Consider the following 143,819-nt stretch of genomic DNA (forward strand, 5'->3'; position numbering starts at 1 on the left):
TTGTTTTTTTTTTTTTTTTGAGACAGAGTCTTGCTCTGTTGCCCAGGCTGGAGTGCAGTGGCACAGCCACGGATCACTGCAGTCTTGACCTCCCAGGCTCAAGCGATCCTCCTGCCTCAGCCTCCCCAGTATTTGAGACTACAAGGGTGTGCTACCCTGCCCAGCTGATTTTTTTTTTATAGAGACAGGGTCTCACTATGTTGCCCAGGCTGGTCTCAAACTCCTGGGCTCAAGGGATCCTCTCACTTCAGCTTCCCAAAGTTCTGGGATTACAGGCTTGAGCCACCACACCCAGCTAGTATGCCCTCATAGGTAGAGTGTTTAAAGTTTAATTGTTTTTATTTTCTTAACACTCTACTACAGTTTTTTATGGTGTTAATTTTTCTGGTGATTTGGTGAGAGGTCTAGTTCCAGCATCCCCTGTTTCTGTGATTGCCACTCCTGCTGCCGTCATCACCTCTGTGGCTGTTTACTAGGCCAGGCACTTTATTTCTTATTTTTTTTTCTGAGACGGAGTCTTGGTGTGTCACCCAGGCTGGAGTGCAGTGGTGCGATCTTGGCTCACTGCAACTTCCACCTCCCAGGTTCAAGCAATTCCCCTGCCTCAGCCTCCCGGGTAGCTGGGATTACAGGCACACACTACCACACCTGGCTAATTTTTGTATTTTTAGTAGAGACAGGGTTTCACCACATTGGCCAGGCTGGTCTCGAACTCCAGACCTTGTGATCCACCTGCCTCAGCCTCCCAAAGTGCTGGGATTACAGGCGTGAGCCACTGCACTTGGTCAGCCAGGCACTTTAAAGCCACCTTTGACTCTTCTGTCCTTTATAAGAACAATAGATTTCACCTCTGCGTTGTCTCTCCAATGAGTTGCCTCTGGTCTATTCTTATGGCCATGGACTGTGTCAGGTTCTTTACTTAGTTTCCTGACTCCAGCCTCATCCAGCTTAATCTGTCCTTCGGGTTCCTGCCATTATTTGTCCTCTTTGAATACTGTTCTAATTCTGCCCCTTTCTTAGCTCTGACCATTTTCTCTGTTCACAAATTCCCACAAAGCTGTCTCACCCTTAGGCCTCAAAATGTATCATCCTTGGGCCAGGCGTGGTGGCTTACTCCTTTAATCCCAGCACTTTCGGAGGCCAATGCAGGAGGATCCCTCCAGGCCAGGATTTCAAAGCTGCCTTGAGCCATGATCATGCCGTTGCACTCCAGCCTGGGCAACAGAGCAAGACCCTGTCTCTAAAAACAACACAAACAAAACAGAATGTATCATTCTTCATTCTTTTTGTTTTGTTTTGTTTGAGACGGGTCTTGCCCTGTTGCCCAGGCTGGAGTGCAGTGGTGCAATCTCAGCTCACTGCAACCTCCACCTCCTGGGTTCAAGCGATTCTCCTACTTCAGCCTCCCAAGATTACAGGCACCATGTCTGGCTAATTTTTTTGTATTTTTAGTAGAGACGGGGATTTTGCCATATTGGCCAGGCTGGTCTCGAACTCCTGACCTCAAGTAATCTGCCTGCCTCGGCCTCCCAGAGTGCCGGGATTATACGTGTGAGCCATTGTGCCTGGCCCAGAATGTATCATCCTTAAGGTTACGTCAGACTTTGCCCTTGTTCTGCCTTTCAAGTATACTTCTTTTCCTATCCCCAACTCACTCTCTGGCCATCCCAATTTTATAGTCTTCCAGGCCTTTAGGGCATTCTTTTATTCATTCATTCAATAAATGTTTATTGAGTATCTACTATGTGTCAGACACTGTGTTAGGCACTGGAGATACATAGTGAGCCAGACAGATACAGTCCCTGCCCTTATGGAGCCTACACTTTCAAACAGGATGGTGAAGTTCCAACCAAAGAAATATATCAAGCCAGAGTAAGACAGGAAAATTTTCCCCATAGTAGATTAAATAAGTTCCTGGGACTCTTCCAGCTGAAAGGTTGAATCGGAAATTAGATTGGGAAGCTAGTGGGCTACAAGTTACTCATCAGTGGTCTAGACTGGGTAGTAAAGGAAAATAAGGTTGGAGGGGTTAAGACCAATTTATGAAAGGCTTTAAATACCAGGCTAATAAGTTTTAAACGCAGTTGTAGACAATGATGAGGCACCCACTTTTTCTGATCCCTTTTTTTTTTTTTTTTTTTTGAGACAGAGTCTCGCTCTGTCACTCTGGCTGGAGTGCAGTGGCACAGTCTTGGCTCACTGTAACCTCTGCCTCCCGGGTTCACGCCATTCTCCTGCCTCAGCCTCCCAAGTAGCTGGGATTACAGGCGCCCACCACCACACCCAGCTAATTTTTGTATTTTTAGTGGAGATGGGGTTTCACCATGTTGGCCAGGCTGGTCTCGAACTCCTGACCTCGTGATCCAACCGCCTTGGCCTCCCAATGTGCTGGAATTACAGGCGTTAGCCATCATGCCGGGCTTTTTTTTTTTTTTTTTTTTTTTGAGATGGAGTCTCACTCTGTCACCCATGCTGGAGTGTAGTGGCGTGATCTCAGCTCACTGCCACCTCTGCCTCCCGAGTTCAAGCAATTCTCCTGCCTCAGCCTCCCAAATAGCTGGGACTACAGGCGCGTGCCACCATGCCCGGCTAATTTTGTGTGTGTGTGTGTGTGTGTGTGTGTGTGTTTAGTAGAGATAGGGGTTTCACCATGTTAGCCAGGATGGTCTTGATCTCCTGACCTCGTGATCCGCCCATCTTGCCCTCCCAAAGTGCTGGGATTACAGGCGTGAGCCACCGCACCCGGCCTTATTTTTTATCTATTTTTTTTTTTTTTGAAACAGAGTTTCCCTCTGTCACCCAGGATGGAGCACAGTGGCGCGATCTTGGCTCACTGCCACCTCTGCCTCCTGGGTTCAAGTGTTTCTCCTGCCTCAGCCTCCTGAATAGCTGGGATTACACGCATGCGCCACCATGCTCAGCTAATTTTTGTATTTTCAGTAGAGACAGGGTTTCACCATGTTGCCCAGGCTGGTCTTGAACTCCTGACCTCAGGTGATCCGCCTGCCTCGGCCTCCCAAAGTGCTAGAATTACAGACGTGAGCCGCCGCACCCAGCCTGATTCTTTTAATATTTGCATTTCAGCCATCTTTTGTAACTATATTTTTTTCTGATAGTGGAATCAGAGGTTTAGAAAAAAAATCAAAAAGCCAAACCATAAAATTCCATATTCACCTTCTTTCCAGGGCAGAACAAACTGAAGCCTGCCAAACTTGTTCCCTAAAACCAATGGGGTCAGGGGAATGAATGCATGCCTTCCCAGTCTTCTCTGTATCTGCTGGCTTCTTTCTTTTTTCTGGCATGAGCACTCACCTCTAGACCGCAGCCAGCCACTCCTCTGAGGGGAAAGCCCAGAAAAAACTTTCCCTCCTCTGCCTTTACATATCCTTTCTCTCCCTCTGCCCATGTTTCCCAGGTGTTCTCCTTGCTGCTACTTTAGTTAACATTTAATGACTATTAATACCATAATCCTTCATAGCTGACATCCTGTAACAACATCCCTTTGCCATCTAAATTACCTAGACCAAGAGTAAGGAGATTTTTTAAAGAGCCTGAATTCATTTTCTTTATAGCAATATTAGTTAACCCATAGACAATTAATTATCCACACAATTATATTACTTCAGTTTGGCATGGGTTTACACACAGATCGTGCTTTTACAGTTATTTACAGATAACTTCTTTGTCTATTCCCAGCCCATACTAGAATTCCACCTGTAACTTTTCTAGCCATGGTAGAAGTAGCAGTTTCCCAAGCTACATTCCACAGCTATTCCTAACTTCTGGGTTTAAAATGCCCACTTCAGAGCCTCTTGAACCCCAACTACTAAAGTACCACTTTGAAATCTACCTGCAAAAAATGCCCAGACTACCCATTCCCTTCCGCGTCATACACCTTGGTCTATCTGCTCACACCATACTCAGCCTCTTGTCAAGCTTTCCTTACAGCTTTTTCTAAAAATGCCTCATCATGTCACCTACAAGCACAGAGCTGCATATATTGTGTTGTTCTTATCATCACATTCATTGAAATATTAGGATGACTACATTAGGACAAAAAGCTAAAACTCAGTTATATTTTAATCATCCTTACCTTAGACAGATCACAGCCCATCCACAAATCATGTTTGATTTGGGTGGATAAGGTCATTTTAGCACAAGAGTGTAGTGGTCAAAAGGATAGAATTTTGTCACCTGTCCATAAGTTTAGGCCTTTTTTTTTTTTTTTTCTTTTTGAGATGGAGTCTTGCTGTGTCACCCAGGCTCTGGAGTGCAGTGGTGCGATCTCAGCACACTGCAACCTCTGCTTCTCGGGTTCAAGCAATTCTCCTGCCTCAGCCTCCCAAGTAGCTGGGACTACAGGCACACGCTGCCACGCCCAGCTAATGTTTTTTGTTTTTTGTTTTGTTTTGTTTTGTTTTTAGTAGAGATGGGGTTTCACCATGTTGGCCAGGCTGGTCTCGAGCTCCTGGCCTCGTGATCTGCCCGCCTTGGCCTCCCAAAGTGCTGGGATTACAGGCATGAGCCACCGCACCCAGCGGCTAATTTTTTTTTTTTTTTTTTTTTTTTTTTTGTATTTTAGTAGAGACGGGGTTTCACTGTGTTGCCCAGGCTGGTCTCAAACTCCTGAGCTCAGGCAATCCATCCATCTCGGCCTCCCAAAGTGCTAGGATTACAGGCATGAGCCATTGTGCCTGGCCGTTTAGGCCTCTTTTGCTAAAACTGCATGAAAGCCTGTGTGAAGAGAACTAGAGTATGATTGCCCCGGGATTTGACAGCAGGGCTGCACTTCATCATTCTCGGGAGCTCACATCTGGGAATTACCATCAGAAAAATGTCTTTGTGCTGTGTCCCTTCTTTCTCACTGACATCTGCTTTCGAGGAGAGATTTGGGTGGAGTAAAATTTCAAAGCAAGTGGGAGAAGGCCTAGAAATAGAACACTTCAAAGTGCAGGCCATAGTCTTTTCTCCTGATATATAATTGATTTTAGAAGATTTAAGCTTTTTCCTCTCTGGAAGCTGGCACCAGTTTTCTCCACTATAGAAAAGCTGAGGCTCTTTAAAGGGATGTAGAAATTTACCTTGACTGGAAAATATCTGAGGAGAGAACAGCTAGTCTTCAAAGTAGGAAAACCATTTGTCAAACGTTCTTGTGCCTCCTGCAGGGTAACACGGAGCTATTGACAGTTTCCTCCTTTCTCCTACAGCCAAGTCAGGCAGGCATTAAAGGACAAACACGGTCTCTAAAAAGAAGGCTCAACAGAAAGCTTGGGTTTGTGAAAAGAAAATAAAATATTGGAACCCCAAACTCACTATGCCAAAGGGAAAAGTTAAGCTTGGGAACTGAGTCATGCAAAAAACTGCCTTGCTTTCGTTTCTAAACAGATAACTTCAATGTAGAAGCCACCAATATCCCCAGGTGGGGATATCCCTCACCCTAATAATGTAAATTAACCGCTTATCTTCCCAGGTAGAGGACAAAGACAAGAATAGAAATCATCCCAGGCCGGGCACGGTGGCTCACGCCTGTAATCCCAACACTTTGGGAGTCTGAGGCGGGTGGATCACGAGGTCAGGAGATCGAGACCATCCTGGCTAACACAGTGAAACCCCGTCTCTACTAAAAAATACAAAAAAAATAGGCAGACGTAGTGGCGGGGGCCTGTAGTCCAAGGTACTCGGGAGGCTGAGGCAGGAGAATGGTGTGAACCCAGGAGGCGGAGCTTGCAGTGAGCCAAGATGGCGCCACTGCACTCTAGCCTGGGTGACAGAGCGAGACTCCGTCTCAAAAAAAAAAAAAAAGAATAGAAATCATCCCTCTGGCCACCCTAAAACAAATGCATATTTGACTTCTTCCTCTACTCTATATTTGTTACCTTACATAAAATGCAGATTTACTGAGTGCCAGATAAATTGGCTGTTCCTCTTTCCCCTCCTGCCTGCTCCTTCCCCTTTAAATACTGAAGTCCTCAAAACCCTCTTTGGACAACAACACAAGCCACAGATCTGTTGTAAGTTGTTTCTCTTTTTCCTGGGTGTGTTCTCAGCCTTTGCACAATAAACCTCTAAATCAATTGAGACCTGTCTTAGACACTTTTTGATTTACAGTTCTTGTTTTTTGAATATGCCTTGGCTTGTCCTCCCTCCTAAGGCTTGCTGGAATCTGACTACTTTGCGGTAGTCTTGGAGCTTCTGCTATTAAACCCTTTTCTTAAAATGTGCTAGGGCTGACTAGTTGCTCTTTTATGTAAAGAAAAATGTCTCTGAAAGAATGTGTTGATTTGAAAAGTATATTCATCATATTCCAGAAGCAGCTTACATTTTCCCATACTTTCAACCTTAATAAAAAGTTGGCTGGGTGCAGTGGCTCATTGCCTGTAATCCCAGCACTTTGGGAGGCCGAGGCGGGTGGATCACGAGGTCAGGAGATCGAGACCATCCTGGCTAACACGGTGAAACCCCGTCTCTACTAAAAATACAAAAAATTAGCCAGACATGGTGGCAGGCGCCTGTGGTCCCAGCTACTTGGGAGGCTGAGGCAGGAGAATCACATGAAACCGGGAGGTGGAGCTTGCAGTGAGCCCAGATCGTGCCACTGCACTCCAGCCTGGGAGACTTTGAGACTCTGTCTCAAAAAAAAAATTTACAAATTAAGGAATCATACACTCATAATTGTCAATAGAATCTATCCCTGGCAAGTTACCAAAAATATGGGCTTAGCAGTAACGTCTTAATTGCAAATAACTTTTCAAATGTACAAAGAAAATCTTTTTCCAGGCTTCTCTGACTCATACAGTTAGATACAAAAATCAAATTGGTCCCTTAAGATAGGATTAGAGTTGATAAGATCATCACCCTTAGAATTAGGAGGTAAAAGTTTTAGACCTGGAACAAAGTTAGCACCTAGTCATGCAAATAAAGAAAGGACTCTAGAGTAGAGAGAACAATCCAGGGACTTCCTGGGTCATTTATTTATGAATTGACTTTTGACCCTTCTCATCATAGGCTGTGACCTATTCTTTAAGTTTGATCTTTTTTCAGTCCTTTTACAGCATGGCTGTATTTCCTTAAGATCTACCAAGAATCCTAGCTAGACTTAATTCTGTTAGCCTAACAATATGAGAAATTCAGAAAGTTAAGCATACTTACTTCCTGGACTTTTACCCCTGTTTCCTATTCTCTAGTCCCCCTCCTGAAATTAGTGCTGATCAGAACAGAAGTTTGAAGAAACTATCTGAGGCTGGAGAAAGTAGCACCAGAAAAGAGCAGAAGGAACAATCCTCAGAGTACCAGCCCCAACAAGATAAAATTCACTATGTTTGGCATTCAAAAAAAGTTATCAGGCTTGCAAAGAAACAGGAAAATGTGATCCATAATGAGGAGAAAAATCAAATCAATAAAACAGATCAAGAATTATACAGAAGATAGAATTGGTAGACAGAGACATTAAAACAGTTCTTATAACTGTATTCCACATGTTCAAGAAGCTAGAGGAAAGATTGAAAATGATAAGTAGAGACATGGAAGGTATTTTAAAAGATCTAAGTCTAACTTCTAGAGATGAAAAATATAGTATTTGATATGAAAAATACAATGGATAAGATTAACAGCAAATTAAACATTGCCAAAGGAAAGACTAAATAACTTGAAGACATAGCTATAAAAACACTAAGAAATGAAACGCATAAAGAAAAAAGACTTTAAAAAGAGCACATCAGTGAGCTCTGAGACAACATCAGGTGGCCTAATATATGTGTAATTAGAGACCCCAAAGGAGAAGGGAGGGTATAGAAAAAAAGAAATAATGACCAAATAGTAATGAGCAGATAAAGACCCAAAATTTTTCAGATTTGATGAAAACTATAAACCCATAGACCCAAGAAGTTCAACAAACCCTAAACGTGGGAAGCATGAAGAAAATGACACCAAGGAACTTTATAATCAATTTGCTTAAAGCTAGTGTTAAAGAAAAAAATCTTCTTCATCTACAGTGCCTTAGGTTAGGTCCTCTTCATTTCTTAGCTGAACTTTTACAATAATCTCCAACTAATTTCCCTGCCTCTAACATAATTCCCCACCAGTCTTTTCCTCTTCACCACTGTTAGAGAACTCTTCACTGCCCATTGACTAAAATCCAGGCTCTTAGCACTGCAAGTAAAGCTTTGTTAGCATGGCATATGTGACCCTTTTCACTCTCTCCAATCTCAGCACCTTATCCTCCACATCTGTTCCCAGTCCTCTAACCACATGGTACAGTTCGCGGAAAGAGCTGTACTGCTCTGGCCTCTATGCCTTTACATGTGCTATTGTCTGTCTGGAAATGTCCTTCTCTTCCTTGGTTTATTAATCTGTGGCCCCCACTAATCTCTAAGCTCCTGGAAGACGACAGACTGTCTCTTTTCACTGCAGTGTTGGGCTGAAAAAGGAAATAGAGGAATTTGAGAAGGGGTGTGGAAGGGAGGAGGAGGGAAGGGAGAAAAGAACAATAGAAAGAACAAGACTGAAGAGCCTAGCCAAAGTGTTCTATTGCCACAAAGAAGGTAAGTATAGAAGAGAGAAGGCCAGGCGTGGTGGCTCATGCCTGTAATCCCAGCACTTTGGGAGGCCGAGGTGGGAGGATCACGAGGTCAAGAGATTGAGACCATGCTGGCCAACATGGTAAAACCCCGTCTCTACTAAACAATACAAAAATTAGCTGGGCATGGTGGCAGGTGCCTGTAGTCCCAGCCACGTGGGAAGCTAAGGCAGGAGAATCGCTTGAACCTGGGTGGCAGAGGTCAGAGGTTGCAATGAGCCTAGATCATGCCACTGCACTTCAGCTTGGTGACAGCAAGACTCCGTCTAAAAAAAAAAAGACAGAGAGGAAAGATGGGCAAAGAGGTGTAACGAAGAGGTCTAGTAGAAGGGTGGGGCTTGAACAGAGGGAGTGACTCCTTTTTTAGTGAGTTGAAAGAAAGAAGTAGAGGAGATAGAGCTTAAGGGAATTTACTACTGGCAGTTTTGTTTCCTTCCTAAAGTAGGAGACAAGGTCATGTGCTGCAGAGAAGGCTTGAGGAGAATGGAAAAGGCTGTGACATAGAATAACCACTCACATTCAAAACAGTGTACTGTGATCTGCTGAAGACTTCAAATCAGAGCTGAAAACCAGGACAAAATATATCCTGTCCTCCTAAACATATCCTACGATATCTCCTACTGGCTCTTCCTTCCCTTTTATAAAAAACCATCTGCCTAGACTCTCTAGACAGATCACTGCCTTTGATTCTGAGTATGGGGTTTCTCTGGAGGGGAACAGGAAAATGTAGCAAAACAAGAGTAAAGGAGGAGGGCAAAATATGAAGAGTGCTCAAGAGTAGGTTATACACATTTTAGAAGTACAGCGAAGATCATTAAAATAGCCCAAAATCTGGTTTCAACCTAAAGGTTTCTAACAGGTACAGGGAATCAGATGTATTCTAATGTGTCAGTTGACAAATTTCTTGGCAATTTACCTTCAGAACGGTGGGAGAGACCTATAGCTAACATATTCAGTCATTCTTGGAGGGTAGGGAGATCTCTCTGCGGGGGTATTATTTGAAAATCAAAGCAAAATATCTAACAGAATAACAAGTATCTGTAATGAAAAAAACCTCCATTTCAAAGTGTTGCTTGAAATGAAAGAGACATTTCATTAGATTATTTATCAGAGAGTGGTCTGAGGAACAACCACATGATGGGGTTGAGGGTGAGGGCCAGGGGTTGGGGCTGGACAAAAATAGAGACTATTAACATTGCAGTTTCTTGAATCCCATGTCAGATTTACTAATTTAGAATCTCCAAATGGCAGGGTGGGGTACGGGAGGAGCCTGGAAATCTAAATATTTTACAGATGTTCCAAGTAATTTTTAAATGTTTTATTATGGAAAATTTTAGTCTCCCACAGAAGTAGAGAGAATAGTACAATTAACCCCATTCACCTATCACACAACAGGGGGCTGAGTTAGGAGTTGGTAAGCAAAGTATTGATAACTTGTGCCCAAGCGAAGAAAGTAAGTGGTCACCTATACAATCTGCTACTCCAATTTGCCTTATATAGTTGCTCCAAAAGTAAATTGCCTCTCTAAAAGAGAAAATGTAGTTATAACTACACATTCTTTTATGATGTAAATATATCCTATTTTTTCTATCTACATTCTATAAAATGCAAACGTAGCAAAAATTCTTTGGGAAGGTGAGGAGCTGAATGATTCTGAATAGCAGGTCTGCATCAATTTCCCAATTAATGGCCACATTTAAAACATTTAAATTTTTTTTTAATTTTAGAGGCGGGGTCTTGCCCAGGCTGGTCCCAAACTCCTGGGTTCAAGCAATCCTCCTGCCTCAGCTTCCCTAGTAGCTAGGACTACAAATGCAACTATGCCCAGCAGTTAATGGCCACATTTAATTTAATAAATATTATTGAGCACTTACTGTGGCCAGCTTATGATGCAAGATCTAAGCTGCTATTACAGAGAGACCAAAAAAAAAAAAAAAACAGTGACTTAAACAAGATAAATGTGTATTTCTTCCTTACACAACAACATGAAGGGTTGGCATTCCAGCAAGGAAAATGGATATTGAGGGATGGTCAGCAATCTCTGCTGTACCAACTTTGTACAAGACCTTGTGGTTAGCCCAGAGCTTATGGACCCTGGAGCGTGTACAAATTTGGAGGCCCTCTTTAAGTAAGAGAATATAGAATTATAGATACAAAATTAAGTACAGAAAACTGAGCAAGCAAAGGTCTTTAAAGCTAAATTAGCTTTACAGTAAGTCTAGCTCTGAGTGAGTTTCTGCCATCCAGTCAAGATTTGCCTGAAAAAGACAATTAGAGGCCAGGTTCCCAGCACTTTGGGAGGCTAAGACCAGCTTGAAGCCAGGAGTTTCAGACCAGCTTGGGCGAGACCCCATTTCTACAAAAAAATAAAATAAAATAGCTGGGCTAAGTGGCTCATGCCTATAGTCCTAACTACTTGGGAGGCTGAGATGGGAGGATCTCTTGAGCCCAGGAATTCAAGGCTGCAATGAGCCATGATTGCACCCCACACTCCAGCCTGGATGATAGAGTGAGACCCTGTCTCTCTCTCTCTCTCTTTTTTTTTTTTTTTTTTGAAATGGAGTCTCTCACTCTGTCGTCCAGGCTGGAGTGCAAATGGCACAATCTCAGCCTCCCGATTCAAGTCATTCTCCTGCCTCAGCCTCCCAAGTAGCTGGGATTACAGGCATGTGCCACCATACCTGGCTAACTTTTGTATTTTTAGTAGAGATGAGGTTTCACCATGTTGGCCAGGCTAGTTTTGAACTCCTGACCTCAAGTGATCTGCCCACCTCGGCCTCCCAAAGTGCTGGTATTACAGGCATGAGCCACCGCACCTGGCTGTGAGACCCTGTCTCTCTCTCTCAATTTTTTTTTTTTTTTTTTGAGACAGAGTCTTGCTCTGTAGCCCAGGCTGAAGTGCAGTGGCCCGATCTCAGCTCACCACAACCTCTGCCTCCCAGGCTCAAGTGATTCTCCTGCCTCAGCCTCCCGAGTAGCTGGGAGTACAGGCGCCTGCCACCACACCCGGCTAATTTTTTGTATTTTTAGTAGAGACAGGGTTTCACCATGTTAGCCAGGATGGTCTCGATCTCCTGACCTTGTGATCTGGCCGTCTCAGCCTCCCAAAGTGCTGGGATTACAGGCGTGAGCCACCGCTCCTGGTTGAGACCCTGTCTCTCAATAAAAATAAAAAGACAGAGCTAGTGTTTTGTCATACTATAATTGACTAAAGTGTCTGAAATAAATGCCGTGTGCAGTGACAGTCCAGGGTAGTAAAAGAATTTACTAAGACAGAAATAAAATAACAGAAGCGGCCGGGAGCGGTGGCTCACGCCTGTAATCCCAGCACTTTGGGAGGCCGAGGCAGGCGGATCACAAGGTCAGGAGATTGAGACCATCCTGGCAAACACAGTGAAACCCCGTCTCTACTAAAAATACAGAAATTAGCCGGGTGTGGTGGTGGGCGCCTGTAATCCCAGCTACTCGGGAGGCTGAGGCAGGAGAATCGCTTGAACCCGGGAGGCGGAGGTTGCAATGAGCCAAGATTGTGCCACTGCACTCCAGCCTGGGCGACAGAACGAGATTCCATCTCAAAAAAAGAAAAAAGATACAAAAGAAAACAAAAGCAAATTTATTAGGGGAATGCTGCTTTATAGCAGCAACAGGCAGTAGTGAGAGAGCTGCTATCTGCCAAGAGGCAGAAATGTGAGAGGGTTTTTTTGTTTTGTTTTGTTTTGTTTTGTTTTGTTTTGTTTGAGACGGAGTCGCCCAGGGTCTGTTGCCCAGGCTGGAGTGCAGTGGCATGATCTCGGCTCACTGCAACCTCCGCCTCCCGGGTTCAAGCGACTCTTATGCCTCAGCCTCCTGAGTAGCTGGAAATACAGGCACTTGCCACCATACCGGCTGATTTTTGTATTTTTAGTAGAGATGGGGTTTCACCATGTTGGCCAGGCTGGTCTCTAACTCCTGACCTTGTGATCCGCCCGCCTCTGCCTCCCAAAGTGCTGAGATTACAGGTGTGAGCCACCACGCCCGGCAAGAGGGTTTTATAGGACAGTGTTGGAGAGATCTACGTACAAGTGAGCTTGTGCTGCGTACTAAGAATACGTTGGGGTAATTTTTCACTGCCAGGCCTTTCCTCTTCAGGTGCCCAAGGGAAACACTCTGCTGTTCTTTAGCCATCTTGCAACCAGCATGCCTTTGTTTCTGGAGTTGCAAGATAGTGGCTGCGGCTTTTTCACACCCTTTAAAGGAGTTACAAACGGAGTTAAGTCCCTGTTCCACCAGCCTGGTTCCTTCCTGGTTCCATTAACTTATTGACTTATTACGGCCCCACAGTAAGTTCAAAATATTTTGCTATACTAAGAGTTATGGATAGTCACAAAAGCTTGAGAAAAAGGAGAAAGGATGTTTGTTGGAGTTACCCGTAAAGGCATCATGAAGAAGCTATAGTCAGACCCTTAAAGGATGGGTAGGACTTGAAAAGGCAGAATGTAGGGAAGAGGCTGATGAGGAATCCACATATGCAAAGTCCTGAAAGCAAGAATGAGCAGAGCACTTGGGAGATGGGAGGACATCTGGACTGGAACTAGACTAAATGTTGAAAACAATAAAAGATTAGGCAGAGACAAATGATGAAATGTTCTGCTAGAGTGAAGAATTTGGGTTTGATCAGATAGATCAGGGGTTGGTAAACTACATCAGCAAGCAGGCCAAATCTAGCCCACCCCCTTTTTTCGTAAATAAAGTATTACTGGACAGTCATGCCCACTTGTTTACAAACTTTGTGGCTGCTTTTGGGCAAGTAGAGTTGAGTAGCTGTCACAGAGACCTTATAACTCACAAAGCCTTTATAGAAAATTTGATCAAACAACAGGACAATATAAAATCCTCTAATAAGAGAACTGAAGTTTTATTGGAGACCATTTTTCAAAATCTGATATATTTACAACTTCTTAAAACTCCAAAGCAGGTTTAGAAAACTTTAATTGAAATATTTTCTGGGCTGGGCGCGGTGGCTCACACCTGTAATCCCAGCACTTTGGGAGGCCGAGGAGGGCAGATCAGAAGGTCAGGAGTTCAAGACCAGCCTGGCCAACATGGTGAAATCCCATCTCTACTAAAAATACAAAAATTTGCTGGGTATGGTGGCACATGCCTGTAATCCCAGCTACTTGGGAGGCTGATACAGGAGAATTGCTTGAACCCAGGAGGCAGAGGTTGCAGTGAGCCAAGACCGTGCCACTGCGTTCCAGCCTGGCGACAGAGGGAGACTCTGTCTCAAAAACAAAAAAAACAAACAAAAAAAGAGAAATACTTTCCTAGTTTGCAGACTGTGCCTTAAGGCATAATTTAGGTTGAAATGAATCTCATTGTTGCACTTCAGCAGTTTTGCATCATTATTTGTTTTTCTCTGGTGTGCCTTTGTTTCCAAATCTTTCACAAACAAATTGGGCCAATTATCTTCCACACAATTAAAATAAATAGTTTGTGCCATCCAGCTGTTTCTCCTTAATCTTGGGCACTTTACATGATGCTGTTTGCCCTCCTCACTAAAGCTCTCTCATTCTATGGTGGGGGCACTTTCAAATTAACATTCCCAGCTAACTTTTTGCAGGGTTTAAATTTTTCTGAGCAATATCTTCTCCCCTATATTGACAGTCCATGAGCACCCTCAGGTTCAATAAAGTGTTCCTTATACTCATTTTTTATTTCACACATGAACACTCAGCAGAAGAAACAGGTAAGATTATTATACCTAGGGGAGTTGTACCTAGGGAAAAAAAAGGTAACATTTAAGATGATTGTCACATTTAAGAGGGTGTCTAGATTCTTGTCATCTTGAATAAAGAATTGGACAAAATGCACAAACAAAGCAAGGAAGGAATGAAGGGATTTATTGAAAATGAAAGTACACACTCCACAGTGTGGGAGCAGGTCCGAGCGTAGGGGCTCAAGGGCCCCATTACAGAATTTTGGGGAGTTTAAATACCCTCTAGAGGATTCTATTGGTTACTTCAGGTATGCCCTATGCAAATAGAGAGGATGAAGTAGGGATACAAAGCCATTTACTTGGCCTATGCCCTATGGAGAGGATATTTCCTGTCCTAGCTGAAGCGGGAATTGGCCTTATGTTCCCTGCCTCTAGACCCTATTTTCCTGCCTCAATGATTACAAAATGTTCCCCCTAAAAAAATACTTTCATTTATTGACATTTGTGCCCCCAGATTCCCACATCTTCATAATCAATTAATGTTTATTGAGATCTTTCTTTTTTCTTTTTTACTTTTTTTTCCCCCAAGACGGAATCTTGCTCTGTCACCCAGGCTGGAGTACAGTGGTATGATCTCAGCTCACTGAAACCTCTGCCTCCCAGGTTCAAGTGATTCTCCTGCCTCAGTCTCCTGAGTAGCTGAGATTACAGGTGCACACCACCACGCCCAGCTAATTTTTGTATTTTTAGTAGAGACAGGGTTTCACCATTTTGGCCAGGCTGGTCTCAAACTCCTGACCTCAAATGATCTGCTCATCTCAGCCTCCCAAAGTGCTAGGATTACAGGCATGAGCCACCACACCCAGCCTCTTTTTCACTTTTTAATTTTATTATGTTATGGAATTTATTGAAATCTTACAACGTACATGGCAATGAAGTGAAGGAGACCAGAGAATTTCACCCCAAAATATGGCATCCTGGTATGCTGATTATTTTAAATTAAAGGCCTTTGGAGACCAGCAGATGCTGGAAGTAGCTTTACTTTGTTATTCCCTTATCCACCTGAACTCCAGACCTGCCAAAGAAGAAAAGAGTTACCTCTGGTCCCTTTTCTGAATTTTCATTAATTTAACTACCATCACAGGAAGAGAGAGTGAAGTTTTATCAACACAGCTGAACAGACTTTTGTCACCAGCATAAACCATTTTCTGCTCTGCAGGCCCAACAGACATTTTATGTTCTCCAAGCCCATTGAATTATCTTAAAAATCATTTACTCTACCCCCAAAATCATCCACATTTCCCCATCTCCCGTTCTCTTATGAAGAAGAGTATATAAGCATCTGTACCCCATTGGGTTGTGAAGTTATCACTTCCCAATCATTTACCTCTCATGCAGGTTAAAATAAATTGTGCCTTTTGTCCTATGACTCTGCCTTTTCTCAGTTCATTTTCAGAACCTTCAGAAGGCAGAGGGGTAGCTTTCCTTTTACCCCTACAGGAGATAAAAAGAAGCATTAGACCCATTTTCCACCTTCTTATAATCTACAGTAGCAGTTCTTAAACTTTTTGGTCTCAGGACCTTTTTTTTTTTTTTCAGGTGGAGTTTTGTTCTTGTCTCCCAGGCTGGAGTGCAGTGGCACGATCTCGGCTCACTGCAACCTCCGCCTCCCAGGTTCAAACGATTCTCCTGCCTCAGCCTCCCCAGTAGCTGGGATTATAGGCTTGTGCCACCACTTCCAGCTAATTTTTTTATTTTTAGTAGAGACGGGTTTTCACCATGTTGGCCAGGTTTGTCTCAAACTCCTGACCTCAGCCTCCCAAAGTGCTGGGATTACAGGCGTGAGCCACTGCGCCCAGCCAAAAACTATATTTTCTAAAACAAAAAAGTAGTGAAAAGATTGGTCTTGTTTTAGATTTCTGTGAATCTCTTCAATGTATGGCTTAGTAAGACAACTGGATAATCATGTCTGCTTCTGCATTTAATTTGTTGTGATATGAGGCCGGGCGCAGTGGCTCACACCTGTAATCCCAACACTTTGGGAACCCAGGAGGTGGAGGTTGCAGTGAGCTGAGATGGCGCCATCGCACTCCAGCCTGGGTGACACAGCAAGACTCTGTCTAAAAAAAAACAAAAAACAAACAAACAAAAAAACCAAAAAAACTTGTTGTGATATCATATACCATATATTATCTAGAAAATTCCACTTGTGAGAGGAACAGAGTGAAAAAGGCAACTACTGTCTTAGTATCATGTAGAAAATAGTTTTGACCTCATGTACTCACTGAAAGGTCCTCAAGGACCCCTCAAGGATCCCTGGACCATACTTTGAGAACCCTTGTTCTACAGTGAGAAAAAGGGTGCTTGCTTTGGCAGCACATATACTAAAATCGGAATCACACAGAGAAAAAGGATCTATGTATGAAAAGGAAAATAACAAAATAGGCAGCATATTCCAGCTGATGAAAGAAAGGGATTTCAGCATAGGAAGCTATAGTAATGCTGGGAAAAGGATGGAGGGAAAGGCTTTGGGAAGCAAGTAGGATTTGAGCTTGGCCTGGAAGGACTCATAGGGCAAAAATATGTGGAGATCTTAAAAGAGGGCTTTCCAGGCCAGGTGCCGTGGCTCATGCCTGTAATCCTAGCACTTTGAGAGGCCAAGGCAAGTGGATTACTTGAGACCAGGAACTCAAGACCAGCCTGGGCAACATAGGGAGACCCTGTCTTTAGAAACAAAAGAAAAAAAAATTAGCTAGGCATGGTGGTGCATGCCTGTGGTCCCAGCTACCCACGAGGCTAAGGTGGGAGGATCACTTGAGCCCGGTGGATAGGCTGCAGTGAGCCATGATTGTGCCACTGCACTCCAGCCTGGGTGACAGAGTGAGACCCCGTCTCCAAAAAAAAAAAAAAAAAAAAAAAAAACGAGAGAGAGAGAAGAGCACCTCCCAAAGGAGGAACTGAATAAATGTGCTAGCTGAAATAGCAGCTATATGCAGGAAGCAATAAGGAAACCAGTCGGTTAAACAGGAGGATTTGTGTGTCAATAAGTGACTGTTTGAGTTTTTGTTTGTTTGTTTGTTGTTTTGTTTTTTAAGATAGGGTCTAACTTTGTCACCCAGGATGGAATGCAGTGGCACAATGTCACCTCACTGCAGCCTCCACCTCCCAGGTTCAAGTGAACCTCTTGCCTCAGCCCCCCAAGTAGCTGAGACTAAAGGCACATGCCACCACACCCAGCTCATGTTTGAGCTCTTTTAAGCAAAAGGAAGAATGTTTTCATTCAGAGAATCAGATCTCAAGAAAGAGGGATCCCACCTCTCAGTCACCACAGCCTGAGAGGGAGGATCTGTTAGGAAGGATACTGAGCAGACAGAAATAAAAGCCACTACCATATGTGTAGCAAGGAGTAATATATAATATAGGAAGAAGAGCTAAGGCCAGTCTGAAAAAAGGCCTTGAATTTCATACTAAAGAGTTTGGATTTTATTCTCTGAGCAACAGGGAGCCACTGAAAATTTTGATGAGAGGAAGAATATGATCCTTGAACTTAAATAATTGATGTCACTTTCCTGAGGGTGGGAGCACGCCTTCTTCATCCCTGTATTCTCCAGTCCATTGCATATATAGCTTTGCATCTAGTAGGCTGTCAATAATGGTTGAATTGTTGAGTGATCAGATTCATGTATATAGACTGGGGGAGGTGGTAAGCAGAACAAATACAGGAGATTATTCCAATTATTATATTATTATTCACGTATTCAATAAATATTTCTTGGCTGTGGGGAAAAGAAAGAGAGATCAGATTGTTACTGTGTCTGTGTAGAAAGAAGTAGACATAGGAGACTCCATTTTGTTCTGTACTAAGAAAAATTCTTCTGCCTTGAGATGCTGTTAATCTATAACCTTACCCCCAACCCCGTGCTCTCTGAAACATGTGCTGTGTCAACTTAGGGTTAAATGGATTAAGGGCGATGCAGATGTGCTTTGTTAAACAGATGCTTGAAGGCAGCATGCTCTTTAAGAGTCATCACCACTCCCTAATCTCAAGTACCCAGGGACACAAACACTGCGGAAGGCCGCAGGGACCTCTGCCTAGGAAAGCCAGGTATTGTCCAAGGTTTCTCCCCATGTGACAGTCTGAAATATGGCCTCGTGGGAAGGGAAAGACCTGACCATCCCCCAGCCCGACACCCGTAAAGGGTCTGTGCTGAGGAGGATTAGTATAAGAGGAAGGCATGCCTCTTTGCAGTTGAGACAAGAGGAAGGCATCTGTCTCCTGCCCGTCCCTGGGCAATGGAATGTCTCAGTATAAAACCCGATGGTATGTTCCACCTACTGAGATAGGGGAAAACCGCCTTAGGTCTGGAGGTGGGACATGCGGGCAACAATACTGCTCTGTAAGGCATTGAGATGTTTATGTGTATGCATATCTAAAGCACACCATTTTATTCTTTACCTTGTCTATGATGCGGAGACCTTTGTTCACGTGTTTATCTGCTGACCTTCTCTCCACTATTATCCTATGACCCTGACACATCCCTCTCTCCGAGAAACACCCAAGAATAATCAATAAATACTAAGGGAACTCAGAGGCTGGCGGGATCCTCCGTATGCTGAACGCTGGTCCCCTGGGCCTCCTTATTTCTTTCTCTATACTTTGTCTCTGTGTCTTTTTCTTTTCCAAGTGTCTCGTTCCACCTAACGAGAAACACCCACAGGTGTGGAGGGGCAACCCACCCCTTCACTTGGCTGGGCGCTGTGGGTCACGCCTGTAATCCCAGCACTTTGGGAGGCCGAGACAGGCAGATCACGAGGTCAGGAGATCCAGACCATCCTGGCTAACACGGTGAAACCCCATCTCTACTAAAAAAAGAAAAATACAAAAAATTAGCCAGGCATGGTGGCGGGCGCCTGTAGTCCCGGCTACTTGGGAAGCTGAGGCAGGAGAATGGCTTGAACCCTGGAGGCGGAGCTTGCAGTGAGTCGAGATCACGCCACTGCACTCCAGCCTGGGTGACAGAGAAAGACTCCGTCTCAAAATAAAAGTAAATAAATAAATATTTCCTGAATGTGAAATATGTAGCAAACACTCTGCTGGGAATTTGAGATTCAAAGATAAGCCAGTTGTAGTTCCTGCCCTTGAGGAGCTTACTTTCTACTAAGAAAGACAATCAAGAAGTCAGTTGTCTTCTGTTTGATACGTACTCTGAGGGAACACAAAAAAGGGCGGCCTAACAATTCTCTCTTATGTGCACAACCACCTGTCCTGGCCAGAAACATTGTTAGCAGTTTTAGAAATGAGAGAAAGAACTATGTCCTTTTAGTTGTTGGAGAAAGAAGCAATAAGTATGATTTAACCTAGAGCTTAACGTGCATAAAACAATAAGTCCCCAAAAAATCATGTGCCATACTTCTCCACCGCCCATCCATCCCACTGACATTGCTGAGAACAATTCTAATTACAGATCCATCCATGTTCGTCAAATGAAAGAAGAAACAAGTGAACAAGGTGATGTGCTAAACACTTTACGCATGTTACCTCTTCTATCATAACAGCACTGAGATAAGTACTGTTTTTATGACTCCCCAAGAACTTGACTCAGAGCCCCAAGACCTTTCCAGAAAGACAGGCAGGTTTGAAGCCCAGATCTGATGACTGTGCTATGCTAGTCTTTTTTATCACATAATATTTTGGTTCTCCGTAAGTGAAAGGAAAACAGCCACAGCAAGAGGATGGAGTGGGGGCAAAAAAATGATGATTTTAAAAATTTTTTAAAGGATTTGTATTTATTTATTTATTTGACAGAATCTCACTCTGCCCCACCACCATGCAACCACTAATCTATTTTCTGTCTATGAATTTGCCTATTCTGATGCACTTCCCTCGTGACCCAGCAATCCTACATCTAAGAATCTCCAATAATATGAAAATACATATGCACACAGTTATTCATTGCAGCATTGTTTGTATACGTAAAATATGAGAAACAACCTAAATACCTATGCACAGGACAGTGGGTGCATAAATCAAGGAATAGCCACACAATGGGGTACTATGCAGCTGTGAAATAGTATCAGGATGATCTCTGTTAACTGATCTAGAGTGATTTCCATGAGTGAAAAAAAGCAAAGTGCAAAAGAGTGTCTACAGCATGTGTCATAGCCTAAATTTTGTCCCTCCTGCCAAAATGTATATATTGAAGTCCTAACACCCGCCACCTCAGAATGCTACTCTGCTTGGAGATGCAGGGTTTACAGAGGTGATTAAATTAAAACGAGGCCATCAGGATGGGTCCTAATTCAATTTGACTGGTGTCCTTATAAGAAAAGGAAATTTGTTTTTGTTTTGTTGTTGTTTTGTTTTTAACCTTTTTCTTTTTCTTACTCTGTAATTCTAGCCAAAGAAGAGGAAATTTGAACACACAGATAACAAGAGCACGTGCACAGAGGAAAGACCATGTGAGGCCACAGTGAGAAGGCAAACATCTGCAAGCCAAAGAGAGGTCTCAGAAGAAACCAAACCTGTCAATAACTTGACTTTGAGCTTCCAGCTGCCAGAATGTGAGACAATACATTTCTGTTGTTTAACATTTCTGTTGTTTAACCAACCCAGTTTGTAGTATTTTGCTATGGCAGCTCTAGCAAACTAATACAGTATGTATCATTTTATGTAATAAAAGGTATAATAAATATACATGTATCTGCTTATTTGTGCAAAGGACATACAGGAAGGATAAACCAGACATTAATAAAATTGTTTACTTACAGGGGGTAGGTGGAAAGAATGAGGGATGGAATAGGGTAGCAGAGATGGAGGAGGGGAACGATTCTTCCCAGAGTATACTTTGTTGTCTGACTCTTAGAATAAGAGAATAAGTAAGCTGGGCACAGTGGCTCACACCTGTAATCCCAGTACTTTGAGAGGCTGAGGCAGGTGGATCACTGGAGGCTAGGAGTTCGAGACCAGCCTGGCCAACATGGTGAAACCCCCTCTCTACTAAAAAGTTAGCTGGGTGTGGTGGCACGTGCCTGTAATCCCAGCTACTTGGGGGGCTGAAGCAGGAGAATTGTTGGAACCTGGGAGGTGGAGGTTGCAGTGAGCTGAGATTGTGCCACTGCACTCCAGCCTGGGCAACAGAGAGAGATTCCATATCAAATAATAATAATAATAAGAGAATAAGTGTACCAAATAATACTCTGGTATGATTTGACATACACAGAAATAAAGAATTTTAGGGGGGAGGGGGGAGGGATAGCATTGGGAGATATACCTAATGCTAGATGACGAGTTGGTGGGTGCAGCGCACCAGCATGGCACATGTATACATATGTAACTTACCTGCACATTGCGCACATGTACCATAAAACCTAAAGTATAATAATAATAATAATAATAATAATAATAATAAAAGAAAAAATAAACATACACTATATATATTTTTTAAAAAAATAAATAAATAAAAAAATAAAAATAAAAACCTTATAAAGAAAAAAAAAGAATTTTAAAAAAAGTCAATCAGGTTGTGAGGCGAACTCAACATGGAATAAAAAAGGAACAAATGAACTTAACTTTATTACAAATGAATAATATTATCACACTGAGGTGGATGGAAAAGAAAAGAACTAAAACAGTATTTTGACTATAATCTAGAAGGTTAAAGATGAAAAATTGTATGTAAATACTGTACTGTAATTAGTAAATTTATTCCTTACACTGGTACAGGTTAGCATTCTTAAATTACTTTTATGTATATACTAAGATTGAACAAATAACTAAATATATTCAATAGGGAGAACCAGGTTTATCATGTAGGAGAAAGAAGTTATAAATAAAGACAAGGGGCAGGCCAGAATGAATTCTGTGGGGTTGGATTGGAACTGGAGGTATCGGTATGATGTCATGTTTTTAATATACATGTAAGTTGATAGATACAGAAGATAAATATAGATGTGTATATACCTGTGTTTTAGTACACACAGACATATACACACATACACATACCCTGATATCAGGGTGTCATTGCTTTCAGTCATTTCAGAAGATTGAAGAGTGTGTGTGTGTGTGTGTGTGCACGTGTGTGTGTTGTGTATAGCTTAAAAAACTACCAGAAAAAGATATCTCTATTCCTTATGATTTCATAGTTCATAGAATGTATTATTCCACTTTTATGACATCTTCAAAAAGATAAAACTATAGTACAAAACCATAGTGATAGAGACAAAATGAGTGTTTGCCAGGGGTTAGTTAGGGATGGGGGTGAAGACATGGAATATGCCTACAAAAGGATAGACAAGACCAGGTACCGTGGCTCATGCCTGTAATCTCAGCACTTTGGGAGGCTGAGGCAGGTGGATCACCTAAGGTCAGGAGTTCAAGACCAGCCTGGCCAACATGATGAAACCCCATCTCTACTAAAAATACAAAAATTAGCGGGCATGGTGGCGGGTGCCTGTAGTCCCAGCTACTCAAGAGGCTGAGACAGGGGAATTGCTTGAACCTGGGAGGCGGAGGTTGCAGTGAGCTGAGATTGTGCCACTGCACCCCAGCCTGGATGACAAAGTGAGACTCCATTTCAAATAAATAAATAAATAAATAAAAAGACAAGAGAACTTTTTGTGGGGGTGGAACGGTTCTATATCCTGTTTGTGGTGGTGGTGGTGATGTGAATCTAGACCTGTATTAAAATGAACTGTATACCATAAAATTCCATTTTACTATATGTTCTTTTTTTTTTTTTTTTTTGAGATAGAGTCTTGCTCTGTCACCCAGGCTGGAGTCCAGTCGCATGATCTTGGCTCACTGCAACCTCTGCCTCCCAGGTTCAAGTGATTCTCATGCCTCAACCTCCTGAGTAGCTGGAATTACAGGCACACACCACCATGCCCAGCTAATTTTTGTATTTTTGTAGAGATGGGGTTTCACCATGTTGGCCAGGCTGGTCTTAAACTGACCTCAAGTGATCTGCCCACCTTGGCCTCCCAAAGTGCTGGGATTACAGTCATGTGCCACTGTGCCCGGCCTAAAAAAATTATTCATAGAACCAGGACTCCTTAGAGAAATGGTTAACTCAGTGAACTGATTGAACATCCCAAATCCAAAATCCAAAATTCTCCAATGAGCTTTTCCTTTGAGCTTCATGTCAGCACTTAAAAAGCATCAGCTTTTGGAACATTTCAGATTTTCAGATTAGTGATTCTCAACTTGTATCAATCACTTGATCTTCCTAGTCCTTTGGTAAACAAGCCAAAAGTCCCATATAGGATGTCTCTGAATTTTGCCAAAAAACTGGGTTGCCAATGTTGATGGAAATGTGAAAAGTGAATGGGACTTTCCAACATATAGAAGTATATAATAGCCTGATAAATTGAAAAGAGCTCTGGGAAAGACATCAAAAGACACCCAACTATACTTCGCTGTTCTGCCACTAACTAATCACTTAATTGCTTTAGGCTAAATTTGTTTTGGTTTTTTTAAAATATGTAAAATAAAAGTTATATACTGTATTATCTCCTAGAACTTTTTTTTTTAAACAAAGTCTGTCTCTGTCACCCAGGCTGGAGTGCAGTGGCATGATCATGGCTCACTGCAGCTTTGACCTACTGGGCTCAAGCAATTCTCCCCACCTCAGCATCCAGAATAGCTGGGACCACAAGCATGTGCCACCGCATCTGGCTAATTTATTTATTAATTGTAGAGACAGGTCTCATTATGTTGCCCAGGCTGGTCTCAAAGTCATGGCCTCAAGTAATTCTCCCACCTTGATCTCCCAAAGTGCTCAAATTATAGGTGTGAGCCACTGAGCCCTACCAGAGCTCTTCTAATAATAAAGTTCTGTGAGGTAGAAATGGAGACAAAATTGGAAATGTTTTGCCTAGCCAAAGTCCCTATGCCCAACATGGTCATATGTGCTCAAGGATAGACAATAAAAAGTATTTAGAGTGCTTATCTATCTCTTTGTCCATAGAGAGTGAACAAATCCTCCCTGGCTTCAGGAATATCTCCTCTGGTATGTGGAAAGCTCCTGGAGCTATGAAGGAAATGGCACCAGGAGCTCCAGAAGACTCAGGAAAGCTTTCAAATCCAATGGGATGGCTATACAGGTCAGTAAAAGAAAAAGTACAGAGGAAAGAAAATTCTTTTGTGTGTATCACATTCTGTGCTAATTACTTTATATAACTATCTCATTTACTCTTTGCTTATGATGTAGGTTTACTGTCCCCATTTTAAAAACACTTTTTGCATCAATGAGAAACTGAGGCTCTCAGAGTTTAAGTGATTTGGAAGTCTGTGCACTGTCCATATTCCATTCCATCTCTGTCCAGAGAGTCAAATTCTTTCATGAAATATTTCTACCCCTTCTGTAGAACCTTCTCTGACCATCCTGGCCCACAATGATTTCTTCTTCTGAGCTTCTCTAGTGCTTATTACCTATACCACCAATTTCACACCTGTAACGCTTTGGAATGTTGGTTATATTTGACTTATACATCAATCAGTAAGCATTTATTGAACAGCCACCATAGACCCCCTAGGCAGTGGGGATACACAGGTGAATAAGACACAGCCCTTGAACTCAGGAGTTAAAATCTAATAGAGGAAACAACTCCACTGGTAGTGAATAGACACCCCGGGCTGGGCGCAGTGGCTCACGCCTGTAATCCCAGCACTTTGGGAGGCCGAGGCAGGCAGATTACCTGAGGTCAGCAGTTGGAGAGCAGCCTCGCCAATATGGCGAAACCCCATTTCTACTAAAAATAAAAAAGTTAGCCAGGTGTGGTGGCGGGCGCCTGGAATCCCAGCTATTTGGGGTGCTGAGGCATGAGAATCGCTTGAACCCAGGAGGCTGAGGTTGCAGTGAGCCGAGATCATGCTATTGTACTCCAGCCTAGGCGACAACAGCTAAACTCTGTCTCAAACAACAACAACAACAACAACAACAACAACAACAAACAGTTTATAAACACCTCAATCCATTCCAAGAGTAAATCACTTTCTCTACTTCTCTCTCCCCTAGTTTGGAACACTTACATTTCAGCTCTCATTATCATACCAATAAGCCTGAAAGTAGCAAAACCAAGCCTTAAGGGAAAAGGAAAAGGAGAATTTTAACTAATGAACTACCGCAGCAAATACCCTAAAAGCCCCAAGGACAAAACACAGCAGAGGTAACAATTGACTTAAAACTTAAATTCTCCTAAGGGATAGTGCTTTTCCCAGGCAGAGCAGGCAGATGGGTTTCCGCCAAACTCTCAGCCCTGTGGCAATATACAATGGTGGGTGGGGCCAGGCATGGTTGGGGGACAGAGGCAGGAAGAGGATTACTTGAGGCCAGAAGTTCAAAGGCCACTCTGGGCAACAAAGTGAGACTCCATCTCTACTAAAAAAATGAAGAGAAAAAGAAAATAATGGCTGGTGGCACACTGTTGTCTTAACCCACTCCATGGAGGGAATCAGTAAGGAAGAGTCTCACTTTCTGGTAACTAGGGATGGCTTTAGGAGTAAAACTATCTATTCCAGCCCTTATTCTAGCCAGCTATCCTACTAACAACACATTCCTAAGCTAGTCTTCCAATGCAATGATAACTTTCTAAAAGATAATGAAAGTCCATAGATAAAAGTTATATGAACAAAGCCTGGTATATAGAAAAGATAGTGCTCAGCTTTGGTTTCTTCTCAGTTCTTTTGGTCAGTCTGGATCTTGCTCATCAACAATTTTAAGTTCCATTTTTTCCTTCAGTTTCATGTCCTTTGATACTGAATCAATTCAATTTGATTTAATGAACAACTTCAACATGCAAAGCAATATGTACTTAAGAGAATGAACATGAATAAGAGAGGATTCCTGCTTCAAAAGTTGATAGTCATGTAAATTATTATTCATAATATAGATCTGGAAATGTCATGTTCTTGTGACAACTACTTATGCTCTTAAGAGCCATATATAAAAGCCATGTATATATGTGGCTTAGCTTATTCCACCCCATACTGTAAGATTAAAATCATTGCCATCTTCAAGGTTCTGGGCTGGGCTATGTTAACAAGGAGTTCCGGTCGTGCCTACTGAGAGACTTGTCCCAGAAATGAACATTGCAAGCATTCTTAAAGTCAAAGAATCACTTGGTCTTATCATTACAACCTAGGATTTGAAGAAGAGAAACACCAATTCCTGTGACTGTCTACAGTATCCACCCCACATCCTTTCTAGACTTGCCCCTGAGTAATATATTCTTCAGCCCAAGCCTCATCCTGTCTACTAAGCAAGAGTAAGGCAGGTAAACAGATTTCCTCTAAAATGTAGAGGGTAGAATTAAGGGAAGTGAAATTCATTGAGCATCTACCATGTACTATACATATCATAGCTTGTTTAAAGCTCACATTAGCACTGCAGAGTAAGTCTCATTGCCCGCATTTTACATCTTAGGAAAGTGAAGCCAAAAGAGGTTAAATAACTTGCCTGAGGTTGCGGCTAGTAAGTGGCAAAGCCATGATTCAGGCTTGGAGAATGGTAGCAGATGGAGTTCTAGTTCAGCAAATTTGTTGGATTCTGGCTCTACCAGGGCTTTAACATGGCTAAAAGACATTTCAGATTATCAAAGTGCTCCAAAGCCATGGGCAGGAGGCCCCCACACAGCAAGCTCTACTCCAGGGAACTTCAGACTCTGCCTGAAATTCAGTTGCACCAAATGCCTTTAGTCTCCACAATTTAATTTTTGCACCGTAATTTCAGGCTGCTCCTGATTAGAAATGCGATAGCTCAGTTGCCATAAGCAAAAGAACTCACACCAAGGAAACCCTTGCTGAGTTGCCAGCACGCTGGGTGGTAGGAGTCCTGAGGGAGAGAAGTTCATGGAGCAGGAAAATATAGAGGCCTCTTAGACATGAAAGCACTGAAGATCTAGGAGGCTAGGCAGAGTGGTCAGAGGGATTGCCCCACAGCTGGAAGTCATTAATAGCCCAGGGTTGCATAAAAAGCAATGTGAAGGGAGTGAGCAGCTTTGGTCAGGCTACCTAAGTCACTGAACAAAAGCCTGGACCCTGAGTTCACCGATCCTTCCTACTCAGTAATATCTACAGGTAAGTCCAAAGGGAAATTGCTTCAGGAATCTGACAATTTAACTCTGCTCTGCTGATACAAGGATGTCATCACCAAAGCTGGAAAGAAAACGGGCCACTGATGATGACATGATTTAATAATGAGGCCAGTTCTCATTTTTCTATTGAGAGCTTGGTAAGAATTCTCTAGATAGTAGACAATCCACAATTCACTTATATTTGACTTTGGAATTTGGGGTAGCTTTGGCAGCAGTAGGTTGGTTTTTTTTTGGTTTTGTTTTTGTTTTTTTTTGAGACGGAGTCTCGTTCTGTCGCCAGGCTGGAGTGCAGTGGTGCGATCTCGGCTCACTGCAACCTTCACCTCCCGGGTTCAAGCGATTCTCCTGCCTCAGCCTCCTGAGTAGCTGGGACTACAGGTGCGTGCCACCACACCCGGCTAATTTTTGCATTTTTAGTAGAGAGGGGATTTCACCATGTTACCCAGGATGGTCTCGATCTCCTGACCTTGTGATCCAAAGCAGTAAGATTTAACTTCCTGATTATGTTTAACTTGGGTTGAAAACTGAAATAATTAGTAGTCTTTGGGAATGCCCTGATTGATCGATGAGGCACAAAGGAGAACCAATCAATCAGTCACTTAGAACTTGCCATCAGTGATCCACAAAGGGGTGTGAGAGTCATAAATAAATAATTCTGGTGGTAGTCCTAAATTGGTTCTTTTTCGTATTTGGTCATAGCACCAAACTAGGCTGGGGAGAAAGATTCACGGGCCAGAATTCTGAAATCTTTGCCTTAGCTGTGTAACTGTTCAGAGAGGAATTTCTTTTCAACTTGTCTTTTCCTTTGGCCTGTAAAGTTCTTTTCAGAGAAAAAATCAATCCCCTGCTCCAGGCTAGGGCCAAGTGTGTAAGGTTTGTCAGTTTAATCTCTGTCCACAGGCCTAATCACTTTAAGCTGGCCTGTCCTGGAGCTGAGAATCTACTGATGGTGTTTTCGTCTTTCTCTTAGGAGGATCCTGAATTTCCTAAACTGCCTTTTGAGAGACTCAGATATTTTATTTTATAAACGTCAGTGACAGATGTTATGTATCCATTGCTAATGTTATCTGTACAAAATCAAGAAGATATATAGAATGGATACAAACCTAGAGTGCCTTTTGGATATGGCAGGTGAGGAGTGTTCCTTGATGGTTTGTTTTCAGTTCAGTGCAAGACACTCCTGAAGCACATCACTTACTATAAATGACCTTTAAGAGGGAAAGATACTTTGGAGTTGCTCTATCCCTTGAAAATGGGGCAGGACCATTACAAGAGTAAATATAGTTATTTATGAAAAGCCAGATCTCCAAGTCCAAAAGGAGAGAAATAACTATTATTCATATAGTTCAGTCCTTAGAACCAATTCTCCTCTGCTGTGTATGGCATTTCCACATCTTGTTTAGACTTCAGGCTGAGACTGTTATTGTTTGGCTGTGGGAGATGAGGGAGTGTATTTCAGAAAACCCGTCTTCCCCTCGCACTTCCAGGGTCCTATTTAGATCGACTTATTCTGCTACCATTTTACCCATACCCAGCATCCTGATATTTATTGAGAATATTTATGTGTGCCATTCTATCCTGGTTCCCAAAGGGGATACAAAGACGAAATTATACACAAGGTGGTAGAGCATTTACACAAAATTGTAAAGGAGGTGAAGTTGGCCAGTTTAGTTTTTTCAGTTTACTTGGGGAACTCATTAGTCTGCTTTCAGCCCTTTTGTCTCCGAAAGCTTAGGACGTGTACTGCTGGTGGTATGTGAGATGGTTTAAGTTAAACAGAAGATGATTTTAGGTGGTAGATTATTTTAGGTGGTAGATTGACAAGCATAAAATTATCATATCATGGAAAAGTAATTTCCTTTTTAATTTGCTTTCAAGCCTGGATTCATCTAGAAGAAAGTCTCAGTGGGGGTTGATACATCATCAACATATTCCAAAACTTATTCCTTTTTAACATATTCCTTTTTAATCAAGAAAATAGACCTCAGGCCTGGAGGGTTCTTCTGGTAACAGTAGTTATTTAGAATTTATTGACATTGTTTTATTAATTTTTTCTAGGATTATATTCTGTTTATGAAAAATGACAGTAACATGCTATAAATTTTCCAATTTGCACGAATGTATTTAAGCTTTGGAAAAGTTATTAGTTGATTTAAAGAAAAATATTGAGTAAATAATAATATAGCTGGGTTGGGGATATGGTTGAAATCCTGACATTGCTATTCAAATGACTGAAGTTCGGGAGACACTTCTTTCCCCAACCCAGAGCCCAAACAAAATTACTATTTGTGACCCATTCCTGCCCTCTGCTTTACCTAAACCAATTCAGGATCATGATAATAACCAATAATATAATAAGAACCATACTTCTCCCTATAAGCATTATGATAGGGCTCTGACATCTTTAACCTAAAGAATCATTTTAATGGTGGAAATTTCTAAAAAGACAAGATAATATATTTGTAGTAGATGAAACTGTCACAATAATGACACTATCGAGTGCTGTCATTTAGACTTTTTGAGTATTCTCTAATTCTCACAACGACCGTGAGGCATTTTTCAGATGAGAAAACTGAGGTTCAGGGAGGTTAAACAAAACCTCAAGCAATAAGGGGCAGAGCCACGGTCTGGTGCCTAGAACCTCTGGCCACGTGGGTAGCTTAACTGCTCCCCCTAAGTTTTTTTTTTTTTTTTTTGAGACGGAGTTTCGCTCTTGTTGCCCAGGCTGGAGTGCAGTGGCACGATCTCGGCTCACCGCAACCTCTGCCTCCCGGGTTCAAGCGATACTCCTGCCTCAGCCTCCCGAGTAGCTGGGATTATAGGCATGCACCACCACGCCCGGCTAATTTTGTGTTTTTAGTAGAGACGGGGTTTCTCCATGTTGGTCAGGCTGGTCTCAAATTCCCGACCTCAGGTGATCCACCCACCTCGGCTGCCCAAAGTGCTGGGATTACAGGCATGAGCCACCACACCTGGCCCTGCTCCCCCTAAGTATTAGGCAAACCCTGGAGAAGCCACACGGATGAACAGCCTGAGGAACTCAAGGGAGCATGTGAATAGGTGCACAATAACATATTATAACACAGGGAAACTCTGAAATACTATGGGAGGAAGTACGTTCAGAGTAGGTGAGACCAATTGAAGGAAGTGGGGACTCTACCAAAGGAGTCACCTCATTGCATTTATCTCTGCCTTGCATTGTACCCCTCTGCCTTACAGATCTCCTTGTAGGGCCAGGTCAGCCTTCATGTCTCCCACCAACCCCAGTCACTCAGAAAGGAGCAAGTACTCTGGCTGCCATATTTCTGTCTCTGGAAAGGATGCCTGTCTTCCCAGTTGGGAAGACCATTCCTCAGCTCGGTCTGGTGGACTGCTGCCTGTAGGACACACAGAGGCAGGCAGGCTGCATCTCCTTCTGGAGATAAGCCCCCACTGCAGAGCTTTTGTCAGGTCGGCCACTGTCCCGCAACAGCCTTTCTAACCCAGCGCCACGGACCAGCTATGCTCTTCACCAAGAGCCTAGGCAAGAGCTTCAAGTGCTCTTAGGGGTCATTCCGTGTCATGCTAACCTGGGGCTTCAAGCCTACCATTGGGAATCACTATCCTTTGTGACACTGTGTCCAGGCCCCACCTCCTGCCTGTCCGATAGATCGGATTTCTTGCAGTGTTGGCATCATCCCAGTCACACCTTGTTTTACCAGGTATTTTATAGAACCTCCCAGATGAGAATTAAGATAATGAGTATGAAAGATAATGAGTATGATAGTGAGTTGAGAAATTCCAAAGCCCCAGAAAAATACATAAGATGATATCACGAAACCTTTCTGCCCACTCTAGAGTGTAGTCCTTGGAACTCAGCCCTTGTCTCTATTCCCGTTTTCCCTGGGTGATCTCATCTGTTCCCCTGGTTTTAATTACTACGTATATGATAATAACACTCCTATCTGCGTGTCTAGTTTAGATCTCTCTTCTGACCTTTAGATTTTTATTTTGACAGATTCCTAGACACCTGTATTTCAGTGTATTCCACAGATACTTCAGAGTAAACAAAACTCACCCCCTTCCCCACTAAGGCTTCCTCTTCCTTCGGAATTCTGTATCTCATCAAGGTTTCTGATGAGTCTCCAAAGAGCTCCAGCTGGAAGAAACACACACATCCCATACAGTCTTCTCTCCGTACCAAGTGCAGAGCTGAGCTCTGGTGTGGCCACTCGGGGGCAGTGCAGACTTGAGGATGTGTTTCGCAGCAAGGCTTCGGGAGCCCCAATCCTGAACAATCTCAGTCCTGCATGCAACTTCTGCCCAGCTTCCTTTCCTCTCTTTTTCAGGGGATGTCTTTGTCTGAGTCCAACATTGACTCAGGCTCCTATTGAATTGGTAATGGAGGGACTGGAATGGGGCCCAAGTGCAAAGCTCCTTCACAGAGCAGCATGCACCCCCGTATGCACATATCCTGGAACACTGTCTGCCTTCAGCTCCTGAGAGGCACAGTTCAACAAATCAAGCTGGAGGCTTCTTTGAGCCAGGAAACCTAAAAGACTTTAAAGGAAAGTGTGGAGGCTGGTGTTAAACAGGTATTACTTTGTTCCCTGACATACAGTGGTGGAAATGTCACATTTCTTTAATTTTCTAAATTAAATACCCTTGGCTTCCATCCAACAATGAGTAGCAAATCCAATCTTGGTCCTTTATCAGGAGCTTACACATATTGGGTGGAAGATGTCTCTTAGTCGAGGGTGCCTGTCACCCCTGGCGCTCTTTGCCCAAAACAATTCTACAACCCTTTCTCCAGGTCTCTCTATGGCATGGAGACCTCTGCTGAGGCTCGGGATCAGCAGTGCCTTTGCTCACCTCCCTGAGCACACTGTCATCCCCATTGAAGGCCCTCTGGTCCCAGGGGTCTGTGGGAGGCCTGGAGCAGGACCTGGCCACAAAAGGAGGCCACAGTGCTCCTCAGCACCATGCCTCAAAGCCAGGCTCAGGAAATTCTCCTCTGCCCTCTTCTAATCCTACAAATCCTTCTTCCTCTCAGACAAAACAGTTTTATTGCCTCTAAGACTGGGTTAATTTTTTAAAACAAAAGCTTGTTGATTTCTTTCTTTCCTTTCTTTCCTTCCCTCCCTTCCTTCCTTCCCCCCCCCCTTCTTTCCTTCCTTCCTTCCTTCCTCTCTCTCTCTCTTTCTTTCTTTCTTTCTTTCTTTTTTTTTTTTGACAGAGTTTCACTCTTGCTGTCCAGGCTGGAGAGCAATGGCACGATCTCAGCTCACTGCAACCTCTGCCTCCCTGGTTCAAGCGATTCTCCTGCTTCAGCCTCCTGAGTAGCTGGGATTACAGGTGCCCACCACCACGCCCAGCTAATTTTTTCTATTTTTAGTAGAGACGGGGTTTCACCATGTTGGCCAGGCTGGTCTCAAATCCCTGACCTCAGGTAATCCACCTGCCTCGGCCTCCCAGAGTGTTGGGATTACAGGCGTGAGCCACTGTGCCTGGCCTGATTTCTTTCTTTTCCTTCTTTCTTTTTTTTTTTTTTTTTTTTTTGGAGATGGAGTTTTGTTCTTGTTGCCCATGAGTGCAATGGCCCGATCTCAGCTCACCACAACCTCTGCCTCCCAGATTCAAGCGATTCTTCTGCCTCAGCCTCCCAAGTAGCTGGGATTACAGGCATGAGCCACCAAGCCCAGGAAATTTTGTATTTTTAGTAGAGACAGAGTTTCTCCATGTTGGCTGGTCTCAAGCCCCCAACCTTAGGTGATCCACCCACCTTGGCCTCCCAAAGTGCTGGGATTACAGGCATGAGCCACCGCTCCCGGCCTCTTTCTTTTTTAAGAGACAGCGTCTCACTCTCTTGCCAAGGCTGGAGTGCAGTGGTGTGATCATAGCTCACTCCTAGGCTCAAGCGCTCCTCCTGCCTCAACCTCCTGAGATTATAGACATGAGCCACCACACCCAGCTCAATTTCTTTTCTTTGTTTCTTTCTATTTTTCCTTTCCTTTTTTTCTTTTTTTTTTTTTTTTTTTTTTCCTGAGATGAGAGAAAGCCTGATCTCCAGAACAAAAAGCCCTGGTTACCCTTTGGGATTGGGAGTGTGGAGGAAGATAGGAATGGTCTATTCTTTTGTGAAGAACAGAAATGGCAGACCCTACAGAAAATCAGTCAATTCCTCAAGCAGGTTACCTTCCCTGCACTAAAGTGGTACTTACCTCATACCTTGTTGCCAAAGTCTGGGGCTGCCTCAGATTGGTAATGCATCAGGTTGGAAGTAAGCAGCAAACTTGGATCCCCCATGCTTTAAAACATTAAAAAAAATTTTATGGATACATAATAGTTGTACATTTTATAGGGTGCATGTGATATTTTGATACATGCATAAAATATATAATGATCAACTCAGGGTAATTGGGATATCCATCACCTCAAGCGTTTATCATTGTGTTAGGAATACTCCAATTCTATGCTTTTATTTTGAAATATGTAGTAAATTATTGTTAACTATAGTTGCCCTTTTGTGCTACCCAACACTAGATCTTATTCCTTGTATCTAACTGTATTTTTGTACCCATTAACCAACCCCTCTCTTTATCTATCTGTATAGTCGACAACTTCCAGCTTCTCCAGAAGTAGCAAATAACTTTCCAACTGGGTATCCACACAGAAATATGTGAGCATGCTTACATGGCACGTGCTGCCCCACCTCCCACTATGAGGAGTTTGGTTACAGCTACAGCATTTCTACAACCTCTTTAAACCAACTTTGTAGTATCCGGCAGCAAAGTATCATTCCCTGACATTGTGAGTCATTGAGTCTCTGAAGACTTGGAAGAGGGATAATAAGCCAAATCATTCAGGAACCGGGGGGTCCCAGAGAGGTATGTAATAAATTTCATCCAGATGTTGGAATTGGCCTTTTTTTCTTCCATCTTTTTTTTTTTTCCAGTTACATTAAAAAAGCAAACACATTGTTGTTATCTTATCAAGCAAGGTGGGAATAACATTTTTTCCTTTATTTCTAGGTAAGCCTGCACAAAGGATTGAAAGGGCTAACAGCATCTGGGTAATACAGGATGACATCTGAATTATTGGAGAGTACTTTGTACATGACAGAATTATCCAGATAGGTAAATGGTGTTGCAAACACTTCACCAAAATCCAACTAGACACCTCTAAGTTCATTTTAATGTACAGCTTCCAAACTGTTTATCTGCAGTGTAGACAGCCCGGTCTGATTTAAAATCCTTCTAGGAAACTATGGCCGTGCAAATCAGTCCAACAAATAGCCAAATGTGCATGTTACTCTGTTAGAAAGGGAAAAGTAGACGCAGGCATAAGTGCAAATTTTTATCTCATGGCATCTGAGGAACCTAAATGTCTGGACAGATTTGTTGTGCCATGTAGCTGACAACCAGGTTCTTAGATAACTCACAAGACTCTTCTCCAGCAGCCCAGACTTTCCTGATGTTAACTCTTCCCATGGGACTAGAATGAAGAAAAAAGAAAAACAGATCTCCCTAAGCTGCAGCCACATTTAATGTCCCCTTTACCCCACACCTGAACTCCTGTTCCCTGGAGGAAAATCCTAAATAAATATACCAGTGGCAGCAGAGAGGGATTATTTTTGATGGTGGCTGCTCCTGACTCCAAGCTGTGGGCACTGAACTAGAAAGCAGTGCTGAGAGAGAGAACCAGGAATAAATGACACTGGGAAATGGGAAACCCAGAGAAGAAAAAAATCTTACTTTCCTCCCCTGAAAAAGATGCACTTTGCAAGGTTCATCTTTTCATCTTTTAATCTGGTGAGTCTCGAAATTTTTAGTCGTTAGACTACTTAAGCAGAACAAGAGTCTCACCTATTTACTAGATTAAATAAACAAGGAAGCAAACAAAAACACCTTTGAGGTGTTTTTGCTGAATCCCTTGTGATTATTTATAGCTCCTTTCAAAAATATTTGCTTTGGTGCATTTAAATTTTATTTCAAGTCTGCAGTGGAAAATATGTTTCAAAGAAAAAAAAAAAAAAGAAAGAACCACCCAACACGCTTGCATTTAGACTCAGCCCACTGAACGACTGGAGGAAATTTTGCAGACCCACCAGAGATCCCCAGATTCAACTTGTAAAACCATTGATCTAAAAACTACGTCTTGACTTCAGAACACTTCTTTTGATCTGGAATTATCTATTATTGACCACAGAGAGCAGCCACTGACGATTTCCTGGAACAGGGCCCTGTATAGAGAGAGGTGAGCTCCAGCGGGGGAAGAAGAAATTTCTTTCACTTTCTGAGCCGGTGCTTTGGTACAGTATAATATCTATGCTATAGTAATATATCTATGGGCTTGACTTCTCCTTCTCCTCTTTTTCCTCTTTCTCCATCCCCCTCCTTCCTCATCATCTTCTTTTTTTTTGTTTTGTTTTTGTTTATTTGCTTCTTCTATAGTAAAACTTTCTGAAAGCCAATGTGCCTGGATGATTTTTGCCTGGTACATTCTGCTAATTGGAGTTTCAGAATCACAGTTTCTTGCTTGGGTGCAGAATTTTCAAAAGTGTTTAAGTGCCTAAATTATTGTTGTAGTTGCTGGCCACTGCCCATGCCTTGTAGACAGGCAGCTGACACGGTACCAGAAAAAAAAAAAAAAAAAAAAAAGGCTGCAGGTCTGTACCCTTCTCTGTACCAAAACGCAGAGCCCTACTGAGCTGTAGGAATGCAGAACCCTACTGAGCTGCTCCTCATGGAAGGAGCGGCCATGTTGTACTGAGCTGACAACACGGGCAATCGAAAGAGCAAACCCAGGGTGTAAATGGAACCAGGCCCTGGAAGCGTTTGGTTGGGAGTCTCCCAACTGAGCTGAGCCCTGAGAATAAGATGGTTCCTTTGGCCAAGTGGCTCTGTGAAAATGAGGAAGAATCTGATCCACGATGAAGGTAAGGAGTGCATCTGTGTCTCCTCTCCTCAAGCCACAGGGATCTCATTAAGGATCAGGGCACTTACACTGATGGCTTCACTTTAGGCACAACCCTCAGCAGAATGGCCCCATGCAAAGATGATTACCAGGAATGGTGGGCCCATTACAGCCCTTTGATTTGGTCACTCCAACATACTGTTGGACAGATGTAAGAAAGCTGACCGACATTACCTAAAAGTGACAAATTGCAGGTTGAAGGATTTGGTTTCAGCCTCTGTCAGGTTGGGGCTTTGAAAAAACAGAATATACCAGACTCTGTTGCTTTGGAGCTCTTGCAAATTCAAGTACATAAGGACAGGTATAGCCAAAATTGAGACAATTACCTTTTTTAATTTTTTAATTTTTTAATTTTTTTGCTGGACTAGCTCGAGTGAGGAACAATTACTTTTAATAATCTATTTTACTGTCCAGTGCAGTAACCCCCATAACCCCCATATATTGTAACTGGCTCTGGGTTGGAAGGCAATCTGGGAAAGGGTCTGTTTCTGCTTCTTTGAGACAGCCTGCAGGAAACTTCAAAGTTAAAATAACATAAAACTTGCCATATCTTGGTTCCACTATGAGTGTTTCTCTTCCAAGCACTTCTGGCTATGGGTAAGCATTCTAGCAAAGATGCCATTACAGTCCGGCACAGAGAAATAAAAGGAGCCAAGCGTTGGGCAAAAGAGATAAGGAACCGGAGCCAGAACTCTCATTGAAAACGGAGATTTCCCTTTTTTTTTTTTTTTTTTTTTTTTGAGACGGCCTGTTGCCCAGGCTGGAGTGCAGTGGCTCACTGCAAGCTCCGCCTCCCGGGTTCACGCCATTCTCCTGCCTCAGCCTCCTGAGTAACTACAGGCTCCCGCCACTACGCCCAGCTAATTTTTTGTATTTTTAGTAGAGACGGGGTTTCACTGTGTTAGCCAGGATGGTCTCCATCTCCTGACCTCGTGATCTGCCCGCCTTGGCCTCCCAAAGTGCTGGGATTACAGGCGTGAGCCACCGCGTCCGGCTGAAAAGGGAGATTTCTTATAGAAAATAGGAAACAAAAAGTTCAGATGTCTGGGAGGAGGTGCGGGCAGGACATCATCTTTGAAATAAAAAAGAGTACGATTCATAGGGGAAATGTACACAAAGAGACTGTGAGTTGAGAGAAAACTGACTTTAGTTGTGTTGGGGAGATTTATTCAGATTTTGGGAGGAAATTGGAAAGAACTATAAAGCTAGAGTCTGTAATTAGTTCCCATACCTGCTTAGCCAGTTCTGAGGGGTGAAGTACTCCCTAGAGCCCTTAGAGCTCTGCATTTTGCTCACAGGGCAGCCGTCTTGAGGAAAAAGATGAAGAATGGAAGTGTTATGGGGGGCATACGCCCCTCTGATGGTCACCACAAAGTAGGACGCAGCTATAAATTGTCTGCTAGAGAGCCACCAGTTCCGTCTCCATCTGTTCCCCAAGCTTGTGCTTACGGATTTGATATTCAGATATTTTTCAGAAGAATCAGCTTGAATCAAAAATACTGACCTAAAACATTCTTTTTTTTTTTTTAATTCAAACCCACAATTTGAATCTTATTTAAAAGACGGAAGGATGAGAAGTGTGATTCTCTTGGCTTGTTTAGAAATAGCCATAGCAGGTAGGGTGCAGTGGCTCACGCCTGTAATCCCAACACTTTGGGAGGCCGAGGCGGGTGGATCATGAGGTCAAGAGTTTGAGACCAGCCCGGCCAACATGGTGAAACCCTGTCTCTACTAAAAATACAAAAATTAGCCAGGTGTGATGGCGGGTGCCTACTCTGGAGGCCGAGGCAGAAGAATTGCTGGAACCCAGGAGGCGGGGGTTGCAGTGAGCAGAGATCATGCCACTGCACTCCAGCCTGGGCAACAGAGCAAGACTCTATCTCAAAAATAGAAAAAAAGAAGTAGCCGTACTAGACGGGATCCCAGGTGTTACGCATTTTCACTCTTCCCTCAGGTTATCCTCCTCTCAAGTGCCTTCAGGGCTTGTTCAATACAATCAGTAATTGGGCTTTTAGAAAGAGGAAAAGTATTTATGTAAAATTGCCTCCTTATGTCCTGTAGCTACACCCTGTGTGCGTCCAGGGAAGTGTATGCAGTGACCACTGAGTGGGTATCTGCTTATTTCATGGCAGAACTGACTTAAAGCAGATACCTAGTCCCTGGCATTTCTATAAGTTAAGGACAAATTTCTCATCCTCAGCATTATTATAAATCAGGGACACAAAGGAAAACTTGCGGGCTCCTAGTGAAGGCATTCATTGCTTGGAAGGTCATGCAGCCTGACAACTGGCTGTAGTGCACCAAGCTCATGATCAGGAATTAAGAGACCAGATTCAGGTCTTGCATCTGCGTATAACTACCTGTGAGACTTTAATCTACGTATTGACCACCTCAGGGGTTCCATCTTCCTATGAATCAAATGGGAAAACAAAGACTCGCCTCCTCTACTAGCAAGAATTCTTGTGGATACCATGACAGGTTAAAAGTATTTGCCATAGCTGGGGAGGACAGAATGGGGTCAGACCCTTGATGTTGTGGTAGCTAACTTTTTTACTTGATTGCTTAATTTTTTTTTTTTTTTTTTTGAGACGGAGTCTCACTCTGCCGCTCAGGCTGGAGTGCAGTGGCGTGATCTCAACTCACTGCAACCTCCGCCTCCAGGATCTGCTTCTGCATTTCCTCAATGGTAAATAAATTCAAGTGATTCTCATGCCTCAGTCTCCCAATAGCTGGGACTACAGCCACATGCCACCAAGCCCAGCTAATTTTTGTATTTTTAGTAGAGACGGGGTTTCACCATGTTGGCCAGGCTGGCCTTGAACTCCTGACCTCAGGTGATCTGCCCACATCAGGCTCCCAAACTGCTAGGATTACAGGTGTGAGCCACTGAGCCCGGCCATTGCTTAATGTTTTAAATCTTCATCTTCCATTTTCCTGGGCTCCTAAATGGCCTGGATACACTTTTTCTTTTTTATGTATTTATGTATGTATGTATTTATTTATTTTTCAGAGACAGGATCTCCCTCTGTCACCCAGGCTGGAGTGTTGTGGTGTGATCATCATTCACTGCAGCCTTGAACTTCTGGGCTCAAGTGATCCTCCCCCTCAAGTTCCCAAGTAGCTAGGATTACAGGCACACACCACCATGCCCAGCTAATTTTTAAATTTTTTGTAGAGATAGGGTCTTGCTGTGTTGCCCAGGCTGGTCTCTAACTTCAAGTGAACCTCCCACCTCAACCTCCCAAAGTGCTGGGATTACAGGTCTGAGCCACCATGCCTAGCCCCTTATTTTCTTGTAAGTTTTTATTGATTTAAAATACAGTTACAGAAAAGTGTTCATATCGATGAATTTTCACTATGTGAACACATCCAGAAAACCAGAATCTAGATCTAGAAACAGAGCATTACCAGCACCCAGAAGCCTCCTCATTCCCCCTTCAAGTCCCTTTTTCTTACCAAAGTTAGTCACTAACCTGACTTCTAACACCATACATTAAATTTTGCCTGTTTGGGGGCTTTATATGTGTGTGTAGGTGTTTTTATGCATGGCTTCTTTCACTTAATATTAAGTTTGTGAGATTCATTTATGTTGTATATGGTAATATTTTATTTGTTCTCATTATTGTGTGGTATTACATGAATTAATACCACAATTTATTTATCCATTTGTTTATCCACAATTTATTTATCTACAATTTACATGGATAAATGCCACAATTTATTTATCCATTGTCTTATTGATGGACACATGGAGTGTTTGCAGTTGGGGGCTATTACTGAACAGAAGCATTAGGAACATTTGTGAATACTATTTTTTTTAAAGAACATATGAGTGCATTTCTAGCTAGAAGTAGAATTGCTGAATCATAGGACATGCGTGTTCCGCTTTTACAGATATTGTCAGTTTTCCAAAATGATTGTATCATTTTACACTCCCACCAGGGAATGTCTGAGATTTGTTTTTTCTTACATCCTCATCAGTAGTTGGTATTGTCTGTCTTTTACATTTAGCCATTTTGATGGGTGTATAGTGGAATGCTTCTTTATTTTAATTTTTATTCCTTGAAGACTAATGAAGTTTAGCACCTTTTTACATATTTATTGGCCTTTTGACTATCTTGTTTTGAGAAATATCTGTTCAGATTTTGAACCTGTTTCTCTACTGGGTTGTCTGATATTTTTATTGACCTATAAGAGTTCTTTAAATATAGATATGAGCCCTTTGTTGTGTACATGTTGCAAATATCATCTCCCACAAGGCTATGTCGAGTCACACTGGAGCTTCAGGCAAAAGAAAAAATAAAAATACTGATTCCTGTCTTTATTTTAAATTTTGATATTTTGTTCACCATGGATTTTTTTGCATTAAATTTGATTTTTTTAAATACTGCATCAAATGTTTATTTCTCCTGATTACTGAGTTTTTTTGTCACCCCCTTAAAGAGCTGTATCCAAGGCAAGAGCCTCACTTGTCTCACCCCAGTCCTAGCCCATCCCATTCTGTGTCTTGCATTGTCATGCTCTTTAATATATAGTGTTAATTGTTGAAAAGCAGTTTCTAATCTAATGAAGTCCAAATGTTCAAGCTTTTCTTTTAAGATTAGTGCCTTTTCATTTGGATCACATTTATACAGTTATAAAAATAAAGATTTGATTTTGGTCATTCTTCAGATGTTTGGCTCTGAATGACTTAAGCTGAAGTAACTGGTTCCTTTTTTTAAATGTTGTGCCATCATTTCACCTGATGAGCATTTCTTGGAGCCTGCTAGATATTGTTAGGTCCTCAGGCTGTAAAGGGGTCTTCAACAGGATGTAAAGCAAACTTAATTGTAATTACTTTATTCAGCCGATTAAGAAATACAGTACTAAAGTTTTATCTCTAGTCCCTCAAATTGGCATCCCTCAAATTGGCATCTGGTAATGTACATTGTGGGGTAGACTGATAATCAAATGACAGTGCCACATCTTACCAAGAAGTAAATATGACCTGAGTGTCCTATAAATAATGTAAGAGCAGGTTTTGAAACTTGGAGAGCTGTTTTCTCATTTCATGTACACTTGCCCCAAATTGTAGTTTTTGAAGTCGTGTGCATTGCACGTTGGATGAGACAGCGAAATTATTACATTAACAAGCATTTTGTGTGTATGTAGTAGTTACTTTATACTGAGAGAACTTGCTTTGGGGTGCAATTAAACAATAAACTGATTTTATTTGGGAGAAACAGGGAAGGGTGCACTTACTAGCAACCTGAGAATAATTTTTCAGTTTTTGCCCTTAAGGTTTAAATTCCAATTCCAAAATGTTAGACATACTGTATCTTTTTGTTCAGTGTGGCTTTAATTATCCCCCCTGCGGTTTGTTCTTTAATGCCTTTTACATTTGGACACATAGTTTATGCTTTTTAGATTTTGGTTGCTATCTTGCCAAAATAAGTGTTAGCTGTGTTTCAAACTTGATTTTCTTTCTTTCTTTTTTTTTTTCCCTCCAGAATGTCTTATTTAAAAAGAAAGCTAAAAGTATACTTCTAAGTTAGAGCCTCTATTTTGGTGTAACACTTGGGATATCTTTTACTTCACATTGAATATAGACAGGCACCCAAGAAGTCTGATGGCTACCGGAGTGCGGGTGACAAGGACCTGACAGAGCCCATGCAGGGCTTCAGATTTGGACACACGAGAGTTGATAACTTCCTTATGAACTCCTTGCCTGATCTAAACTCAATATGGATTCTGACTGTGTTTGAGTAAAGGTTAAACCTGTTGGCAGTTACCACTTTTCACAAAGTGCACAGTGGGAATCGAGAATTGATGGGGTTAATTTTGGAGCAGTGGCTTATACCATTCACCTCTTTGTTTTTTTGTGACTTATCTCACAGATAATGAGACCTTAATAACAAATAGGCGTAAAAAAATTTCACATTGAAATGATACAAATATTTGATGTAATAAAACCTTGTTGGCTTGATATTTTAAGGAATTGAAATCTAGCAATCTTACTGGACAGACGAGAATTGGTCTCCAGCTGCCTTTGTTAGATTCCGGTGCAAGTGGAGCCGGAGCCATATACCTGGAGGGAACGTGGTTTGTCACACCAAAGAGGATTTTTTTTTCTTCAAACTCGCATGTTGCCTAGGTTTCAAATTCTTTGCCGCAAGGCCGATTTGCTTTCACTGAATGGAATTTTGTAGGAGATACTGGTGACCTGAGCTAAGTTGCATTCAACATACTCAGTGTCAAGCTAATGAGGTTCTGTTATAAATCTTCTACTTTTAATCTGAGAGAAAACATGTTCAGGGCTTCTAGAACACTAAAAATTTTGGCTTAGAACAGTGTTCAGTCTGGTGCCAAACTTCCACTGGAGTTCAAATTCACATAATCTGAACTTTGTTCACAGATTATCCTAATAGAGTAATTCTTCATTTTGTTCTATTGAACTGTCTTAAGGATTTGTTTCAAACAGCTAAGTTACTTGATTAAAATAATGATAAAATTGTAAAAAAAAAAAAAAAAAAGGATTAGTGCCTTTTTAAAATCCCTTATAACAAATTTTGTCTCACCCAGTCTTAAAGATATCCTATCTTATATCTTCTAGAACAGCAAGCACTGTCCACTTGAACTTTCTGCAATAATGGAAATATTCTATATCTGCATCGTCCAACATGTAGCCACTGAATGGCTATTGAGCGCTTGAAATAGCACTAGCCACATATGGCTATTGAGCAATTGAAATACTACATATGGTCTATGGCCATACCACCCTGAAATATTTTACAGATATTGTCGGTTTTCCAAAATGATTGTGTCAATCTTGTCTGAAATAGTACATATGATGAATTTTAAATTTTATTTACTTTTAATTAATTTAGATGAATTGTGGTGAATGGTAGTGTAGTTCCGGCAATGTTGTTCCACCTGGAATTGATTTTCAGGTATGATGTGAGGTCAAGTTTCCCTTTTTTTTCTGTATGGATATTCAATCAACCCAGCATCATGTATCGAAAACACTATTAATTTCCCACTTTTATTATTAATCCATTGTCTATCTAATATGTGTGTGTTGTTCTGGAATCTCCATTCTTTTCCATTTGTCCATTAGTCTGTCTTTCTGCCACTTGCACCGTGTTTCCATTTCCTGTAACTTTGCAATAAGTTTTGATATTTGGTAGAATAAGTCCTTCATGCCTCTCGTCTTCCCCAAGATTGCCTTGGCTATTCTTTTTTTTTTTTTCAGATGGAGTCTCGCTCTGTCGCCCAGGCTGGAGTGCAGTGGCGTGATCTCGGCTCGCTGCAAGCTCCGCCTCACAGGTTCACGCCATTCTCCTGCCTCAGCCTCCCTAGTAGCTGGGACTACAGGCGCCCGGCACTACGCCCGGCTAATTTTTTGTATTTTTTGTAGAGATGGGGTTTCACCGCGTTAGCCAGGATGGTCTCGATCTCCTGACCTCGTGATCCACCTGCCTCGGCCTCCCAAAGTGCTGGGATTACAGGCGTGAGCCTTGGCTATTCTTGAACTTCTATATTTCCACATAAACTTTAGGCTAACTTTATAAATTCCACCAAAAAAAAACCCTGCTGGAATTTTTATTGGGATTACATTAAATCTGTTCATCAATTAATATGAAAGTCTTTACAATATTAAATTTTTTGATCCATGAATATGGTATATCCCTTCACTAGTTGAAGTCTTATTAAAATTTTTTGATAATGTTTTATAGTTTTCTATGTAGAAACCTGGTATATCATTCATTGGATTTATTCCTAATTATTTTCTATTTATTTTATAAGTGGCATATATATGTATATTATATATGCATTTTTTGAGACACAGTTTCACTCTGTCACTCAGGCTGGAGGGCAGTGGCATGATTTTGGCACACTGCAACCTCTGCCTCCTTGGTTCAAGTGATTCTCATGCCTCAGCCTCCCAAGGAGCTGGGATTACAGGCACCTGCCACCACACGCGGCTAATCTTTGCATTACTGTAGAGACAGGGTTTCGCCATGTTGGCCCGGCTGGTCTCGAATGCCTACCTTCAAGTGATCCTCCCACCTCGGCCTCCCGAAGTGCTGGGATTACAGGCATGATCCAATGCACCCAGCCTTATAAGTGGCGTATTTTAATTTTATTTTTTGAGATGGAGTTTCGCTCTTTTTTGCCCAGGCTGGAGGGCAATGGCACGATCCTGCCTCACTGCAACCTCCGCCTCCTAGGTTCAAGCAATTCTCCTGCCTCAGCCTCCCAAGTAGCTGGGATTACAGGCACATGCCACCACACCTGATTAATTTTGTATTTTTAGTAGAGACGGGATTGTTTCACCATGTTGGCCAGGCTGGTCTCGAGCTCCTGACCTCAGGTGATCCACCTGCCTTGGCCTCAAAGTTCTGGTATTACAGGTGTGAGCCACCACGCCCGGCCACAAGTGGCATATTTTAATGTTCATTTTTAGTTGTTTGATGCTGGCATATAGACATAATAATTAAAATTTTGTATTTATACTTGCATACAGCAACCCTGCTTAATTAACTTAATAATTCTTATAGTTTATTTATAGATTCACAATCATGTGGTATGTGTAGTGTGTGTAGTGATTTCTTTCAGATAGTTATTTTTTAAATTCTTTTTTTTTTTTTTTTGAGACGGAGTTTTGCACTTGTTGTCCAGGCTGGAGTGCAATGGCGCAATCTCGGCTCGCCGCAACCTCCGCCTCCTGGGTTAAAGCGATTCTCTTGCCTCAGCCTTCCGAGTAGCTGGGATTATAGGCACACGCCACCATGCCGGCTAATTTTTTATTTTTAGTAAAAATGGGGTTTCTCCATGTTGGTTAGGCTGATCTTGAACTCCTGACCTCAGGTGATCCACCCACCTCAGCCTTCCAAAGTGCTGGGATTACAGGTGTGAGCCACTGCTCCCGGCCTGTATTTTAACTTCTTTTTCTTGAATTATTGGACTTCTTTTTCTTGAATTATTTTCTTGAATTATTGAATTATTGTTCTTAAGGTTTTACCTTAAGAACAATGCTGAATAAAAGTGAAAATAGGCATCCTTATCTTAGTTCTGATAGAAAGAAAGCACTCAATAATTTCAGTTAAATATGATGGTTGCTGAAGTTTACTTTTTGTAGTTACTCTTTATCAGATTGAGGAATTTTTCTTCTAATTCTAGTTTGATGTAATTTTTAAACATTAACAGATGGTGAATTTTATGAAATGTATTTTTCTCATCAGTTAAAATGAGCCTGTGATTTTTACACTTTATTCATTTTATTTATTTTCTATTTTTATGGATAGGTAATAGTTGTACAATTTATGTGGTACATGTGATACTTTGATACAAGCATACAATGTGTAATGATCAAATCAGGATAATGGAATATCCATCACCTCAAGCATTTATCATTTATTTGTGTTGGGAACATTCCAAATCTACTCTTCTAGTTATTTTGAAAGGTACAATAAATTATACTTAATTATACTCACACTATTGTGCTACCAAGTACAAGTGTGTCTGGAATTGGTGGGTTCTTGGTCTCGCTGACTTCAAGAATGAAGCCATGGACCCTCACGGTGAGTGTTACAGTTCTTAAAGATGGTGTGTCCGGAGTTTGTTCCTTCAGATGTTCAGATGTGTCCGGAGTTTCTTCCTTCTGGTGGGCTCGCGGTCTTGCTGACTTCAGGAGTGAAGCTGCAGACCTTCACAATGAGTGTTACAGCTCTTAAAGGCGTCATGTCCAGAGTTGTTCATTCCTCCCATTGGGTTCGTGGTCTCACTGGCTTCAGGAGTGAAGCTGCAGACCTTTGTGGTGAGTGTTACAGCTCATAGAGGCCGTGCATCCGGAGTTGTTCATTCCTCCCGCTGGGCTCATGGTCTCGCTGGCTTCAGGAGTGAAGCTGCAGACCTTCTCGGTGAGTGTTACAGCTTATAAAGGTGGTGCGGACCCAAAGAGTGAGCAGCAGCAAGATTTATTGCGAAGAGCAAAAGAACAAAGCTTCCACAGCATGGAAGGGAACCCAAGCGGGTTGCCGCTGCTGGCTCTGGTGGCCTGCTTTTATTCCCTTATTTGGCCCCATCCACATCCTGTTGCTTGGTCTATTTTACAGAGCTCTGATTTGTCCATTTTACAGAGTGCTGATTGGTGCTTTTACAATCCTTTAGCTAGACACAGAGTGTTGATTGGTGCATTTACAATACTTTAGCTAGACAAAAAAGTTCTCCAAGTCCCCACGCGATTAGCTAGACACAGAGCACTGATTGGTGCATTTACAAACCTTTAGCTAGACACAGAGTGCTGATTGGTGCATTTACAATCCTTTAGCTAGACAGAAAAGTTCTCCAAGTCCCCACCCCACCCAGAAGCCCAGCCAGCTTCATCTCTCACAAGTTCTTATTTCTTCTATTCTAATTGTATTTTGTTTTGTTTTGATTTTTGAGACAGAGTCTTGCTCTGTCACCCAGGCTGGAGTGCAGTGGCACCATCTCGCCTCACTGCAACCTCTGCCTCCCAGGTTCAAGTGATTCTCCTGCCTCAGTCTCCCAAGTAGCTGGCACTACAGGTGACCGCCTCTATACCAAGATAATTTTTTTTTGTATTTTTAGTAGAGACGGGGTTTCACTATGTTGGCCAGACTGGTCTTGAACTCCTGGCCTCAAGTGATCTGCCTGCCTCAGCCTCCCAAAGTCTGGGATTGCAGGCATGAGCTACCACGCCCGGCCTCAAGTTGTATTTTTGTATTCATTAACCAGCCCCACTTTATATCTTCCTCCCTACTACACTTCCCATCTTCTCAAAAACACCATTCCATTCACTACCTTTCTGATACCAATTTTTTTAACTCCACATGAGTGAGAATATGTGACATTTATGCAATTCTTTTGCCTCAGCCTCAAGAGTAGCTGGACTACAGGCACGAGCCACCACGCCTGGCTAATTTTTGTATCTTTAGTAGAGACAGGGTTTCACTACATTGGCCAGGCTGGTCTCAAACTTCTCCTGACCTCGTGATCCGCCTGCCTTGACCTCACAAAGTGCCGGGATTAGCCACTATGCCTGGCCCATATACCACATTTTTTAAATCCATTCATTTGTTGATGGACGCTTAGGTTGATTTCATCTTTGTTATTGTGACTAGGGCTACAATAAACACGGGAGTGCAGATATTTTTTTGATACACTGAATTCCTTTCTTTTGGAAATATACCTATCAGTGAGATTGCTGGATCATATGGTAGTTGTATTATTAGTTTTTTGAGGAATCTCTATATTGTTTTCCATAGTGACTGTATTAATTTATATTCCCATTAACAGAATACAAGCATCCGCCTTTCTCTGCATCCTTACCAGCATTTGTTATTTTTTTAAATTTCTTTTCCTTCTTCCCAAACATTACTGCTGATATTTTCTGTCTTTTTGATAATAGCCATTTTAACTGGAGATGAGATGAAATCTCACTGTGGTTTTGATTTGTATTTCCCTGATTATTAGTGATATTGACTATTTATTCATATGCCTGTTGGCCCTTTGTATGCCTTCTTTTGAGAAATGCCTGTTCATTTTTAAATTGGATTTTTTAAACTAGTGAGTTGAGTTCCTTACATATTCTGGTTATTAATCCCTTGTCAGTTGACTAGTGTGTATTTTTTCCCATTCTGTAGGTTATCTCTTTACTTTATGGATTGTTTCCTTTGCTGTGCAGATTTTTGCGTTGATATTATCCTATTTGTCCATTTTTGTTTTGGTTGCCTGTGTTTTTGAGGTCTTACTCAAGAAATCTTTGCCCAGACCAACATCCTCAAGCATTTCCACAATGTTTTCTTCTAGCAGTTTCATAGTTTCAGTTCTTACACTTAAGTCTTTAATCCATTTTGATTTGATTTTTGTATATGGTAAGAAATGGGGATATAGTTTAATTCTTCTTCATATGGATATCCAGTTTTTCCAGCATTATTTATTTATTTATTTATTTATTTATTTATTTATTTATTTGAGATGAAGTCTTGCTCTTTCGCCCAGGCTGGAGTGCAGTGGCACGATCTGGGCTCACTGCAAGCTCCGCCTTCCAGGTTCATGCCATTCTCCTGCCTCAGCCTCCCGAGTAGCTGGGACTACAGGCGCCCAACACCACGCCTGGCTGATTTTTTGTATTTTTAGTAGAGACAGGGTTTCACTGTGGTCTCCATCTCCTGACCTCATGATCCACCCACCTCGGCTTTCCAAAGTGCTGAGATTAGAGGCGTGAGCCACCACACCCGGCCTCCAGCACCATTTATTAAAGAGTTGACTGTAAATGTATAGATTTGCTTCTGGGTTTTCTGTTCTGTTCCATTGGTCTATGTATCTGTTTTTATGCTAGTGCCATGCTGTTTGGGTTACTATAGCTTTGTAGTATAATTTGAAATCAGGTATGTGATGCCTACAGCTTTTTTCTGTTTGATCAGGATAGCTTTGGCTATTCTGGGTCTTCTGCTGTTCCATATAAATTTTAGGACTTTTAAAAATATTTTTGTGAAGAATGTCATTGGTATTTTTTTGTTTGTTTTGTTTTGTTTTTGAGACACAGTCTCCCTCTGTCACCCAGGCTGGAGTGCAGTGGTGTGATCACGGCTCACTGAAGCCTCTACCTCCTGGGCCCAATTAATCCTTCTGCCTCAGCCTCCTGAGTAGCTGGGATTACAGGTGTGCACCACTACTCCTGGCTAATTTTTTTATTTTTTGAAGAGACAGGGTCTTACTGTGTGCCTCGGCTGACATAAAATCCTGGGCTCAAGTGATCCTCCCACCTTGGCCTCTCAAAGTGCTAGGATTATACACATGAGCGATACACAGCACCTGGCCTTCATTGGTGTGTAGATAAGGACTGCATTGAATCTGTAAATCACTTTAAGTAGTATGGACATTTTAACAATATTGATTCTTCCAATCTATGAACATGAGATGGCTTTCCATTTTTTGGTGACCTCTTCAATTTCTTGAATCAATGTTTTATAGTTTTCATTGTAGAGATCTTTCACTTCTTTGGTCGTTTATGCCTAAGTATTTTTTTCTGTAGCTATTGTAAATGAGATTGCTTTGTGTTCTTTCTCAAATTGTTCACTGTTGAAATATAGAAATTCTATAATACTAATTTTTGTATGTTGATTGTGTATCCGGCTACTTAATTTGTTTATCAGTTCCAATAGGGTTTTGGTGGAATCTTTAGGCTTTTCTAAACATAAGATCATAGTGTCTGCAACCAAGGACAGTTTGGACAGTTTCCTTTCCAATTTGAATGCCCTTTGTTTCTTTCTTTTGTATAGTTGCTCTGGCTAGGACTTGTAGTACTGATGATAGCAGTGGTCCATCTGGAGTGGCTGCTGCCATCACTCCAGCTGTACATTGCACAGAGCTGGCGGGAGCCGGCAACAAATGGGAGCCCTACCCCTTCCAAGCTGGTGGGGTGGGAGCTCTCTGGGTGCAGCTACAGCTGCCCAAGTCACGGCTGCAGACTCAGGCCTCCCACTCCATGGAGCAGGCAGGAGGCCTGCCCTCATGGGTGCAGCTACAGCTGCCCAAGTTGTAGCTACTGACCTGGGCCTCCCTGTGCTCTTGGGTGGTCCAGGAGCAGGCAGGAGCCCCACCCTCCTGGGTGCAGCTACAGCCACCCAAGCCACAGCTGCAGAGCCAGGCATCTCTGCACTTTGGCAGCCTGGGAAGAGCTCCCTCTACCCCCCACCAGGCTCAGAGAAGTCTGCTCCCACTGCCTGGCCTCTCCCTACTCCCAGCACCCACTCCAATCTTGAAGTAAAGTTGGGGCTGGGCCCAGGCACTGTCACAACCCAGCTGTGTGTGCATACACTTGGGGCAGTGTTGACATGACAGTCCCCTGCTGCCTTGGGCCCCTCTGGATTTGGGGCACCAATGAGAATAGGAGGGAAGCTAAGGAGGGGCCAAGGGAAGCTTGGCATTGGCCTGCAGGTATCCCTTGGCATGATAACCTGGGTGCCATGGACAGCAGTGGGAGGCAGACAGGATCCTGGGTGGAAGGGAGGGCCTGAAGGCTCGGAGCCTGGCTGCCAGTCCCACAGACCAGAGTGGGAAATAGGGGTCCTTTTCCCAGCCCACCCATGGCTGCCCATGGACCAATCGGTGCGCACTTCCTCCCTTTTGAGGCCCATAAGAGCCCCCATTTCAGCCAGAGCTGAGCAGATTTTGGGACAACCAGCTGCAGAAAGGAGCTACCCACTCCAGGGCCTCCTCTGAGCCATTTTGTCACTCAGTAAAGCTTCTCTTCACCTTGCTCACCCTCCATTTGTCTGCACACCTCATTCTTCCTGGACACAGGACAAGAACTCAGAACCTACCAAATAAATGGTGGCACTAAAAAAGGTGTAACACAAACAGGGTTGAAACGCCCCTTGCTCACCACGTTGAGGGTGAAGAGAAGGAAAGAAGAGCTATGGCCCTTTGGGGAGCCCAGACCTGGGAGCTCCCTGAGCCAGGGCTATGACTCCGTCTTTGGGGCCCTGTGACTCCTGGAGTCTCCAAGCTTCTGGGAGCCACCACATTCCCCAGTAGCAGGCGTCGAAGTGCTTGCAGTGTGCCTGGTCCAGTTGCAGCCTCACAGAGAGTCAGCACCCACGTCAGCACCTGGAGCTGCCTGCCCCATGGCAGCAGCTGACATGCTTGACTGTGCACAGTGGCCAGATCCCCATGCTTGCTCACTCACACACCTGCTGCCACTCCATGCCTGGCTTGCCCTTGGCAGGCATGGGATCCAGGCCGGTAGTGTGGACCAAGCACAGCCTGCCAGAGTGAGTGGGCAGAATAAGACCAGCAGGCCTGAGCAAAACTCAGGCAAAGGTGCCACCAGCCACAGAGGTTTCCAGCCAGAAAAGTGACACCCCAAGGATCCTGCCACAGTACTAGGTTGAATAAAAGTGGTGAAAGCAGTCATCCTTGTCTTGTTCCAGATGTTAGATGAAAGGCTTTCAGTTTTTCCCCATTTAGCATGCTGTTAGCTGTGGCGACCTTATTCATTTTATGATGAACCACAGTGACTGATTTTTTTGAATGATAACTTAATCTTGTATTCCTGGAATAAACCCAATTTGGTCATGGAGTATTAGTCCTTTTATATATTTCTAGTTTGGGTATGCTAATATTTTGGTTAAGATTTTTACATGTGTATTATTTTAAAAATTTGATATGTAATTTTTCTCTTGTAGTGTTCTCTCTCTTTCTTAAAAAGACAGGTCTTGCTCTGTCATCCAGGCTGGAGTATAGTAGCTTAGTGGCTTGATTATAGCTCACTGCAACCTTGAGCTCCTGAACTTAAGCAATCCTGCTGCCTCTGCCTCCTAGGTACCTAGGACTGCAGGAGCATGCCACCATGCCTGGCTCGATTTTTATGTAATGTTTTATAGAGACAGGGTCTCACTATTGTTGCCCAAGCTGATCTCAAACTCCTGATCTCAAATGATCCTCCCAGTTTGGCCTTCCTCAAATGATCCTCCCACTTCAGTCTCCCAAAGTGTCAGAATTATAGGCATGAGCCACTGTGCCTGGCCTCATTGCCATATATTTTAATTTTATATATACTTTAAATTCTACAAAATGTTGTTGTTATTGTTGTCAGGGCTGTTGTTTTATACAGTCGGCATTCATTAAGATTTACCCACTGTTGTTAACTTAATGTTGTTCTATATTTCTTCTTTCAGTTTTGTGCTTCCATTGAGATGATTTTCTTTCTGCCTGAAAAATACCATTTAGCATGTCTTTTAATATGGGTCTATGGGTGACAAATTTTTCTCAGCTATTATTTGTCTGAAATTGTCTTTATTTCCACCTTCATTTATGAAAAAATGTTTTTGCTGAATGTAGAATCCTAACTTAGTTATTTTCTTTCATTTTGAAGATATCATTTCATTGTTTTCTGACTTATGTTGTTTCCTTTGAGAAATTAGCAGTCAGTCTTACTTTTTGATCTTTTGCAAGTAAACTGACTTTTTTCTTGTGCTACTTCCAAGATTTTTCTCTGGGTCGTTAGCTTTTTATAGGTGTACAGTCACATGCCTAGGTGTACATTTATCCTGCTTGAGCTTTGTGGCATTTCCTGAATCTGTAACCAGATAAAGATAACAAGTATATAAAGCTTTGGTACATTCTCAGTAATTATCTTCTCAAATATTGCTTGTGTCCCATTTTCTGTTATCCTTCTAAGATTATAACTGCTTACTATGTCCTATATGACTTTTACATTCTTTCCTGTATTTTTCATCATTTTGTAACTCCATGTTTTAGTCTGTATATTTTCTTCTGAATTTTCTTTCATTTCACCGATTCTGCTTTAAGCTGAGTCTAATTTATTATTAAACTCACCTAATAGATTATTCTTTAAATTTTTATTTGTAAATAATTTCAAAACTTAAAGAAAAGTTGCAAGACTAGTAAGAAAAATTGCAACAACTCCCATACACCCAATCTCTGATTGTTAATACTTTGTCTCATTTGCTTTATTATTTTGTGCCTGTGTGTTCCCTCTTTTTCTCTTTCTTCAAATGTGCACACACATGCATGCACACACACACAATTTTTTTACACATACAATTTGAGAGTAAATTTCATACATATACATTATGACCCTTTTCTACTAAATATTTCATTGTGAATTTCCAAAGAATAAGAATATTCTCTTAAGTAACCATGGTACAGTTATCACTTCTATAAACTTATTTAGTATATTTTAATATTGATGCAATACATTATCCACTGTCTATTTTACAATTTTAACAATTGACCCAATAATGTCTTATATAGTATTTATTTTCCTTCAGCACAATCTCCTTTAATCTGGAGCAGTTCCTCAGCCATTCTTTGTCTTTTATGACATTGACATTTTTGAGGAAAAAAATTCTTTTGTGTGATAGAATTATTTTGAGTTTATCTGATGTTTTCCCATCTGCCCTTGTTAATTTTGATCACTCCATTGAGATATTTCCATACTTTACCCTTATAACTAATAAGCAATCTGTAGAGGAAATACTTTAAGAACGTGCATATATCTTGCATCTATTGATGATCTTACTTGAATCAATTCTTACTATGATGGTTGCAAAATTAAGATTTTCCAACTCCAGCACTGCTTTTGAGTGACTGTAGGACTTACCAGTCAGCACTTGACATACTACTATAAGCAAGAATCCTCCTAGAATGTTTATCCCCTCCAAAACCCACTTTAAACTTAGTTGCCATTGTAACAGTATCAAGAGGTGAGACTTCTAAGAGGTGATTAGGCCATGAGGGCTCCACCCCTGTGAATAGACCTAATGCTTCTATCATTATTGCAAGGGTGGGTTCACCCTTCTTGCTCCTCCTCCTCCATCCTTTCTTTATCCTTCTGCCATGTGATGCCTTGTACCATGTTATGACACAACAAAAAAGGCCCTCACCAGATGCCAGCCCTTCTATCTTGGACTTGCCAGCCTCCAGAACTGTGAACCAATAACTTTCTTTTCATTATAAACTACCCAGTCTGTGGTATTCTTTTATAGCAGCACAAAACAGTCTAAGACAGAAAGTTAACACCAGAGAGTGGAGTGTTGCTATAACCAACACCTGAAAAATGTGAAAGTGGCTTTGGAATTGAGTCATAGGTAGAGACTGGGACAGTTTTGAAGTGAACACTGAAAAACTCTGTCTCTGAAGCAGCAGACTGGTCATTTTCTTCCGCTGGCCAGAGCAGCACTTCAAAAATTGCATGAAGCAGGGGCATGAATATCTGTTGTAAAAACGGGGATACCTGTACCTTGAATTTGGCTATAATCTGGTTGATAAGAGGAATGAACTGGAGGTCTTTTGCTTCACAATCTTTGAGCATATGTTGTGAAGCAGATGGGATGAACGGAAGAACTTCTTCCTCCAGGCAAATAATCATTCAATGGAGGAAAGTACGGACTCCACTTCTAAGAATACCCTTTTGTAAGGGACAACTGAGGGCCAGCAAGAATGTCTGTAAACAGTCCAGATAAACTTCGGAACAGCCACATTGTTTCACAGTCTGCTTGTTGCTGAAAGCTTTACTGGTTCCACTTGCAAATCCAACAGCATGGTTGAGACAGTTTGCTAGAGAGGCTTGCCTTTCTTCATCTTGTGCCAGCATCAACTTTTCTAACAGAATTTTAAACTTCTCCATTAGTGAAGTCAACAGATTCCTCATTCAGGCTTGTTTCCTTTCTGCCGGGTATTCACTATTAACAATCATCACTCCAACTGTCTCATAAATAAAATTTGATCATCGCTGCTCAGGAAGGACTGGTGGCCATTCTCAGGTGGAGAAAGCTTTAATAAATCTTGTATTCTATTCAAAACATCCTCAATGAAAGGATTCATTTGCTTATTGAGAGATTTGACAAATCTAGAAAACAGGTAAGCCATCTTGCTCTGAACTTTTGCACTGGAATGCCACAGACCTCTGTGATCTAAGAAAGCCATTAGTACACATGGAACGTGCTGAGGTTCAACTGTGAAAAACTTTTCATATCTAACAACAGTTTCAAAGAACTCCAACGTCACAGATGTATGCTGATGGGAACTGACCCTGATGTTACCAGAGTTCGCATCATATCCTGCAAAGCGCTAGCTTTTGAAACATCACCTGAGACGTGAGCACCATGAGATAGATACTGGAAGAGCTTCTGCCAACATATACAGCAATCTTATTGCTACTTCAACTTCCATGAACCATACAGTCTGCCAATTTTGCAGTGTAGAACTAAAAACTCTGCCAACAAAGGCCAGTAGTAACTCTGGTGAAACTTGAGCAAGCCTGTCCAACAGTAACTTCAGTTATTTTCTATATTCTGCAAACATGGCTTTATCTTCACCCTCATTTTCAAAGTTATATTCTTCATCGTATATTCATCATCGTAAGTCATCATCGTAAGTCAATTTTTTCATAACGGCGAACATGATTGCCTCCACATTAGCTTTTTGCTGATCCGAGAGCACTGTAAGCTGTTTCATAATATGAAGATAATCATAACAAAATCCAATAATATTAGAAAAAATATCATCATCCTCATGAATTAGTAGCTGCAACATCAGTGCCGCTTTTGTTTCAATAGCTTGTAGTGCCTCTTGAGCATTCTTAATATTCTCGTTCTTAATTAATTTACTCCAACTAACTATCAATGACTGTCCCATTCCATTTACCGGCTTAGAAAATCTGGCCAACGTCTTCTTCCTGGTCAGTGCTGAAAAACCCAGCAGACTGTAATACTTGACACAAAGATTCTACTAGTTTCATTTTATCAACAGGGTCCATTCCTTTATTTACAACTTCAAATAAACAGTCACATGCTTCTTCCCGTAGAACTTCTATTGACATATGACCTAGCAGCATATTTATAAACCTATCATTGGCTAAAAGAGATAAGTCAATCCAAGAGACGTAAGCCCCAACTACTTCAAGGCACTGACACGTCACTTCAGAATTAGTATACTGATAATTTTGTGATATTTGGTACCATGATTCCACCAGATTTGGAATGCACTGTTCCCTCACGGTATCTTTTATGAGAGTATTCCTACGAGCCTCCTGTGATGTATGCACCACATCACGATCCACCAACTCTGAATCGATAGCCATGAGGATTCGCAGGTACAGATCTACTCCCCTTGGATTTAGGTCCACTACTGAGAGAATGTCAAAAAAAAACTTGGGCCACTTAGTGAGATACTCTGTAACAAAAAGCAAGGCGAGAACGTGGGCGGCTTTATGTGGTATAAAGGTCTTCTCTGGTTGGGGATTCAGCATCTGAGCTTGCAGCCATGATATGAGCGTCTTCCTAATTAGTTGTTGTTGAACAGTGGTTAGTTCTGAATATTTGTATTTAACTTGATGTTCCAGTACTTGGAAGCAGAAAAACTTTACATGATCATCACTATATGTCCTCTGGGCTACAGCTTCTGCACACACCTGCCAGGCATCTGGGGAAATCTTTAACTGCTCAAAATAGGCCAGGGCCCTTTGTCTAAAGTCTGAATCAGCAATTGGATTTAGCCCTAATAGAGCCTGTTTATCCATCCTTGCTGCTATACTTGGAGTTTTCTGGTTATAATAGGCGTGCCCTCTGATCCCACAGAAGAATTTATAAATGTCTTCCCTACCACTCCATCCCGCCTCCCAGCCTGCACTCCAGATGGTCAGCCAGCGGAACGGAGCGCAGCGGAGAGGTGCCTCTCCCAGAGAGCTGGGACAGCGGCCCTCGTCCTTGTCGCCGTAGCCCTCCGCCACGACCGCAGCGCCAACGCCAGAGACGGAGTTGGCCGGGACTGCACGCCTCTGGTCGCTCCGCGTCCCCTGGCACCTTCTCTTGCGTGGCGGGCAAGCAAGCAAGCGGGCGGGGTCGGCTCCCCAAGAAGGGAAAGAGCGCGAGGGCCAGTTAACGCCGCCGCCGCCGCCGCCGCCGTCGCCGCTGAGTCAGCGCGAAGCGCCCTCTCCTCGTGGGTGCCGCGCGGGCGGGCGCTGGCGCCAGCAGTCTCATGGAGAGTGCGACGGCAGCCCGCGGGCTGGGGCCGTCTCCTGTGTATTTCTCATTTATTCCTTTCAAAATGGTGCCTTATGATAAGCAAAAAAATTAATTTGCTTGAAGTCCAATATTTTATTTTTACTTTTATGGTTAGTACATTTTATGTTCTACCTATGAAAGTTCCGTTTACTCCATAGTCACAAAGATATACTTCTAGAAGTTTTATGGTTCTAGTTTTTAATGTAGGTCTATGATCCATCTTGAATTAATTTTTTGTATGGAATGCCATAGGGGTCAGAGCTGTCTTTCCATAGAGATACCCAGTTTTCTTCACACATCTGTTAAATAGGCATTCCTTTGCCTCACTGAATTGATTTGATGCCTTGGTTGATAATCAGTTGACTATATATGTATAGATCTATTTTTGGACTTGATCCTGTTCCATTAATCTGTATCTGTCTACTCTAGCTTTATGGCAAATCTTGAACTTGTGAGTATAAATATTCTAAATTTGTTCTTTTTTTCAATATTGTTTTGATTATTCTAGGTCCTTTGCATTTCCATATAAATTTTAGAACCATGTTGTCAATTTCTTCAAAAAAGCCTGTGGAGCTCTGGAGATGATTTGAGGTTCTATATGATGTTATCTCTCTCCAGAGGGCTTACTTTTGTTTCTGTCAAGCGAATAGGCTAGAGGCTGAAACTTTCATCTAGTAAGTGTCTGAGGAAGTCAAAGCTGGGCTTTAATCCTTGTGAGAGCTGATCTTTTTCCAGTTTGCCCTTATCCCTAGAGTGGAGCCCTTCATGGTCCCAACTGAAAGCCTGGAGAGGCTGGGCGCGGTGGCTCACGCCTGTAATCCCAACACTTTGAGAGGCCAAGGCAGGTGGATCACTTGAGGCCAGGAATTCAAGACCAGCCTGGGCAACATGGCAGAGACTCCAACTCAAAAAAAGAAAAAAAGAAAAAGAAAGCCTGGGGATATTTGCCAGGACCCTTCCTCCTTTTCAGGTACCTTACTACAATTTATGTCTCATCAGTCCTGGCTGGGAATATACTGAAAGCTTATTTATTTATTTATTATTTATTGAGATGGAGTCTTGCTCTGTCGCCCAGGCTGCAGTGCAGTGGCGCAATCTCGGCTCACTGCAACCTCCGCCTCCTGGGTTCACGCCATTCTCCTGCCTCAGCCTCACGAGTAGCTGGGACAGGCACCCGCCACCACGCCCGGCTAATCTTTTTGTACTTTTAGTAGAGACGGGGTTTCACCGTGTTAGCCAGGATGGTCTCAATCTCCTGACCTCGTGATCCGCCCGCCTCGGCCTCCCAAAGTACTGGGATTAAAGGCGTGAGCCACCGCGCCCAGCCCGCTGAAAGCTCTTTTCAGCCTCTCAGCGCTGCTTTTGCTTTTGGAATCAGCAATTGTCTTCAGGGTAAAGTGTCCCCAAATACCAGTCTCACCTTACTTGGCTTCTCTTTTTCTCCAGATCTTGGACTAGCAAATTCTCACTGCTTTGGTAGCTCTTCTATAGCTCCAAATTGCTGTTTTTAAAAAGTGCTAATTTGTTCAGCATTTGTAATTGTTCTCAGCAAGATGTTTGAAAAAGACCAACTAGTCAGCCTTTGCCAGAAATGGAACTCTATGACACACATTTTTAGAAATATAAGTTCATTAAAATTAACTTTGTTTTGGAAGATACGTTCAGACTTTATTAATGATTTTGGAGACAATTGGAAAATTGCGAGCATGGAGGTTTGGCTTCAGCATTATGAGGGTAAAAACTCCCACAAATCCTCAGATTGGAATGACAGAGGCCACAAACAGGATACGATATTTGGAGCTGTTCACTAAGGCTATTTGGTGTGCCTTGTACACCTACCACTTCTTCACCACTCCCTTCTAAAAAGGAGAGATTGGGAAAAATATAGCCTTGTTCATTACTTTTATCCAGTCCCACTGAGGCAAAGTGGCATCACCCATTTATCATTTTTTATTACTGAGCAGTAGCAGCATGCAGGTCTTATAGCTGGATACTTCTGGGGAGCACGCCTCCTATTTGCTTTTAGATATATGCTCATCCACCCTAGCTTAATCCCAGGAATTTTTCACAGTGCTGTCATTTAACAGGGGAAATCAGGCTGGTGGAGATGGCAGTAGCAAGGGGAAAGGACCATGTGTCCTTTTCAGCAATTTTTTTTTTTTGAGACGGAGTCTCTCTCTGTCGCCCAGGCTGGAGTGCAGTGGCACGATGTCTGCTCACTGCAAGCTCCACCCCCTGGGTTCATGCCATTCTCCTGCCTCAGCCTCCCGGGTAGCTGGGACTACAGGCACCCGCCACCACGCCCAGCTAATTTTTTTGTATTTTTAGTAGAGACGGGGTTTCACTGTGTTAGTCAGGATGGTCTCGATCTCCTGACCTCACGATCCGCCTGCCTCGGCCTCCCAAAGTGCTGGGATTACAGGCGTGAGCCACCACACCTGGCCCCTTTTCAGCAATTTTAACGTAACCCTCTGAAGTTTCTCGAGCTAAATGTGAGAATAGCTGGAAACCTATGGCTCTTGTACACAGATGTACACTATAGGCAGTTGTATAGACTTCCAAACACGTACACATTACCTGTTCAAATGTGTATAAATATAGACTCAAAGCTCCTAGGGAACAGGTAGTATAAGAAAAGGAAGCCTAACCTTAGGCTAAACTAGATAATGTCATGTAATACACTAGACACTATATGGAAAGAGGTGATCCCAGTGATCCTCTTGAGGAAGGAGAGAATCAGGGAGTAAAAACTAACTTTTGTGGATGCTTGTTATGTGCCAAGTGTGGTGCTTAAACACCTTTTCTATCTTTACACGTTCAATCATCATAATGATCCTACAGAATAGGTATTGTTATCCCCATTTTTAATTTAATATCCCAAAAGGCCACACCCAAGACCAGGAGCTAGTGTATTTGCAAAGCCAAGATTCAAATCTAATTCTGCCTAGCTCCAAAACTTATTCTCTGAAAGTAGGAAAGAGAGGCAGAAGTTCTTATTTAAATAATTAGACTCTGCAATAGAGTTTCCAAGCAAAATATAATTAATAAATTTGTTTACTGTTTCTCTCTTATAGTGGTCAACAGCATTAATCTCAGTGAATAACACTGTTGAAGCACTTACTAGAATAAAAGTGCTCAGTTACCAGGTTTTGATGGGCAAGTGTAAGGTTGCTTGTGGGTGATGAGAGGAACAGAGCACAGAAATGTTAACATTCACAAACTTTCTGAACGCCTGAGCACTGAGCTGGGAACCCAGAATATAAAGATAAAAAATACAAAATATGTGCTGGGAGTGGTGGCTCACGCCTGTAATCCCAGCACTTTGGGAGGCCGAGGCAGGCGGATCGTGAGGTCAGGAGATCGAGACCATCCTGGCTAACACGGTGAAACCCCATCTCTACTAAAAATACAAAAAAATTAGCCGGGCGTGGTGGCGGGTGCCTATAGTCCCAGCTACTAGGGAGGCTGAGGCAGGAGAATGGCATGAACCCAGGAAGTGGAGCTTGCAGTGAGCCGAGATCGTGCCACTGCACTCCAGCCTGGGTGACAGAGCGAGACTCCATCTTAAAAAAAAAAAAGATCTTTATCTTCCAAAGTTTACAGTCTAGTTACTTCAGAGATGGTTTATGTGCCATCTACATGTGTAGAATTGACATACCTATAAAAGGAACAGATAATAAAAAGACTAGTCAGCCTGGATCTTCTCTCATGAAACTCAAAGTCTAAGGCAGAATCAGACTAATAAATGGGCATTTTCAATATAAGAGATTAAGTTAAAAGTAAGCACAGGGGCCGGGTGCAGTGGCTCACGCCTGTAATCCCAACACTTTGGGAGGCTGAGGCAGGCAGATCACTTGAACCCAGGAGTTCAAGACCAGCCTGGACAACATGATGAAACCGTGTCTCTACAAGAAATACAAAAATTAGCCGTGTGTGGTGCATGCACCTTTAGTCCCAGCTACTTGGGAGGCTGAGGCAGGAGGATCGCTTGAACCCAGGAGGCAGAGGTTGCAGTGTGCTGAGATCGTGCCACTGCGCTCTAGCCTGGATGACAGGGCGAGACCCTCTCTCAAAAAAAAAAAAAAAAAAAGTAAGCACAAGGTGTCATGAGACCATGGAGAGCAAGCATTTAACTCAACACGGGGAATCAGGGAAGCAGGAAGGAATGACTCCTGAACTGACACAGGGAGGCAGAATGAATTCATTTGATATGCTTAGCAAGGAACACTGACAATATACGTGTTCTGAACAGAATAATACAGATTATATGGTACCATAGAAAGTCAATGACTCATGATTGACGTACTTCCTGAACAACTAAAGAGTGGTTGCTATCAGACTATTAATCTTCCTTTCTCTTCCCTATGCTTTTGTCACTCCAAAAGCCCATTCTCTGTTGTGCGGATTTTTTTCTTCCTTTCTTCTTTCCTTCTTCTTTTTTTTTTTTTTTTTTTTTTTTTCAGTGAAGGAGGATGTCATAAGAGCTGGAGAAACTGAGGAGGTCTTCAAGCAGAATGTGGGACTTGAAGAATTTGTGGAATACAAAAAGAGGATGTTGAAAGGGAAACAAATGGCAGGGCCAGGCGTGATGGCTCATGCCGGTAATCCCAGCTTTTTGGGAGGCTGAGGTGGGTGGATCACGAGGTCAGGAGATCGAGACCATCCTGGCTAACACGTGAAACCCCATCTCTACTAAAAATACAAAAAATTAGCCGGGCGTGGTGGCTGGTGCCTGTAGTCCCAGCTACTGGGGAGGCTGAGGCAGGAGAATGGCGTGAACCTGGGAGGCGGAGCTTACAGTGAGCTGAGATCACGCCACTGCACTCCAGCCTGGGCGACAGAGCGAGACTCTGTCTCAAAAAAAGAAAAAAAAAGAAAAAGAAAGGGAAACAAATGGCAAATGTTGACTCAGTCAGCTTGCATTTATTGGGCCCTACCCTGCCTCTTTTTATTATGTTCCAGGGACACTGAGATGAATCTGATCCATGGGTTGAAATCAGCAGGATACATATGTGAGCAATAAATGGAAAGCATATGTAGAATAGTTAGAAGTAAAGTCTAATAAGCAAAATGGGATAGGTTATAAAGGGCCTGGAAAACAGACACATTTAGACTTGATGTGGATGATACCAGGAGTCCTTTTAGGTTTTTGAGCAGAAAGTAGGTGGAAAAGATTTTAGAAAAAGAAAACTGGAACCATACAGACTAAGAAGGTGTGTGTGAGCCTAATTCTGGCAGTAAAGGTCTCTAGGGCATAGCGGAAGGAATAGAAAGAAAAGAGCAAAGGACATTGTAATGAAGAGATTACGCCAGGCACAGTGGCTCACACCTGTAATCCCAGCACTTTGGGAGGCCGAGGTGGGTGGATTGCTTGAGCTCAGGAGTTCAAGACCAGTCTGGGCAACATGGCAAAACCTTGTCCCTACAAATAATACAAAAATTAGCCAGGTGCGGTGGCACGTGCCTGTAGTCCCAGCCACTTGGGAGGCTGAAGTGGGAGGATTGCTTGAGCCTGGGAGGTAGAGGCTGCAGTGAGCCATAATTGTGCCACTGCACTCCAGCCTGGGCAACAGAGTGAGAACCTATCTCAAAAATAAATAAATAAATAAATATAAAGAAAAGATTGACCAGGCATGTGGATATAAAGAATCTTTAGCTCTAGGATACCAGTTTTTGCTATAGAAAATACCCAGTTACAGCTTATGAAACCTAAAAGAGCCCTCTCCACCCCCCTCCCCCTCCCCCTCCCCCTCCCCCTCCCCTTTCTTCGGTCTCTCTCTACTTCTTTTTTTGGTCTCCCTCTGTTGCCGAAACTTGACTGTACTGCCCTGATCTCGGCTCACTGCAACCTCCCTGCCTCGGGCTCCTGTGATTCTCCTGCCTCAGCCTGCCCAGTGCCTGGGATTGCAGGCGCGCACCGCCACGCCTGACTGGTTTTTGTGTTTTTGGTGGAGATGGGGTTTCGCTGTGTTGACCCCGCTGGTCTCCAGCTCCTGGCCTGGAGTGATCTGCCCACCTCGGCCTCCCAAGGTGCTGGGATTGCAGACGGACTCTCGCTCACTCAATGCTCAATGTTGCTCAGGCTGGAGTGCAGTGGCATGATCTCGGCTGGCTACAACCTCCACCTCCCAGCCGCCTGCCTTGGCCTCCTAAAGTGCTAAGATTACAGCCTCTGCCCTGCCGCCACCCCGTGTAGGAAGTGAGGAGCGTCTCTGCCCGGCCACCACATCTGGGAAGTGAGGAGCGCCTCTGCCCGGCCGCCATCCCGTATAGGAAGTGAGGAGCATCTCTGCCCGGCTGCCCATCGTCTGGGATGTGAGGAGCGCCTCTGCCCGGCCGCCCCGTCTGGGAGGTGAGGAGCGCCTCTACCCCACCGCCACCCCGTCTGGGAGGAAGTGAGTAGCGCCTCTGCCTGGCCGCCCCGTCTGGGAAGTGAGGAGCGCCTCTGTCCAGCCACCCCGTCTGGGAGGAAGTGAGGAGCGCCTCTGCCCGGCCGCCCCGTCTGGGAGGTGAGGAGCGCCTCTACCCCGCCGCCACCCCGTCTGGGAGGAAGTGAGTAGCGCCTCTGCCCGGCCGCCCCGTCTGGGAAGTGAGGAGCGCCTCTGTCCAGCCACCCCGTCTGGGAGGAAGTGAGGAGCGCCTCTGCCCGGCCGCCCCGTCTGGGAGGTGAGGAGCGCCTCTACCCTGCCGCCACCCCGTCTGGGAGGAAGTGAGTAGCGCCTCTGCCCGGCCGCCCCGTCTGGGAGGTGAGGAGCGCCTCTACCCCGCCGCCACCCCGTCTGGGAGGAAGTGAGTAGCGCCTCTGCCTGGCCGCCCCGTCTGGGAAGTGAGGAGCGCCTCTGTCCAGCCACCCCGTCTGGGAGGAAGTGAGGAGCGCCTCTGCCCGGCCGCCCTGTCTGGGAGGTGAGGAGCGCCTCTACCCCGCCGCCACCCCGTCTGGGAGGAAGTGAGTAGCGCCTCTGCCCGGCCGCCCCGTCTGGGAAGTGAGGAGCGCCTCTGCCCGGCCGCCCCGTCTGGGAAGTGAGGAGCGCCTCTGCCCGGCCGCCCCGTCTGGGAAGTGAGGAGCGCCTCTGCCCGGCCGCCCGGTCTGGGATGTGAGGAGCGCCTCTGCCCGGCCGCCCCGTCTGGGAAGTGAGGAGCGCCTCTGCCCGGCCGCCCCGTCTGGGAAGTGAGGAGCGCCTCTGCCCGGCCGCCCCGTCTGGGAAGTGAGGAGCGCCTCTGCCCGGCCGCCCCGTCTGGGAAGTGAGGAGCGCCTCTGCCCGGCCGCCCTGTCTGGGAGGTGAGGAGCGCCTCTGCCCGGCCACCCTGTCTGGGAGGTGTACCCAACAGCTCCAAAGAGACAGCGACCATCGGGAGCGGGCCATGAGGATGATGGCAGTTTTGTTGAAGAGAAGGGGGGGAAGTGTGGGGAAAGGAAGGAGAGATCAGATTGTTGCTGTGTCTGTGTAGAAAGAGGTGGGCATAGGAGACTCCATTTTGTTCTGACTAGGAGAAATTCTTCTGCCTTGGGATGCTGTTGATCTATGGCCTTTCCCCCAGCCCCATGCTCTCTGAAACATATGCTGTGTCAACTCAGGGTTAAATGGATTAAGGGCGGTGCAAGATGTGCTTTGTTAAACAGATGCTTGAAGGCAGCATGCTCTTTAAGAGTCATCACCACTCCCTAATCTCAAGTACCCAGGGGCACAAACACTGCAGAAGGCCGCAGGGACCTCTGCCTAGGAAAACCAGAGACCTTTGTTCATGTGTTTATCTCCTGACCTTCTCTCCACTATTATCCTATGACCCTGCCACATCCCCCTCTCCGAGAAACACCCAAGAATGATCAATAAATACTTCACAAATTAAAAAAAAAAAAAAAAAAAAAAAGAACAATGAAAATTCAATCCTCTGACTGGGAGAAAATATTTACAAATAACTTATCTGACAAAGAACTTGTATCCAGAATATAGTTTTAAAAATAAGAAACACTACCCAGTTTTTTAAATGAACAAAAGATTTGAACAGATACTCTACCAAAAAATAAGCAAATTGAAATAAGCTCATATAGATGCAAATAAGCTCATTAGGAAAATACAAATTATCACTGCAATGAGATACTACTATGTACCTATTAGAATTTCTTAAATTAAAAAGACTGACCATAACAAGTGTTGGCAAGGACATTGAGTAACGGAACTCTCATATATGTCAGGTGTAGGATTTGACTTTACCCTACTTATAAGCCAGTAAGTTAGCTTGTTGTTTCATGAATTCTAATAGAAGATATGAGACTCAGGTCAGCGACAATGAACTTTATTATTCATCACACAACAAGCAGCATGAGCATTAACCTTTGCATCAGCTCGTGCTCCCTAAGTCCAACAGGGACAACACAAAGGCCCAGATGAAGGTCTATACATGTGGTAAATGTGTTACATGACAATAGCACTGAGTTTGGGGAACTCACGTTTTATAGAAAGCAGTAAGCAAGCTTGCTTTTTAACCCAGGGAGATATTACTTCACACCTCAAAGTTGCTTGCTGCAAAGACAATCCTGAGAAATGGCCTGGTTAAAGAGCAGTCAATACCTTACATTCTTGGTATACTCTATAAAATGAGGAGGAGCATAAGAGACTCATGGAAGAATGTCTCTCAACAGCATCCACCCTCAGTTCTACATCATCTTGACTTCTTGGGAGATTTTCACTTGAGCATGCCATTCTGTAGGCCACTTTGATTAATCTGATTAGTACAGGTTGGAACCAAATCCGTCCAATTTATCTCACACAGCATAGACCACTGTCAATAAATCCCCAAGCAGCAAGATGAGAAAAACCTGCAGTATTGACCTCAGAGTCCCAGATTCAACCATCTGTGAATAAGTCCCAGGAGGATCAGTAGGCCTTATTTGAGACATCCAGTATATAGTTTAAGGCCAGTCGTAATCACCATACACAGCATAACCGAGGCCACTCAGGCATCAGGAGAAACATATGATTTTATATGAGTCAGATTAAAACATAGTTGTGCCAGTCTGTGTTTGTACATGTATGTAGACGTATGTCCACCTTTGACAGCACCAGGCACAGAAGGCATAGTGTCAGGCCATGTCCACATGAGTTTCTCTGTTTTAATAGCACATGGACTGGTTTGACAAACCCAGCAGCAGATGAGATTGGCAGCCTGATGACAGTGTGCCTCAAACAAACCGTGTAACTATTTGCCAGGTTGCAGTGCTGGATCTAAGGGACATAGAGAACATTAACTGTTCCCTACCTCTCCGCACTTCCTGGAGTTTAACGTGTTCTCCCTCCAGGTACTGGGATCGTTGTTCTCCTTCCACAGCTACAAAATCAGTGTGTCCCAACCCAGTAGCTGTAACTTCACCTTTTCTCCAATTCTTCCCCACTCACACCAACATTTTTCATCTGGAAGAGTCAATTGTGAGTGGGACAAGAGCTTTTTTTTTTTTTTTTTTTTTGAGACAGAGTCTCGCTCTGTCGCCCAGGCTGGAGTGCAATGGTGCTATCTCAGCTCACTGCAAGCTCCTCCTCCTGGGTTCATGCTATTCTCCTGCCTCAGCCTCCCAAGTAGCTGGGACTATAGGCGCCCGCCACCATGCCTGGCTAATTTTTTGTATTTTTAATAGAGATGGGGTTTCACCATGTTAGCCAGGATGGTCTCAATCTCCTGACCTCATGATCTGCCCACCTCGGCCTCCCAAAGTGCTGGGATTACAGGCGTGAGCCACCATGCCCGGCCCACATGGATAAACTTTGAAAACATTTTGCTAAGTGAAAGAAGCCAGCCACAAAGACTACATACTGTAGGATGGTTGCACAACTCTGTGAATAAACTAAAAACCTTCCGAAGGGTGAATTTTATGATATGTGAATTACATCTCAATTAAGCTGCTTTTTAATAAAAGTTTATTCCATCTCTCAATGGTACCACCAGTCTGAAGATAATGAATTGGCTACCAAATACTTTGACTATAAGCCCATTGTTGATGAGTTTTTGCACTAAAAAATGCAGTATTATCACCATCCAAAAGCCAAAATCATGATACAGATTAGTTTCAAGGGCCACAATGATGTGGCCACAGTTGGCTGATCAGACTAGAACAGCAAAACCATTACCTGAGAAAAAGTCAACAGGAATGAGATACCAGTGGAATAGCTTGGAAGAGGTCAAAGGTCTGATGTCACCAATTTACCAGGAGCCAGTCAACACTCTGCAGCCAGTCAACACCCAGTGCAATATGGCCTCTTTCACCATGAGACAAATAGGCTAACTTTTGGCAGAGGTCACAAGTCTGGCTGTAGTGGTAGCTTCTGATTCAGAAACACAGAGTCCCTTACTTTGTGCCCAGTTGATGGTGGTGTCACCATGTCCAATGTGATGATGGATCTAGGTGGCAACTGTGGCCATCTGAGTGGCACAAGCTTGATCAAAAGCTTGATTCTAGTTGGTCTCATCAGAGAATGAGCCCTTACCACATACACCACAACAGTGATCCAGACTGTTTGGTGGCTGCAATTTGCTTCCAGGGCTCATGACCCAAAGAGAGGTACCTTTAATCTGCCAGTCTGTAATCTTCTAAGTAGCAGACAAGACCACTAGTGCTTAAGAATCAGTAAAAATATAGCATAACTAGTCAGTCCTAAGGGAAAGGTGATAGCTTTTGTTTTAGACCATTGTGCTAATTGGCCCTTAATGCAGTAGGTCTTCCAGAGTTGTGGTTGAGGCCAGGCATCCAGTGGGCGTTATCAGCTTTCTTTCTTTTTCCTTTTCTCTTTTCTTTTCTTTTCCTTTTCTTTTCTTTTCTCCTTCCTTCCTTCCTTCCTCTTTCTTTCTTTCCTTTCTTTCTTCCTCACTCTGTTGCCCAAGTGTATATGATGGACTGCATATATGACAGTGGTCCTATAAACCAGCCTAACCAACGTGGCGAAACCCCATCTCTACTAAAAATACAAAAATTTGCCAGGTGTGGTGGCAGGCCCCTGTAATCCCAGCTACTCGGGAGGCTGAGGCTGAGGCTGAGCCAGGAGAATCAGTTGAACCCAGGAGGCAGAGGTTGCAGTGAGCTGAGATTGCGCCACTGTATACCAGCCTGGGTGACAGAGAGAGACTCGGAAAACAACAACAACAACAACAAAAAACAGTTTACTGTAAAACAGTATGTCATGTTGTACCCACAGTATCCTCATATATTTTGTTTCCTGCATCTCTTGTTTGCACATTATTTTCTCTTGCATTTGATTTAATCTTGTGTTTTTTTTCATCGTAGCTCCTAAGTGTACAAAATCCATGGCTAATGTTGCCAGTAAGAGGCCACATCAAGTGATTGACCTGGAAATGAAATTTAAAGTAATTACGAGCTACAAAGCCAGAAAGTCAGTGATGATTATTGCTCACCAGTCAGGCATATCCCATTCCACCATAGCTACCATCTTGAAGAACAAGAGCAAAGTGACCGAAGCTGTTAAATAATCTGCTTCAGCCAGGCGCAGTGGCTCACGCCTGTAATCCCAGCACTTTGAGAGGCCAAGGTGGGCAGATCATGAAGTCAGGAGTTCGAGACCAGCCTGACCAACATGGTGAAACCCCGTCTCTACTAAAAATACAAAAATTAGCCAGGCGAGGTGGCAGGTGCCTGTAATCCCAGCTACTTGGGAGGCTGAGGCAGGACAATCACTTGAACCGGGGAGGCAGAAGTTGCAGTGAGCTGAGATCATGCCATTGCACTCCAGCCTGAGTGACACAGCGAGACTCCATCTCAAAAACAAAGAAAAAAAAAAGAATCTGCTTCACTGAAGGCAATGAGACTAACAAAAGTTCACGAAGGGTCTGTATGGGATATGGAGAAACTTCTAATGACCTATATTGAAGACCAGGCAACAGAAGTGTATCTCTCTTAGCACGTTAACAATCATGGCCAAAACAAAAAGTTTATTTGTGATGTTAAAAGAAAAGTCTGGCTGGGCATGGTAGCGCATGCCTGTGGCCCCTACTACTCAGGAGGCAAAGGTGGGAGGATTGCTAGAGCCCAAGAAGTCGTGGCTGAAGTGGGCTCATGATCATGCCACTGCACTCCAGCCTGTGTGACAGAGTGAGACTCTGGAAAGAAAGAAAGAAAGAGAGAGAGAGAGAGAGAAAGAAAAAGAAAGAAAAGAAGGAAGGAAGGGGGAGGGAGGGAGGGAAGAAGGAACGCAGGAAGGAAAGAAGGAAGGAAGTAGAAAGAGAGAAAGAAAAGAAAGAGAGAAAGAAAGAAAAAGCAAGGAAGGAAGGAAGAGAAAGAAAAGGAAGGAAAGAGAGAGAGAAAGAAAGAGAAAGAAGGAAGGAAGGAGAAAGAAAGGAAAGGAAAGGAGTGGAAAGGAAAGGAGAGGAAAGGAGAAGGGAGGGAGGGAAAAGAAAGAAGGAAAGAAAAGGCTAAACCTGACTATGATGTTGAATTTACTGCTAGCTCTAGGTGGTTTAAATGATTCAAGAATCATGGCCACGGCCGGGCGCAGTGGCTCACGCCTGTAATCCCAGCACTTTGGGAGGCCGAAGCAGGCAGATCACCTGAGGTCAGGAGTTTGAGACCAGCCTGGCCAACATGCTGAAACCCTGTCTCTACTAAAAATACACACAAAAAATTAGCCAGGCATGGTGGTGCATGCCTGTAATCCCAGCTACTTGGGAGGTTGAGGCAGAAGAATCACTTGAACCCAGGAGGTGGACATTGCAGTGAGCTGAGATCACACCACTGCACTCCAGCCTGGACAACAAGAGTGAAAACTCTGTCTCAAAAAAAAAAAAAAAAAAAGAATCGTTATTCAGCCTGGCGCAGTGGCTCACACCTGTAATGCTAACACTTTGGGAGTCTGGGGTGGGAGAATTGCCTGAGCCCAGGAGTTTGAAACCAGCCTGGGCAAGACAGCGAGACCACCATCTTAAAAATAAATCATTATGCATTATATAATGTGAATATGAGAGGGGAGTATGCAAGTGCTGATATGAAGGCAGCTGAAGAATTTTGGGAAACTCTAGATAAGGTGATTGTATTTGCCTGGGAAAATCTTCTTGAGTTTTATAGTTTCAGGTCTCATTAACACATTTAGGTCTATGATTCATTTTGGGTAAGTTTTTGTATATGGTGTTAGGTAAGAGTCTAACTTCATTGTTTTGCATGTAGATATCCAGTTTTCCTAGTACCATTTGTTGAAAAAAACTCTTCTTTCTCCAATTAAATGGCCTTGGCACCTTTGTCAAAAATCATTTGACCACACATGTAAAGGTTTATTTCTGGGCTCTCTATTCTATTCCATTTTTCTACACGTTTGTCTTTATGCAAGTACCACACTGTTTTGATTACTGTGGCTTTGTAGTAAGTTTTGAAATCAAGAAGTTGTGAGTCCTCCAGCTTTATTCTTTTTCAAGATTATTTTGGCTATTTGGGGTACTTTGAGATTCCATACAAATTTTAGAATGGGTTTTTTTTTTCTATTTCTGCCAAAAATAACCTCCTAGCGATTTTGTTAGGAATTGTATTAAATCCGTAGATCGCTTATATTTATGTCTTATTTAATTTCTTTCGGCAATGTTCTATAGTTTTCATTGTACACATCTTTCACCCCCTTGGCTATGTTAATTCCTAATTCTTTTGATGCTTTTGTAGATGGAATCGTTTTCTTAATTTCCTTTTCAGATTGTTCATTGCTAATATATAGAAACGTAACTGATATAACTTTGTATCCTGCTACTTTGCCTAACTCATTTATTAGTTCTAACAGTGTTTTGTGGAATCTTTAGGCTTTTCTACATTTAAGATCATATCATCTGTGAACAGAGATCATTTTACTCCTTCCTTTTTAATGTGGATGCATTTGCTTTCTTTTTCTTGCCTAATTGTTCTAGGTAGAACTTCCAGTACTATTTTAAATAGAGGTGGTGAAAGCAGGCATCTTTGTCTTGTTCTTGATGTTGGAGGAAAGTCTTTCATTCTTTCATCATTGTGTATGATGTTGGCTGTGGAGTTTTCACATATGGCTTTTATTATGTTGAAGTGGTCTTCTCCTATTCCTAGTTTGTTGAATGTTTTTTATCATGAAATGATGTTAGAGTTTGTCAAATGCTTTTTCCTGCATCAACTGAGATAATCTGATATAGGATTCTTGGTTGAGAGTTTTTTCTTTCAGAACTTTGAATTTATCAGCCCACAGCCTCTGGCCTCCAAAGTTTCTGATAAGAAATCTGCTAATGATTTAATTGAGGATTTATTGTATGTGATGAGTTGCATCTCTCTTGCTGCTTCCAAGATTTTCTCTTTGGTTTTGGCTTTCAACAGTTTGATTATACCGTGTCTTTGTGTGGATCTCTTTGAGTTCATCTTACTTGGAGTTCGTTGAGCTTCTTGGATGTTTATATTCATACCTTTTATCAAACTTTGGAAGTCTTAACCAATGTTTCTTCAAATATTCTGGGTTTTTTTCTCTCTTTCTTCTCCTACTGGGATGGCTAGACTTCTGAGAGAACGCATATGTTGTTCTGCTTGATGATGTCCCACACGTCCCTTAGGCAGTGTTTACTTTTCTCCAATCTTATTTATATTCCTCAGACTCAGTAATTTTCATGGTTCTATCTTCAAGTTCATTGAGTCGCTCTTCTGTCTAATCAAATCTGCCTTTGAATCCCTGTAGTGCATTTTTAAATTTTGGTTATTGTACTAATCAATACTACAAAAAGTTATTGTACTTTCTGGTTTCTTTTTAGGTTTTCCATATCTCTATTGGCATTCCCCTTTTGCTTGTACTTTTTTTTTTCACTCTCCACATCTTCCTTTATTTCTCTGAGCATCTCTAAGACAATTGTTTTAATATATTTGTCTAGTAGGTCTGCCATGAGGATTTTAGAGTTTCTGTTGACTTTTTTTCCTTTGAATGTGCCATATTTTTGCTTTTCTTTGTATGCCTTGTGATTTTTTGGTTGAAAACTAGACATTTGAGTTTAATAATGTGATAACTCTAGAAACAAGGTTCTCCCCTTTCCTCAGGGTTTACTTTATTTTGTTACTGTTTTTTGTTATTGTTGCTGTTTCTTTTTTATTGTTATAGGCTATCTCTGTGCCAAGGACACTTTGCCACCCAAGCCTTCCCCTAGAAGTTGCAAGCCTTCAATAGACTCCATGGCTTTAAAATAGTTACAGATTCTGCCAGTACAAGTTTTGGTTAGGTAAAGAAACAGAATCCTAGAGCTTCCTACTCTGCCATCTTCCCAGAATACTTTCCTGGCTAATTATTTCTAAGGGAATAATTTAAGCCCCCAAAGACACCTGGGCCAAGTCTTTCTCTAGAAACTTGATATCTTTTCTGCTTTCTTTCCCTGCTTTTTCTTTTCCACTTAGTTCCACTCCCATCCCACATCTTACCACCTAATATCCATCAGACTCAGTGTGTTCCTCTTCTCCTCCCAACCCCACGTTCAAATACTTTTTTTTTTTGAGACTGAGTTTCACTCTGTTGCCCTGGCTGGAGTGCAGTGGCACGATCTCGGCTCACCGCAACCTCTGCCTCCCAGGTTCAAGTGATTCTCCTGCCTCAGCCTCCCGAGTAGCTGGGACTACAGGCACCTGCCACCACACCAGGCTAATTTTTGTATTTTTAGTAGAGACGGGGTTTCACCATGTTGGCCAGGCTCTTCTCGAACTCCTGACCTCAGGTGATCCGCCCACCTCGGCCTCCCAATCAAATTCTTTATCCAAAGCCTTACTTGGTGGGTCATATAATGAACTAAAATTTGGAAAACATTCACATTTGTGGAATGTTTCAGAGTTTTCAAGGCATCTACATTATCTCATTGGATCCTCTTTTCAGCCCAGTGTGGTTGGTAGATGAGATAGCAGTGTTCAGACAGTTTATGTGACTTGTCCAAGATCAGAGAGAAAGTAACAAAGCCTAAACTGGAATCCAGATCTCCTGACTCCCTATTCACTTATCTTTCCAGTTGCCCTTGTCTCTACACATCACCAAAAGAAACTGGTTCCTAGAAATAAGGATAATGTAGGGGTGTGCCATCCCCTATCCCACTCTTCCACACCCATCACCACGAAAACAGACAGTGTTTATTGCAGGGCCCCATATTAACCTACTTTCTTCTGCAGAGCCTCTAAGCTCCACATTATCCAGGAAGCAATACATTGTGACTGTTGAAGTCAAAATAAAACATAGCGATGAATCTCTAACTTTAAAGCATTCTATTTTGGAAGCAAGGACTGCAGTTTGAGGCATACACACTAACCAGGTGGTCTTCAGTGTGTCTGAGGAACAGAAAGAAGGTTGGGAGTTTTATTAGAGAAATGTTCTATACTGTTTTGAAAGAACGCTCATTGGCACTAAAGAAGCATTTGGAAAGAAGGGGAAAAAAAGAAAAAAAAAAGAAGCATTTGGGAGCTTGCAAAGTCTGATTGGTGAGTGATGGTGGTAGGCAAAACTATTCTTAAAGTCATATTTCAGCAGCTACTAAACTAGTCTTGGGGTTACAGCAGGCCATTTTAGCAGCTAGGCTTGTGAAAAATTTAATTCATGGAGCAGGTGCTGTGCCCCGAGTGCTTCTTCCCTCCTGGTCCCTAGACTCTGATTTAGTTGGGTATGATGAGAGTGACCCAGTTTGTGTGATCAGCTTTCACATAACCTTGTAAATTCTAGTTGATCCAAGGAAAAACCAACTAAGGGAAGAAAAGAACTGCAGCGTCATAGTTTTTGAGTCTGCGTAAGTACAGCCCTTCGACTGAAATCTGAAAATCATGAGACCAATATTCCTGCAAAAAAAGGCCCGAAAGAGATTTTACTAATAAGGTGGGCTGGGCCTCAGCAATCGCCCATGAAGAGTTTAGCTTCTCCACCAACTACTCCTTAACTCACCCAGAATTTCTGAAAGAAGCTGAATGAGACCCTTCTTTGGCAGGACTTGTTTTTCTAGGTTAACTCAATTAGACTGTTTTATTCCGTCTCTTAGGATCCATTCTGAATTAAATTCTCATTAAACTCTGCCCATGGAGTATCCTTAATGCAACCACTTCCCTTCCAATCCCTTGTAATCTCAATGTCAACATCAATTCCAATTCTAAAAAATTGGGAGAAATATGGGAAGAACAGACCACAAGACTTCTGGCAACCAGAATGAGTATGAAGGCATGACGTTTGCTTGGCTGAAAGCAAAGAGATGAGGTGGGGAAGCCAGCTCTGGGAGATCCTGGGATCTTTAAAAACTCTCACAGCAACACGCCTTGCCTCTGCTATCCAAGGACAGGAAAGACCCTCTGCTCTGGCTACCGTTAGAGGGGCTAATAGAAGCACAGTCATTTGCACCGTAAGTAGGAGGAAACAATTTTCTTTTCTTCTGCCGCCTATAGAGATTCTATTTTCTTCTCTAAGTTTAAGTTTTATATGAACTGGGTTGCTAGAGAGCCCATCGGTAAAATAAAGGATACCCTTTACTTTTGCTTCTTTTGTAAAACCTCTCTTGGTCTGCTTACAGCTGCCTTTCAGCTGATGAAACATTTCCTCTTTTCACCGTGGGTCTGAAAGAACCTTCCTGCCTGTGAGATGTGGTGAAGTTTGAAATAATTTTGTAGTATGATTGGTTGTTTTCTTGTTCTTGTCTTTGAAGTTATAGATGAGCAAGCAGCAAATCTCCACAGCTGCAAGGTGAAAAAGGAAGTTCCTTGGCTGGGCTCTTTGCGGGAAAGCATGTGAGTTTAGATGGCAACTTTAATCTGCTTCCAGAATGAGTGAAGCTGCTGCTACTTTGGAAAGTTTAAATGACTTAACAGTTATCTCTCCTTTCTTGGAAAGTTAAACAGATTTTTTTTATTCACTTTTGCGGGTCAGAGTAGTTAAGAGGAGTTCAGTGTGAAGAAAGCAGTTGATCTTTTGCTAACTAGTGGCTTCTTCTTTCTCTTTACTCTGTGCCTTTTCCATTGCCTAGCAGTAAATGAATAAATAAATATATCTATATGTATATCTAAGAAAGAAGTACTCCTAAATATCAACCCTGATCCCAAAGTCACACTTTAATGCTTCTTTAAATGTCTTCGGAAAGTTGCTTGTAGTTTCAGATTTCGAATAACTCTTACAGAGCAGAATTTAGGATTTAGGGATCAGTCAGCACGTGTAGCATTTGTTCATTTCATATTTATTAGAGATGAAACAGATGACCAAAATTCCGTTTATTTCAGACTCTCCTTTTCCTTTGTAAATGTTTGACTTTTCTGAATGGATATCCATATTCACATATTTTAATGCCCATTAAAAGCAGCTCAGGTTAATGTTTTCAATTGTGGGTGAGTTCGCTCTGCTTCAGTGATATGGAACATTTTGTTCTGCTGTTTCCATTGGAGGAGATTAAAGAGGCTAAATGGAATGGCATATTGAAGTCATTTTTGGTTTCCTTTTTAAAATTTTTATTTTATATTATTTTATTTTATTTTATTTTTATTTTTTATTTTTTTTGAGACGGAGTCTCACTGTCATCCAGGCTGGAGTGCAATGGCATCATCTTGGCTCACTGCAACCTCTGCCTCCTGAGTTCAAACGATTCTCCCACCTCAGGCTCCTGAGTAGCTGGGACAACAGGCACACACCACCATGCCTGGCTAATTTTTGTATTTTTAGTAGAGAAAGGGTTCCACTCTGTTGGCCAGGCTAGTCTCAAACTCCTGGCCTCAGGTGATCTGCCCACCTCAGCCTCCCAAAGTGCTGGGATTACAGGCATGAGCCACAGCACCCAGCCAGTCATTTTGGGTTTTCTTTGGTTATTTTGGATGCCTTACTGGGACCCACTCAAAAAACAAACAAACAACAAAACAAAACAAAACAAAAAACACTTTCATAAATGTCTGTCTCAAAACCTTTTCTACTTTCTCCAAATAGAACTAATGCATACATATTCTTAAGATTTGCTCAGCTATATCTCCTTGGTTCTGACTTAATCCTCTTCTGCAGAAAATTTCATCTCACATCAAAGCCTCTTCCCTCCTTCTGCTGTAAAGTTGTTGAGAGCTGTCACAGACTATTAGCTCAGCTTCAGCTGTGCTTAATGAGTGCTTGTGCAGAATGCACCCCAGGTAAAGGAATTCAGAAATCAAAAGACATGATTACTGAGAAGGAGAAAAGGCAGAGGAGTGATTTCTGGAGAGCATAAACAAAATCAATATTGTACCCACTAAGGTCTTTGTTGAGTAATGATAGATAAAACAGCCTAAAGGGAATGATGTCAGGAGATCTAAAACAATCATTTAGCATCACCTATCGGCATTGTATTCCTTGTACACTGTGGGAATGAACATCTGGGAAGCCTGGACTCTGACCCCTGTTTCAGTGGAACAGGGAGACAGATTTCACACTGACAAACAGCTTCCTGAAGGAGTCTTGTCCTTTTGTCCCTTGAGAAGGGACACAGCCTCAAGTCTTCTCTCAAATTCTAACTCAGGGCCCCTCAGGCAGTCTGGGCCTCCCATATGGTTCTTGGTCTCAAAGAAGAGTTCTGAAGCAGGCTGTCTACAGAAGATTCAAACCACCCATTAAAATATTATTCAATTTGGCATCTGTTAGGCATAACAATTAGATTAGCCAATTCTGTCACAACAGTGAAATCGGTATGTGTATGTAGATACAGCCCAAGAGATCAAATAATTTTAGTGTTGTTTAGAAGAAATTATTCTGAAAAATTTTTTTTTTTTACACAAGGACAATTTTAATCCTGCATTTTCCTGGAGTAACATCCACTGCTGGCTATCTATGGATTGAAACTGCATTTCCTAAGAAATGTGGAGCACATGTTGATATAGGCACACAGACATCTGCCAGCACCAACAGAATACATATGTAACACATACCAGATAGTCTCGATGCATAAATTTGCTTCACTAGTAATTCTATTTAGTAAAATTCACAGTTAATGCAGAATTTCATTTTTTAATTTTACATCTTTCTAATACTTTACGTTTTTCTAATACTATTTTTTTTTTTTTAAACTCTCTTGCCGGGCACGGTGGCTCACGCCTGTAATCCCAGCACTTTGGAAGGCCGAGGTGGGTGGATCATGAAGTCAGGAGATCGAGACCATCCTGGCTAACACGATGAAACCCCGTCTCTACTAAAAATACAAAAAAATTAACCAGGTGTGGTGGCGGGCGCCTGTAGTCCCAGCTACTCTGGAGGCTGAGGCAGGAGAATGGCGTGAACCCAGGAGGCGGAGCTTGCAGTGAGCGGAGATTGCGCCACTGCACTCCAGCCTGGGCGACAGAGCGAGACTCCGTCTCAAATACAAACAAACAAACAAACAAAAAAACTCGCATTCAAGATTGTAATTTGCATGACAATAAACAATGGTTTTGTGGGCTCTAAGTTTCTTAGAAGTGTCCGCAGCAATTTAGAACAAACACCACAAGTCTTCCTTCCAATTTGCAGCATCTGATTTAAAGTTTAAATTCATCTAAAGCATCACTAAAACTGTCATTTTCTCTTGTGAGAAGACATGTTTCAATTGCTATTTCCAGGACTATATATTGAGCATGGGTGTACAGTATTTTTAATTGGTTAGCAGAATTTTACTCACATAATTTATAGCCAGAATAAGAACCTCTAGCCTCTCTGAATGGCCTTCCACTCAGAACAATGATGATGATTAATGTCTAAAATGTATCTGAGGTGCCCGCCTTTGACATTACCAAACGTGTTTCCAAGTAATCTTAGAAAATATGATTCCTTAAACATATGCATAATATTCTACCACACAATGTGCCATCACTTGTTTAACCATTTTCCAATTGTTCATTTATAACATTTGCAATTTTTCATTATAAATAATATTGCGATGAATACTTTCATCCATAAGTTTTACGCAAGGCTGGTTATTTCTTCTAATGTCTTCTAATGTCAAAGAAGTGGCTTACTGGTTCAAACAGTGCACATTCATGGTTTTAAGGCTTTTAGTATACTTTACCAAATAATCCAGAATAGCTCGAACAACTCCTACCAGCAGTATGTTATTGTGCCCAAAGGGTGGACTTTGTAACAACAGAGCAAATTCAACCACAGATTTATTAGATTCACACCCATCTCAAAACTGTCACATCAATGAAGCAAAGAGACGTATTACTGGTTAAGAAGCCAAATTCAAATTATTTTTAAAAATCACTCAGCTTTAGATCAGTAAAATAATCAACAAAAATGCTCCACATAAAAAGTCTACCGGGTTTTTCAAAAAATAAAGTTAAAAAGAGAGAAAGAGAAAGTCAGGCCGGGCACAGTGGCTCATGCCTGTAATCCCAGCACTTTGGGAGGCCAAGGTGGGCAAATCACGAGGTCAGGAGTTCGAGACCAGTCTGGCAAACATGGTGAAACCCCATCGCTACTAAAAATACAAAAATTAGCTGGGTGTGGTGGTGGGCACTGTAATCCCAGCTACTCAGGAGACTGAGGCAGGAGAGTCGCTTGAACCCGGGAGGCGGAGGTGGCAGTGAGCTGAGATCACGCCATTGCACTCCAGCCCGGGTGACAGTGCGAGACTCTGTCTCAAAAAAAAAAAAAAAAAAAAAGAGAGAGAGAGACAAAGAGAAAGTCAGTACCAAATAATGAAATTTTATTTTATTTTTTTAGACAGAGTCTCACTCTGTCACCCAGGCTGGAGTGCAGCAGCAGATCTCGGCTCACTGCAACCTCTGCCTCCCGGGTTCCAGCGATTCTCATGCCTCAGCCTCCTGAGTAGCTGGGACTACAGTTGCACGCCACCATGCCTGGCTAAATTTTGTATTTTTTTTAGTAGAGACGGGGTTTCACCATATTGGCCAGGCTGGTCTCGAACTCCTGACCTCATGATCCACCCACCTTGGCCTCCCAAAGTGCTGGGATTACAGGTGTGAGCCACCGCGCCCAGCAAATGACCAAAATTTTTTATTTTACTAAATCCTATTCATGCATGAGCATGACAGTCTCCCTGTTTATTTGACTTTGGCAATTAAAAAAACAAGCAGCCTTGTACAGAACAGTGAAAATGCCAAGGACGAGGGCAGTCTACAGTTTTACTGTAGAATATATATAAATTCTACAGTAAATATATATATGCATATATAAAGGCCTCTCTCCCTTTGGCCATATCAACTCTCAGTTCGGGCCATTAAATACAGACAAATTTTCAAATTCACTTCTTCTCCAAGATCTTCGATGCTGTCATCATCTACTTCTGGCCATTTTTTCCAAATGACATCAGTTATGTCATCTGTAAAGTCTCCCCAAATAATTTCATCCTCCCCATTACTGAGGCAGCACAGAAGAATTTTTGAACAAAAATCTTTGTGCTTCTTTAAGATCAATTTCAAAAGTTGCAAGGCCACACACTCTTGTCACATATTTCTTCTTTGCTCTAGGAATTTTGGCCATAGTAACCTTTTGTGGTATGGTCTTCTTATTTTTTTTATTTGGCCTCTTCCACCTCTCTTCTGTTTTTTCTTCTCCTCTTCTTCCTCTACTGTTCCTTGACCCTCACTAATTCCAGCTTCTTGTTTGGGTGAATTTTCTACAGTAAATTTTGCAAGTTCATTTAGAAAATTCTTCTCTAACCATTGTCTACAATGAGCAACATCAGGCATATATTCAGAGTACTCTGTGGGTAATGAACAAACTCCACAATAAAGGACTCGAAGTGGGTAATTGGCATCTAACTTGGCACTGTTCCTTGGGTCTCCTTTGCAATCAGCCCCACTGGATTCAGAAATCTCAGCTCACTGCGACCTCTGCCTCTGGACTCAAGCAATCCTCCCACCTCAGCCTCCTAGGACCACAGGCACATGCCAGCATGCCTGACTAATTTTTTGTATTTTTGGTAGAGATGGGGTTTCGCCATGTTGCCCAGGCTGGTCTTGAATTCCTGACCTCAAGTGATCTGCCCACCTCAGCCTCCCAAAGTGCTGGGATTACAGGCATGAGCCCTTGCACTGGGCCTTCATCTTTTATATTTTTTACAATTGCAGATAAACTTGAAGCTCCCTTTACTGATTAACTCCAATTCCCACAACTTTTCTGTTTATTTCTTTTCCTCTGTACTTTTCTCCTCTCTCCTTTCCTTTTCTGCCTGTTTTATACTCCTGTCTTTAATTTAAAAATCTAGTGAGTTTAACATTTTATGTTTTTAGTTTTTTTTGTTTTAGTTGTCGTTGTTGTTGGTTCTTTTTTTTTTTTTTTTTTTTTTTTAGACAGGGTCTCACTCTATCACCCAGGCTGGAGTGCAGTGGCATGATCATGGCTCACCAGAGCCTCAACCTCCCAGGCTTAGGTGATCCACCTGCCTCATGCTCTCAAGTACCTGGGACTACAGGCATGAGCCAATGTAGCCCACTGTGTTTAACATTGTATATGCCTCTCTCCTAAATAGCTGTTTTTAGAAAAGACTGATTTAAATTGATATTTACCTCACATGGTCCTCAATTGAAACAGGTTTCCATCTTATTATGAAAGCTATGATTATTACATTATATGATGCTTTTTTTTTTTTTTTTGAGACAGAGTCTCCTTCTGTTGCCCAGGCTGGAGTGCAATGGTGTGATCTCGGCTCACTGCAACCTCCGCCTCCCGGGTTCAAGCGATTCTCCTGCCTCAGCCTCCCGAGTAGCTGGGATTACAAGCACATGCCACCACACCCAGCTAATTTTTGTATTTTTAGTAGCGACGGGGTTTCACCATGTTTGCCAGGCTGTCTTTAACTCCTGACCTCGTGATCCACCCACCTCAGCCTCCCAAAGTGCTGGGACTACAGCCATGAGTCACTGCACCCTGCCGATGCTTTTTCTTATATGACTTCTTTTTTGAGACATGGTCTCACTCTGTTCCCCAGACTGGAATGCAGTGGCACAAACACAGCTCACTGCAGCCTTGATCTCCTAGGCTCAAGTGATCCTCCTGCCTCAGCCTCCCAAGATAGCTGAAACTATAGGCATGCACTACCATGCCCAGCTAATTTTTTAAATTTTTGTGGAGATGAGGTCTTGCCATGTTGCCCAGGCTGGTCTCAAACTCCTGGTCTCAAGCAATCTTCCTGACTCCACCTGCCAAAGTGCTGGGATTACAGGCATGAGCCATGGTGCCCTGTCTTGTATGACTTTTAAATTGCCCCTGAAGGCCGGGCACAGTGGCACATGCCTGTAATCCCAGCACTTTGGAAGGCCAAGGAGGGCAGATCGCCTGAGATCAAGAGTTCGAGACCAGCCTGGCCAACATGGTGAAACCCTGTCGCTACTAAAAATAGAAAAATTAGCCTGGCATGGTGATGGGCGCCTGTAATCCCAGCTACTCAGGAGGCTGAGGCAGAAGAATAGCTTGAACCCGGGAGGTGAAGGTTACAGTGAGCCGAGATCGCGCCACTGCACTCCAGCCTGGTGACAGAGCAAGACTCCGTCTAAAAAAAAAAAAAATTGCCTCTGAAGGCATGTCTAGAATTCAAAGATATTTTAAGCTACTTGCAGCATTAGAATGAACTTATGACATCTCAATATTACAACTTTGGGGAAAAACATTCTACTGACTGTCTCAATTCCGGTTATATTAGCTAAAAACTAAAATCACTTTTAAGTTATAGAAATCCCATTACTTAGGCCACAGCTCATTTTCAGTCAAAAACATTATTATTCTTACCAGAGTTAGCTGGAAATCATTGTCTATTTTCAGAAGTCAGATTTATTCTCAGAGGGCAAATCCTCACCATAAAAGAAATATTCAAATCAGGCACGATGGCTCACGCTTGTAATTCCAGCACTTTGGGAGGCCGAGGAGGGAGTGTCTCTTGAGCCCAGAAGTTCAAGACCAGCCTGGGCAACATTGTGAGACCTCACCTCTACTAAAAAAATAATTGGCCTGGCGTGGCGGCTCACACCTGTAGTCTCAGCTGCTTGGGAGGCTGAGGTGGGAGGATTGCTTTAGCCCAGGAGGTCAAGGCTGCAGTGAGCTATGATCTTGCCATTGCCTTCCAGCCTGGGTGACAGAGCAAGGCCCCATCTATAAAAACAGAAAGAAAGAAATATTCAACAGAATATGTTGTAGCCTCTCTGAAGGGGATGCCACTCATTTGGAATAACAGCAAGTCAACGTTAGAAGAGAACTTAAAAATCTAATAATTCATCAGCCTGGGCAACATGGTAAAACCCCATCTCTACCAAAAATGCAAAAAAAAAAAAAAAAAATTAGCCAGGTGTGGTGGCACATGCCTGTAGTCCCAGCTACTAGGGAGGCTGAGGTGGGAGAATTGCTTGAACCCTGAAGGCAGAGGTTACAATGAGCTGAGGTGGCACCACTGCACTCCAGCCTGGGTGACAGAGTGAGACCCTGTCTCAAAAAAAAAAATCTAATAATTCAAATGTTTTCTCATACAGATGAAGAAAAAGTTATCCATAGAGAGAAAGTAACTTGCCAGAAGTCACACAGGGAGCTAGTGGCAGGGCTGGGACCAGAACCCAGGTTTTTACATGCTGGTTCATTCTTTGACTCCCCAAACCCATTCCCACCCCCGCCCCCAATCCCCTATCTCCTTGCCTCCACTGAGATATCTGATGCCCAGAGTCTTGGTTAGACGGCTGAAGGTGATGTCTATAAGCAGTCTCATTATTATATGACTTACTGCTGAAACTTTACTGAGTGTAATGTAATGTTTGCCCTAATCCGCAAACTTCTTCATAACCACTGTGTCATATGATCAGTGTCAACTTTCTCAATCTTGTAACCACAGTTGGCTTCATGAGCATGCAGCTCGTGTAGCTGCACCGGGCCTCGTGCTTAAGGGGCCAATGGCTTGGTTTAATGCTCTCCTGTCACCATCTCTTAATTTTTTAACAAGGGGTCCTACATTTCATTTTTCACAGGGCCGGGCAAATTGTGCCTCAACTCTAGCACCTCCCCCTCCTCCTTTTGTTAGTTACTTGTCTCTCTTCCCTGAAGCACCGAAAGCCATTTAAAGGTAGGGCATCCGTTATTCACATATACAGAACATAAAGTAACTTCATTCAGTTTTTCAGGGCCAGAGAACCCATTATGGACCCAGAGAAAGCTATGGACCCTCTCCCCTGAAAAATCACATATGCACAGTGTCTCACAGACAATTTCGAGGTCAAGAATTCTCTTTTGCTCTATCATTTCCCTTTCTTTCCAAGTATATGCTTTGTTCCAAAAGCCTGATCAAAGGAAAGCCTGCCTTCATCTTAACTAACCTGAATGAGTCTGCTGAAGTCTGCAGCTGCTCCTCCATGCTGGGGCCTAGCTGATACTTCTTGATGTGTGTTCACTGTCCTTCACAGGGATGAGCTTCACCCAGAACCCCCAGGTCTCTGGCCATTGGTGCTTGGCAGGGCTGGTGGAAGCCACTATTATGACTAACTGAGCCCAGACACCTCCCGTCCAATGCCAGCTTGCTGGCTACCCAGACACTCTGGCTGCCTTGACTAGTGACACTAGCAAAGCCCAGGGCAGGCTGTCAGAGTTGTGCCTCATGAACACCTAATATGGTCAGCAGCTGACACTGTTCACTGTCTTCAAGAAGACTGCTTAAACAAACAAACAAAAAATACTAAAACAATGCTAAAATAAAAATTAAAAGGGGAGCCAGGTGCAGTGGTGCCCCTATAGTCCCAGCTACTTGAGTGGCTGAGGCAGGAGGATCACCTAAGGCCAGGAGTTTCAGGCCAGCCTGGGCAACACAGTGAGACCACATCTCAAAAAAATTAAAAAGGCCGAGCGCGGTGGCTCACGCCTGTAATCACAGCACTTTGGGAGGCTGAGGCGGGCGGATCACCTGAGATCAGGAGTTTGAGACCAGCCTGGTCAACATGGTGAAACCCGATCTCTACTAAAAGTACAAAATTAGCCGGGCGTAGTGGTGCATGCCTGTAATCCCAGCTACTCAGGAGGCTGAGATGGAAGAATCGTTTGAACCCGGGAGGTGGAGGTGCCTTTGCCTCTTCTTCTGTTCTCATCTCTCACTACACCTCTGTCCCAGTAGGTACTTAGCCATGCCACATGACTGGGAGACTGTAGTCCTTTCCTTTGCTGTGGGGAACAAGGCCTTATCCCTGACGGAGTAAGATACAACACTATCCCCAGTGCTGTCGCTAAGGGGATGCCCTCAGTGCACACTCAGGACGCTGAGTGTACCCTACTCAGGGATGATCTCGACACTGTTGTCTCCTATATTCCCTCAAGCAGAGCTCTTACACATTAGCATACATGTGTGCACACACGTCAGCAAGACTCCTGGGTTACATCAACCAACTGCACTGGACCTGTACAAACCCTCATTGCTGTTACTACTCATGAGGAACACACTCACTGCTATTAATACAATTACAGTGAGCTTGTACAAACTTTCTATGACTTTCCATGCCCTCTTTTCCACAACTTAGTCAGATTCAACCACACTTATGCATTTGTAAATTCTTCAGCTCTTAAGGAAGCATAATAAGTGACCCTTATAAATCTTTCTCTGTGTAACTTTTTTTTTTTTTGAGACAGAGTCTCACTGTGTTGCCCAGGCTGGAGTGTAGTGGCGTGATGTGAGCTCACTGCAACCTCCACCTCCCAGGTTCACACCATTCTTCCGCCTCAGCCTCCCAGGTAGCTGGGACTACAGGCGCCCACCACCACGCCCGGCTTATTTTTTTTGTAGAGATGGGGTTTCACCATGTTAGCCAGGATGGTCTCAATCTCCTGACCTCGTGATCCACCTGCCTCGGCCTCCCAAAGTGCTGGGATTACAGGCGTGAGCCACCGCACCCAGCCTTCTCTGTGTAACTATTTAAGCTGCCCAATGGCACAATGACGGGGAGGCAAGAATCGGAAATGAGGAATTTGCTATGTTCTGAATGTTTATGCCCTCTCCGATTCAGATGTTGAAATCCTCACTGCCAAGGTGATAATGTAAGGAGGTGGGGCCTTTTGGAGGTGACTAGGTTATGGTGGCAGAGCCCTCATGAATGAGACTAGTGCCTTTACAAAAGAGGCCCAAGGGAAACCCCTTCCACCTTGCGAGATTAGAGAGATGATGGCTGTCTATGAAGAAATAGGCCCTCGCTAGATATTGAATCTGCCTCCACCTTGATCTTGGACTTCCCAGCCTCCAGAACCGTGAGAAATAAATTTCCATTGTTTAGAAACCACCCAGTCTATGATATTTTGTTATAGTCACCTAAATAGACTAAGACAGGATTCATAGAATTTAAGGATAGAAGGTAGATTCTTTCATTCATTTAACACATTTTTGTCAAGTTTCCACTCTGTGCCTCAGACTCTATACTAAGTCATATAGTCCTATCCTCTTATGAAGGGGGCCTGCCCCTCCACACCTGCGGGTATTTCTCGTCAGGTGGGATGAGAGACTGAGAAAAGAAATAAGATACAGAGACAAAGTATAGAGAAAGAACAGTGGGCCCAGGGGACCGGCACTCAGTATACAGAGGACCCGCACCAGCACCGGTCTCTGAGTTCCCTCAGTATTTATTGATTATTATTTTTACTATTTTAGTGAGGGGAGTGTAGCAGGGCAACAGGTGGGGAGAAGGTCGGCAGGGAAACATGTGAGCAAAGGAATCAGTATCATGAGTAAGTTCAAGGAAAGGTATTGTGCCTGGATGTGCATGTAGGCTAGATTTATGTTTTTCTTTACCCAAACATCTCAGGGTAGCAAAGAGTAACAGAGCAGTATTGTTGTCAGTATATCTTGCATCTAGCCACTGGGTGGTTTTCTCCTGTCTTAGAATAGAATGAATGGGATTGGTCAGCTGTACACTGAGACATTCCATTCCCAGGGAGGAGCAGGAGACAAATGCCTTCCTCTTATCTCAACTGCATAGAGGGCTCCCTCTTTCACTACTCCCCCTCAGCACAGACCCTTTATGGGTATCGGGTTGGGGGATGGTAAGGTCTTTCCTTTCCCACGAGGCCATATTTCAAGCTGCCTTGGACAATACCCAGGCTTTCTTGGGAAGAGGTCCCTGTGGACATTGTGTCCAGTGCATTGTGTCCCTGGTTAATCGAGAATAGAGAATGTCAATGACTTTTACCAGGTATGCTGCCTGCAAACATATTGTTAACAAGGCACATCCTGCACAGCCCTAAATCCATTAAACTTTGATTCAATGCAGAACATGTTTCTGTGAGCACAGGGTTGGGACTAAAGTTACAGGTTAACAGCATCTCAAAGCAGAAACAATTTTTCTTAGTACAGATCAAAATGGAGTTTCTTATGTCTTCCTTTTTTACATAGACACAGTAACAACCTGATCTCTCTTTCTTTTTTTTTTTTTTAGATGGAGTCTCGCTCTGTTGCCCAGGCTGGAGTGCAGTGGCTCACTGCAAGCTCTGCCTCTCAGGTTCACGCCATTCTCCTGCCTCAGCCTCCCGAGTAGCTGGGGCTACAGGTGCCTGCCACCGCGCCCGGCTAATTTTTTTGTATTTTTAGTAGAGACGGGGTTTCACCGTGTTAGCCAGGATGGTCTTGATCTCCTGATCTCATGATCCGCCTGCCTCAGCCTCCCAAAGTGCTGGGATTACAGGCGTGAGCCACTGCGCCCAGCCTGATCTCTCTTTCTTTTCCCTACACTCTTATTTTTATTTTATTTATTTATTTATTTTTTAGAGACAGAGTCTTGCTCCGTTGCCCAGGCCGGAGTGCAATGGCACAATCTCAGCTCACGGCAACCTCCACCTCCCGGTTCAAGCGATTCTTGGGCTTCAGCCTCCTGAGTAGCTGGGATTATAGGCATGCACCACCAAGCCTGGCTAATTTTTGTATTTTTAATAGAGACGGGGTTTCACCATGTTGGCCAGGCTGGTCTCAAACACCTGGCCTCAAGTGATGCACCCACCTCAGCCTCCCAAAGTGCTGGGCTTACAGGTGTGAGTGCCGGGCCCTTAAAACTGAGAAAGCTGAGACCCAGGTAGACCTAGGGTCACACAGCCATTTAAATGACAGGTTCATCCAGGTGATCTGACTCGTGTGTCTGGATCCTTCTTTTTATCCACCATGCTGAAGAGAAACTCAAGTCCTAAATACAGACGATGAATTTAAAAGGAGAACTGTCATCAGAGATATCACAGATCAAATAACAGTCTTCATCACTGCGGAGCGGAAAGACAGTTGAGAAACCCAGTTACACAGCTACTCATTGCTGTCAGCATTATTGTCCTGTTTTTTTGTTTCGTTTTGTTTCGTTTTGTTTTTTGAGACAGAGTCTTACTCTGTCACCAGCCTGGAGTGCAGTGGCACAATCTTTGCTCACTGCAACCTCTGCCTCCTGGATTCAAGGGATTCTTTTACCTCAGCCTCCCAAGTAGTTGGGATTACAGGCATGCACCACCATGCCCAGCTAATTTTTGTATTTTTAGTAGAGACGAGCTTTCACCATGTTGGTCAGGCTGGTCTCAAACTCCTGACCTCAGGTGATCCACCTGCCTCAGCCTCCCAAAGTGCTGGGATTATAGGTGTGAGCCACAGGGCCCGGCCTAGCATTATTATCCTGTATTAATAGCAGGGAGTGTGTTTCTCTGATGAGTAATAACAGCAACAAGGTCTGTACAGATCCACAAACCTTTACCTGTAATTGCAAAATCCCAACACCCTGAAAAGTATAAGGTTTTGTTCCCCCTTTGGCAACTCATTTGGCAGCAAAATCTGAACTTACCTGAAGACATTTGGCAACAAAACCCGTCCCGAATTCATGTGAATCAATTCATAGTCTGTATTCATCTTGCCTATTATGAAGATCCATGCCTTTTTGCTATAGAAGCATTAATATTTTCATTATAGGGTTCTCCCAGACCACTTATATGTGGTTTAACATAATATATGGATGATACTATTTTTCTAACATTCACAAAGTTCTGAATTCTAAAAAACATCTGACCCCAAGAGTCCTAATACAACTAAACATTATGGACTTGTATTACATTTAGAATATACATATCCCTCCAGAATTGAGGTAAGGAATACTGGTCTTTAACTCTCTCCCTATAATACCCAAATAAGATTTACTCCACTGAGACTTTACCAATCCAAGACTCAGTCCAATTGTATGGTTCTACCAGGAGAACTGTTTTGCTGGGGGTTGGTCTGTTTGTCTTAAACTAACCCCTAGGATTCACTTGTCCTGAATTAGGCTGGGGATTTGACCTGGTGAGATCTCCTGTCTACCCATTGTGTAGTGACTAGTGTTTACATTAGGCTTGTGGCTGCTCTGATGGTGAAGTGAGCTTGTACCTACATTATCAAGTGTTCAGAGCAAGTGATCATTGTGGACTTTGGCCACTCCATGGACATCCAGTCCCATGGATGTTGGCCTCTGGTCATGAGCTGTCCCACTTCCCCTTGGATTTGTGATATTGAACTGGACTGTTGATTCAGCCCCCTCGTTCTCAATCCTGTTCCTGGGTCTAAGTTAATCTTCCCCAAACTCCTGCCACCTTTTTCTTTCTTCCTTTCTTTTCTTTTTTGGTATGATCACAGCTCACTGCAGCCTCAACCTCCCAGGTTCAAGCAATCCTCCCTCCCACCTCACCCTCCCAAGAGGCTGGGACCACAGGTGTGTACTATCACACCTGTGGGTGGCAAGCCACGCAGGTGCCAAGGGAAGAGACCGAGGGCACAAGCTGCTCCAGTATAATAAAGAAAATATATAGAATAAGAATAGTTATACTAGAAATAGATTATAGATATGATTATATATGAATATCATTAGTCATTAGTTTGTAGCATTACTCTTTATTCCAATATTATAATAATCTTTGTTCTGCAATTATAACCTAGGAAAAACCAGGCCATACAGAGATAGGAGCTGAAGGGACACGGTGAGAAAGTGACCAGAAGACAAGAGTGAGAGCCCTCTGTTACGCCCGGACAGGGCCACTAGAGGGCTTCCTGGTCTAGCAGTAATGCCAGCACCTGGGAAGGCACCCATTACCTAGTGGACCTTGGTCTAGTGGTAGCATCAGTGCCTGGGGAAGGCACCAGTTACTTAGCAGACCGAGAAAGGGAGTCTCCCTTTCCCCAGGGGAGTTAGAGAAGACTCTGCTCCACCACCTCTTGTGGAAGGCCTGACATCAGTCAGGCCCACCTGCAGCCATCCAGAGGCCTGACCATCTATCTCCCTGTGATGCTGTGCTTCAGCGGTCACGCTCCTGGTCTGCTTTCATGTTCCACCCCGTACACCTGGCTCCGCCTTCTAGATAGGAGTAGCAGAATTAGTGAAAGTACTAAAGTCTTTGAAATGCATAGAAGAAATAATGGCATAAGCTGTCCTCTCTCTCTCTCTCCGCCTCGGCTGCCAAACAGGGAAGGGCCCCCTGTCCGGTGGACACGTGACTCGCGTGACCTTATCTATCACTGGAGATGGCTCACACTCCTTACCCTGCCCCCTTGTCTTGTATCCAATAAATAACAGCGCAGCCAGGCATTTGGGGCCATTACCAGTCTCTGTGCCTTGGTGGTAGTGGTCCCCCGGACCCAGCTGTCTTTTCTTCTATCTCTGTCTTGTGTCTTTATTTCTATGATCTCTTGTCTCCACACACGAGGAGAAAAAGCCCACAGACCCAGTAGGGCTGGACCCTATAACACCCGACTAATTTTTTAAAAATTTTTTGTAGAGATGAGGTCTCTCTATGTTGCCAGGCTAGTCTCACATTCCTAAGCTCAAAGAATCCTCCCCCTGTGGCCTCCTAAAGTGCTGGGATTATAGGTGTGAGCCACCATGCCTGGCCTCTTTTTCTAACTCAGATTTTCTGGCCACTCTCACTTCTTTGCAGAAATTCCCATTACAGTTTTTGGCCCATAAGTATATTATTTATGGTAAGGAAACCCCAAAGACACAAAATAACTACACATACCGCCTTCTAATTAATAACATGCCTCTTGTAACTTGCCTTAATTGAGCTTATTTGTTTTTGTTTTTGAGACAGAGTCTCACTCTGTTGCCCAGGCTGGAGTGCAGTGGTACAATCACGGCTCACTGTAGCCTCAACTTCCTGGGGTCAGGTAATTCTCCCACCTCAGCCACCCGAGTAGCTGGGAAGACAGTCTTGTGCCACCACTCCCTGCTAAGAGCCTTTTGTTAATCAGAACTTCCCACAACATTCCACCACATCTCCATCCTTTACTTTCCTTGTTTTTTAAAGTTGCATTTCTTTCTTTCTTTTTCCTTCTTTCTCTCTCTCTCTTTTTTTTTTTTTTTTGAGACAGTTTCCCTCTTTCACCCAGGCTGGAGTGAAGTGGTACGATCTCAGCTCACTGCAACTTTCTACCCCTGGGTTCAGGCGATTCTCCTGCCTCAGCCTCCTGAGTAGGTGGATTTATAGGCACCTACTCAGGAGGCCACCGCCTGGCTAATTTTTGTATTTTTAGTAGAAATGGGGTTTCGCCATGTTGGCCAGGCTGGTCTTGAACTCCTGACCCCAGGTGATCCATTCGCTTCAGCCTCCCAAAGTGCTGGGATTATAGGCGTGAGCCACCGGCCCAGCCAGGTTGAATTTATTTCTGATTTGCCTTCCTAATTAATACCCATTAAAGCTAGATGCTGTTATTTGAAAAATGGTCTTTTTAGCAACAATCAGAAGCTAAAAATTAAAAACAATATTGCTTTTGGAAGAGATCAATGATACAGAATAAAAATTTTAAATATATATTTAATTTTGTGTAACTAAAATATTATCTAGTTTACAAATATTTCATTTTTCTATTCCAAATGTTACTGTATTGAATCTTTATGAATTCTAGACAACATGATATAAGTTTCAAAACATTATGATAACTATTCATGATGTAATTTTTCCTCTGTATCCACAATCCAAGTTTACCAGTCCCAGCTCTTGTCTTATTAGGACCCAGTCCTATACTAAAATAAATCTGAAATCTGATAAATTAATGAGAAATATTATTGGCACATTAGCCTTTTAATAAAGGTCATCAATATCTTTACCTGAAGAAATAGTTGGGCTGGGTGCGGTGGCTCACACCTGCAACCCCAGCACTTTGGGAGGCCAAGGCAGGCAGATCACTTGAGGTCAGGAGTTTGAGAGCAGCTTGGCCAACATGGTGAAACCTTGTCTCTACAAAAAACACAAAAATTAGCCAGGCGTGGTGGTGAGCACCCGTAGTCCCAGCTACTCGGGAGGCTGAGGCAGGAGAATTGCTTGAATCTGAGAGGCAGAGGTTGCAGTAAGCCAAGATCGCACCACTGCACTCCAGCCTGGGCAACAGAGTGAGATTCCATCTTAAAAAAAAAAAAGAAAAGAAAAGAAAGAAAAGAAATAGTTAAGTGCTCCATCAGTTAATGGATATTGATGGAGCAAACATGATGTTCTTGTTCCAATCCATCATGATTCTTACAATCTAGACGGGGTTGGCAAACTTTTTCTGTAAAAGGCCAGATAGTAAATATTTTATGCTTTGTGGATCACATAGGGTCTCTGTTGGATATTCTTTTTTTTTTTTTAATAGAATCATTTAAAAATGTAAAAACCATTCTTATCTCCCAGACTGGATAAATGCCATATGAAATGTGGGAAGGGCAAATGAGTACTGTAGTCACTAAGGGCTTTGATGACCATTAACAAATGATAAATAAATAAATGTTTGTATACCAAGCTAAGCACTGTGATCAGTGGGAAAGGACAAGCATCATATGGTGACCAGGAAGCAGCCAAGCTTGGTTGGAATTTATTACTTCCTGTGAGAAAATATAAAGTGGGAAAGGATGGTGGAGAGCCCCTGTCATTGAGGAGTTAATGTCCTAGAAGGGGGATGCCATATATATACACACAAATGAACAAATATGGCTGAGTGGTGGCTCACTTCGGGAGGCTGAGGTGGGAGGATCACTTGAGCCCAGGAGTTCAAGACCAACCTGGGTAATAGAGTGAGCCCTCATCTCTATCAAAAAAAAAAATTTTTTTTTAATTAGCCAGGTGTGTTGGCACATGCCTGTAGTGCCAGCTACTCAGGAGGACGAGATGGGAGGATGGCTTGAGCCTGGGAGGTTGAGACTGCAGTGGCCCAAGATTGTGCCACTGCACTCCAGCCTGGGTGACAGAGTGAGACTCTGTCTCAGAACAAACAACGACAACAGAAAAAAACTATATGAGCTTGAGTTAGAAAATATAGGCCAGGTGCAGTGGCAGTGGCTGGCAGATCACTTGAGGACAGGAGTTCGAGACCAGCCTGGCCAACATGGTGAAACCCCGTCTTTACTAAAAATACAAAAATTAGCCAGGTGTGGTGGTGGGCACCTGTAATCCCAGCTACTCAGGAGGCTAAGGCACGAGAATCGCTTGAACCTGGGAGAAGGAGGTTGCAGTGAGCCAAGATCGTGCCACTGCACTCCAGCATGGCTGACAGAGCAAGACTCTGTCTCAAAAAAAAATAAAAAGAGTTAGAAAATATCAAATGCTTAGCCTGGCCAACGTGATAAAATCCTGTCTCTACAAAAAAATACAAAAATTAGCCTGGCATAGTGATTGGCGCCTGTAGCCCTAGCTACTTGGGAGGCTGAGGCAGGAGAATCACTTGTACCTGGGATGTGGAGGTTGCAGTGAGCCGAGATTGTGCCACTGTACTCCAGCCTGGGTGACAAGAGAGAGACTCCATCTTAAAAAAAAAAAAAAATCCAGCTAGCAAATAAATAAACACATAAATCCAGGGGGCCTATGTCGACAGGTCCATCCTCCTGACACAAACTATACCTGCATTCGTTCTCTCTGGGTTTGGGAATCTAGGGTATGAGCCAACATATATGCTTGTCTGAAGGAGCCACTTACCTCTGCATCTTTCTCACTGAGTCTTAATTTATTAGCCTTATTCTGTGCATCTTAATAAAACCTCTGCTACTGTGAGGCCCTACTGGGGGCCTTTCAACAACTCTGCCCAGGCCTGGGGTCTCCTGGGGCCACAGACATTAAAAAAAAACACAGAAGCAGCCAACACACCACCCTCTGGACAGCAGAGACCAGTGCAATGCATTGCTTTTCTCTTGCTCCAATCTCCTTCTGTTCCTTGTCTTTCTCTCTTCCTCTTCCCATCTCTCTTCTCTCTTCTTCCCTCATCAATTCCCCTTCCCCATCCTAAGCCTTGCTAATCCTCCGGCTCCACCAGGACACTTGCCTAACAGAGTCACAACACCAGCCCAAAGAAGCACAAAGAAAGCAGGAAGGCCTCTTACCATTACCCCTGACCCACCCACCTGACCACCTTCTCTGTCCCACTCAGGCCTCCTAGGATGGATGTCACCCGCCTACTCCTGGCCACCCTGCTGGTCTTCCTCTGCTTCTTCACTGCTGACAGCCACCTGCCACCTGAGGAGAAGCTCCGAGATGACAGGAGCCTGAGAAGCAACTCCTCTGTGAACCTACTGGATTTCCCTTCTGTCTCTATTGTGGGTAAGTCACCTAGCCTCTGGGCTCTGGCCCAGGAGAGGGGCTGCAGGAGATCAAGCATGCTTCCCAGGGTGCTACCAGGATCCACCACCATGGTCATGGCTCCTTCTTGCTCGTTCCATGAAATAATCCTGGGAGAATAGTATGTCCCTTGACTCGTTTGGTTTGGGAAAGCTCTGCATGCCACCAATCTAATATGCGGCTTAGCATATGGTAGAGGCTCTGAAAGGCCTGAAGTTAAGACACTTGGTGAACTTTGTTTAACTTAGCATTTCTGAAACTTAATGAATCACAGAACTCCTGTCAACAGTAACAAACTTCAGGAAATGCTCCAGAACATATGCAAGTCTGGGATGGACCAGTCCTATCACATCAGGGTTGGGAATGACGGCTCAGGGGAAAATATGAGGGGCACTAGAGCCTGGCATTGGAGATCTGGTTTGACTTCACCTGATAATAATCATAGACATACTGTGTGGTAGGCACTGTGAGGTGAGTATGGTCTTTATTCATATTTCACGGTTGAGGAACTTGAGGCTTAGGAGAATTAAGTAACTAGCATGGATCACACAGTTTTTAACTGGCACAGCCAGAATTCAAAATCAGGTACTTAACTCCAGAACCTGAGCTCAAAACTAATATCCCTTACTACCTTGGCTTTTGCTAGGAAAAGAGGATATTTGAGGCTGGGTGAGGTGGCTCACACCTGTAACCCCAGCACTTTGGGAAGCTGGAGGCATGAGGATTGTTTGAGCCTAGGAGTTCAAGACCAGACTGAGCGACATAGGGAGACCCCGTCTCTACAGAAAAATTTAAAAACTAGCAAGGCACGTGGCATGCACCTGTAATCCCAGCACTTTGGTTGGCTGAGGCGGGCAGATCTCTTGAGCTCAGGTGTTCAAGACCAGCCTGGTCAACAGGGTGAAACCCCGTCTCTACCAAAAATACAAAAATTAACCAGGCATGGTAGCATATGCCTGTAGTCCTAGCTACTTGGGAGGCTGAGGCAGGAGGATCACTTGAGCCCAGGAGTTTCAGCCTACAATGAGCCATGACTGTGCCACTGCACTCCGGCCTGGGTGACAGAGTGAGACCCTGTCTCAAAAACAAACAAACAAAAACTAGCCGGGAATGGTGGTGCATGCCTATGGTTCCAACTATTTGGGAGGCTGAGGCAGGAGGATTGCTTGAGCCCAGGAGGTCGAGGCTGCAGTGAGCTATAATCACACCATTGCACTCCAGCCTGGGTGACAGAGATACCCTGTCTCAAAAAAGAATTTTTTTAATAAATAAATAATCGGCCAGGCACAGTGGCTCACACCTATAATCCCAGCACTTCGGGTGGCCAAGGTGGGCAGATCACCTGAGGTCAAAAGTTCGACAACAGCCTGGCCAACATGGCAAAACCCCATCCCTACTAAAAATACAAAAATTAACCAGGTGTGGTGGTGCATGCCTGTAATCCCAGCTACTTGGGACGCTGAGACAGGAAAATCACTTGAACCCAGGAGGCAGAGGTTACAGTGAGCTGAGATCGTACCACTGCACTCCAGCCTGGGCAACAGAGTGAGACTCTGTCTCAAAAGAAAAAAAAAGAAGAAGAAGAAAGAAAGAAAAGAGGATATTCTACACATATCAGACAGGGAAGTGGGGGAACATCAACATTTATTGATCTTCAGTGTAACAGACTTTTCACTTTATAAACAGACTTCATTTATCCTCAAGACAATACTGCAAGGCAGATATTATGGAACCTTTTTTGCAGATGAAAAAACTGAGTCTCATGGAGGATAAGTAAGTTACCCACAGCCACATAGTCATTATATTGGCAGAGTCAGGATTCAAATCAGGTCCTCCTGGCTCCAGAGCTCTCAAGAATGGAAAATAGGAAACACAGGTGCATCTGTGTACAAGACAGGAGTCCATTTTCTGGGTATCACAATGTTCCTGTGCCTGCCACAATGGAGATGAAGGAAAGGGCACCGGGGGTGGCTCTGGGTGACGCAAGCTCACTTAGGTCGAGGGACCAGGCCCCACAAGAGCACCACAGGCAGATCCCAGTGCCTGCTTGGATTTCCCATTTGCCTTCCCTCAGAGGACACGTTGCTATCAGTGCCTGGCTCCAGGTCAGCAGCTGGGCTAACAAGAACCTACTGGCTTGAGTCCTACAGTGTGACTCATCTGGCACACTTCTTCTCCTCTCCCTGGCCTTGTGACTTCCCAAGCCCCCTCTGCCCCTCTCACTTCACTGCAGCTCAACGTCCCCAGAAACATGTGACTTTGCTCCTTCTGTCTCTCTTTGAAGCACTGAACAAGAAATCCAAACAGATCAGCAGAAAAGAAGCAGAAAAGAAGAGATCTTCTAAGGTAAGGGCAGGGAAGTTCTGGGAGTTCTCATTGTTGGGGTGAGACTGGACTTAAAGAAGGAGGACCCCCAAGCTCTGGCTAGGAACTAAATGAAAGATTTTTCAGGCCTATATTAACAAAAGAAACCGAAAGCTACTAAAGACTTCCTGGCTTGAGCTCTGAGCCAGACACCCACAGAAGCCCAGGGAGCTGAAGTCCACTGAGCAAAATAAATTACAAAAAGCAGCTTCCTCTACTAGTTAGCCTCTGCCTGAAATTTCACCATCACTCATACTTTTGGATGAATGTGGTGTTTCCCAAACCTCAGTCATTTCAGAACCACATTTACAACTTTTGCCATATCTGAGTTCCACCTATTTATTTAACATATTTATTTAAAATTAAAACTTAGGCTGGATGCGGTGGCTCACGCCTGTAATCCCAGCACTTTGGGAGGCCAAGGTGGGTGAATCACCTGAGGTCAGGAGTTCGAGACTAGCCTGGCCAACATGGTGAAACCACGTCTCTACTAAAAATACAAAAATTAGCCAGGCGTGGTGGTGGGCATCTGTAATCCCAGCTACTTGGGAGGCTGAGGCAGGAGAATTGCTTGTACCCGGGAGGTGGAGGTTGCAGTGAGCTTGAGCCATTGCACTCCAGCCTGGTGACAAGAGTGAAACTCTGTCTCAAAACAACAACAACAAAAAATTAAAACTTAAAAAATGCAGTTGACTCTTGAACAACACGTGTTTGAACTCATGGGTCCACTTATACATTGATTATTTTATGTCTTTTTTTTTTTTTTTTTTTTTTTGAGATGGAGTTTTCGCTCTCGTTGCCCGGGCCAGAGTTCGGTGGCGTGATCTTGGCTCACTGCAACCTTCACCTGGCGAGTTCAAGCGATTCTCATGCCTCAGCCTCCTGAGTAGCTGGAATTACAGGCACATGCCACCATGCCCAGCTAATGTTTTTGTATTTTTGGTAGAGATGAGGTTTCGCCAAGTTTGTCAGGCTGGTCTCGAACTCCTGACCTCAGGTGATCCACCTGCTTCAGCCTACCAAAGTGCTGGGATTACAGGGGTGAGCCACCATGCCCAGCCGATTTTTTAAATTGGAAAATATTTTTGAAGATTGACAATTAGAAAAAACAGGTGAATCTTGTTACCTAGAAATATTTTAAAAAATGAAAAAAAGTATGTCATTAATGCATAAAATATATGTAGATACTAGTCTATTTTATCACTTGCTACCATACAATATACATAAATCTATTATAAAAAATTAAAATTTCCCAAAACATATGCACACACAGACAGTACATACCATTCAAAATAGAAAGAAAATAACCAAATGTAAAGATGCAGTACTAAATCATAACTGTGTAAACAACTGCAGTACATACCGTACTACCATCATAATTGTGAAGCTACCTCCTGTTGCCATTGCGGAGTGCTCAGGTGTTGCGAGTACGTGCTTACAACGTTCTGTGAGCTAATCATCTCTGCACAAGGAGTCTCACCAGTAAATCACTTATTGCAGTAAAATGTGATCCCTCAAGGTTCTCGTGTATTTTTGAATGTGCTTAATGCAATATTGTAAACCTTGAGTAGTACCAAGGGACCCATACTAGGTGCTGCTAGTGATTCTGGAAGTGTTCCCAAGAAGCAGAGAAGAGTCATGACATTACAAGAAAAAGTAGCTTGAATTGCTTGATTGATACTATAGGTTGAGGTCTGCAGCTTTGGTTGCTTACTATTTCAGACAGACAATACATCTTGTAAACAGATGAAGTAAACTTACGGTATCAATAAATACAGTATAGTACTGTAAATGTATTTTCACTTCCTTATATTTTCTTTTCTTATAATCAATCTCTACTTATCCAATAATTTTCTTAATAATATTTTTTTTTCCCTAGCTTACTTGATTTTTTTTTTTTTTTTTTTTTTTTTTTTAGAGATGGGGTGTTGCTCTGTCACTCAGGCTGGAGTGCAGTGGCACCATCTCAGCTCATTGCAGCCTGAACCTCCCAGGCTCAAGCGATCCTCCTGCCTCAGCCCCACAAGCAGCTAGGACTACCAGTGTGCACCACCATGACTGGCAGATTTTTGTATTTTTAGTAGAGACGAGGTTTTGCCGTGTTGCCCGGGGTGGTCTCAAATTCCTGAGTTCAGGCAATCTGCTGCTTCTGTCTCCTAAACTGCTGGGATTACATGCATGAGCCACCATGCCCAGCCAGTTTACTTGATTATAAGAGTACAGTATATAATACATATAACATAAAAAGATGTGTTAATCCACAGTTTATGTTATCAGTAAGGCTTCCTTCTGGCCAAAAGTAGGCTATTAGTAGTTAAGTTTTTGAGGAGTCAAAAATAATATGAGGGCCAGGCACGGTGGCTCACACCTATAATCCCAGCACTTTGGGAGGTTGAGGTGGGCAGATCATTTGAGTCCAGGAATTCAAGACCAGCCTGAGCAACATGATGAAACCTCATCTCTACAAAAAATTTAAAAAATTAACTGGGTATGGTGGTGTGCTCCTGTAGTCCCAGATACTCAGGAGGCTGAGGTAGGAGAATCACGAGCCTGGGATATCGAGGCTACAGTGACTGTGATCGTACCACTGCACTCCAGCCTGGGCAACAGAATAAGACCCTGTCTCAAAGAAAAAAGGATTTTTGACTGTGTGTAAAGAGTTTGTGCCCCTAACCCCTGCATTGTTCAAGAGTCAACTGTATATAATGATAGAAAACTAGTATCACTTACTATAAATAGAAGGTAACTATAAAAATAAGTAAAGTTGGCTGGGCACAGTGGCTCACACCTGTAATCCCAGCACTTTGGGAGGCCAAGGAGGGTGGATCACCTCACTCAGGTCAGGAATTTAAGACCAGTCTGACCAACACGGTGAAACCCCACCTCTACTAAGAATACAAAAATTAGCTGGGTATGGTGGTGCGTGCCTGTAATCCCAGCTACTCAGGAGGCTGAGGCAGGAGAATCACTTGAACCTGGGAGGTGGAGGTTGCGGTGAGCCAAGATCGCACCACTGCACTCCAGCCTGGGCGACAGAGCAAGACTCTGTCTGAAAAAAAAAAAAGGAGGGGGGGAGTTAAAACATTGTTAATGAATTCTGGATGAATGGATAGTATTGCCTACCAAAGGCTCTAAATTTGAGGCCTAAATCTCTGTGTTAAAAGGCATAATGGCCAGGCGCAGTGGCTCATGCCTGTAATCCCAGCACTTTGGGAGGCTGAAGTGGGCGGATCACAAGGTCAGGAGATCAAGACCATCCCGGCTAACACAGTGAAACCCCGTCTCTACTAAAAATACAAAAATTAGCCGGGCGTGGTGGCAGTCGCCTGTAGTCCCAGCTACTCGGGAGGCTGAGGCAGGAGGATGGCGTGAACCCGGGAGGCGGAGCTTGCAGTGAGCCAAGATCGCGCCACTGCACTCCAGCCTGGGCGACAGAGCGAGACTCCGTCTCAAAAATAAAATAAAATAAAACAAAAAATAAAAGGCAGATTAGGCCAGGCATGGTGGCTCATAACTGTAATCCCAGCACTTTGGGAGGCTGAGGCAGGCAGATCACCTGAGGTTAAGAGTTCAAGACCAGCCTGGCCAACATGGTGAAACCCCGTCTCTACTAAAAATACAAAAATTAGCTGGGCATGGTGGTACACGCCTGTAATCCCAGCTACCTCGGAGACTGAGGCAGGAGAATCACTGGAACCCGGGAGATGAAGGTTGCAGTGAGCCGAGATGGCACCAGTACACTCCAGCCTGGGTGACACAGCAAGACTCCATCTCAAAAACAAACAAACAAATAAAAAAAAAAAGGCAGATTAGAAAGTGTTAGAAAGGCACTAAGGACACGTTAGCACCAAATTGACCCTTTCAAGTTGAAAAAAAATTGAAAAAAGAATCCTTTCTCATTGTATAATTCAGGGTCATTTAACATTCACGTACCACCTAAAATCATACCACCATTAACACAGGTTCCCACTTTGGGAAATACTGGACTGAGGCATTGCTGAAATGCACACCTTATTCCTGTCTCAGCGTGCCTCAGTTTATCATATCAACTGTAACCAGAGCAAGGAGCACTGGATAAGGTATTAGGAGGTAGGTAGGATCTGGCACTGTGTGATCTTGAAAGTCCCTGCTCTTTTCTAGGCCTATTTTGTTGGCTGTAAAGTAAACAAGCAAGATGAGATTATTGACAGATAAAAATATATAACTGACAAATATATTTATATGCTAAGCACTGGGAACGCAGCAGTGAATAAGAAAGATATATCTTATCCCTGGTCTCATGGAGTTTACATTCTTGTGGAGAAAACAGGTGAACAGCATGTAAATCAATAAATAGGTAAATAAATTCAGATGTTAAAGAGTACAAAGAAATTACAGCACGGTAATGAGAGTGAAGGGAAGAGCGGTCTGAGAAGGCCTCTGTAAGGAAGTAGCATTTAAATAGACTGAAAAACTCAGTAACCTAGAGCAGCAGCGTCCAATAGAAATACAATGTGAGGCTAGGCGCAGGGGCTCACAGCTGTAATCTCAGCACTTTGGGAGGGCGACAAGAGTGAAACTGGCTCTCAAAAAAAAAAAAAAAAAGAACTGTGATGTGAGCTACATAATTTTAAATTTGCTTATAGCCCCCTTTTTTTTTTTTTTTTTTTTGAGACGGAGTTTTTCTCTTGTTGCCCAGGCTGGAGTGCAATGGCGCGATCTCGGCTCACAGCAACCTCCACCTCCCCGGTTCAAACAATTCTCCTGCCTCAGCCTCCCGAGTAGCTGGGATTACAGATGTGCCACCACGCCGGGCTAATTTTTGTATTTTTAGTAGAGACAGGCTTCTCCCATGTCGGTCAGGCTGGTCCCAAACTCCGGAGCTCAGGTGATCCGCCGGCCTAGGCCTCCCAAAGTGCTGGGATTATAGGCATCAGCCACCACACCCAGTTGATAACCATATTAAAAAAAAAAAAGGTGCAATTAATTGTAATATTTTATTTAACCCAGTGTATTCAAAATGTTAACATTTCAATATGTGATTAATTTAAAAAGTTATTGAAATAATTTATTCTTTTTGTTGTGCTAAATCTTTGAAATCTGGTGCATAGTTTACAGTACAGCACGTCTCATTCCAATGCTCAGTTTTGACAAGCATGAAATGTAGTTCTAACTAAAAAGTTGTGTTTAAGGAGAAAAATATTTTTATATTGCTTCAGTTTTACATTTTAATTTAAATTAAAATTAAATTTGAAAATTTAGTTTCTAGGTTGCACTAGACACATCTCACTTACTCAGTAGCCACAGATGACCAGTGGCTACATGTATCGAAGGTACAAAAACCAGTGGCTATTTCCTTCCCAGGAAAGGAAGCAGCAAGCTATGGCAGCAGTGTCCAAGACAGCTCCTGCTGGGTTCCTGCAGCAGGAACTCACCTGCTGCGTTCCGTGCACAGCGGGACAGCGAAGTTAACATGGGTCGGAGAAGCAAGCAAGGGCCAAATCTCCAAGGCCAAAAGAAAGTTCATGTTTCATTTTAAGTTCAGACAGAAACCACTTAGGCTGGGCGCGGTGGCTCACGCCTGTAATGTAAACCCAGCACTTTGGGAGGCCGAGGCAGGCAGATCACTTTAGCTCAGGAGTTTGAGACCAACCTGGACAATAAGTGAGATCCCGTCTATAAAAAAATAGAAAATAAAATAAAAATAAATTTAGCCAAGCGTGGTGGTGCGCACATGTGGTCCCAGCTACTTGGGAGGCTGAAGTGGCAGAATCGCCTGAGCCCAGGAGATCGAGATTGCAGTGAGCCGAGATCGCGCCACTGCAGTCCAGCCTGGGTGACAGAGTGAAACACTGTGTTTAAAAAAAAAAAAAAAAAACACTAGGGAGAAGAGGGCCAGGGCCCGGCAAGAGCCAGGTAAGTCTGGATGGGGATGGAGGTGAGGGAATCTGACTGGGGGAGCGGGCGGTGGGCGGTGGGCAAGCGGGTGGGGAAACCTCTGGTCCGGGATCTCCCTAGCCCGAGGAGCTCCCAGGCAGAGATGAGGAAGCGAGGGGTGGGCGTGGCCGGCTCATAAAGCCCTGGCGTTTCCCACGCAGAAGGAGGCTTCGATGAAGACAGTGGCGCGGCCCCGGACCCCCCTATCTGCGCCCTGCGTGGCCACCCGCAACAGCTGCAAGCCGCCAGCACCCGCCTGCTGCGACCCGTGCGCCTCCTGCCAGTGCCGCTTCTTCCGCAGCGCCTGCTCCTGCCGCGTGCTCAGCCTCAACTGCTGAGCGCCCCCACTCCCGGCCGCGAGCGGGCAAGGCTTCGGGGACGCGGGGCGCTTCTCGGGCGGGTGATCCCTAGCAGGGCGGCTTCCCAGGGCTGAAGGCGGGCGGAGGTTCCAGGAGGTGGGACTTCAGGGACACCTGGCTTGGGCTAAAATCGAAATACAATATATATATAGGCTGCTCGAAGGTGTGCGGCTGTTTCTGTAAAGGTCCGGAAAGTTCTCGGTCCCTTCGCCACGGAGTCCCGCGGACTGCGCACGCGCTGCTCTCCTGGGGCTCAGGAAACCCGGGCGTCCCAGCCTCACAGCTGCACTCCCAGTCACCGCTGATCCCGACCTGGGGGTTAGGAACGAGGCTACCCCCTGCCTTTAAACCTGGGAACACCCGAGGCTGCCTCCAAAACCAGGAAATCCAGACCGGCCAGGCAGAAAGGAACCGCCTTTCAGTCTCACACATTTCCTCCTAGGTGCACCCCTCTCCCCAGGAAAACGGAAAGAAAGAAAGAGGCCAGGCGCGGTGGCTCACGCCTGTAATCCCAGCACTTTGGGAGGCCGAGGCGGGCGGATCTCCTGAGGTCTAGAGATCGAGACCATCCTGACCAATATGGAGAAACCCCGTCTCTACAAAAAATACAAAATTAGTTGGGTGTGGTGGCGCATGCGGTAAATCTCAGCTACTCGGGAGGCTGAGGCAGGAGAATCGCTTGAACCCGGGAGGCGGAGGTTGCAGTGAGCTGAGATCACGCCGTTGCACTCCAGCCTGGGCAACAAGAGCGAAACTCTGTCTTAAAAAAAAGAACAAGAAAGAAAGAAATCCGAAATCCGAGGCTGGACAATCACTTGAGGCCAGAAGTTCAAGACCAGCCTGGGCTAGGTAGTGAGACTCCCCGCCACCCACCGGTCTGTACAAAAAATTTTAAAAATTAGCCGGGTGTGGTGGCGTGCACCGGTAGTCCCAGCTACTCAGGCAGCTAAGACAGGAGAATCACTTGAGCCCTGGAGTTGGAGGCCGCAGTGAGCTATGATCACACCACTGCACTCCAGACTTGGCAACAGAGTGAAACTCTGGTTAAAAAAAAAAAAAAAAGAAAAGGAAATAATCATTCCTGTTCTTGTTATAAATCCATGGTAGTGTCCTGTTCCCTCTCTGTTCCTTAACACAGGAAACACACACACACACCCCCACACAGGAAAGCTGCCAGATGCTTGTTTTGTTTTCTGTCATTTAGGCTGCAGTCCTACAGGGCAAGAACCTTTTGTTCCTTGTACCACAGTTGTGGCTGCGTAAATGTCATATTGGGAAGATACCGCAGTCACTCCTCCTGTTTTCCAGACACTGTTCACCAAGCAGGCACCATTTCGCCCCCAGGGGTGAGGCCAGGATGCAAAGCTAAAGACTCAGTCGATTAGTAACAAAGCCACTTGGCTGCTGGGTCCAGAAAACCACATGGAAGACCAACCCATTCATTCATTCAGCAAATGTGTATTGAGCACCAACTATGTGCCAGGTGCTGTGGACATAGTGGTGAAGAAGTCCAATATGGATCCTCTCCTTACAGAGCTTATGGGCCAGTGACCCATGGCTATCGTCCCTTGTTAGAGGTTAGAACCGTTGTTAGCATATGTGGTCTATTCCCTCAGACTGTCAGTTTTGGTTTTTCTTTAGAGATGGGGTCTTGCTATGTTGCCCAAGCTGGTCTCAAACTCCTGGCCTCAAGCAATCCTCCTGCCTCAACCTCCCAAAGTGCTGGGATTACAGACATGAGCCACTGGGCCCAGCCAGTTCTTGCTTTTTTGTTTGCTTGTTTTGAGAAAGAGTCTCACTCTGTCACTCAGGTGGGAGTGCAGTGGTGCAATCTTGTCTCACTGAGCCTCCAACTCCCAGGCTCAAGCTATCCTCCAACCTCAGCCTCCCAAATAGCTAATTTTTGTATTTTTAGTAGAGACAGGGTTTCGCCATGATGGCCAGGCTGGTCTCGAACCCCTGGCTTCAAGTGAACCACCCGCCTCAGCCTCCCAAAGTGCTGGGATTACAGGTATGAGCCACCACGCCCCACCTCCTTCTCCTTTTCAGAATTCCTCCTCAAGCCTAAAGTGCTAAGAGCATGGTCCTGGGCCTCTCAAAACTGCTGGTCTAATGACCAGAACTGAAACTCACATTTGTGACTCAGAGTTACGGTTTGATTGTTATGAGAATCTGGGACCGCCATCTCCAACACCATTATTCGTTCTATTTCTGTCTCACACACACAGGGTGAACTTGAGCTAGGAAGATTTGCCCTACCTTTGTGGCCACTGATTGATTCAGGATCATTTCTTCCTAAAGGGCATAGCCTTAAACTTGTGCCCAAAGTTCTCATAGTGTGGCCTTGAACAAGTCTTTTTTTTTTTTTTTTTTTTTTTTTTGAGATGGAGTCTTGCTCTGTCACCCAGGCTGTAGTGTAGTGGTGCAATATGGGTTCACCACAGCTTCTGCCTCCCAGGTTCAAGTGATTCTCCTGCCTCAGCCTCCCGAGTAGCTGGGATTACAGGCATGCGCCACCACACCGGCTAATTTTTATATTTTAGTAGAGACAGGATTTCACCATATTGGCCAGGCTGGTCTCAAAATCCTGACCTCAAACTATCTGCCCACCTCAGCCTCCCATAGTTCTGGGATTACAGGCTATGAGCCACCACACCCAGCCTGAACAAGTCACTTTTGATGCTACCATTTCCACGTTTACAAAGTGAGAAGTCAATCAGTCAGAGTATTTTAGGTGCAAACAACAGAAAGAACTCCAGCTAGCCTGAGAGAAAAAAAAGGTAGAGGGTTAGTCTCCTGGAGAGATTTGGGGACCTCAAAGGAAAGATTATACAACGTGCCTCCGGAAAAAAAAAAAAAAAAAAAAAGCCCCTGAGGGGTGCTAGAGGAGCCAAGTGAACAATGTCTTCCAAGCAAAGCCACAGGGATGTCAGCTCCAACCTCTTCAGTCCTTGCACTGGACCGTTCAAAATAATTCCCAGGAGAGGCTGATTCACCTGATGTGGGGCCAAGAAAGGGTGGTCCACCTTGACTGACAGTCCCATTGTTCAGGAAAAAATTCTCAAACCATGTTTCCCTCTGCTTTCACAACAGTCATCAACACACAACAGACTTGTGTGACCCCAAAATGAGAGGGGATTTCCCCCCACCAGCAGGCAAACAATCAGTTCTGCAGTGGACACCAGCTGGGTGTCCTCCAATTCAATTCCAACACTATCTACTTGGAGATGGCATAAGATCCCACAGTCTGAGGGCTCAGTCCCCAAGACTGCCCTCACTTCAGACACCAGTCGAAAGTGGAGCCTCTAGAACTTTTGACAACTGGCTTTAAGTTGGGGTTTCCACAACCCTCTTTGGGCTCAATTAATTTGCTGGAGGGGCTCACAGAACGCAGGGAAGCAAGCCAGGTGCAGTAGCTCACACCTGTAATCACAGCACTTTGGGAAGCCGAGGTGGGAGGATCGCTTAAGCCCAGGAGTTTAAGATGAGCTTGGTCAACAGAGTGAGACCCCATCTCTATAAAAAATAAAATTAGCCAGGCATGGTGGCACAAGCCTCTAGTCCCAGCTACTCAAGAGGCTGAGGCAGGAGGATCGCTTGAGCCCAGGAGGTCGAGGCTGCAGTGATTCATGATCATACCACTGCATTCCAGGCTGTGTCTCAAAAATTAAAAAACCAAAAAGAATTCAGGGAAACGCACCAGTTTATTATAAAGGCTATTACAAAGGCTGCAGATGAAGAGATGCATAGGGTGAGGTATGGGAAGGGGTGCAGAGCTTCTGCGTCCTCCCTGGGCCTGCCACCTTCTAGGAACCCCAGCGTGTCTGGCTATCAGGAAGCTCTCTGAAGCCTGTCCTCTTGGGTTTTTATGGAGGCTTCATTATGTAGGCATGATTGATTAAACCATTGGCCATTGGTGATCAACTTGACCTTCAGTCCGTCTCTCCTCCCCAGAGGTTGGGGGATGGGGCTGAAAGTCCCAACCCCATTAAATCATGCATTTGCCCTTGTGGTGACCCTTTCTTTTTGGAGGCACGTTGTATAATCTTTCCACTGAGGTCCCCAATCTCTCCAGGAGACTAACCCTCTACCTTTTTTTCTTCTCAAGCTAGCTAGAGTTGTTTCTGTTGTTTGCAACTAATATACTCTGACTGATTTACTTCTCACTTTGTAAACATGGAAATGGTAACATCAAAAGTGACTTGTTCAGGCCAGGTGTGGCGGCTCATAGCCTGTAGTCCCAGAACGGTGATAAAATGATCCACCCACCTCGGCTTCCCAGAGTGCTGGGATAACAGGCGTGAGCCGCTGCAGCCAGCCCCTCCATCTTTTTGAGCAACCACAGATCTAACATCACCAGCCATTGTTGAGAAATTACCCCCAGTCATACAATAGGAACTTTAGAAAGAAATTTAACTCCAAGGGCCAATTCCCATTTGTGAAGAGGACAGCATAGGCAAGAAAAGAATTTAATTTGAACTGAATTAGCCAAACCATCTGTAGTCAACTTAAGATGAGTCTAGAGTAGACGAGTTACTCTTTCTTCTTCCATGTACCAAGAGTAGAGGGTGTGTGTGTTGGGAGGGGGGATTGGGTTCAGGAAGGAGGAAAAGGAATGACTTTTGTTTAATCGGTAAAATCCTTTAAAACTGTCAAATGCTTTCATGTTCACTACAGAAAGGAGGTTTCTGTCAATTGATTGCCTGCAGAGAAATAGTAGCTCTCCCAGCTGGATATACGAGTTGTAGAGTCTGGGAGGTGGCACCTTCTAATGGTGCGAATGATGATGTTGACAATTATTATGCCTTCTTGTTGCCTGGGGAGCCCAGCAAATAGCTTCATTGGAGTCCAGAGGCTTTCACACTTTCCAGAGCTCCTCTTTAGAATTCGTGGACTCTATGGCTGTATAGACTACCAGCGCAATAGTAAATATTGGGCTGCTGCCCACTTCTCGAGGCCTGTGTGGTCTGCAGTTATCATAATGCCATACTAACAGTGATTATTTATTGAGCAGCTAGTTCATGCCAGGCATGACACCAAGACTATCAAATTAACATCTTGACCTAAGTATCACCGTAAATAAGAGAACTGGGGCTCAACGAGGTTAAGTAATGTGTCTAGATAGACCTCACACCTCAGCATGGGGATTCAGATCCAGCCCATGTCATTCCAGAGCCTAAGCCCTCCTTAAGCACCAAGCCATTGAAAGCCAGGCAGAGGGGACTCTGCCTGCGTAGACCCAACACCTTGCAAGAGACTCAGCCCAAGAGATGTACCCAACAGACTCCCCCTGTGACTCCCCAGCTCTCTAATGAGACCTTGTCAACACCACCCCAGGGAGTAGTCTCACTAGTGGAGCTTCTGGAGAGAAGCAGCTGCATCTTCTTTTCTTGGGTCAGTACTTACTCAAGAGGCCATGAGAGGTACAGGAGAGGGCAGTGATAAAGAATCAAGAGGGGCTGGGGTATGGTGGCTCACTCCAGCACTTTGGGAGGCCGAGGCAGGAGGATTGCTTGAGCCCAGGAGTTTGAGACCAGCCTGAGCAACATGGTGAGCCCCCATCTCTACAAAAAAAATTTTTAATTAAATTAACCAGGCATGGTGGCACACGCCTGTAGTCTGAGCTATTTGGGAGGCTGAGACGGGAGGATCGCTTGAGCTCGGGAGTTCGAGGCTGCAGTGAACCATGAATGTGACTATACTCCAGCCTGGATGACAAAATGAGACTTTGTCTCTTTAAAAGAGTCAGGTGGTACAAATTCCTGTTCCAGCACTGCCCCTCACTGCTGTATGACCTTGGGCAAAATCCCCTCCCAGCTGCACCATGAAGGGATTGGACAAGGCAGAGTCTTGGGGGCAAATCCAGTCCCTTCATGGTGCAGCTGGAAGGGGACTTGGCCCAAGTTCTCTATTTTCTTTTTCTTTCTTTTTTTTTTTTTGAGACGGAGTCTCGCTCTGTCACCCAGGCTGGAGTGCAGTGGCTTGATCTCAGCTCACTGCAACCTCCACCTCACGGGTTCAAGCGATTCTCCTACCTCAGCCTCCCAAGTAGCTGGGATTACAGGTGTGCTCCACCATGCCAGGCTAATTTTGTATTTTTAGTAGAGACGGGGTTTCACCATGTTGGCCAGGCTGGTCTCGAACTCCTGACCTCAGGTGATCTGCCTGCCTCAGCCTCCCAAAGTGCTGGGATTACAGGCGTGAGCCACCACACCCGGCCCTCTATTTTCTTTTTTGTTTCTCTATAACCTGGTGTCTTCAATGTCTTCTCCACTACAGCAGGACTCAGAATTGTCAGACAGCAACCTATTCAGATGGGTTTAGGGAAAGAAGGTAACTTTCTGGGGGGTTCATTTCACTAAAAATGGGCTAGATCCGGTTAGTGTAAAACATGTCTAGATTCAGATACTCAAATATTCTCTGGAATGTGTCACTCTCTCTCAATTGTGTTGGCTTGAGATGAGGCCTTGCTCTGTCCCCCAGATTGGAGTGCAGTGTGCGATCTCAGCTCACTCTAACTGCCACCTCCCAGTTCAAGTGATTTTCCTGTCTCAGCCTCCTGAGTAGCTGGGATTACAGGCGTGCATCACCATGCCTGGCTAATTTTTTTATTTTTATTTTAGTAGAGCTAGGGTTTCATTATGTTAGCCAGGCTGGTCTCAAACTCCTGACCTCAGGTGATCTGCCTGCCTTGGCCTCCCAAAGTGCTGGGATTACAGGTGTGAGCTGCTGCACCCGGTCTGTATTGGCTTCATCCTAAGGCAAGCTGGCTTTCATGGGGGCAAAGGAGCAGCTACAGGCTCACATTCCTTCCAATCCTGGCAGCCCCACTGAAGACAGTACCTTTTCTCTGTTTTTAGGATAGCTGGGTCTCTTTTACAGTTGCCACCTCCACCTACTGTGCAACAGGCACAGAGGCAAATTCTGCACTTGGTGTGCACCAGCAGCATTGGGCAACACTGGGGAAGTTGTTAAAATGCACATTATAAGGCCTCACCCCAGACCTACAGAATCAGGACTGGGGATAGGCCCTCCAGGTGTTTCTGAGGCTTGCTCAAGTCTAAGAACCACACTGGGTTACGGAACAGGCTTTAGGGGAATAAATACAAGCCAGCAGTTAGTAGGAAAAGCAGGTGCAGGTCCCCACGAGAGACAGGCTGAGGAGGGGCATTCAGGACACAGTGTGGGTGGATACTCTAGGGAGGCACCCACCTCTCTGTTTCTCTCCCTGGTAATAGGGCAAGTATGAGAACACTGAGCAGGGTTGATCAGACTATTACGATGCTAGGCAGTGTGAACTTAGGTTCCAATAACTTCTGGAAGTTGTCAGGAAAAGCCCACCACCCAGCACCCGGGGGTCCTTAGAACCCTTGCAAGGTTGTAACTCCTCTCACCAGGGAGAAGCAGCCTCTAGTCCTGGGGGAGTCTGAGTCCAAGCAGCCCACAGAGTGAATCCTGGAGTCACTCTTGCACCACACCAGATTTCTAGCAAAAGTCCTAAAGTCCCGGGATTGAGTCCAGACCAACTTGAGCCACATGCCCGTCTTGGAGCCAGTTTGGAGAAGCATTAAACCTGGAACTGATCGAAGCCCGCCTGGATCGCTGCGCACCCCTGGCTGCCTCTACCACGTCAAGCAGGTTTCCTAGCTTGGTCCCCTGGGCTAGTCCTGAGTAGGTCTCAGGGATGAGAATCTGGATTCCTGGGGTTTCCTGGAACCTCAGACTCCCAAAGCAGGGCTGTCCCGACAGCAGCTTCCTGGAGTCCTCACTGGCATCAACAGTCCCCGTGATCCGGCTTCCTGGAGTCCTCACTGGTATCAACAGTCCCCGTGATCCTTCCTGGGTTTTAGTCCATGCTACTTCCAGGCCCTCTAAGCTCATTATTTCTAGACTGTAAAGGGATCCCAGCACCTCTAGCCTAGGAGGCCCCTCCCACCACAGCCAGTCACACAGAGGTGGGCATGGGGCTTGGTGTGCAGAAAGAGCCCTGACATGGACTCGGGTGGGACACCCAGACCTGCAGAGTGACCCGGATAAGTCACAACTTCTCTGGGCCTCCGTTTCTCCACATACAAATGCTGGGTTCTGCTCCACAGGACTCTAAGGTTCTCCCTTAGTTCCAAGATCCTATGACTTCTCTAATTTTCTAATTTCCTAAGTATCCTAAATTCCCTGCTCTCAAAACAGCTCCTTCCCACCACCCGGTGTCTGACACACCCCTTAAAACTCAGCATAAAGGCCGGGCACAGTGGCTCATGCCTGTAATCCCAGCACTTTGGGAGGCCAAAGCGGGCAGATCACCAGGTCAGGAGAGCGAGACCACGGTGAAACCCCGTCTCTACTAAAAATATAAAAAATTAGCCAGACACAGTGGCGGACGCCTGTAGTCCCAGCTACTCGGGAGGCTGAGGCAGGAGAATGGCGTGAACCCAGGAGGCGGAGATAGCACCACTGCACTCCAGCTTGGGCGACAGAGCGAGACTCCGTCTCAAAAAAAAAACAACAAACAAACAAACAAACAAAAAAAAATCAGCATAAAAACTCCTCACTAATGTTCTATCATTTGAGCCTCAAGACAGCCATCTGAAGCAGGTATTTCTGTCCCTGCGGGGAACACAGTGAGTCAGCAGCAGACCCAGGGCTCCTCTTTCCAAAGTTCAGTCCACTGCTCCATAAACAGCCACTTTCCACCCACCACAGGCCTCATCTTCCCATCTCTTTCCTGGAAAAAAATGCAACCAGGACTAGGCCTGGATACTGCAGGACCCTTGGCCAATTCCTTCTTTCTCCATGAAGCTTTGATGGGGACAGCCCAGATATCAGGAGTGGGGCTATTGGGGGTGAAGCAGGAGACACATCATCTTTCATTGTGGGTACCCGGTCAGTGTCACACATGTGACAGATTAGCAGACCTGAAATCAGAGGTAAGTCTGAGACCAGATGTGAAAAGAGGGATTGTGTTTTCTGAAACAAAAGGTTCTGGGAACTGACAGGACACCTCCGAACAGGAAAGGTAGAGGCTGGGATAACAGAAACAAGAACTCCTGGAAGAAGGGAGGCGGGGGGCTACATGGGATCTGGCAGGAGGAAGCATTCTGACAGCATTTCCCACATCCGGGAGGAGACACGCTAGAGGGAAGGGAGCATGCGCACACACAGGCAGCGGCTGTGCAGAAGAAGGCGTTCAACCTCTCTGGCTCAGACGAACAGCAGCCTCTCCTTTTTTCTACCGTGAAGTCATCGTCCCAGCAGCCACCCCAGTAGAAGAACTGAGGCATGGTTCTGGGTAGCCCTCTGGTTTACAGTTCCAGAGTTCCTGATGTAATGTTGGGAAATCTGAAACCAGGCTCCCTTCCTAAACCTGACCTTGCTGGTGTGGAAAGGGCTTGGATTTTGGTCTAAGTCCTACCACATACAAAAGTCAGCTCACGCTCATGGGTCCTCTCAGAGCCTCAGACATGGGAATTCAAGTCTCTATGAGGAATAAATAAGACCATACCTTTTTACATATGATGTAAAGATACATCGTATCTTTAGAACTTAATGTTAGTCCCCACATAGTGCACTAAGGCCGGGCATGGTGGCTCATGCCTGTAATCCCAGCACTTTGGGAGGCTGAGGTGGGCAGATCACCTGAGGTTAGGAGTTCGAGACCAGCCTGGCCAACATGGTGAAACCCTGTCTCTACTACAAATACAAAAATTAGCCAGGCGTGGTGATGAGCATCTGTAATCCCAGCTACTTGGGAGGCTGAGGCAGGAGAATTGCTTGAACTTGGGAGGCAGAGGTTGCAGTGAGCTGAGACTGTGCCACTGCACTCCAGCCTGGGTGACAAGAGTGAGACTCCGTCACAAAAAAAAAAAAAAAAAAAAAAAAAAAGGCCAGGCACGGTGGCTCACGCTTCTAATCCCAGCACTTTGGGAGGCCGAGGCAGGCGGATCACGAGGTCAGGGGATCGAGACCATCCTGGCTAACACGGCGAAACCCCATCTCTACTAAAAAAAATACAAAAAAAATTTGCCAGGCATGGTGGCGGGCACGTGTAGTCCCAGCTACTCAGGAGGCTGAGGCAAAAGAATGGCGTGAACTTGGGAGGTGGAGCTTGCAGTGAGCTGAGATAGCACCACTGCACTCTGTTGCCTGGGCAACAGAGCAAGACTGTCTAGAAAAAAAAAAACAAAACAAAACAATAACAACTCTAAAAGATGCTTGCACAATGCCTGTCACCCGAGTGTGCAAGATGTCAGCCTGTTTCGACCACTCGTGTTGTGATCAGTTGAGAGTGGGTGCCCTGTCATTTGGTACTGATAATAGTTGAAGTACCAAAGTCTGTACACTATTTACAGCAGAGTCACATGACATATACACGTAACTTATGCAACTTAAACTATGTGCACTCAGGGAAAAAGAAAAGGTAAGAATTAATTGTCAGGCAGGACACACTGATGAGCATCTAAGCCAGAGTGAGCAGTTTTCAGCCCCTCATGCCTCACTGATCATGGGCCATTGAGTGTGACTTAAGGGTTTTACTTAACATCGCATCTTTAGAACTTAATGTGAGTCCCCACTTAGTGCACTTTTAAAAATGCTCCAAACAGCCGGGCGCAGTGGCTCACGCTTATAATCCCAGGCAGACCACTTGAGGTCAGGAGTTCAAGATCAGCCTGGCCAACACGGTAAAACCCCGTCTCTACTAAAAATACCAAAAAAAAATTAGCTGGGTGTGATCTCAGCTACTCAGGCGGCTGAGGCAGGAGGATCGCTTGAACCCAGGAGGCGAAGGTTGCATTGAGCCGAGATTGCATCACTGCACTCCAGCCTGGGTGACAGAGCAAGACTCCGTCTCAAAAAAAAAAAAACGAAAGAGTTCCCTCTTCACTTTACCCATTCTCTCAAGCCTAAGGACCACAGGCAGCCGTTCCACTGCAGAGTACCCCGTGAATGCTTCATCAGCACGACTATAACCCCCTATTCATGGCATACATTGTTGGCAGAGGACTGTCTATAAAATAAAGGCTCAAAATTCTTTCAGGCACCAAGATTTTTATTTACCCACCTTCCTGCTTTCTTTTAACATTATAGGCCAAATTATTCTCTTTTTGACCCAGGGTTGTGAAAGGAACCATCTGGTTATACAGTGGTGGCAGATTTCACGAAATCTGCCTGCATTCATGTTTTTCTGGCCCCTCTCAACCCCTAGCTGTCGCTTCTCTGTTCTTTCTCAGTTGCCCCTTAACAGTCTATTCTAACCCCTGTAAAACAGGGACTAAAAGTACCAACCTCATTGTAATGAGGTTTAAGAGAAGGCCCAGCACTAAGCCAGGCTCTCAGGAAAATTCAAACAACAGTTCCTCTTTGCCCTTCAATATAGCCCCTTCTCATCTGTCGTGGGCTGAAGAACCACTGGACCTGTAAACCAAGCACACAGGTATAAATCCACAGACCAGGTGAAGGTCTAGATGGCAAAACACATGGGCTTTGTGACTCCACTACTGACTTCGAAGCTAAGGAAGGACTGACTTAGTGAGCTGTTCCAAGACCACTGAGCTCATGGTTCCCTGTGGCTGGGACCTCCATCATGACCGGGACTTGAGGAGGGGCCTCTGTTCCTGCTGCCACATTTGGAACAGTATGACGGCTGCAGCAGAGGCCAAAAACTGAGTGATCGGCCCCAGAGAGTCAATGGGGGACACTGACAAACCAATCACAAAGTTGGTGCCGTTAGCTCTTAGGGAGGAGAGGCGGGGCCTGGGCAAGGACAGGAGCTGGAGGGTGAAGCGCAGACCTGGCTCTCAGTAGCGGTAGTGATCCGGCTTGAAGGGGCCATCACGGGACATGCCCAGGTACTGGGCTTGCTTCTCAGTTAGCTTGGTCAACTTCACATTCAGCTTGCCCAGGTGGGCTTCAGCCACTGCCTCATCCAGCTGGGAAGAAACAAAGGAAGACCGGGAATCAGTGCCATTCTCTGGGACCCCTACGTGCGTCTGGCTGCCAATAGAGGCAGAAGTGTTCGTTAGGGTATCTGCCATGTGTGGTACTCATGTTAACTCTTTCTATCCTCACACCCAGCCTCAGTTAATGTGTTGTTTTGGCTGCCCAGCCCCCCTCAAAAGGGAACCATGCCACACCGTCCCCTCCATGTGGCCCTGACAGGACCATCAATCACATCTCCTTCCTCATTCTTCAACTCAAGCAGCTAACTAAAACGCTTCTCTGGAATTGATCTATGCACAGGACATATTTTCCATGATAGGCAGAGACAAGGTGCTCCAACCCCACTGGGATTCCTAAACAGGGAAGGGTATCTATCAGTCTCAGCTCACCAGCTGCAAGTCTATTTTACAAGTGAAACGAAGATAGATCCGAGAGACAGAAAGACAGAGCTATGATGACACAGAATCCTAGGTTTCCAGTGTTTGGATCCGAGAATAAAGTTCTTTTTTTTTGAGACAGAGTCTCATTCGGACACCCAGGCTGGAGTGCAGTGGCACGATCTCGGCTCACTGCAACTTCTACATCCCAGGTTCAAGTGATTCTCCTGCTTCAGCCTCCCGAGGAGCTGGGATTACGGTCGTGCGCCACCACGCCCAGCTAACTTTCTGTTTTCAGTAGAGATGGGGTTTCACCATGTTGGTAAGGCTGTTCTTGAACTCCTGACCTCAGGTGATCTGCCTGCCTCAGCCTCCCAAAGTGCTGGGATTACAGGCGTGAGCCACCGCGCCTGGCAGATTCGAGAATAATGTTCTTTTTTTGGATTAAACTGGTTGCTTTTTTTGATTAAAATGTATCTATAAATTCTTTGAACTCCTTTAAGAATTAGAGCCTAATCTCCACCACCTTCCCCCACCCCACCGAGTGATTCATTTCTAATGAATAGAAGAAAGCAGAAGTGATGGTGTGTGACTCTGGACACAAGTTCATAGAGACCCTGTGGCTTCCTCCTTGCTCTCCTCTGGATGACTTACTCTGGGGGAAGCCAGATGCCATCTTCTGAGGATGCATAAGCAGCCCTCTGGAGAGGCCCATGCATGAGGAATTGAGACCTCCTGTCAACAGCGATGTGAAGAGGATCTTCCAGACCCAGTCAAACCTTCAGGTGATTGCAGCCCTGGCAGAAATCTTGACCGCAACCTCATGAAAGAGCCTGAGTCAGAAGCAGCCAGCTAAGCTGATCTCAAATTCTTGACCCACAGAAACTGAAATAATAAATATTTATTATTTGAAGCCAGTAAGTCTGGGGGTTAGATTGTTATGCAGCAAGATAACTGATATACTGGTTTGAATAGTGTTTCTATCACTTGTAACCAAAAGGATTCTAATCCACTGCCATCCTCCTTTTATAAAATGAGGAAATCAAGGTTCAGAAACGTGAAATGACGTGTCCATGGTCACCAAGCTAGTGAATGACAGAGCTAGGATTTGAACCCAGGTCTATCTGGCTTCAAAGCCCCAAAATGTGTCTCAAGCATCCCAGCTTATGGCCTCTAGAGCAGCTTTGAAGAGATTATGCAGAAACTGAGGAGGACAGAGGCAAGAGTTAAATACAAGCAAGCCTCTAACTCTCTCATGAGGTAGGCCTCTCCCTACCCCTAAGGGACCCCATCCTGTCCCATGATGGCATGGCGGTGTTTGACCACAGCTCAGCCCACAGCTTTTACATTCCCAAGTGGTTTCACAACTACTATTTCATTAGAGCCTCCCAAACACCTTTAAGAAGTAGGATGCGTGCAGTTTATCCTTGTATCTTCAGATGAAGCAAAGAGCCTGCAGAAGGTGATGTGCTCAGCCGAGAGGCAGGCAACAGTAGGACCAGGGCCCAGCCTAGAACTGAGTCCACGTCAGTTCCAGAGGTAGAACGATGGCCTCCAACCCCCACAGTACACATTGAAATCAACCTTCTGCTTGGCCTGAACTAGCCCAGAACTTTTCCTTCTCCCAGCACTCTGAACCAGAAGGTGTGTCTCACGTCCTAAGGTCAACACCTTGGACAGACAGAGCTAGGTTCTATTCCTGGCCCAATATTTAACATCTGTGAGAGCAAGTTAGTCTCTACACCTGACTTTCCCCATTTGCAGGATGGATCACTCATCTCTCAAGGCTGTTACAAACATCAGTGCTACTCAGAGTCATTCGTGCAGTAGGTGACTTAATAAATGGTGGCTGCCTTCTCTGTCATTTTTGACCAAGGTACCTAGTCCCTTGCCTGCATACAGCATGCGAGGCATGATGCCAAGAGTGTCCTGTCCCCAAGCCACATGTTAGCAATGATGAAGAAAAGTGGTAAGGACAGGGTCAGGTGCTGAGGTGGGAGTTGAGAGCTTTGCCTCTTTCACTTCCAACCCTGCCCTCATTTCAAAGGCCTGACCAATTTCTCAGCAAACTCACAGCCATATTTCTCCCAGCTGGGATTAGACAGGGATCAAGTGAGAATCTTTCAACCCCACAACCAGCTGCACAGAACAAGGTACGCCTTGAGGTCCTTATGGGTAAAATGTTTGGTCCAGCAAGACGTTGCTCCAGGGAGATTAGTTGTTGGCTGGCCCTGGAGGCAGATACCCCAGGCCTCTTCCTGCGTCTTCCTCAGTTGGTAGAACCAGCCTTTCAAAGGATGAAGGGTTGGTATGTAGACCCCATCACAGCTTCTCCAGCAGCCAAAGGCTGGAAGAGCAAGAGCTACTCTTACCATTTAGCTCATCGGGAGACTGAGGATTGGACAGGGTAAGGGACAAAGCAAAGTTCACCTGTAAAACTGCCAAGAAGAGCCAGGACTAAAACATCTGTCCTGACCCCAGGGAAGGGTGGACTGCATGGGGTGTTAGGGTGAGCACTGGATTTCATGTCAGAGGACTTCGTCCTCATGGTTACGCAGACCATACAACCATAGTGAGATGCCATGCTTAGGGATGTATCATTTTTTTTTTTGAGACAGGGTCTCACTCTGTCGCCAGGCTGGAGTGCAGTGGCACGATCTCGTCTCACTGCAACCTCCACCTCCTGGGTTCAAGCGATTCTCCTGCCTCAGCCTCCCGAGTACCTGGGACTACAGGCGTGTGCCACCATGCCCAGCTCATTTTTTTGTATTTTTAGTAGAGACGGGGTTTCACCATGTTGGCCGGGCTGGTCTCCAACTCCTGACCTCAAATGATCTGCCTACCTCGGCCTCCCAAAGTGCTGGGATTACAGGTGTGAGCCACCGCGCCTGGCCAGGGATGTATCATCTTATTACAAGGCCACAATGTGCAGCCTGCAGACTGCACTCAGCTTATACACATGTCCAAGTTAACCCACACAGTTATTTTTTAAATTATAATGAGGCCAGGTGCAGTGGCCGAGGCGGGTGGATCACTTGAAATCAGGAGTTCGAGACCAGCCTGGCCAATATGGCAAAACCCCGTCTCTACTAAAAATACAAATAAATTAGCCAAGTGTGGTGGCATCTGCCTGTAATCCTAGCTATTCAAGAGGCTGAGGTGGGAGGATTGCTTGAACCCGGCAGGTGGAGGTTGCATTAAGCCGAGATCACATCACTGCACTCTAGCCTGGGCAACAGAGTGAGACTCTATCTCAAAAAAATCAAAATAAAAATAAAATTTTAATGAGTTGTCTGTATTTGAAAATCATTTTGTATAGAGATCTTGGTATCTCTGGCTCTTCTGAAAGGTTAGAAGCCCTGGTCAGACGGACCTGGGTTCCCAGGAGGCAACCAGCCCTTTACCCCTTCAGCTCTTCCAGTCCTTGTTCAGCCGGCATCACTCATTTACCTGCCTAGCCCCTGTGGGTGTGTGGGTTCATGACCCTGATCCCAGGAAACCCTCACAGTCCTGAAGGGTGTACTATTACCTTCATTTCACAGATGAGAAAACGAAGACACAGAGAAAGAATTTGCCTGGATTACACAGCCTCTAAGTGGTGGGGCTGAGATTCAAACTGGGGTGTGTCCCGCTCCAAGGCCCAGGCTCTCCTCACCACCCAGTCCTATTGCTCTGCCGTGCTCCAGAGAGCCACTCCCCACTGTGGGTCTCAGTTTCTTCTTCTGTCAATGGGGAGAATAACTTCTGCACTGTAGAAGACCCCATGAGGGCCTCTAAGAGGGCAGACAGGCAAGCACTTTATAAACTCTGGCAAGCCCTGTGTGGGGATCCCAAGATTAAACACATGACCCTTGGCTTGAGGTAGAAGAATAAACCCACCTTCTTGGGCAGGAAGTGAACCCCAACGGGGTACTTGTCTGGATGGGTCCACAGCTCGATCTGCGCCATCACCTGGTTAGTGAAGGAGTTACTCATCACGAAGCTGGGGTGGCCCATGGCACAACCCAGGTTGACCAGCCGACCCTCAGCCAGCAGGATGATGCGGCGCCCATTCTTCAACCGATACCGGTCCACCTACACGCAGGCAGGGCATCAGTGAGGGCAGGCAGGGCCCCGCTCCCCACAGCCCACCCTCTGGTCTGGCAGGCCTCTCTGCCTCCAACAGTGCCCATGAGGTGTCTGAACTGCTCCAAAACAACCTCCAGCACATGGCCTGGCACAAAAATAATAGCCGATATTTATTAAGAAATGCTGAGCTGGCCAGGCGCAGTGGCTCACGCCTGTAATCCCAGCACTTTGGGAGGCAGAGGCGGGCAGATCAAGAGGTCAGGAGATCGACATCATCTTGGCCAACACAGTGAAAGCCCATCTCTACTAAAAAAAAATACAAAAAATTAGCCGGGTGTGGTGGCAGGCGCCTGTAGTCCCAGCTACTCGGGAGGCTGAGGCAGGAGAATGGCGTGGACCTGGGAGGTGGAGTTTGCAGTGAGCCGAGATCGCGCCACCGCACTCCAGCCTGGGTGACAGAGCGAGACTCTGTCTCAAAAAAAAAAAAAAAACAAAAAAAAACAAAGAAAGAAATGCTGAGCTGCAGACTGCACAGTTCTGCTGTGAGAACTTCATGTGCTCACACTTGCTTGGCGCATACGATGCACTCAGTAAGCAGCAGCTAATGTTATTGTTATGATCACTGTCGTGTGCCCTGTACTAAGTCCTTTACAGGTAACTACCACATTTCATCCCAGAAACAACCCTGTGATTTCAGTACTGCTGTCATCCCCATTTCAGATTCAGAAACTGAAGTTTACAAGGGTTAGGTCACTTGTCTAGAGCCACACACTAAGAGGAGGCTGCAATTTGAGTCTGGACGGTCTGAGGACAGATCCCATGTTCTCAATAACCATGAAATAGTTTTGAATGCAGCTTAGTAAAAGCTGAATGCCGTGGCACTCACATTGGAATCACCTCAGAAGCTTTAAAAAATGAGGATACCCAGGCCAGACGCGGTGGCTCATGCCTGTAATACCAGTACTTTGGGAGGCCAAGGCGGGGGGAATCACCTGAGGTCGGGAGTTCGGGACCAGCCTGAACAACATGGAGAAACCCCGTCTCTACTAAAAACACAAAATTAGCCAGGCATGGTGGCACATGCCTGTAATCCCAGCTACTCAGGAAGGATGAGCCAGGCGAATCGCTTGAACCTGGGAAGCGGAGGTTGTGGTGAGCCAAGATCGCGCCATTGCACTCCAGCCTGGGCAACAAGAGCGAAACTCCGTCTCAAAAAAAAAAAAAAAAAAAGATACCTTGGCCTCATTCCCAGAGACTCCTATTCGTGTGGCCCATAGTGTGGCTCCCAGGTGACTGCCAAGGTTGAGAACTCCTGGTTTAGTGAGTGAACGTGACGTGGAAATCCCCAGCCTCAGTGCCCCAGTCCTCCGTCTGTCCCAGCCGTCTGAACACACAAACTTGCTTTCTCCCCACTCCCAGCTCTTCCCTTGCCATCCCTCCACCCTCAGGCAGCCTCCCAAACATTTCCCCAAAAGCCCAGGTTTCCAAGCTGCTCCAGAGGCCTAGTACCAATCCAAGGAAAGGTCTCTGATGCCCATCAAACATTGATTGATGCTTCAATCAATAAGCACTCACTGATACCCATCTAAGCCCCTTGCAGGGACACATCAACCTAGACTCTACCCTCCTGGTACAACAGTGGGGTCAGAGACCAAAGCCAGTGATGGATGCTGCACTAGGGGTCTGTACTAAGAGTGTGGGCATTGCCTCTGCCAGAGGAGCTGGCCAGGAAGGGGGTCTCTTTTTTATTTTGTTAATTTTTTTTTTTTTTTTTTCTGAGATGGAGTCTCACTCTGTCATCCAGGCTGGAGTACAGTGGTGTGTTCTCAGCTCACTGCAACCTCCACCTCCTGGGTTCAAGCGATTCTCCTGCCTCAGCCTCCAGAGTAGCTGGGACTATAGGCATGAGCCACCATGCCCAGCTAATTTTTTGTATTTTTAGTAGAGACAGGGTTTGACCATGTTGGCCAGGCTGGTCTCAAACTCCTGACCTCAAGTGATCCGCCTGCCTCGGCCTCCCAAAGTGCTGGAATTACAGGCATGTGCCACCGCGCCTGGCCGGAAGGGGGTCTCTTGAGCTGGACTGAGAAGATGAACAAGGAGAAGGGCATGTGTTCTGTTCCAAACAAACGGAGCTGTCCGGACAGATGAGCAGAAGTAGGAGCTGCAGTGGGTATTCAGGGAGTGGTCAATTACGGCCTGAGTACAGAGGCCCTTGAGAGGACGGACAAGAGATAATGCTGGGCAGAAGGTTGGCAAGACTGTCAAGGATATTGAGGGTGGGCATAGAGTCCAGCTTTGGAAGGCAGCTTGGCAGAAAGGTGCCCATCACCCCAGTGTAGCAGGTTTCACCTGTGATGCCTTTGCAAAAGGAGGTCTAGACAGCTGGCTGTCAGGGGTGTGGCTGCCACAGAAGCATGCCCTCACCACCCCCACACTGTGATGAGTGCCAGGCCTTCTAGGCAGAGATGGAGGTGCCCTCTGCCTAGCCGGGAACTGACACCCTAGACTAGCGCAGGACCTAGCCAAGGAGAACTCCCACGCAGGAGCAGAGCACCCAAGAGGAGCAGCGTAGCGGATGTGTGTTCATAGAGCTGCCTGTCTGCCTCTCTGGGACTTGGGCTTCTGGTGTGGCTGTGACTGGGTGGGTATCAGGGCTTTAGCCTCTGTGTCTGTATCTTCCGTAACATATCTCAAACACGGCACAGCACCAACTCAAAGAACCTCACGTAAGTGGGCTTTTCTCCCTTTAAAAAATGTGATGGGCCTGGTGCGGCAGCTCACGCCTGTAAACCCAGCACTTTGGGAGGTAACTTAAGCTCAGGAGTTTGAGACCAGCCTGGGGAACACAGCAAGACCTCGTCTCTACAAAAAATAAAAAGTTAGCCAGGTGTAGTAGTGCACACCTGTAGTCCCAGGTACTTGGGAGGCTGAGGCAGGAGGATCAGCTTCTTCAGCCCAGGTCAAGGCTGCAGTGAGCCATGATCATGCCACTGCCCTCCAGCTTGGGTAACAGAGTGAGCCCATCTCAAAAAAAGAAAAAAAAAGTGATGACCATCTCTATACACATACTTAATTATCTCCTAAGGACCAATTACAGGAGAGATTGCCCAGTCAAAGAGGTTGCTTAACTTTAAAGCTCTTGATATCCAAAGCCAAAATGTCTTCCAGAAACATACTACTTTTATAACCAGAGAAAAAAATAAACCCATAATAATTGCAACTCAAGTAAAACTTCACACCCCCTACAAGAACTCATCTTCCAGTTTCAATGCCCCAATGCCCAATGCAAACCTGTTCTTTCCCAGCTCAGTGCATTGGCCTGCTCCTCACACAGCGATTCAAGCTGTGTCCCTTTTTGTTTTTTATTTTTAGTTTTGTTTTTGAGATGGAGTCTCGCTCTGTTGCCCAGGCTGGAGTGCAATGGCGCAATCTTGGCTCACTGCAACCTCCGCCTACCACGTTTAAGCGATTCTCATGCCTCAGCCTCCCGAGTAGGTGGGATTACAGGCACCCACCACCATGCCCAGCTAATTTTTTTGTTTGTTTTTGAGGCAGAGTCTCGCACTGTCACCCAGGCTGGAGTGCAGTGGAACAATCTCGGCTCACTACAACCTCCACCTCCCGGGTTCAGGTGATTCTCCTGCCTCAGCCTCCCAAGTAGCTGGGATTGCAGGTGCACACCACCACACGCAGCTAACTTTTTGTATTTTTAGTAGAGACGGGGTTTCACTATGTTGGCCAGACTGGTCTCAAACTCCTGACCTCGTGATCTGGCCACCTCGGCCTCCCAAAGTGCTGGGATTATAGGCATAAGCCACCGAACCCGGCCTTTTTTTTTTTTGAGATGGAGTCTCACTCTTATTAACCAGGCAGGAGTGCGATGGTGTGATCTCAGCTCACTGCAACCTCCTCCTCCCAGCTTCAAGCGATTCTCTCCTGCCTCAGCCTCCCGAGTAGCTGGGATTACAGGCACCCGCCACCACGCCCAGCTAATTTTTCTATTTTTAGTAGAGATGGGGTTTCATCATATTGGTCAGGCTGGTCTCGAACCCCTGACCTCATGTGATCTGCCCGCCGCAGCCTCCCAAAGTGCTGGGATTACAGGCGTGAGCTACCGTGCCCAGCCCAGCTAATTTTTTTGTATTTTTAGTAGAGACAGGGTTTCAACCATGTTGGCCAGGCTAGTCTCAAACTCCTGGCCTCAGGTGATCTGCCCATCTCAGCCTTCCAAAGTGCTGGGATTACAGGTGTGAGCCACTGTGCCTGGCCAAAGCTGTGCCCTTTGTTACTCTGCTTTCATCCTGACCCCACAAGCCGTCCATCCATCCCCAGCACTCCCTAAGCTGAGGCGGCCATCATCCCCTGCAGGGATTCTACGAGCCTCCTCCAAAAGCCTCTCTCCCCACCACCCGCCGTTGTTGCTTTTATTCTGCACACAGTAGCTAGAGTGATCTTTCTAAAACTAGAGCCTCACCACATACAGCTCACCTGCCTGATACCTTCAGGGATGCCGGCTGCCTGCAGGATAAGGTTGCCATGTCTGGCTGGCTCTGATGCTAGGCCCTCTTCTCTCCATCCCCCTGCACAGTTTGCCACCATCTCCTCAGCTCTCCTCCCTGGCATCCAGCAATCCTCTGCACTCCCATCTGCCCAGCCCGCTGGGAAGGTGGGAGCTTCTCACCTGTGGCTTGATGTTCACCTTCTCCACAGCGTTCTCGTTGAGCCACTTGACATCGATCTCCACGTCAAAGTGTCCAATGTTACACACAATGGCATCATCCTTCATCTGCTCAAAGTGCCTGTCAGGCAGCCCAAGACCATGGGAGATTGTCAGGGACAGAGAGCTGTCCCAACCCTGCCCTCCTCCCTCACTCTCCAGGAACCCCATCTGGCACCTACCGGCCAAGGATGATGTCAACACAGCCTGTGGTGGTGACAAAGATGTTGCCCTCCTGACAGGCCTCATCCATGGTGGTCACCTCATAGCCTGTGCAGAGACAGTGGCTGCGGGTCATCTACGGTGGCCTTGCCCCTCCCTCTGGCCCCAGTGGCTGACAACCAACCCTTGCCCTATCCTACCCTCCATGGCAGCCTGCAGTGCGTTGATGGGGTCAATCTCGGTGATGATGACACGGGCTCCGAAACCCCGCAGGGCCTGGGCACAGCCCTTGCCCACATCGCCATAGCCTGCTACCACCGCTACCTTGCCGGCAATCATCACATCTGTGGCCCGCTTGATGCCATCTATGAGGGACTCCCGGCAGCCATAGAGGTTGTCAAACTTGCTCTGAAAGGAAACAGGGTAAGCAGACAATAGGGGCAGGCAAGGCCCTGGGGCCAGGACAACTTGGCCTCAGAGTATTCTGAAGAGCCCAGGCATCGTGGGCCCACCGAGCATCCTGGCCTGGGCTGAACCCCTCCAGCAGCCAATGCCCCCACATGCCCTTCACCCCGATCGGCTCCAAGAGCTTCTCTCTAATCTTTCTCTGCCAGTGTGGAGCCTTCCTAGGCATCAGTTACTAGGAGAGATTGCCCGGTCAAAGACCTCACTTAACTTGAAAGCTCTTCTTCCCAAAGCTATAAAGCTCCTAACACCCAGCTCTGAGACCCCTTTTAAATGTACTCATTAGCCTGTCTATAACCGCTTTTGTCCCCTCAAATGAAGGCTTCATGTTCCTAACCTCAGCCTTCCTGGGCACTCTTCTCCAGAGGCCTCGCCCTGAGCTGCAGCCACTGCAGCGGGAGCTGTCACTGTCCCTCGGCTCACCTTGGTGACGGAGTCGTTGACATTGATGGCAGGCACCTTGAGGATCCCATTGGCCATCATCTTGTAGAGGTTGTGGACCCCAGTCGTGGTCTCCTCAGAGATGCCTCGGATGCCTAAACAAGAGGGGACAGGACAAGCCTCAGAGATGCCATACCTGTGCTCAAGCAAATTCCTCATCTTTGCCCCCTAAAGCCATTCCTCTTTCTGGGTTCCCATCTCTGTGACTGATCCCACAGGCCCCCCAATCACCCAGACCTGCGTGAGGGAGGAGTCCCCGACGCCCTCCTACAGGGAAGCCACCACCAGGCCTAGTGACTCTGCCTCCGAACAACTCCCAGCTTCTCTGTTCTCACTGCCGCTGCTCTAGTCCCTGACCCTGTCGCTTCTTTCCCATCTCCCTACCACAACCCATCCTCCATGCAGCAGCCATTTCTAACATGTATCTTCTCAGAGAAATCTTCTAATGCCCTCCAGTTATTTCCCCTTGCTCTGCGAATCTGGTCAAACACTTTTCTATTGGCCTATTAGGCCCTAACACATCTGGCCTTCACGAAAGTTCACACCATACCCCCAGCGAAGGCTCCCTTTGCTCACTGCTATCCTGTGGGCCTCTTTTCTGTTTCCTGAACACTCCAGCCATTCCTGCCTCAGGGCCTCTGCACTCTGCACACTCCCTGCACTCCGCGTACCTGCTTTGAACAAAGCTGGCTTCCTCCCAGCTATTCCCAACCATGGCCCTGTGCCTGCCCTTGGGCCATCAGCTCATCTGCCCTAGCCTCACACCCTCAGAAGTCAGGAGGCGCCAGCATGAATGCCACAGCCTGCCATCCTCCCATCTTCCAGATCCTGCTGCTTGAGGTGAGGGGAGTCCTGCCAGGCCTGCGGCCATCATGTGGGCGAACAGGCCCCACCCAGCCCACCAGCACCCAGCCCACCTGCCCCGCCCTGCTCACCTGGCAGGAGCTGTGGGTACTTGGTGTGGATGAGGTTGGTGAGGTCACCCCCATCGTCCAGAATCATGTTGAGGGGTCCGTCCTTGAAGTACAGGGTCTGTTCAATGCACCACAGGTACTCCTCATCCGTTTCGCCCTTCCAGGCATACACTGGAGGGTGAGTGGCACATCAGGGCCTGGACTTCCCAACTGGTACCTGCTCCAGGGAACAACCCTGGCAGAGCCAAAACTACCTCCTTCCCAATTCCCATCCCCAGCTACCTCCGGCCCCTCTGAAAATTCAGCAGTGGTCAGAACACAACTTGGAGTCAGATAGATCTGAGTTTAAACCCTGGCTCTGCCACTTGCCAGCTGTGTGACCTTGGGCAAATCACTTCACCTCTCTGAGCCTCAGTCTTCTCCTCTGTAAATAGGGCTCACAATAGTATGGATTAAGTGAGACAGAAGCCAAGTACAGCCCCCCCAGATATAGATATCAGGAAATCATTCTTTCCTTTCCCATCCCCTTCTGCCTGGGCCCCAAGGACTGAGGCATCAATCCTGAGTTACCAGGGCTTGATGTCCCACAACGCCTCCCCCTCAGTGGGATCCACAAGGCAGGATCCAGGGTTTGCTCTGCACTGAAAGGACTGGAGCACTAGCAGCCTCTGTGGGGGGGAATCTCAGGCAAAGTCTGGCCAAAAAATGACTACAAGCAGCTACCACGTATGGGGCACTTGCTTTCTGCCAGACATGACTCTAAATCCTCCATACCCCATCTCTTTCTTCCTCATAGAAACCCTGTGAGGCAGGCATGACCATTATCATCACTTACAGATGCCCAGAGAGGAGCTAAGACGCACTTGGGCCACTCTACATGAAATTCCAGAATAGACTGCAGAACTAAGGGCTACTGACCACCAGCCCACACTCCTCCCATGTGGCATGACTAGGGCACAGGTGTGGGGTTCCCAGGAGCCTCTTGTGAGCAAAGGACGCTGGCCAAGCAGAGCCAGCTGCTCCTACCCACAACTGGAGCAGACAATGGTCTTAAGAATTACAGTGAGCCGAGATCGCACCACTGCACTCCAGTATGGGCAACGGGGCAAGACTCCGTCTCAAAAAAAAAAAAAGTAAAGAAAAGAAAACAAGGCCTTTCCCAGAAGAAAGCCATGGTGCCCAGCCAAGGCTGAGGAATGGGGATCATGCCCATTCAGCCCTGGTCAGTCTGTGAAGGAGCGCCACGCCACCCCCTCCTCTCCACCTATGGTTGGTTAGAAGCAATCTTGAATGTCCTAATCACTGGGCCAGATCTAACCACTCCCCTCCCCAAGTCCAAGCAGACATGTGCCCAGCCTGTGAAAACTCCGTTCTCTTTAGTCTTTGTCCTTCCTCAGTCCTTTAGACTGCCATACCCTAGGCAGTGAACCTCTTTTTCTGCCCCGTAGCCCTCCCCAGTTCTTTGGAAAGAGATCCACATCCTTCCTTTAATGAACTTCCCCTCCACTTCATCATGTAGTTCCCAATCATAAGATCTTGCTCTTCCTGGTTACACGGCTTGACCTGGGTCAATAAACAACTTCCACGGGATTTTAGATGATGATGGGACAAAGCAGCTCTTTCCTATGGGTCACTGGGCTAGGATTTTCTGGCTGTGATTCCTCTCCCTTTCTGTAATGTAAGGAAGTCTGTTGCTCTAGCAGTCAGTGAAGCAAAGAGGGCAGAGCCCCTTCACAAATCCCACATCCCAGAAGCAAGCAGGACTTACCCGGAATGCCAGCCTTGGCAATGGCAGCCGCCGCATGGTCCTGGGTGGAGAAGATGTTGCAGCTGGACCACTGCACCTAGAAGAACCATCAAAACAAGGCTGTTGGTCACTGATGGCACAAAAGCACCAGGGACGCTGGGCAAGGAAAAGGGAGAGCTCTTCAGGTAGTGGGGAGAGGCTTGGGATCTAGGCACAGCAAGCTCTAGGATCATAGGCTGGGGACGCTGGGTGGGAAGATGGGAGCCAGAGCAGGGGCGAGATCCGACTCAGGTTTTAAAACCTCACTCCAGTGCTGTGTGGAAGGGAAAGGGTGGAAGGAAGGGGACAACTGCAGAGACTGTTGGAGAAGACTCCAGACAAGAAATATGACAGTAGCAGTGGAGGTGATGAGAAGCTGTCACATCCTGGGTCTACTCTGAAGGCTGCACTGACAGGATTTGCTGAGGGATGAGTTGTTGGAGTAAAGGGGGTTGGGGGTTGGGAGTGGGGAGGAAAGGAAGGGGAGGAGATGACTCCCAGATTCGTGAATTGAGAGAACCCAGAAGGCTGGAGTGGAGGTTCCATTTACTCAGGTGGGGAAGGCTTCGGGAAGAAGAGGGGGCAGAAAATCGTGAGTCTGTTTGAATGCGTTCTGCCTGAGATGAGTACTAGACCTCCAGGGAGCGTCAACACCCCCGCTCCTGGATATGCCAGTCTGGAGTTCCAGGTTAAGTCCAGGCTAGTACAAAAATGTAGAGTCATCACCAGATAGATAGTGTCTAAAGCTACAAAATCAGACCGCCAAGAGTGAATGCTGAAAAGAAAGAAGAGGTCCAAGGACTGAGCCCTGAGCCCCTCTTTGGATTTTGGCTCCACTGCCCTACCCTGCTTTGGGAAACCAGCTTGCTTCTTGACTCTCTGAGACCTTAGGAGAGCTGTTAATCATTGGCACACATGACCCAGGCTGAACCAATCAGAGCTGCCATCATCCAGCAGCCATGATGGGTCCAGGGTAGGCCTGTGACCCCCAGAGGGCCAAGGCAAGCTGACCCTTACGGGACTAAGTAGGACATGGGCGTTGAATTTTTCCTGCCAGAGCATCCATCAGGAGGATGCCTTGAAGGTAGCCAACAGTGACCTTCCCAGCCAGGGAGAAAATCTGCAGAACACTCACCACAAGGGGTGGCAGCACTGGGAAATGGAGGAAACCGAGTGAGAGGGAGGAGCCCCTCCAGGCCCACGGTCAGCTCCACACCTGGAAGGTCCCCACCCTGGCACAGTCATCTTCTCCCCTGGCTGAACCCAGGGAGGGCAAGGACTCTGGGGTGATACAGCTGTGGGCCTCACCTCAGCACCCAGGGTGACGAGAGTCTCAATGAGGACGGCCGTCTCCACGGTCATGTGCAGGCAGCCAGCGATGCGGGCGCCCTTCAGTGGCTTGGAGGCCGAGTACCGCTCCCGCATACGCATCAGGCCCGGCATCTCATTCTCGGCAATGTCCAGGGCCTTGCGTCCCCAGGCAGCCAGGCCGATGTCAGCTACGGGGGGAAACAGGTGGGAGTTCCGTGAGTCCCCTCATCCCACCAACCAAGAGGGGCGGTCACTGTGCGTGGACCCCGATCCACGTGTGGACTCAACACACTAGGGCTTAGCACTCTGCCACCGCATTCTCTCACTCACGCAACAAGTATTTATGAAGCCAGAGTACTCAAGAAAGACATGGTCCCTGCCTACCTGCACCTTTCTGACTTGTGGGAGAACACATTTAATCACACAGGGACACAAAAATTACAACATAAAGAAGAGTCCCTTTGAAAAATAGCTCACGTGATACTTCCCACTACCCTGCCTTTCCGCTGACACCTACCAACCTCCAGGCCACTCCTCACTCCCTAAAGACTCCGTAAAGATGTTAGCTGCTGCTTCTCCATCTTCCTCTCTCAGTCATCACTCTCGGTGATTCAACACTCATAAATACTATCCAACATTTTGGATTTGACAGTTCCTTGATCTCCTTTTAGATGTGAAAATGCTTCCCCACTCCTGATGTTTCTTTCCACCTGGAGGAACTCATCCGTATAACTAATGCTCTTGGCCTCTCTGCCCCAGGGGAGGTGGGGTGAGCTTGTCTGACCAGTAAAACTGAGAGGAATAAATGGTGTGATCAGCTTAGCTCTCCCTTCTTTTTGCAAGCAAGTACTCACCTGCCCACTTGCAGGAAGCTGGTGTTCTCTGCTTTTCCAGAAACCAACCTACCCTGGCCCACCTTGCCTGCAACTGATTGGGTAACTGCTGAATCCGGGGGTTCAGTCAGCATGATCATTTGGATTTCATATTAATCTATATCCTCTGGCTTTGAGATTATTAGTAATAAAAGGTAATATTTCGGGTGCTGCCATCTAAAATACTAATCTACATCCTCTGGCTTCGTGGTTACTGGTAACAAAAAGTATATTTCAGGTGCTATCTGCCACCTAAAATGTCTCGAATTTGTTCAACTTCTCAGGCAGGAAAGAAGGATATTATTATGAGCTAACTCACTATCTCAATACTCTTCCCTCTGATCATCTCACCCTCCTCTCTCCCCTACCACACTGGTCCATTTCCAAGGTCATACCCTAGGTCAGTCCCTAGGTCAAAGTGTGCAGACTTCCCCGATAAGGGATGTTCCTCTGGCATGCTTGTAAATCTCCCCTGGAAAATCTGATTCAGGAGGTCTAAGACTCCTGGTGATTTTTATCTTTAGGGAAGCTTGAGATCCTGCCAAACACCCAAAGAGGTAGGCGGTGGGAGGCAAAGGACTCTGTAGAGAATTTAATAATCTAAGAATTTAATAATCAATAAAATTGTCTGTCAGTCAGCTTCCTAAAGTGCATTGTAACAATTTCAGAGATGAAACACGCCTCCTGCATGAGAGACCACTCCGGCTGTGCCTCAACTCAAGCCACCCACCCCAGCCCTCCTACCCTGGTAGGCCATCACCAATGATAGCTCTCCTTGGAAATCTGGACTTCAAGCACCCAACTCTAGGCACGTCTCATCTTTCTGGTTTTCTCCCTCCAGAGCCCAAGCTCCAACAAGGCTGTGGCCTGTCCGGTCAGAATTTCTATTCAATTCATCCTACCAATTTCTAGTGTCCCTTCTGTCCCCTTTCCCTTTGAGAACTCACTTGGCAAAACTCTCAGCCCAATTAAACCCGACCCTCCACTGCACCAGACCCACTGAACCCAGCAGGAGGACAATCACAACCACACCAAGACATCACATTTAATTAATTAATTAATTATTTTTGAGACATAGTCTGGCTCTGTAGACCAGGCTGGGGTGCGGTGGTGCGATCTTGGCTCACTGTAACCTCCACCTCTCAGGTCCCAGTTCAAGCAATTCTCCTGCCTCAGCCTCCCCAATAGCTGGGATTACAGGAACTCGCCACCATGCCCAGCTAATTTTTGTATTTTTAGAGGAGACGGGGTTTCACCATGTTGGCCAGGTTGATCTTGAACTCCTGGCCTCGTGATCCACCTGCTTCAGCCTCCCAAAGTGCTGGGATTAAAGGTGTGAGCCACCACACCTGGCCAAGATATCACATTTATTAAGACCATAAAAGACACATAGCACACTGTAGCAATCCTATGACATTTTCCTAGTAAATTTACTCCCATTTTCTACTCTCCTCAACCCTCCAACACCTTTCCCCATCGAATGACAATCTCACTTCCCAATTCACTGAGAGGAATTCAGAACCAGGCCACTTTTCCCCTATGGAATCCACTAGTCATCTATAGCAGTCATCTACAGCTTCAGACCAGGCACTCTTTCCTGTTACCACAGATGAGTTGGCTGGGCGTGGTGGCTCACACCTGTAATCCGAGCACTTTGAGAGGCCAAGGTGGGCAGATCACTTGAGGTCAGGAGTTCAAGACCAGCCTGTTCCCCCAACATGGTGAAATCCCGTCTCCACTAAAAATACAAAAATTAGCTGGGTGTGGTGGTGGGTGCCTGTAATCCCAGCTACTCAAGAGGCTGAGGCAGGAGAATCACTTGAACCTGGGAGGCAGAGGCTGCAATGAGCTGAGATCATGCCACTGCACTCCAGCCTGGGTGACAGAGTGAGACTCAGTCTCAAAAAAATAAAATAAAATAAAATAGATGAGCTGTCCCTGCTCCATGGGGCCTGATTCCACATGCCCTCTCCTCCTTAAGGATTTCCATACTCCACTAAAACTGCTCTTTCATCCAAAGACCAGCCTGATCTCCACACCTGATGCAAAATTACCTAAGACCACATTTCTACCAGCAGCACAGATCACATGAATGACTTGCCCTCCTTCCTGAAACCCTTTCTTTACTTGGCTTCTGTGACTGTCCTGTGCTTTTCCACCTACCTTCCTGGTTCCTCTTTAGCTATAACAGAGGTTTGGGGGCCCTCAGGGCTCCATCATCTCCCAGTTCTCTAATGTTTACCAATTAAGCTCATCCAGTCTTATGGCTTTATATACCTTCTCTGTGGGGATGACTCCCACGTATTTATCTCCAGCCCAAACTACTCCCCTGAACTTGAGACTCAATGTGATCCAACTGCCTCCACAGCACCTCCACTTGGATGTCCAGTTGGATCTATTATGTGTCATGTTGGAGTCCTCATGGCTCCTTTGCCCCCACTACCGGTTACTCTCCCAATCTTCCCATTTTAGGAAATGAAACCACCATTCAACCAGCTACTCTACCCAAAAAACTTAAGATTTGATTCCTCTTTTCGTCTTTCACCTCAATCAGCATGTTTTTGGCTCAACAAGTGAAATATATAAGCAATCCAACCGCATCTCACCACCTTCATCTAAACTGTCACTTCTCAGGCTGGGCGCGGTGGCTCACAGCCTATAATCCCAGCACTTTGGGATGCCAAGGCGGGCGGATCACTTGAGGTCAAGAGTTCGAGACCAGCTTGGCCAACATGGTGAAACCCCATCTCTACTAAAAATACAAAAATTAGTTGGGCGTGGTGGTGGGCACTTATAATCCCAGTTACTCAGGAGGCTGAGGCAGGAGAATCACTTGAACCTGGGAGGCGGAGGTGGCAGTGAGCTAAAATAGCACCACTGCACTCCAGCCTGGGTGAAAGAGGGAGACTCTGTCTCCAAAAAAAACAATAAAGAAATAAATAAACTGCCACTTCTCGGCTGGACACTGCCACACTCTCTTCACTGGTCCCATGCTCTAACATGCCATTCTCCCCACAGCAGCCAGAAGAAGGAGGCTTTTAAAAATTTAAGTTACATCACCTCCATTATTCTACTAAAGTAAACAAAACTAAACAAGCAAACCCTCCGATGGCTTCCCTCAATCTTCGGGCCCTATCTGCATGACTGCCTGCCCCTCCTCCATCTCTCCACTTTCCCCCATCACTAGCTGTTCAACACACAGGCTTCCTGACTGACTTCAGGCAAGCTCCACTCATTCCCACCTCAGGGTTTTAACCCAAGCAGTTCTCGGCCTGGAAGGCTCCTCTCAAGCACCTAATACAGTACCTGGCACACAGTAGGTGTTGAAAAAAACCTGGAAACAGGAAAGAACCTAGTATATCCCTGCTAGAGGAACCAAGAGTGCACCAGGGTGACTCAAATAGAGGCGTAAGATGAGTTGGGACTTCAGTCCCAGTGAAGTGAGGAGCCTACAGTTTTCAGGGGCCAGCATTCAAAGACCAGATTTGTCTTTTGAAAAGACCCCATTGGCTGCTGCGTGGATCTGTGGAGCAAGAGATCCAGGGAGACCTGCAAGGAGAGAGACCAGACTGGGGTGGTGACCGTAGTGGCAGATCTGCTCATATAAAATGGAGACAATACTACTTTACCTGTATGCATGTCTGTGCCACCCCTGTCTCTGGGCCGCCTTTGTGTCTCCAGCACGACCTGGCTCAGAGAAGGGGTCTGCAACTGTTTACTGACCATATCTGTCATCAGAACTGAATGAAAGATCCATGGGAGGGGCTAGCACTTGACAAGGGTGGCAAAGAAAAACAACACAAATCTGAACCTAGTCTGAGTCCCAGCATTTACTAATGAGGAAAGGACCCAGAGAGGAGTTTGCTGCAGGTTCCATAGCCAATTAACGGCAGAACCAGAACTGGCAGCCAGGCAGGGCTAGAGCAGAGGGCCCTCTCAAGGCCCCTCCTGGGAGGGGCCCAGCTATATGGGACAATGGGTTATGCCCTGTGCTGCTAAGCTCCACCCCTCCACCACCACATGTCCCTCCAGCTAAAAATAACTCCTTCAGTGCCCTCGAGGACACTGTGCCAGCCCCACAGTTTTCCGTGGGACCCTCAACTCCAAAGGCACAGGAGAGGCTAGATGCTGCAATCTCTGGAGCTAAGGACTTGCAAAAATCACAGGAACACCTGTCCCCAGGACAAGCCAAGAGGAACAGCAAGAGCCCCTCTAAACATCAGTTTCTTCATCTGTAAAGTGTGGATAATCATCCCTAGCTTGCCATGCGCCCTAAGTAAAGATAATGCCATATGATCAAGATCTGGCATACAGCACGGCCTCCTTCCTCCAGCCCCACCCAGCTAAGCTCCCCCTCTCCCAAATCCAGCTTTATCTCCACCCACACAACCCAATGGCCCCAATCCCGACCCACTAATATCTCCACAATATGACAAGCCCCCATTCCAACTCTACTATTGATGTGACCTTGACATAACCTTTCTGGGTTCAGTTTCAGCATCCACACAATGGAGACAGTCTATTCTGGTAGCAACTTGATGAACTACTTCAACAGAATCTTTGCAAGTCACCTCCCAAGGGCCTCAGTTTCATGCTCTATATAACGGGATTACGTCCACCTCTATGAAGATTACTGTGTAAACACATGTAAATCACCAGATATACAGCAAGTGTTCCATAAATGTGGATGCCATTCTCCAGACTTAATAGTGTCTTTTTTTTTTTTTTTGAGACAGGGTCTTGCTCTGTTGCCCAGGTTGGAGTGTGGTGGTGCAATCTCGGCTCACTGCAACCTCCGTCTCCCGGCTCAAACAATTCTCCTGCCTCACTCAGCCTCCCGAGTAGCTGGGATTGAAGGCGCCCGCCACCACGCCCGGCTAATTTTTGTATTTTTGGTAGAGATAGCGCTTCATTACGTTGGCGAGGCTGGTCTCGAACTCTTGACCTCAAGTGATTCGCCCACCTCGGCCTCCCAAAGTGCTGGGATTACAGGGGTGAGCCATCACACTCGGTCCAATAGTGTCAAAGTTACTTGAAAAGCTACTAGCCAAACTGAACTGGTTTTTGCTGAAAATTCATTAGGATTGTTCCGCGTGTATTCGCTTGCACACAGTGGTGAAAGGGTGCGCTCAGAGGTCTAGACGGCCTGCGTTCCAATCTTGCTCCATCACCACCAGCTGTAAGACTGAGGGCACGTTACCTCTGCCTCAGGATTCTCATCATAAAACGAGAAGTTTCCCTACAGAGCCACGAGACTAGAATAAAGCTAGAAGGCAGTGCCGATCCCACAGGAAATGCTAAGTAAACGTTAACTATCCCTGTATTACGCTTCAATCGGTGGGACAGCAGGATTTTTCTAACCACTCCAAATTTTCTTCTAGATTTTTGCAAGGCTGCCCCTGCTGGCGCGGTGGGGGACCCCACAGGTTGGGTAACTGGCCCAAAGTCCCAGGGCAGAGGACCGGAGCCGGCCTGGGGCTCGCTTTCCAGGCCTCTCCTCATACACCCTCCGCGGTGCCCTCGCCGTCCCTGTAGGAGGCCCAGAGAAGAGTGGACCCTCGTCGGGGCCGCCCAGCTGGACAGGGTCCGTCCAGGCCTGGGAGGCCGGGCGCAGGCCCCCTGAGCAGGGTCCGGCAGGTGCCAGCCGTCCCAGGCCGCGGCCAGGTATGCTCTCCCGCGGAGCACGCCGCCAGTTTGCGGCCGGCAGCCCGCGCGGCGGCCCCGGCGTCGCGGGGCATGCTGGGACTTGTAGTCCGCGGCCACCCGGAACGGCCCGCTCACGGCCGCGCGACAACTCCAACTTCCAGGTGGCTTCGCGCGGCCAGAAACGCGCCGAGCCTGCGATTCCAGGGGTCCAGAGCGCCCCGAGTCGGCCCTGCAGCCCCCGCCACGAACAAGCCCCGGGCGGGTGCCGAGCGGCCGCAACCGGCTGCAGGTCCTGGGACTCACCGACTTTGTAGGGCAGTTTGTCAGACATGCTGGCGGCACTCGTGATGGAAACGGGCGAAGGGGGCTGGGCCTCAGTCTGGGGACAGGAACTGGGCGGGCAGCGCCGGGCAGGGATATGAGCGTGGCGCCGGCACCTTTAAATATCTTCCTCGTACTTGCATATTCATGACCCGCTGGGGCGGGGCCCAACGCGCAGGGCGGGGCCGGGGGGGATTTCGATCCCTGAAGAGAAGCCTCAGAATTTCACGAGGCGTGGCCCCAGAAGTCTCACTCACCGGTCCGGAAGAGAGCGCCGGGAGAGGCCTGAGAGCCATCCCGGCTGTCCTCTCGCTGGTTCCGCCAGTTGATTCAGTGTCAAAACCCAGCGGAACTGAAATTCCGCCAATTCATTTCCCTGTGCCTCAATTTCCTCATCTGTAAAATGAGCCGAATGACACCTGCCACACAGATTATTATAAGTAAAGTTGCAGGCCAGAGCGGTGGCTCACACCTGTAATCCCAGCACTTTGGGAGGCCAAGGCGGGAGGATCGCTTGAGCCCAGGAGTTCAAGACCATCCTGGGCAACATAGTGAGACCTCATCTCTACAAAAAAAAAATTAAAAATTAGCCGGGCGTGGTGGCACGCGCTTGTAGTCCCAGCTACTTGGGATGCTGAGGCGGGAGGGAGGATCGCTTGAGCCCGGAGATCGAGGCTGCAGTGAGCTATCATCCCACCACAGCACTCCAGCCTGGGCGAAAGGGCAAGACCCTATCTCAAAAAAACCAAAACAAAGTTAAGTTGCCATTTGTCAGGTACCTACTGACATCCCAAACATTTGCCTTACTCCAAGTAACACCACCCTGAATTTAAGTAAGTTTGCATATATTTCTTATACTTTTACTGCATCGGTATATCATTAAACAGTTCTTTCTGTGTTTAAAACCTTTATATATCAACCGTATTTACCCTTCTGCAACTTGCTTTTTTCTGTGAGCGTATTTGTGAGACTCATGCATATAGCTTGAGTATATTCATTTTTGCTGCTGTATAATTCAGTCATCCCTAGGCATGGGAAGGGGGGATTGGTTTCAGGACCCCTGTGGACTCCAAAACCCTTCTATGCTCAAGTCCCTCATATAAAATGAGGCAGTATTGGCATATAACCTATGCACATTCCCCCGTACACTTTAATCATCTCTAGATTACTTATAACTAATAAAATGTAAATGCTATATAAATAGTTGTTTTGTAATTTGTATTATTTTTATAGTTATGTTTTTTAATTGCTTTTTTTCCCCTGAATTTTTTTTTATGGAGTCTCACTCTGTTGCCCACACTGGAGTGCAGTGGCACCATCTAGGCTCGCTGCAACCTCCATCTCCCGGGATCAAGCAATTCTCCTGCCTCAGCCTCCCAGGTAGCTTGGATTACAGGCACGCACCACCACACCTGGCTAATTTTGTTGATTCTTTTTTTGAGACAGAGTTTGGCTCTTGTTGCCCAGGCTGGAGTGCAATGGCATGATCTTGGCTCACTCCAACCTCCGCCTCCCGGATTCAAGCGATTCTCCTGCCTCAGCCTCCCGAGTAGCTGCGATTACAGGCATGCGCCACCACGCCTGGCTAATTTTGTATTTTTAATAGAGACGGATTTTCTCCATATTGGTCAGGCTAATCTCGAACTCCCGACCTCAGGTGATCCGCCAGCCTCCGCCTCCCAAAGTGCTGGGATTACTGGCGTGAGTCACCGTGGCCGGCCTCTATTCATTTTTTAACCTAAAAATGAGAAAAGAATTAAGCTCTTCCGGCCGGGCGCGTGGCTCACGCCTGTAATCCCAGCACATTGGAAGGCCGAGGCGGGCGGATCACGGGGTCAGGAAATCGAGACCATCCTGGCTAACAGGGTGAAACCTCATCCCTACTAAAAATACAAAAAAAAAATTAGCTGGGCGTGGTGTTGGGAGCCTGTAGTCCCAGCTACTCATGAGGCTGAGGCAGAAGAATGGCGTGAACCCGGGAGGCGGAGCTTGCAGTGAGCCGAGATCGCGCCACTGCACTCCAGCCTGGGCGACGGAGCGAGACTCTTGTCTCAAAAAAAATAAATAAAATAAAAATAAGAATTAAGCTCTTCTATGACATAGTAAATGTATTGGCCTTACTTGATCTGTACGTCTGACCTCTGTCTGAGAGTCATGAGGGCCGATGTCAAGCAGAGACTTCCTGAGGGAACGACGGTCCACGCCTGGGGGATGGGCAGCAGGGTCCTCACGCATCCCTTTCAGCATTCTGCAGTGTATTGCAGTGTGTAGTGAGTCGTGTCAGTCTAACTAAACGTAGTATCATGTTACCAGGTTGTCTTACGAAAACAGACAAATGGCTTCAAAATATTCCTGCAAAGAAATGGCAAGTTCCAGATACTGTGAAAATTACCAGCACAGCAAACAAGTAGAAAAGGACACAGCTGACAGGTCTCTTTCTGGTATGAATGCTGGTCTTTGTCAGCCATGTTGTAAGGAATGTAATAAAATTTGAGAAAACAATGATCAAAAAGACACTTTGAAATATGAATTTATGGACCAGGCGCAGTGGCTCACACCTGTAATCCCAGCAGTTTGGAAGCCGGGGCGAGTGGATCACTTGGGGTCAGGAGTTCCAGACCAGTCTGGCCAACATAGTGAAACCCTGTATCTACTAAAAATACAAAAATTAGCCGGGCGTGGTGGTGCACGTCTGTAAACTCAGCTACTCAGGAGGCTGAGGGACAAGAATCGTTTGAACCCAGGAGGCGGATGTTGCAGTGAACCAAGATTGCGCCACCGCACTCCAGCCTGGGCAACAGAACAAGACTGCCTCAAAAAAAAAAAAAAAAAAAGAAAGAAAGAAATGTGAATTTACATGCCCTCTCATTAATTAATGATGACTCTCATCCTAACTGTATATTGTGCTTTGGGATATCAGCTAATGAGATATTTGCTGATATTTGTACCGTAAAGTTCATATGAACAAAACTTTGGAGACTGCTGTTCTCAGGAGAAGGTCCAAGCACCTTAGTCTGGCCTTATGCAACCTCTAGCAGCAGAATATTCTAGCCTATGGATATATTGCGATTGATATAGCCAATTTCCTATTGTTTCAGCTTCTTTTTTTTTTTTTTGAGAAAGAGTCTCGCTCTGTTGCCCAGGCTGTAGTGCAATGGTGCGATCTCAGCTCACTGCAACCTCTGCCTTCCGGGTTCAAAGTGATTCTCGTGCCTTAGCCTCCCAAGTAGCTGGGGTTACAGGCATACGCTCCCACACTCGGATAATTTTTGTATTTTTAATAGAGACGGGGTTTCACCATGTTGGCCAGACTGGTCTTGAACTTCTGACATCAAGTGATCCTCCCGCCTTGGCCTCCCAAAGTGCTGGGATTACAGGCGTGAGCCACCACGCCCAGCCAGATTCTTTTAATGGATGAACAGTTAAACAAATTGGTACAGCCATACCATGAAATAATACTCGGCAATAAAAAGGAATGAACTATTGATAAATGCAGCAACCTGGATGAATCCTTAGAGAATTATGCTGAGTGACAGAAACCAATTCCAATATATTATATAGTATATTATTTCATTTCTATAACATTCTTGAAATGACCAAATTATAGAAATGAACCACAGATTAGTGGTTGCCAGGTATTAAGTAAGGGACGGGAGCAAGAGAGAGGTGAATGTGGCTGTAAAAGGGCAACATGAGGAAACTTTGTGGTGATGGAATGTTCTGGATCTTGCTTTATCATTGTCAATATCCTAGTTGAGATGTTTTACTATGGTTTTGCAAGATGTCACCATTGGGAGAAAGTGAGTAAAGGGCATTGGGATTTCTCTGTGTATTCTTTCTTCCTTTTTTTCTTTCTTTTTTTTTTTTTTTTTGAGACAGGGTCTGCTATCTAGGCTCACCGCAACCTCCACCTCTCCCAGGCTCAAGCCATTCTCCTGCCTCAGCCTCCTGAGTAGCTGGGATTACAGGTGCATGTCGCTACCACCCGGCTAATATTTATATTTTTAGTAGAGATGGGATTTCGCCATGTCGGCCAGGCTGGTCTTGAACCTCTGACCTCAAATGATCCACCCACTTCAGCTTCCCAAAGTGCTGAGGTTTTTTTGTTTTTTGTTTTTTTGACAGAGTTTCGCTCTTGTTGCCCAGGCTGGAATGCAATGGCAAAATCTTGGCTCACTGCAACCTCCTCCTCCTGAGTTCAAGCAATTCTTGTGCCTCAGCCTCCTGAGCATCTGGGATTACAGGCATGTGCCACCATGCCCGGCTAATTTTGTATTTTTAATAGAGATGGGTTTCTCCATGTTGGTCAGGCTGGTCTCGAACTCCCGACCTCTGGTGATCCGCCCACCCTGGCTTCCCAAAGTATTGAGATTACAGGCCTGAGCCACCGTGCCCAGCCCCCTGTGTTTTCTTAAACTGCACGTGAATCTACAATTATCTCAAAATAAAAGGTTTAATTAAAAATGATAATGTTCATTGTTGGTGAGTGTATGGATGGCAAAGTTTTGTCACCCATTAAATTTTAAAAAAGATTAATTTTTATTTTAGTTCAGGGGTACATGTGCCAGTTTGGTACATAGGTAAATTGATGACTTGGGGGTTTGGTGTACAGATTATTTCATCACCCGGGTACTAAGCACAGTACTCAAGTTTTTTTTTCTAAACCTCTCCCTTCTCTCACCCTCATCCCTCAAGTAGGGTCCATGTCCATTGTTCCCTCTTTCTGTTGATGTATTTTCATTATTTAGCTTCCACTTATAAGTGAGAACATGCTGTATTTGGTTTTCTGTTCCTGGGTTAGTTTGTTAAGGATAATGGCTTCCAGTTGCATCTATGTTCCTGCAAAGGACATGATCTTGTTCTTTTTTATGCATGCATAGTATTCCATGGTGTATATGTACCACGTTTTCTTTATCCAGTCTACCATTAATGGGTATTTAGGTTGACTCTATGTCTTTGCTATTGTGAATAGTACCCATTAAATTTTAAAAGATTTGGCCAGGTGTGGTGGCTCAGGCCTATAGTCCCAGCACTTTGGGAGGCGAGGCAGGTGGATCACTTGAGGTCAGGAGTTTGAGACCAGCCTGGCCAACATGGCAAAACCCCATCTCTACTAAAAATACAAAATTAGCCGGGCATGGTGGCATGCACCTGTAATCCCAGTTACTTATCAGGCTGAGGCAGGACAATTGCTTGAATCTGGGAGGTGGAGGTTGCAGTGAGCCGAGATTGTGCCACTGCACTCCAGACTTGGTGACAGAGACAGACTCTGTCTCAAGAAAAAAAAAATTTTTTTTAAAGATTTGAAATCCATAATTATACCCACTTTTGGAGAGTATCAAGACTAGGAACCAAATTTCTGAAGGATAATTAATTTGGCAATTTTTTTTTTTTTTTGACACAGAGAGTTGCTCTGTCACCCAGGCTGGGGTGTAGTGGTGCGATCTCTGTTCACTGCAACCTCCGCCTCCCGGGTTCAAGCAATTCTCCTGCCTCAGCCTCCTGAGTAGCTGGGATTACAAGCACCCACCACGATGCCCAGCTAATTTTTATATTTTTAGTAGAGACAGGGTTTCACCATGTTGGCCAGGCTGGTCTTGAACTCCTGAGCTCAGGTGATCTGCCTGCCTCGGCCTCCCAAAGTGCTGGGATTACAGGCTTGAGCCACCACGTCTGGCCAATTTTTCTTTTCCTTTTTTTTTTTTTTTCTTGAGATGGAGTCTCCCTCTGCTGCTCAAGCTAGGGTACAGTGGCACGCTCTCAGCTCACTGCAACCTCCGCCTCCTGAGTTCACGCAATTCTCCTGCCTCAGTCTCCCAAATAAGTGGGATTACAGGCATGCGCCACCACGCCCAGCTAATTTTTGTATTTTTAGTAGAGACAGGGTTTCACCATGTTGGCCAGGCTGGTCTCGAACTCCTGACCTCAAGTGATCCACCTGCCTCGGCCTCCCAAAGTGTTGGGATTACAGGCGTGAGCCACCACGCCTGGCCGGATTTATCTATTTCTATCTATTAGTTTTTGCTTCACATATTTTGCAGCTCTGTTTTCCATATATACACACTTCAGAGTGCTATGTTTTCTTAGTGGACTGACCTTTTATCATTAATAATGAAAATGAGCCAGGAGTTTAGGTGCGCCCTGTAACTTCAGCTACTTGTGAGGCTGAGTTGGAAGGGTCACTGGAGCCCAGGAATTCAAGGCCAGCCCGAGCAATATATTAACAGCAAGGCCTCCTCTCTTAAAATAAAAAATTAGGCCAGACACGGTGGCTCATGCCTGTGATCCCAGCACTTTGGGAAGCCAAGGCTGGCAGATCACAAGGTCAGGATTTCGAGAGGAAACCCCCATCTCCACTAAAAATACAAAAATTAGCCAGGCGTGGTGGCAGGCACTTGTAATCCCAGCTACTTGGGAGGGTGAGGCAGGAGAATCGCTTGAACCCAGGAAGAGGAGGCTGCAGTGAGCCGAGATCCTGCCATTGCACTCCAGCCTGGGTTACAAGAGCAAGACTCTGTCTCAAAATAAATAAGTGAATTAATTAATTAAAGAAAGAAAAAAGAGAAAAGAAAAGAAAAGAGAGGAGGAGCAGGAGAGAAGGAAGGAGGGAGAGAGGAAAGGAGGTAGGGAGGGAAGAAGGGAGGGAGAGAGGAAAGGAGGTAGGGAGGGAAGAAGGGAGGGAGGGAGGAAGGAAAGGAAGGAAGGAAGAAAGGGAAGGAGGGAGGGAAGGGAAGGAAGGAAACAATAGAAGAATCATGGAGGGGGAGGGGTGCCTTCTTAGTGCCAGGTTGGGGGTGAAAGTCCAGGCTCCCTATGTGGCTTGGGGAAATTGAATGATTAATTTAATTTTTTTTTTTTTTTTTTTTTTGAGACGGAGTCTCACACAGTTACCCGGGCTGGAATGCAGTGGCGTGATCTCGGCTCACTGCAATCTCCACCTCCCATGTTCAAGCGATTCTCCTGCCTCAGCCTCCCAAGTAGCTGGGATTACAGGCGCCTGCCACCACGCCCAGCTAATTATTTTTATTTTTATTTTTAATAGAGATGGGGTTTCACTATGTTGGCCAGGCTGGTCTTGAACGCCTGACCTTGTGATGCACCTGCCTTGGCCTCCCAAAGTGCTGGGATTACAGGCGTGAGCCACCGTGCCCGGCCGATTAATTTTATTTTTAAGTTTACTATCACATGGATAAAAGGTTTACAGTTTAGTAACATACTATTGGTAAGAGTGTGGGGAAACAGGCCTCCTCATACTTTGCTTTTGGGATTGTACATTGGCACAACTTTAATGAACAACACTTTGGTAATAACTAACGAGATTACAAACCCACATGCCCTTTGACCAAGCAGTTCCATTTCTAGGAATTTATTCCAAAGATGTATGCACACGTGAGCAAAATGACGTTAAGAACAAAAGATTGTCCTTCCATGGAAGACTTGTTAAATAAATATTGGTACAGTCCACATGGTGGAATACGCAGACAGCAATTTTTTTGTTTAAAGGAGCTGTTTATCTAATAATATAGAATGATCTTCAAGATATAGTGGCCCAGTGCGATGGCCCAAGCCTGGGGCCTAAGCGCCACTGCACTCTGCCTGGGCAACAAAGCGAGACCCTGTCTGTGTTTTAAAAAAACGACAGTCGGTCTTGGTGGCTCATGTCTGTAATCCCAGCACTTTGGAAGGCTGAGGCGGGCGGGTCACCTGAGGTCAGGAGTTCCAGATCGGCCTGGCCAGCATGGCGAAATCCCGTCTCTACTAAAAATACAAAAATTAACCGGGCGTGGTGGCACACGCCTGTAATCCCAGCTACTCGGTAGGCTGAGGCAGGAGAATCGCTTGAGCCCGGTAGGTTGCAGTGAGCCGAGATTGTGCCACTGCACTCTAGCCTGGGCAACAGAGTGAGACTCTGTCTAGAAAACAAACAAAACAACAACAACAATAAAACCAACAACAAAACATACAATGAAGGACAAAAAGCAAAGTGCAGAACGGTGCGCCTAGTATGCGATTATTTATGTAAAAGAAAGAAAAGAACACACAAACAGTATTTGCCTATACATGCAGAAAATATACCAGGCTGGATGTACAAGAAACTGCTAACAGTGCTTCCCTGGGGATCCCCGCCCACGCCGCTGAAAGCTGCCCCGGACGTTAACTGTTGATGTCCCTTCTCCAGCTCCAGGCCCCAGTGGAGCTTCTGGCGGGAAGGTCGAAACCCCAGGCAAAAGCAGGTCCCGGTCCCTCCTCCCGACCTTTGTACCTGCCTTTTACGTGTTTGCTTTTGCAAACAATTAGGTCCCGGGCGCGGAGGGGCGGAGAGGGGGCGGAGGGCGCAGGAAGCCTGCCCATTGGCCGCGGGGCTTCAGCCTGCCCTAGCTCCAGCATCCCCGCTCGCCTCCCGGCGGTTCTGCGTCTCACTCTGGATTAATTGGAGACTTCGAGATGGGATAGAGAGAGGTGCAGGCGCTGAGAAAGTCCGCTGTTGGGGATGGAGCCGGATTAAGCAGTTCTGTGGAGTTCCTCCCTTCTTGTCCACCCCTCTAGGGGTCTCTCCTTTCCAGCTCTATCCACGCCCCTCCCCTCCAGGCCCCCTGGGCCCACCTCGAAGTCACCGCTGGGCTGGGGAGTACAGAGGTGGGGGACTTCTTAGAGACCCTGGGACAGGACCCCCCCCTCTCTCCCTCAATTCTTCTCATCCCAGGCGGCTGCGCTGTGAGTCGGGCGTCCCAGGAGCTGCCGGCCCACCCAACCCCGGGTTTCTCCCGTTGGGGGAGCCCTCCAGACTCGTAGAATACAGGAGAGCGCCCCTCCCTAGCCGCGGGCCATCTCTAAGCGACAGGCTTTAAGAGGCACCCCAAAAGGG

At 45.3% G+C, this 143,819-nt stretch overlaps 2 protein-coding genes and 2 pseudogenes across 11 annotated transcripts; 1 reads left to right on the forward strand and 3 right to left on the reverse strand.

The window, feature by feature from the left end:
* The first annotated feature begins 35,413 nt into the window (after positions 1 to 35,413).
* Positions 35,414 to 102,195, forward strand: ASIP (agouti signaling protein). Of its 3 annotated transcripts, none has more exons than XM_054467504.2 (4): positions 35,414 to 35,597; positions 93,110 to 93,279; positions 95,582 to 95,643; positions 101,739 to 102,195. In XM_054467504.2, exons 2-4 carry the CDS (start codon positions 93,120 to 93,122, stop codon positions 101,913 to 101,915), a joined length of 399 nt encoding a protein of 132 aa, XP_054323479.1. In that variant the 5' UTR covers positions 35,414 to 35,597; positions 93,110 to 93,119; the 3' UTR covers positions 101,916 to 102,195. The 3 variants fall into 3 exon arrangements, with proteins under 3 accessions (XP_054323479.1, XP_054323480.1, XP_054323478.1); XM_054467505.2 differs by lacking the exon at positions 35,414 to 35,597 and adding an exon at positions 74,101 to 74,191; XM_054467503.2 differs by lacking the exon at positions 35,414 to 35,597 and adding an exon at positions 74,508 to 74,573.
* On the reverse strand, positions 53,854 to 56,506 carry LOC129021576 (exportin-T-like; annotated as a pseudogene).
* LOC129022123 (density-regulated protein-like) lies at positions 78,981 to 79,604 on the reverse strand (annotated as a pseudogene).
* Positions 102,196 to 112,962: 10,767 nt separating the features above from the next.
* On the reverse strand, positions 112,963 to 135,134 carry AHCY (adenosylhomocysteinase). 8 transcript variants are annotated; one of them, XM_054467599.2, is made up of 11 exons: positions 134,936 to 135,077; positions 128,112 to 128,302; positions 126,786 to 126,861; positions 125,039 to 125,188; positions 124,086 to 124,198; positions 123,398 to 123,605; positions 123,218 to 123,305; positions 123,000 to 123,117; positions 118,127 to 118,198; positions 113,722 to 113,860; positions 112,963 to 113,345 (listed from the first exon to the last, which is right to left on the reverse strand). In XM_054467599.2, the coding sequence occupies exons 1-10, from the start codon at positions 134,961 to 134,963 to the stop codon at positions 113,729 to 113,731; spliced, it is 1,176 nt and encodes a 391-aa protein (XP_054323574.1). In that variant the 5' UTR covers positions 134,964 to 135,077; the 3' UTR covers positions 112,963 to 113,345; positions 113,722 to 113,728. The 8 variants fall into 8 exon arrangements, with proteins under 8 accessions (XP_054323574.1, XP_054323569.1, XP_063515420.1 ...); XM_054467594.2 differs by having other exon boundaries at positions 118,127 to 118,321; XM_063659350.1 differs by having other exon boundaries at positions 112,963 to 113,860; positions 118,127 to 118,321; positions 134,936 to 135,134.
* Positions 135,135 to 143,819: the final 8,685 nt, after the last annotated feature.

This window comes from Pongo pygmaeus, chromosome 21 (genome assembly GCF_028885625.2).
Source record: "Pongo pygmaeus isolate AG05252 chromosome 21, NHGRI_mPonPyg2-v2.0_pri, whole genome shotgun sequence".
Lineage (NCBI taxonomy): Eukaryota > Metazoa > Chordata > Mammalia > Primates > Hominidae > Pongo > Pongo pygmaeus.

Bases quoted from the DNA above. Each gene is read 5' to 3' on its own strand.
- ASIP (XM_054467503.2), top strand. The intron at 93,280-95,581 runs GTAAGTCACCTA...CTCTCTTTGAAG, and splicing joins CCCTTCTGTCTCTATTGTGG to CACTGAACAAGAAATCCAAA. The intron at 95,644-101,738 runs GTAAGGGCAGGG...TTTCCCACGCAG, and splicing joins AAAAGAAGAGATCTTCTAAG to AAGGAGGCTTCGATGAAGAC.
- AHCY (XM_063659350.1), bottom strand. From the start codon at position 134,963: ATGTCTGACAAACTGCCCTACAAAGTCG. The intron at 123,606-124,085 runs GTGAGCCGAGGG...GTTTCCTTTCAG, and splicing joins TCAACGACTCCGTCACCAAG to AGCAAGTTTGACAACCTCTA. The intron at 123,306-123,397 runs GTAGGATAGGGC...GTCTCTGCACAG, and splicing joins ACTGCAGGCTGCCATGGAGG to GCTATGAGGTGACCACCATG.